The sequence below is a fragment of the Magallana gigas genome, chromosome 4 (genome assembly GCF_963853765.1).
Source record: "Magallana gigas chromosome 4, xbMagGiga1.1, whole genome shotgun sequence".
Taxonomy (NCBI): domain Eukaryota; kingdom Metazoa; phylum Mollusca; class Bivalvia; order Ostreida; family Ostreidae; genus Magallana; species Magallana gigas.
The window spans coordinates 8,231,569-8,348,090 of NC_088856.1; the positions used below are offsets into that span (position 1 = coordinate 8,231,569).

At 32.3% G+C, this 116,522-nt stretch overlaps 5 protein-coding genes and 5 long non-coding RNA genes across 15 annotated transcripts; 8 read left to right on the plus strand and 2 right to left on the minus strand.

Moving 5' to 3' along the window:
* The first annotated feature begins 338 nt into the window (after positions 1-338).
* LOC105341937 (uncharacterized) lies at positions 339-6,489 on the plus strand. Of its 2 annotated transcripts, XR_004597001.2 has the most exons (6): positions 339-533; positions 948-1,026; positions 3,120-3,166; positions 3,260-3,326; positions 3,902-4,066; positions 5,592-6,489. It is a non-coding gene; the product is annotated as an uncharacterized lncRNA (long non-coding RNA). The 2 variants fall into 2 exon arrangements; XR_004597000.2 differs by lacking the exon at positions 948-1,026 and having other exon boundaries at positions 342-533; positions 5,592-6,488.
* Positions 6,490-12,432: 5,943 nt separating this feature from the next.
* Positions 12,433-14,301, minus strand: LOC117682699 (uncharacterized). The gene is made up of 3 exons (XR_010713000.1): positions 14,140-14,301; positions 13,091-13,212; positions 12,433-12,865 (listed from the first exon to the last, which is right to left on the minus strand). It is a non-coding gene; the product is annotated as an uncharacterized lncRNA (long non-coding RNA).
* Positions 14,302-23,417: 9,116 nt separating this feature from the next.
* On the plus strand, positions 23,418-25,284 carry LOC136274411 (neuronal acetylcholine receptor subunit alpha-7-like). Its single transcript, XM_066081155.1, has one exon. The coding sequence runs from the start codon at positions 23,675-23,677 to the stop codon at positions 24,839-24,841; it is 1,167 nt and encodes a 388-aa protein (XP_065937227.1). The 5' UTR covers positions 23,418-23,674; the 3' UTR covers positions 24,842-25,284.
* A 1,306-nt stretch (positions 25,285-26,590) lies between these two features.
* LOC105326500 (neuronal acetylcholine receptor subunit alpha-4-like) lies at positions 26,591-27,991 on the plus strand. Its single transcript, XM_011426570.4, has one exon. The coding sequence runs from the start codon at positions 26,695-26,697 to the stop codon at positions 27,868-27,870; it is 1,176 nt and encodes a 391-aa protein (XP_011424872.2). The 5' UTR covers positions 26,591-26,694; the 3' UTR covers positions 27,871-27,991.
* Positions 27,992-29,944: 1,953 nt separating this feature from the next.
* Positions 29,945-62,225, plus strand: LOC105326499 (TPR and ankyrin repeat-containing protein 1). Of its 5 annotated transcripts, none has more exons than XM_066081156.1 (35): positions 29,945-30,251; positions 34,153-34,256; positions 35,351-35,607; positions 36,266-36,455; positions 36,675-37,028; positions 37,157-37,426; positions 38,440-38,687; positions 38,919-39,072; positions 39,235-39,372; positions 39,821-40,057; positions 40,528-40,785; positions 42,106-42,479; positions 42,571-42,727; positions 43,543-43,857; positions 43,971-44,237; positions 44,355-44,484; positions 45,116-45,342; positions 45,432-45,692; positions 46,767-46,922; positions 47,128-47,381; positions 47,487-47,768; positions 48,387-48,464; positions 48,587-49,388; positions 49,918-50,249; positions 50,479-50,939; positions 51,133-51,379; positions 51,503-51,672; positions 53,730-53,934; positions 54,276-54,393; positions 54,797-55,012; positions 57,203-57,371; positions 57,574-57,724; positions 58,368-58,532; positions 58,634-58,865; positions 59,183-62,225. In XM_066081156.1, exons 2-35 carry the CDS (start codon positions 34,211-34,213, stop codon positions 61,033-61,035), a joined length of 9,774 nt encoding a protein of 3,257 aa, XP_065937228.1. In that variant the 5' UTR covers positions 29,945-30,251; positions 34,153-34,210; the 3' UTR covers positions 61,036-62,225. The 5 variants fall into 5 exon arrangements, with proteins under 5 accessions (XP_065937228.1, XP_065937233.1, XP_065937230.1 ...); XM_066081161.1 differs by having other exon boundaries at positions 39,238-39,372; XM_066081158.1 differs by having other exon boundaries at positions 35,354-35,607.
* LOC136274410 (uncharacterized) lies at positions 52,168-53,606 on the minus strand. Its single transcript, XR_010712730.1, has 2 exons — positions 53,364-53,606; positions 52,168-52,865 (listed from the first exon to the last, which is right to left on the minus strand). It is a non-coding gene; the product is annotated as an uncharacterized lncRNA (long non-coding RNA).
* Positions 61,033-65,229, plus strand: LOC136274413 (uncharacterized). The gene is made up of 2 exons (XM_066081162.1): positions 61,033-62,225; positions 62,434-65,229. The coding sequence occupies exons 1-2, from the start codon at positions 61,059-61,061 to the stop codon at positions 62,533-62,535; spliced, it is 1,269 nt and encodes a 422-aa protein (XP_065937234.1). The 5' UTR covers positions 61,033-61,058; the 3' UTR covers positions 62,536-65,229.
* Positions 65,230-71,565: 6,336 nt separating this feature from the next.
* Positions 71,566-76,922, plus strand: LOC136274414 (uncharacterized). The gene is made up of 4 exons (XR_010712731.1): positions 71,566-73,619; positions 73,785-73,938; positions 76,308-76,382; positions 76,840-76,922. It is a non-coding gene; the product is annotated as an uncharacterized lncRNA (long non-coding RNA).
* A 9,437-nt stretch (positions 76,923-86,359) lies between these two features.
* On the plus strand, positions 86,360-93,567 carry LOC136274807 (uncharacterized). The gene is made up of 3 exons (XR_010713224.1): positions 86,360-86,441; positions 89,167-89,215; positions 93,323-93,567. It is a non-coding gene; the product is annotated as an uncharacterized lncRNA (long non-coding RNA).
* Positions 93,568-95,412: 1,845 nt separating this feature from the next.
* LOC136275007 (multiple epidermal growth factor-like domains protein 10) lies at positions 95,413-103,417 on the plus strand. Its single transcript, XM_066083244.1, has 8 exons — positions 95,413-95,602; positions 95,715-95,855; positions 97,311-97,439; positions 97,696-97,827; positions 97,932-98,063; positions 101,083-101,169; positions 102,448-102,559; positions 102,643-103,417. The coding sequence occupies exons 1-8, from the start codon at positions 95,440-95,442 to the stop codon at positions 102,725-102,727; spliced, it is 981 nt and encodes a 326-aa protein (XP_065939316.1). The 5' UTR covers positions 95,413-95,439; the 3' UTR covers positions 102,728-103,417.
* The last annotated feature ends 13,105 nt before the right edge of the window (positions 103,418-116,522 follow it).

Genomic DNA, 116,522 nt, shown 5'->3' on the forward strand with positions numbered 1-116,522 from the left:
GATATTGATTTTGTCACTGAGGAAAGGCAATTACGCAGTCTTTTGCCTTTAACATTTAGAATAACATCTTTAGTTAAATACATGTATGTATTAATTTTTGAAAAATGAATGACCAACCATTTTTTACTTCAACAATAAAATACATTTTTGTAGCAAAAATATGAAGAGTTAAAAGAATGACAGAAATCAAAATATTTATCTCGATCCTCTTATTACGGGCACATACTTATATAGATAAGAGTCATTTTAAACGAATGCACTGGATTTTTTTCCCACCTTTATCAGACGTGTATGTTTGACGTACTTGCAAACTAAATTACACAAAAACAAGAAACGAAGGAATTTACGACCACCTGGTATATTTACCTAATCCTTGTCTTTAAAACTGCATTGAAAACTGCGGAATACCCAAGGTTATTTGAAAGAAAGTAACTTTATCAAGTACAATTGAAACAATGGGGGTTCTCAATGACAAACGATGTTGTGGCTTGGCCAAACTCTAACATAGACAAAGAAGATAGGATAAATGTAAGGTAAGTGTATGGCTTTAAACCACACGCCTATAAGGGTAGATTACCTTACTTACTGGGTTTTTGCTACAAGAGTTCCATTTTAATGTAAATCTCAATGTTTATGTTGGTAAACATTGTATATTTATTTTAACTGCTTAACCCGATTGTCTGTCTTATCTAAGGGACGTAATTGGTTATTTTCAAAAACTGAAAATTAACTTTTTCCCCATTATTTTATCAACATCATTGAATTGCTTCTTATGTTTACTGCACTGTAGTGTTTTCCAAGTGTTTTTGCTTCTTTCTTAGTTTTAATGATAAATTCATATAAACCTCTCAATACTGTATTCTAATAAAAAAAAATTATCCCGTTATTGTCATATTTTAAAGAGATACAAATGTACATCATTGTACGTCTTATAAACAATCAAATAGCACGGACACGCAGGGCAGTACTTGTAATCAAGTGAACTTATAGACAGGCATAAAGAAAACTACGCGACTGGAACAAATGGTATGTTATTTTTAGATATAGATAAAATTATGTCTTATTCAAACTTTAAACCGTACTCTACACATTTTCAGTTAATATTTTTTCATTTTTTAAAGTCTCATTTTAGTCTGAAATCTTCATTTTTACATTAGACACCCTTTAGACGACAAAATAATTAAAATACAACAGATGAACACACTAATTAACGCATGTAATTCAAAACAAGAACACACCAGCAAGTCGTGTTTTATCAGCAGCCGTAAAAACTGGGATATATGCTTGGAGTTTTGATAGGCTTGATAAAATACATGTAAATATCATCATTTAAGAATAAAGTGTGAATTAAAAAACTCATATTTTCTATCTATCTTAGTTTATCTTATGTTTAAAACGGAAACATTCCTATTTCAAGTACATGATCTGCTTCTAAATTCTCATTGGCTGTCCTGAAACAAAACCGATCAATTAAAAATTGAAATTTTGTAGTTATTAACTATTATTGAGTAAAGGAATAAAAATTATTTATATCTTGTTTTTTAAGTTTAGCAATTTTATATCATAAAATTATTTTTAAAAAGTATACTGGGAAGAAGCTTTATCAATTCATGAATCTTTAACTAGGTATTTACTCTTGTTTCCTCAGCAAGAGTGTTAATTTTTGTAAAAAAAAAAAAGAAAAAAAAAAAAAGAAAAAAAGCTTGCCTTTCAAACAAAGCAATCACATTCTTAGGTACCGATGGTTTTGTTATTTATATGTTATAAGTAGCTCGCCCGTGGCCATTAATTATTGGTATTAAGTACGAGACCCTCTTCTACCCGTAACGAGTTTAGCTAATATGTTTGCTTTATTAACACCTTATTTTATATGAAAATGCAGATATTTCGATTACCACTTTTTCCACGATAATTTGTGCTGCTGTTTATTAATCCCATTTTCAGGGATCGTTTTCTGTGCGCAATTTTTCACGAAACATTTTCTTTTTATTCGAATAGATATAAATTTGAAAATGAACTTAAGCCAATCATTAAAATATGTTTACAAATTCAATACTGTCGAGTCACTTAATGTACTACAGCAAATGCAAGTAACAACCAATGTATAGTGGCACTTTGCTTCAAACTGATCCGACATCGATTGTTAAATAAGACATTATCACAAAACAAATATTACTATTTGATATCTAAACGTAATTCGCTTAGTATAAGTACTGTGGAATCATTGGAATTCGTGATGGCTCAATTTTAGTGGTGTTTGTGGGTAACCCTCCCTTACAAATTTTTATATTCATTGAAAACAAATTTTGCAAGATCTAGAGTTGGTTTTCTTACTTATTTAATATTCATATATTTGACATAATATTGGCGCTTCTGGTTATGCCCATAGTTGCAAATTTCAGCGATTAAACTCGCAATAAAACCAGTTTTAACGAATCTTGCTGCACAGTGAATGATATCACAAGCCATCGCATGTATTCTTTATTTCATATTTAATTAAGCCGGCTCAGATTTCAACCTTCTTTTCGTAATTTAGCTCAAAACCTCAGCTTTAGCTGAAGACGCATCTATTTTGAATATTGTTGCTGTAATTGTTGTGTATTGATAAGAGTTGCTTTAGTTGCGTTATTTACAATTTTGATCAATGACACTTCACGTTTTGTGATCTAAAAATGTTTTAAAAGAAATAAAAATGATAGGACATAAATTTGATAGTTTTCTTTTGATGGACGTTTCAAAGGAGAAACTGACCGGACAATTTTTCATCGATGCGCCTTGAAAAAGTAGTAATAAAAAGACAATAAAAAACAGCAAATAAATGAGTGTAAATATTACTATATCTTCTGTTTTTTTCATTGACTGAGTAATTGCAATTTAACAAAAGTATTGAACAAATCCCGAATCAAATATATTTTTAACGTGTAACCTAATAATTTTTAGTATAAATTTTAGCACATTTTTCCAGGCTTAGCGCTTTTTGTACTTTCAGTACTTTAAATTTTATTTATATCTTGTTAAATCAGCTGCTTGCAAATTTACTCTCTATTTCATAAAAGTTTTTTTGGAAAACATTTTTGGGGTAAATATTATATTTATGATATACATCTTGTTGCTTTGAGTTCAAACACAGAGACGACGTGGAAGTGCAAACAACAATCTTTGAAAGGTATTCTTATCTTTTTCTAAGTAGTATGATATGAATAAAAAAAATATAGTTTGGTGACATATCTTAATTTTTTCCTTTTTGTTATAATTTAAGGATATGGCCTTCTGAGGGTTTTTCGAAGAATAATCATTGCTTAAAAATATGCGTAAAAAAAGTAACCGTAAGTATATATCTAATAACTGAGAACCTCGACACGATTTAGGCTAAACCATTTCAATTTTCATTTTTCCATTCTTATGTCCTAAATGGTTACTATGGGAATTATTTATGCATTGTCAAAATTTGAATGTCATATATCAAGTTATAAGCAAGATAAGGAATTTAAAATTCTTTATTCTGTAAACGAAGCTCGAATCCTGATATTGTTAAAATCTGTCTTCTATTTATATCAGTTTCAATCAAATATTGCTTTCATTGTTGATAATATCATTTATTATAACACAGAATCAGTTAACGTTGTTTGCCAAGAATAACTTTGTCTAAAAATGGTTAATTCTTTCTTTAAATTATTTGTAAAGTAATATTTGACACGAGCTTTGCTTACAAAACAGTGAATTCTTACCTTTTTATTTCACCTGAAACTGACTTTTAAGATTCAAATTTTGGTCAATGATTTAAAATGAACAAGTTAACTATGTTAGATATAAAAAATAAGAAATCAAATTTGATCTCAAATCCTATCTCAGTCCCTTTAATGTGAAATATTTGCTTGTCAACTTTCATTTTTTTCCACAGCTGGAAATAGCCCAGCAACAGAATATCTAATGCCGATATTGTTACCTCTTGCTTGGTTGCTCCTTGTGGTTTTTGTGGTATGCTGTGTCAAAAAGAGGTGGTTCTATAAATGCTGCAAATGTAGAAAAGGGTTGACACAAAAACAAACGGCTAGCAATGAAAACAGTAAGTACAGAAATGACATCTCCTTTAATTTGTATTACAGGTAAATATCGGTATCTTGAACAGGGGATATCTCATATACCCCTAAATAAGTCTTTCTCGATATAACTAATTTTTTAAAAACCCTGATATTTCGAATTTGGTTATCTCGAATACCCAGCTTTTGTCGAAATATTTTGAAAGCCATTTTTCCAGTCAGCAGGATATAATTGGTGTCATAACTTCAAACATTTGCAACCGCGGCAGTTTTCACACCTTTCAAAACTAATGGTACCTTAAGCTGCACGATGGAAGTTAATATTAAATATTTTGTACATATAGTACCTAATCATATAAATTCAGATGAAAATGCAGCCACGAATACGATAATGTGTTTAATAGAAACACCGTGTACGGAGAATCGATCCAACATTGATAACTGTCATTTCATGAAAATCGATTAATTACGGAACCGAGTTTATTTTCATTTCTTATTAATTCTTCATTAACAATGAAGCATGATTAAGATACGAAAATCTAATGAAAAACGTAAAGTCTATGTATTGAACACACAGTGGGTGAAAGGACTTCTGTTTCATCGTATACGGGTTGTTTCCTGTATAAGTACTATAGGTACAGCGTAATGAATAAATGAAAGATACATTTTGTTAGTTCACAAACACAAATAATATAAAAATTATAATAATAATAGTATAAAAATATACTTTGTGTTTTTGAGTCTAGATTATTTATATTGGTGTTTTTTTTAATTTTCAAATCCGTATTCTTCGTTTCCTACGAGATTAATTTCAGTAATTAAAAGGCAAGTGCGTTTTCCTTTTCAGAGTTGTAAACCGTCGAAAATGAAAAGGATGTGAAGGCTTAATAATAACGAAACATTGATTTTATAATTTGATTGATTTTTCAAATATTAAACTGTATTTTCAAAAAGAACCACACAACTAAAATATTTATTCAAACAGTTGATTATTCTTTAATGAGTAGTAGAAGAGTTTAGTGTATATACCGGAACAACATGTAAAAACACGTCTTGATATAAGAACGTCACCGAATCAAAACTGGAAAGCAACTTCTGATATCTCGAACCCCTTAATATATCCCGAAGTTTTGTTGAAGTCCTCTTTAATAGTTCGAGATACCGATGTCTACCTGTATGTCGTTTATGTAAGCATATCTAGACATGCGATTCTTACATTATTTTCCGATATTGTTTTGAAGGTTTCATTGTTAGTCATCTAATTTTTTTTAGAAATCAAGCAAAAGTTGCTGATGCCGGCAATTAATTGTAATCATTATTTGCTGTTAAAACAATTGGATTATCCCTCTTAGTATTTCAATTGCTTAGGTGGATGGGGTCCAGGCATAGTCTTAATAGTAGACGAATTATATTTTTATTCTAAAGCAATAACTATCTGTTTGTACATTAATGAAATACTTGACTACTTTTCCTTCCTGTATGAATGTAAGTTTTTGTACGGACTTCTTTTTACTTAATAATTGCTGTCTTATTTTATTTGGAAATGTCTAGGTCAAGTATCCGAAAAAGATCTAAGAAATCTGGCAAAATATCCTATTTATACTCTTGGTGAAAACGGAGGCGTTCTTGTCGCGTCTCTGGACGAAACAGTTTTAAATGGAAGAAACTCTAGAGATGGTTTATCAAGGAATGAACAACCTGATTGTAGTAAATATAGAAAAGAACACATTTCTGTCGTACCAAACACTACATACACACTCATGATGAACGATCTATCATCAATCACAGAGACTTCATATATTAGCTCTGAGAGACTTTAATTTCAGAGTCTACAGTTACGTTTGATATGATCGAAAAGACTGCACAGTTATTTTCTACAGACATTGTTTGAAAATGATACAAAGGTAAAAGACTCTATCATTATATGCCAGCCAAATATAGTTGTCGAATACAGGAGCAGTTGATGATTCACTTACCTGTCTACTACTTGAATAAAAAAGGCGCATTGAGCTTGGAACATTTTTATGGAAATTACTAGAAGATGTACATCTTTAAAATCTACTTTGTACAAAGTTACGCTGTTATTTGCTTGATACATATATACATAAAATTTTTCCAACATGCAGTGGAGTTAAAAAATAAAAGGGGGCATTGAAACGTTAAACGCAACTCCAAAAGAAAGGATTTTACCTAATACTATACCATGAAACTAATTTTATAAAATGATTGAGAAAGCTTTTCATAGCATCGCTTCAAGGATGCATACATGTATAAGTAGCTTTTCCTTTTGTGTTGTATTAAGATAAACATTGGATTTTCAGGGTCCGATCAACAAAAGGTCCCTGAAACCACAGTATTAAAATAGAAAAAAAAATTCAACTGTATTGTAGTTATCTTTTATCAGTTCTGAGAGACCTTTTTGCAAATAAGTTTAATATTCCACCTTATGGCATTTTTGCTGCTATACAACCCCCCAATATTTAATTACTTAAAAATCTTTTCATTTATATGCATGTAAAATCATGGTATTGAATTAAAACTACGAAAAATCTAATGTATAGCTTATTGACATCATATTGATATATTATAAGTTGTTTTACAATAAGAATAATTTAGCTAAGATAATTGCTTTTTTATACCGAATATTTCTTATATGTTGTTAAATCTTTAACAAAAAATACCTTCATCTAAAAAAGATAAGGAATGTCATATTGACAATGAGCACACGGCGGGTGCAACCGGTCGGCAGGGGATGCTTACTCCTCCTAGGCACCTAATCCCATCTTCATCTCTTTAGAGGTCTGTGTTGCTTTGCTCTGCGAAATTTGTATTTCGCTAAATGGGTTTTTAAGACAGTTTGTTGTTGTCATTTTCATATACAAAGAAAGGGGCAACAAACTGATCACTATATATAATGTATCTGTCAATTGTATGTTGTCAACAGCCTCTAGGCAAGACGTTTTTTATGTTAATTTTAGTCGGTATTTAACAAATGACATTTGGCGATAACGAACAGTAATAGTGTTCAAATTCAGAAGTTCAAAGGAAAATTACAAAACAGAAGCAGAGGGAACACGGGCCTCTTTTAAAAAAATGGAGGTAGGATCAGGTGCCACGGAGGAGTGGGCATCATCTGCTGACCGGTCACACCTGCTCTTTGTCGTAATCGAGAAAAACGGAAAAGTCCGTACACAATTAGGTGATTAATTATTGTCTAACAATTAGTATGAAAAACGTCGGTCAACATGCGACCCAGTGGCAGAGTGTATTTGCTGACAAGGTCGTTTTGTCGGCCATAGGATTTACGCAACAATGACTTCAAACGAGATTGTTGATAGTCCTGTTTTATTAACTTGTTTGTCAGTAGCTTGCCTCGACTTAGAAACTGAACTTATGAAGAGCATGCCCTTGCTTATCAGTATCGAATCAAATGAGAAACAAAAACGCCATATGCAGGTGATAAAGGTTTATTGCTACGTAAGTGAGGACAGCTGACTATAGAAAAATCACGGTTATCATGAAGTTTTGTTGTTACCATCAATGCCAGTTTCCAGTAAAATATCCAAATATGAAACAGATGGCACAGACTAAGAGGCATCGTTTATTTAAAGTTCACTGGGATATATCGCGTCGATGTAGGTATAAAAGTAACATTTTTTAATTGATAACACGTCGTCGATATTCCCTAAATATTCCCATAGACCTACATACCTATAGATATTGTCAATCAGAAACTCAAGCATCTTTTGGAACAAGTGTCATAAAAAAAAATTATCCTTACTATTGTAAGGTATTTCATTAAATGAATAAATAGCATACATTTAAACACTAACTATTAGGTCAGGTGGTCTCAGCTTAAAACATGACTAGTAAAATACCCCATCCGTCATTGAAAGTTTAAATGAATAATATAATGATAAAGTCAATGCAAACATTAAACCGCCCAATAGGCCATCATTAAACTAAGTAAATGGCTAATTATATAATTTTTAAAGGATAAAAAATATTATAGGTATGCGATAAAAATATACAGTTATGTTTGTAAAACAGGTAAGATTTCGTACCTTTCTTGTCAGTTGTGATGCATGTATGAACAACAAAATGTTTTTCCACTATATTATTCACAATTTTCCCTATATATTCTTCTATTCTTTAAAAGCAAATTGTATTTTGCAATTAACATACTATTTTTAGGTATGCATTAGGCTACAAGAAGTGATCATTAAGGTATTCAATATAGATATATTACAGAAAAACCAATGTTTCACAATCATTAATAAGGAGATAATCATAATATATCAATAATTTACCAAATTTACTACAAGTTATCATATGAACCTTAATGAACTGTACCTAAAGTTGTATTATCTATATACGGGGTAGCAGCTGTTTGATGTAAACGACGATTATATTTGCTTTATAACCGGGCATCAAATAACGTTTTCCACATGTTTCTCCAAAGTGCAAATTAGTAATATTACGGCTACATCCATACTGTGTTGAAGTTATACACCGAAGAAGTTTTGTTTCTTTTAACACTCCAAAAAATCCAGTGCAAAGGATGTAGCAATGATACGTACAAATCAAACACAGCATACCAAACATTTATCGAAAATCGTTACACTAACAGTTTAGCTGGTAATTTTTACCTTAAATGAGGTTATATTTCAATTGTCATTTAAATTGTGAATGATCAATACCTCAAAAAAATAAAAAAACAGATATGTTTTATCTGCATAACCATTCTCACGATGCATTTGTATCTATCACCTAGTATATTTGCCGTGTTTTTGATGTGTAAAATCTGCCTTGCAACGTTCAGATCTCAGTTGTTTAAAGATGTTTTAGACCAGTATGAAGTTCGAGTGGCTCCTTTTGATGAGAAATCTGAAGCAATCAGACTGCAAGTTTTTGTAAATTTAATGTCAATTCGTGATGTTAATGAAAAGGACCAATCTTTTGAAACGGCTTTTTGGTTAAATTTACTGTGGAAAGACTGGCGCTTAAAATGGAATTCTTCAAATTATCGAGGAATCAGTGAAATACAGACCACTTCAAAAAATGTATGGATGCCAAGTTCTATTTGTATCTTTAACGAAATGTCCGAGAAAAAATGCTTCACAGAGGAGAAGCCCACCACTGTATTCAGTAATGGATATGTCATGTATTCGACGGCGAGAGAAAGTGTGACACAGTGCAAAATAGATATCGCAAAATATCCATACGACTCGCAGATGTGTTCCTTTCATGTAGGTAATTTGTTTTCTGATTATGATAACATTAACTTGGATGCAAACTTATCTTTACTATTTGTCAACCACTATGAACAAAATGAACAATGGGAGGTTACAAACACTGCTCTATACTTACACACAGTGAATTCAGAACGACCTGAGTATAACCAACTTAACTTTGATATCCATATTAAAAGGAAACCAGGATATGTGATCCTGTCTGTTTTACTTCCAGTTGTTCTGCTATCCGTTCTAAATATCTTCTGCTTTGTATTACCAGTTGATTCTGGAGAAAAAATGGGTACCTCAATGGCAATCTTCCTAACCTTTGCTGTATTTTTGACCATCATCAATGATACCATGCCTAAGTCCGAAAATATTCCTTATTTCACCGTTTACCTCGCATCCCAGCTTGTGTTTAGTGGAGTAACTGTCATTATGGAGGCCATAGTACTTAGAGTTTCTGTAACAACGGAATCAAGTCAAGTTAGATCGGTAGAAAAAACTGAAATCAAGGACAGAAATTTGTTGATGCAAATTGCAAAGAAAGTATGCACTCAACATACTGCTTCAAGTCTCGACAAATTGTTTATGACAATCATGATTATTGTCAATGTTTGTTCTCTCGTCACAATGTTAATAAAAACAAACTAAATTTCAATTTGACCATAATTTCAAGTTTCTACAATCAACATAAGTGATAATTTAGCTACTTGTTTTTAATGGTGATTAGTATGCGTAAACCTTGCTTTGCGTAAAGAATAAACTTACAGTCATTCTTTGTAAAAGAAAAGTAAATGTACAGTGTATCATCATTTAATTTTTTCTTCATTGTATTCTATATGCATTTTGAGAACACAAAGTACGCAAGAAAGCGTGTTAGGTTATATTTGCTTCAGTTTTATATATATTTATTACATTATTTATATAGGGCCTGTTTGGGAGGATAACAGTTGAAATTGACACCCCGAGAAAACCATTGTCAACCGACGCGAAGCACTATTTATTTTAATATACTGAATATCTTAATATTAGAGAAAATGTTACTGCTTATATATAGAAATGACATGAATTATACAGCGAACCGTACGTGCATTAACTACGCGCATGTAACTATTCGTTGTGTTACCCGTTGCCAAGTGTGTTGATAACGCTAAAGGTAATAGAACGGATTATCAACTGCGTCTAAACCAATCAGATTTTAGTATTTAACATGAAAGTATAATAAAAATTTTTGCAGTCTGTTTTTTTTTGCCGCATGTACGTTAAATTTCTTTTACATTCTTGTTTTTCTGATAAAAGAAAGAAGCTTTATTACATCAATTAGAAGTGCAGATATCTAATTTAGCAAAACTAAACAATGTCATTTTCTGAACTGTGTTGCATTATCTTGTAAAGATGAAAAGGATGTTTCAATCTGCGCGTCAATCATTATGTTTACACTGTGCTTCATCGGCTATTTAGAAAATCTAAATGATGGATTTATTAGAATAGTTTGTTGTGTTGACTCATCACTTTAAAGCATTGTTTTTATAAATTAGAGCATGAAATCGCTCAGAACCATTTAAAATCTGAATTTTATGTAATAAAGAATTCAAATCAATAAAACCCATTAGAACCTATTTCGTTAAAGCTGTAGGATGGTCCTACAATGTTGGTGTTTGCATTAACGACCAGCTTATTCAAAATATGAAAATTGTTATATTATGTTGAAAGAAGAACTAAATACACACGCAATTCGAACGTCCTTGAACTATTTTTCTTATTGTTGATGTCATGTTGTTCTAATTGTACAGATATTATCGTATTTTTTCCAATTGCGAAATAAAGTTCTTTCATATACCATGGGGAATGTATGATTTTCTATCTTTAAATATGTATTCATTTACATCTGAGTACAGTAGATTGTCAAAAGTTACCGCTTTCGTCTTTGTGACGTTAATAAACGGAAACACATGCGCCTATCCTAGAAATATGAATGAAATCAAAATCAGGAAAACAATCTCACAGTTCGTTAGTGATATAATGTTTTTAACGTGAGAAAATAGCAATGAGAGTAGCAAATTTCTTGTGGAGATTTATAAAAAGAAAACCTGACATCCCTTTAGTATTGTAATGTTCTCGGAACACTGTCCACAATTTTTTCTTTCAGTCATCTGTTAGAGTCATTAACATCCATAGTTTTCATGTGTTTGCGACAAAAGGGCATAAAAACCTCATGAACAATTACTTCAATTACTTTATATTAATGACCAAAGAGAAGATGAATGAAAATAAATGCATATTCGACAGCGTAATTTGCAAAATAAATGAGTAAAGAAATGAATTACAAATACAAATAAAAGACTAATTCTAACAAAGCAAGAAATAAAACCAAGCCAAGATCAACCATTTGATCCACAAACATTTCCTTAAAAAAGGATGAAAATAATATCGACGGTTTCGCACTCTGTATATAAAATTAAGAAATGAAGATAATAATTTTTCTATTGATCGAGGTTTCAAAGAAAAAATTGACCGGAAATCTTCATCAATGCGCGTACACAGGGGATTTCGCCACACATCATTCTCATATCAAAATGATATGATTCTTATATAATTGCGCTGATATGAGATGATAAAAAAGGGCATCATATGAGAATCATATCATCGGTATCATATGAGAATCATATAATTCTGATATGAGAATTATATGATAAGGGCATCATATCAAAATTATATGATCGCATATATAATGATTATATAATTCTCATATGACTATCATGTAATTTTAATATGATAGGAGAATTATATGAATATAATATTTGTGCAAACTATGGCTTTGCAATGCAAAATATGCCCCACATTTGACAAACCTCAGTAGTAAAATAAATACATAGAATGTATGCTATCCACTTATTTCACATGCAAATACATGTAAAATAAATGCCTCTAAATACTTTCAGTCTTTAAAATCATTTGATGATACTCCTGAACTTGCTGTTCCAACCTTCCATTAATGGATCTTGAGAAATGTCATTGGTTTTCCTTTCCAAGCTACTTGAGTTTATCTAAAATTATAGCTAAAGAAAAATAACCACAACAATTCTCACAATTAAAATAAATTTAATTCTTTCAAATGATAACATTTAGATATTTCTATTCTTCTTGTTCTTTGGTGCTTCATTAGTTTTCTGAAAAAGAAACATATTTTGACACTTAGAAATTAAGATATCAGTTTTTATGATTTGTAAATAAGCTCAACGTTATAGTACACATATAGTTCCTGTATGCTACGATACGTCAATGTTATTCACCAGATTTGATGACAATTTGTTGCAAATAAAACATGAATTTCCTATCCTCTTACACATTTATTTCCCATTTAATAATGATTGCTAAATCATTACATTTGCAAGCTTGAGAGAGAGGGAGAGAGAGGGAGAATGAGAGAGAGAGAGAGAGAGAGAGAGAGAGATTAAATGTCCAACATCAGTATCAATTTGACAAAGTACAGTAATACCCTTAATTCATTTATCCCTTCAAGTCTTTCCATACATTTCTCCCTTTCTGATGTGTTAACCAAAGCATAAGACAAGTTTGGATTTTATCCTGAAATTTTAATGCAACTTCACTATACCCATGCTTAAAACAAAGAACATAACAACTTTTAGAATCAAAATTTTAAAAAGCAAAATCATTCATGTGTTGTTAACAATTAAATGAACTTTCAAAAAGTTTAATATCATTCTTAGGAATCTGGAAATTATAAATATAAGTATCAACAATTCAATGAAATTTTAAATCAATTTTAATGATGTCATATATGTATCATACCAGATTCAGTACAGGACGCAATCTTTCTATGAACTTTAGGAGAATGCCAGGAGCTTTAAATTATAGTCATAGTCCTAGACTTGTTACTTAGTACTAATCTTGTGTACTATAATAGCCATTTGCTGAAAAATATAAAACACAAAATAAAATGATGAATATAAACATAGTTTAAATACATTCATATTTGTTTAAAAAATACTGACTTTCATACTACAATATTACTGAAGGTTTAGTAGAAATAAATGCCATGCTACTATTTTGAAGATGTGAGCAAATTGTGAATAATCTGTTTAAATTAAAATGTAATAAAATAACACTCATTTATGTGATTGACTGGTCATTTTCAACTAATACTAGTACTTGTCTTGAGTTAACTTGTTAAAGAAGAAAAAAACCCAATAAACATATTTACATTATACATAATTGTAAATTTTACTTATATTATCTGTTTCTAGAGTAAATTAATTTTTTAAATAAAATAAATAACATAAATAACGTTAATGAATAATTATACATAATTTTATGCTTGACATGCAACATGACATAATCAGTGAGTCATTCCCTGTTGATCTTCGACAGCTGAGAGGAAGGCCTACTTGGTGCTTCATATCAAGCTTTACTCTAGATTTCGGCTACTTTCACTTTGAAAGTTTTTAGTGTTCAGAATGCGCTTGTTCTTCATTAATTGACATATATTTTGAGTTGGTGATTGTTTTACAAAAGTGTTGTACTATATAAATCAAATTCAATTAGCTATAGCTGCACAAAGCTGTCTCTGCACTGTGGGAAATAGGGCTATAATTTAACACGCAGATATTTTGTAACCGTATTTCCTCACATTTTTATATAAACACTCCGACTCTCTCCAGAGAATGTAGCAGTTTTTATAAATAAAATGATGAATGATTCCGATCGTCGATCTACTAGAATTTTCTTGGAAAAACACAGCAACAGTTCTATAGCATGTGCAGATTAATTCGCAATCTACCGTCAGTTGATTAATTTAATTGCTCGTAAATGAAAAAGAAATAAGACTGGTAAATCCTTACCTTTCATCTGAAAATTGTCCTGCAGTTTCTGATCTCTTCTGCGTTCGTGACGTAAAAATATGACGTATACATGTGAACGACAAAATCGAAGCCAATTCAGGTTTCATTCCGAAATTGTTTACACCTGACTTAAGTTGATTATATAATTCGTAAAAAATATATTTTATTAAATTCTATATGCCTTTTATCAATAGGGATTTTATTCATTTAACAAAAATAAAGGAAGAAATTAAGACTTTATTTGAAAGCAATAGAAATCCACTCATTAAATATATAATTCGCTTATAATTTCAAACAAATTTTCATATCAAACCAATAATCATCATGCCGCAATTAATTGCCGCATGCCGCAAAGAACTTCATATCAGAATCATATGTGGCGAAATTGCCTATGTAGCAGTATTATAAAACACAAATAGTGAGTTAAAATCTGAACCGGCTGAATTGAAAACGAAAGGAAAATACATGCGATAGCTTGTGATATTATTCAATTTGCAGAAAGAATCGTTAAAACTGGTTTTCATGTGAGATCACTGGAATATGCAACTGGGCATAACCATGCAAGAAGAGGCGAACGTGGACGAAAATAGTTGATAGGTCGACAAAAAATTATACGTACAAGCGACTTTTGTAAACGTTGTGGTAACTAGACAGTCAGTGATGTACTTAAATGGATATCTGCCGCTTGGAATGCGCCGAAGGAGTTGATGCACTACTCGTACAGTAGCTTTGCTTTACAATGCTTATGCTGATGACTACGAAAGCCGAGAAGGATCATTCGAGATTCGAGATTCGAAATACGAGATTCGAAATACGAGATTCGAGATTCGAAATTCGAGATTCAATATCTAAATTAACCAATCAAATCAAGGATCTGAAAATATGTATCCTAGCGACATCAAACTGTTCTAAATAAAAATCATACGTACATGCTCTTATATACAAATAAATGCTATGTTCACTTCTCCCTACCTAACTAAATAATTATTTGTATTTACTTTTACACAGAATATCTAAGTAGACTAGTAATAATGCAGTGTGCTTCGCGGATCTAAGTGATTTTGTTTGCCCTGGTGCATTTCCACCTGATGCGTTTGAACCCTAAGGTATTTCACCACCAGTAATAGTTTAAAACCCGGGTTTATTCACCCCTTTTGTGTAAAAAATGCGGTTATGGTGGAGAACTTCATAAGCGTAGCTAATTTTTTCTGTAGGGGGTCCTAGGCCAATTTTAAAAAATTTTACTATGTAAATTTAATAAGCTCCAATTTTCCCGAGGAGGGGGTCCAGATCCCCTGACCCCCTCCTTTCTAGATCCCCGCATGAAGATTAGTACATGTATCTAAATAATCTAAACATAAATAATCTGTCCAGTTTCACTAATAAATATAAGCATTACTTATCGTTTTTATGTATGCATACAGTGATACACTAGTACTATGATTATGAACAAATCATTGAGATATTATCACGTCATACGGAATTATTAATAAATACAATTTTTTTCCTTTTCCTCAGTAAACAACTTATTATGAGTCTTACTTTTGGAATTGTTTTCAATATAGAAGGAAACCTACTCTCTACAATTAAAGGTAGGGATGATAGGGTGCCAATTTGTTCACATTGCCGATTTCTTGAGCAGAGAACAGTAAAACCTTTTATTTGATTGTGCATGAATATTTCAAAATTAATTGTTGTACATATATTTTGTTATAATTCATTCATTGATATATCAACAAGAAAGAATAAAAGCATATGTTTCACAGCCAAGTTAAGTTTCTCTGTAGTTTCCTACCCCCCTACCCCCCACCGCACCAAAATTGACAATAATTACATATAAGTCATACAAATGTTTACTTTTTTTGTAAGTAAATCTCTAAAGATGTAAATAAGCACTGCAAACAAAGATGTGTGTATTTAATATACTACTACATTACACTTAGCCAGATAAAATGTAATCAGGATGAAGCTACAAGGGGTGAGTGGTGCAAATTTACTAATTTGTCGCCATACACACAGAACACCAAATAAAGAAACTGTGAGTGGTGTGTGGAATGCATAAAAGATGGCGGCAAATTATCTCAAATAATCAGTGCAAAAACCCACAAATAGGCTGTTATTTGTTACATATCCTGCAAAAACATTGATAAAAAATGTTATCGTCCCATAACATAGCCGATTAAGTTAATGTGTACATATGGTCAACGTACATGTAATTCTAATATACAAGAAGGCGGACGTATCAGGCGGGGATCCAGAAAATTAGATTTCAAAAATGATCGGTTGAATTACATTAAATGCTTTGAAAATTGTTTTAAACTATCGCACGGGTCAAAATGCGTGATAGAAGCTATGTACAGTGTAATTGGAAACTTTCATTTTATATCAATATGTAGTATTACCTATTATAACAAATGAGAGTATAGCACAACTGCCACAAGCAATACATGTCCTTTACCGGCACCACCTCCCTCCCCTTAAAAAAATGAAACAATTGCCGTTTTATTTGCTAAAATGTGTGTGGTTCAAGATTTTTCTAAAGGACATACCCGATTAGAATTGAAAAAAGAGTCGTACGTTTAAAACTAATTTTGTCAAATTATTTAGATTCATTTGGTTATATTTTGGTCCATTTGGGTAAATATATGCACCAGCGCAGCTCTAATTTATATATAATCAGGCCATAAATTCAAAATATTTTCAAAAATTAATTGCTTTAAATCCAGTGGATGAAAGAAAAGGAAAGCAAGTCGAACTCGATGAGTGCTAATACCTGTGTTGAATGAATGGTACAGTAGGATATGCGCAAAAAAGTCCCGTCTGCTCTTTCCTACCCTATACTCATTGGAATATTAAATCCGATTATAAGAGTCAAATTAAAATTCAAGTACGGATATGTACCTGTTTATCAAAAGTAAAACTACTCATAATTTATCTACAGTGCATCGTTCTGGAGCTACACAGAAAGTTTAATATTAATTTGCCGAGCCAAACTAAAAAAACCTGGAAAACGAAGAGAAAACAAAGTGGGGACAGAATAACTGACAAATTAATTAGGACTATATAGCCCCCCCCCCCCCTCTTGAAATGTATATACTGAAAACAGATTATTGGCGTACAACATCCGCACACAATTTAAAGAAAATTTCATTTTTTTTTTATCATTTTCGCTAGCTAATGTAAGACATCACAAATACCCCAAACCCCTTCACGGAAAAGGAAATGCTAGGTGGAGAGAGAGAGAGAGAGAGAGAGAGAGAGAGAGAGAGAGAGAGAGAGAGAGAGAGAGAGAGAGAGAGAGTCGATGTAAATCACAGGTGCGCTAACACCGTTAAAATTAAAGCTTGCTAGTTGGTCTGCCCTACCCTAGCTACCTCCTCTCTTTTCTCGTTTTAGAGGCTTAATTATTGTCTATATATGCTTGTAACAAATCAAATCAATTTCAAATTCTATATTAAACTGAATTTGACACTACAAAACTCTGTCTGTCTGTCTGTCTGTCTGTCTGTCTGTCTCTCTCTCTCTCTCTCATATCGACAATGGCATTGCCATACCCTACAATACACTATTCTTATCTGGATTTTTGTCTTTGAGGTTGTAAATCATTATATCTTCTATGGTTTAAAACTTTATCATAAGCTATATTTTGACATGTCGATTATTTCATTGAGTTTCGTTTCATAGCTAAAACATTTAGATTAAACAGATCTTTCTTCGCGAGCCGATTTTTACACAGTTGGGGCGAATACACTTCGGGTTAAAATTGTTCGGGGGGAAATACATACAGGGCAAACAAAACCGCTTAGATTCGCAAAGCCAACAGTGTGATTTCTAATTTAATTGTTTATACTATGTGGGGTTAATTCATCAATGTTAATTTAACCATTTTATAACCACTATTTAAGAGCTATTAAGACATTTATTTGTAGGAAAGAGCATGTACGAATGATCTTTATTTAGAACAGTTTGATGTTGCTAGGATACAGGTTTCAGATCCATGATTTGATTGGTTAATTTAGATATTGAATCTCGAATTTCGAATCTCGTATTTCGAATCTCGAATCTCGAATGATCCTTCTCGGCTTTCGTAGATGACTGATCATGTGCGTGTGTAAATTTAAAACTCATCGTCGCCAAATTTGAACAGCAGTGTTACAGTGAAAGTGTATAGGCCTATATGTTCGTTAAAATTATTCCTGGAAAATTAACAGCCAGCCTCAAAGTAAATGTTGATTGATCTCAAGCAGACGAAATCGTTAGAAGACATTTAGCTTTCTATTTAGTGAATCAAATAATGTGTATTGTTTATATTTGAAGGTTAAAGTTTAAATTTTTTATATTTTTAAAGTTTTTGTTTGCTGATATTTAAACAGACACAATTTTACACTTTGTTGACAGTGTTTCTTTTGGAAATTCCCGTTCTATAAGTAGTGTTAAATCAGAACAGATGAGAAAAGTAGATCCGGCAAAATTTTTATTGATGCAGGTATCAAAGATATGTTTCGACCAATCAGAAGCGCCGATATCTCATCAAACGAATATATATTAAATGATACTGAAATCAGAAAACATCGAAGCGTAGTTTACGGACGTAAAATCTGAGAAAAACGTATTCCTTTGGCGAAACAATTGTCAGAAGGGCGCTTTTTCGATTTTTGCGTCACAAAATTTCGATACTTGATACATTAGCCACATGTTTATTCGGTACTGTTTTTCTATCGCTTAGTTTTATTCATATAAGATGAGTTTGATAGCTAAGTGGTTGATAAACAAACGACTTGCCAAATTACACACATCATTCAATTGAACTGACATAATGTACAAATCATATCTTATACAATTGTTTAAGTCTGCCTATTAACACCACATGAAACACGTCAGCTTTTGAAAATGAAACGACATACTTCGGTTTTGTGCATAGTTCATTATTTTTTTTAGTTTAATTTAGTCAGTATTATCGAACTACGCAGATTAAACAAGTAATACTTAAGATTTAGTAGATAAAAGAGAAAAAAAGAGACTGGTCACTGAAGTAGGTCTTGGGTCGAGTTTTCGGATTTCTTGAATGTTTTTATGATGACTTGTATTTGGTTTAGAATTACTTTTGTGTCGATTCTAATGTATGAGTTGTGTGATGCATCCAACAGATCTCAACTATTCAAGGACGTTTTAGACGTGCAAGAGGTTCGAGTGGCTCCTTTCAACAACCAATCTGAAGCAATTGACCTATCTGTAGCATTGAATTTAATATTAATCAATAATCTTAACGAAAAGGACCAGACATTTGAGGCAGCTTTTTGGATGTCTATCGTGTGGAATGATTCGCGATTAAAATGGAATTCTTCACACTATCAAGGAATCGCTGCCATACAAACAACATCGAAACATGTATGGATACCAAGTTCTATTTGTATTTATAACGATGTGTCTGATAAGAAGTGTTTAACAGAGGAGAAACCATTATCTGTCCTTAATACTGGTTATGTGGTGTACACAACATCCAGAGAAAGTGTGACGAAATGCAGAATAGATATCACAAAGTATCCGTATGACTCACAGGTGTGTTCAATAGAAGTAGGAAATCTATTTGACAATTACGATTTTATCCACTTCGACGCAGCGTACTCCCGATGTTATTTTGATTACTTTCAGCGAAACGAGCAATGGGACGTTACTGGCAGTAAAGTAAGTCTTCAAAAAATCAAGGAAGGACTTTCAACAGGGTTTCAAAATTTGAAATTTGATATTTATCTTAAGAGGAGACCAGGATATATGATCCTCTCGGTTCTACTCCCAGTCGTTCTGCTATCCGTTCTGAATATCTTCTGCTTTGTATTACCAATTGATTCTGGAGAAAAAATGGGTACCTCAATGGCAATCTTTCTAACCTTTGCTGTATTTTTGACCATCATCAATGATACCATGCCTAAGTCCGATAATGTTCCTTATTTCACCGTTTACCTTGCGACCCAGCTTGTGGTTAGTGGAGTGATAGTGATTCTGGAAGCCATAGTATTACGCATCTCTTTCACAGCGACAGATACAAAAGTAAGGCCGTTGGAGAATAGGGAAATAAAGCGACATAAATCGGTCCGACATATTGCGACTAAATTCTTATCCCAACTTACGGCTCCATTTCTTGACAAATTGTTTATGATAATGATCATCATTGTCAATATGTTTTCTTTACTCGTGTTTTTTGTTAAAACAAGTTAATGCACAATCTTAAAATTTTTGTTATTATCTGATACAATGTATAGATGAGTTTAATGAAGTTAAGGTTTTTGATTAAAAAGAGATAGAACAAACCTAATGAGTGTCTTCAATAGGAAATGTTTTCTCCAATTGATAGTATGAATATTTAACTGATTTTTATTTAATGTATTTGAAGTGTGAACAATAGGCTTAGATATCATTGTATCAAATGTGCTTGCTTTAATTAATTGTAATAATATTTATTATGTTCCTCGTAAGCAAGAAATAAACTGTTTAATAGTGACAGATTTTTGCTATCGAGCTATGTACACAATGTACATTTAAGAGACATCAATGTCATTGTTCAAGACAAAGGATGTTGGAATACTCGGGAACCTCGTGCCCTTTTGTCGCAATTTAAATTTAGAAACGTTATAGTGTGTTAAACTGTTTAAAAGACTTTTTCCTCTTTGTTTTAATCTTAAAATGAAAAAGAAAAGAAATTAAAAGACCAATTACCATTACTTTCAGCACATTGAATTCAAATTACATATATCTTGTTTTCGATCTCACTGTTAGTGATGCCATATTGATAGAACAAATTACGTAAGTTTTTATACATTATCTATTGTGTGACAAAATTTCGAAATGATTATAATTGCAAAAAAATCTATTGGGAAGTCTTTACTTTTGGTACCCTGAATAAAAAGGTATTAGTGGACTAGAACACAGGATAATGGTAAAAAATTACATTTTAATGCTTTCTATTATATTCCGTGATCAATAAATTCCTCTAAATGCAAAAAACTAATCATGCACTGCGTATGAATTTACATGTAATTTACATAAGTAGTTTCCAAACATTGATTTCTGTTATCGGTTTAAAAATATGATTTATACATGTTGTTTAAAATCGTGTTTTACAATTATTCCACAGTAAAGTTGATACTATTGTTTAAAGCAAAATTTCAAGAGTTATTTTTTTACGGGTTATATTGTCAATGCTCATATAAACAGTCTATCTGACAACCAGTGTAAACACTTTTTGGAACCAAATGTTCTTGCTATTACTCATTTACTCCCTACATGATCTGGAATTTATACCAATTTATTTAAGTAATACATTTCATCGATAAGGGAATGTAAATATAAGCATTAAAATAATATATTATTTTTCGACGTCCTCTGACAATAACTGCCGATATTTCGACAGACAAATTGTCATAATGCGTTCAATTTGTCTGCTCAACTGACGGAGTAATTGTCACGACGACGTCAAAAATAAATCATTCAATGCTATAATGTTAAATGTTATGATCCCTCCCTGATTATTGCGCAATTGCCTTACTTTTCAAAAATAGGACAACCACTATGTTATTTCGAAATAAAGGTAACCCATTAAAAATACTGAATAAACATACTAAAATGCGTTCAATAATTTCACTGATGAATAGTAAAAGTGGGAGTTTGATAAACAGTGTCATCTTTGTGACGTAAAGCCGCAAATTTTGTTTTACATAAACTTCCGATGCGTATAATTATTTGACCTTCTAATAAACCAAGTGAGCAAGCAATTATATAATGATAATAAATGTCATTTGCCTTTTTCTTTTTTCATTTCTTGTAATTTTTTATACTCCCCTACTAAGTAGAATTAGGCATTTGCCTATTGAGGATTTAGTAACAGTTAATAAAATAGGCGTGATTAAAGATTTATTTCCCAAACAGATTCACTGTTGTTTTTTGTATTAATAATAAAATATCATTTATGTTTAGTAGAAACGCCAGAAATTTGAATGGCGTTACTTTTTAAAAAAATCTTGATTTCTCGCAAAATTTGCGAGTGCAAACGTTTGAAATTAAATTTTTTGATTTTACATCTAATTTTTATATAAAGATCGCAATTTGGTAATAATTGAGCAAGAAGCATACAACCATACACAAGCACAACTTAAAACTATTAACGTTTTTAGTTGTTCCTTGCTGAACACTTTGATAACAGTTTTGTTTCGTAGTACTGATTCATAATGTTTAGAAACATTACATTACTTCGTCTAAAACAAATGTGTGGTAAACATACACTTCTTTTTCTTATTCTTGCCGTATAAACAATTGTTACATTTTGTATAGCATATACATGCATTTTCTGAAATTCGTATCTCGAATATATTAGTAAGAAGAATTTGTTCATGAATGTTTTAATTTGGATTGATTCCATAGATTGTCATTGTAGATAAAGCAACATTTTCTCAAAAGCAACTTTTCATTTCAATGTAAAGATAAATATAAGCTTTCGATTTAAATGATAATATTTTTGAAATATATTGTTTACAATTAACAACACAGGAATTATAATTATATATGTACCTTTATGCATGCTTCTTTTATACCATCTGTACTTTCTCTAAAATTAAATTACATTAAGAGCAATTTGTTCTACAGTTATCAACATAAACTTCTTGTACCATGAATTGGAAAATTGATTCACTATATATAACCTATAGCCTCAAATCAAAACAAACACGATTAAGCGAATGCTTAGTACTCAGCGGAGATGTTTAAGTTAGTCGACATTTAAACCATATCGTACACCTTTTTCAGAAACGTAACAACCAAGACCCGACTAAATATTGGCGAAACGTTTTGTAGTCGGACTAACTTAAGCTAAAATTCATGCCTTTTTAAGAAATGGGCGCGTTGATTGTATAACAGAAATTTGATGAAAACGATAACGATGATGATGACGATGATAATGATAAGGAGGAGGAGGAGGTAATGATGATGATGTTGACTATAATAGATAACATAGATTTGACTCGTTGAAACAAACAAAATCCTTATTAGATCTTTTCGAAAAAAATCCACATGCAGTTGCTAAATCAATGATGCACTGCTTCTTTACATAACTGCAAAATTGTTCAAAACAAATCTATACAAGTAAAACACCCGGATAAAGTGCCAAAAAATCAGTTGGATACCAAGAAAATGCTCCTTATAAAATCCAACAGCAAATTATATTAAGTAGAGTCGATTTATTTCAATCTTTCATACCCTAGTTAATAATTCAAACTGGATTAGGATTTCAGATAGGTTTAATCTTTTTTTATCTGTAACAGTTATCCTTGTTCTGAGGGCTCATTCATTATGCCCTGCTAATAAGTTTAATACTTAAATCTACGATGGTAAAATGAACTATTAATTAAACTTAGTGCTGTTTCGTAGTAGATTGAATTCAGTTATTTACGTTTTCAACATTTGAACATTAAACCCATATATTTTAAAACGAACAATTGCTGGCAAGTGTTAACACTTATCAGTTTACAGCAGTATTTCATCAAAAATGATTGCGCTATACTCTCCGAAAAATGTGGTTGTTTTTCTCATTTTTCTGTTTTGGAATATCTGTTATGCAACCGATCGAGCCCAGCTTTTCAAGGATGTCATCGATAAATACGATGTTCGAGTTGCCCCCTTTAACACAAAGGCAGATGCGGCTGCTTTCAGTCTTACAGTGAGTCTGATGTCGTTACGCCAGGTGAGTGAAAAGGACCAAACGGTTGCGTTATCGTTTTGGCTGTATATGGGCTGGATGGACCATCGTCTGACATGGAATCCGTCCTCCTATTCAGGAATTGACAGCATTGTCACTACATCGAAATACGTGTGGTCTCCTTCTTCTATTTGTTTATATAATGAGATAAATGAAGACAAGTGCCTTACTGCTGATAAGCTGGTAACGATTACGTCATTTGGATGGATGACGTATGTGACTTCACGTGAAAGTGTTACCCAGTGTGCCATTGACATTACCAAGTACCCGTTTGATTCTCATATGTGTAGTCTCTATTTTGGCAATCTAGTTGAAACTATAGATTTTTTAACAATAATGGAGGATCAATCAGGATTTTTTCTGCAGTATTACACAGAGAGCGAAGAATGGGAGATGGTGGAAACATCCTTAAAGAAACAATTGTTTGTAGGCAATAACTTGACATATACTCAGTTACATTTTAACATGAAAATAAAACGGAGACCGATGTACGTGATTCTGTCAGTCCTCCTGCCTGTAATTATACTGTCAGTACTTAACATATTTTGTTTCGTCATTCCAATAGAATCTGGTGAAAAAATGGGCACGTCTATGGCTATATTCTTGACGTTTGCTGTGTTTTTGACGATAATTAACGACTCGCTCCCTAAATCGGACAACACACCCTACTTTAGTATTTTCCTGGTCACTCAATTAATAATTAGTGGAGTCACAGTCGTTCTGCAGAGCATCGTACTTCACATTCATTTTCGCGAAGCAAAGGGAGAAGAAGATGAGAATAAGGTTCATCCACTTGATGCCTCAGAAAAAGACACAACTTCAGGATCAAGACTAAACTGCGTGAAATTAAAATGCTTAAAGATAAATAGCAAAATGTTGGAGAAATTGTTCATGATTTGTGTGGTAGTTATTGATTTCGTTTCACTTATATACTTTTTAGCAATTGTGAAGTCCTGATTATAACCTATAATAATCTTGTATTACATATAAAAGTGCAACACAATCGAAAACTGCTTTTCCATTAAGCCATATGGTCGTGGCTACATGTATATTATTGAGTGATTTCTACAAAACAAAGAAGATATTATTTTGTTTTACAATGATATTTATCTAGACGCAACGGTTGATTACTTTGCATATCCAAAGTAATTTATAAAAGAAAACAGCTAAACACGAACTGATTTTTCGTCTGATGATCCAGCATCATGGAAGAATTTAATGAAAGGAATGCCGAATTCGATATGAACTGCAAACACCAAACCCGATGGTTTAGCTGAAGCTTACCCGATCCTCATTAGGATTACGGCTAAGGTTAAAGGTTGTTGTTGTGTGTATATATGAATTTATCTTTAGGGATAAATTCCACTATTTTGAACTCCTACAATGTTAATGTAACAACGTTTTTCGGAGCCAGACTTGAATATTAAATTTAAGTTATTATTCTGGTTTTGATTACAAAAATTTATATATTTGTATAATTATTCCTTCGAGATTTTTGTATGTTCAATAAAAAATAAGAAGGTACAAGAATATTGCTTATTTCGTTATCTTCAATAATCCATATACAATTGTTCAGCTTTTAAATTTTACTTCAGAATATTCAAGATATAACCATTTATTATTAACAATGCACTGTTGATACCCCCCCCCCAATATTCTTAACAACATCAGATATTAATTTTTAAAATTAATAAAGAATTATATAAGTTTCAAATGGGATTCAAAATGGAATTTGAGCAAAATGTGCGGTGTTATTATAGTTAAATCTATACGTTTACGTCAGCCTCTAAAAGACACAATAAAATGAACAACGCTTAATAGAAAACTTCACCTGATCATTATTTGTTTGAACAACTGATTTGAATGAAGGATTTCGCAATGTACATTCCTATTATCAGACTAACCTCATTTGAGGGATTTTCCCAAAACGGTTGCACTTTATTTTTAAGCTCCTTACATTCTTAAATTGTTTCCTACTTCAAAAGACATTTATCTTCATTCTCGTTATCAGTTCATTTCATTCTTAATTTATAACGGTTTTTTTTATTTGTCCTCCGATTTGAAAAAAAAAACCCATCACAACTACATTAGCGAACTCAAATACGCCAATAATATGTTTTGACATTTCTTGGTTCAGACCAGAATGAATCAAAATTAATTTTGCCACATATCTTGAATGCTAAATATCATTTTCTTAAAGATGCAATCTAAGACTTTATTCCCAAGCTGAACTTCTTATTTATGTTATACATATATTGAGTTCAAACAAAGGACAGCATCAAATTCAAACAAAGGACTGCATCAAATTCGATAACATACGTTAATTGGTGTTTAAGGCGATACATGTATACAGCATTAGTTGATGTATATTCTTCATAATCTTGATCTAGCGTCAAAATACTGCCCTGATATTCACAATATGAGTTAGAATTTATAATTATTATCTTGTATCTTTGTAATCAAATCCTCTGCATTACACAAAAAAAGTGTAATGACAAAGGAAAACATTTATCCTCTATCTCTGATTGAACGATATGTCCTTCACAAATATTTAGAGTTTTGTAAAGGACATATATAAATTCTTTATATTTACCCTGTGTATCAACATAAACTCTTCTAGCCGTAATAGTCCAACAGATCTATTTAAATGACATCTTGGTCATTGTTATCCTTTAAAAAGACCTTTTAAAAGAAATTTAGAAATTTGATCAAGCTTAACCTGTGGTCTCTCATTGGAAAAAAAATCTTCATAAGGGGAAAGTCGCGATTAATCAGAATTCAATTTGAATATTTAAGAACGATTTGTTCTTATGCAGTGTTGGACGATGGATCCCGTTGTCCTCTTGTCGGCGTTTATAATTATCTTCCTACAAGCTGACGTGTGTCTTGCAGAAAACAGAACTCAGTTATTCAGGGATATTTTTAACGGTTATGAACCACGAGTGGCGCCATTTGATACATTGCCTGATGTTTTGCATTTATCTGGAACCATAAGCTTAATTTCGATTCGCAGCGTGAATGAAAAAGACCAGACCTTTTCAGCGTCCATTTGGATCTCGATGGTATGGGAGGACAGACGCCTCAAATGGGACCCAGATTCGTACAAAGAAATAACGACCATTCAAACCACATCTAAATACGTGTGGATACCGAGCTCAGTTTGTATATTCAACGAAGTTACGAATGATAAATGTTTGACCGAAGAAAAACCAGTAACTATCTATAACTCGGGAACTGTTGTATATACGACCTCCAGAGAGAGCACTTCCCAATGCAAGATAGACATCAGCAAGTACCCGTTTGACACTCAGACCTGTTCCCTACAGTTTGGTAATCTCTTTTCATCGTCTGAGTTTATTTACTTTGTTGCGCCTCATTCTTTTTACAGCTTGGCTTACTTCGACAGGAGCGAGGAATGGGAAGTAGTAGACACATCCGTCGTGGAGTATAAGGTACCAGGGATACAACAGTTACATTACCATCTGGTTATCAAACGAAAGCCGTCATTTATTGTGTTAACCGTGTTAGTTCCGGTTATAATTCTTTCTATTCTAAATATATTCTCGTACGTGCTGCCCATTGACTCCGGCGAGAAGATGGGGACATCGATGGCGATATTCCTCACATTTGCTGTGTTTCTGACCATGATTAACGACACCATGCCCAAGGCGGACTCTGTCCCTCCCTTCATGGTCTACCTGTCCACTCAGCTAGTGGTCAGCGGACTGACCGTCATACTGGAGGCGATCGTACTACGCGTTCACTTCTCTAGCGAATCCACGGCGGAAAAACCCGAAAAATGCAAAGTAGAACCCATTGATTTGGACCCAGAACAAAAGAAAATAAGAACATGGACCAAGATTAAAGAATTTTTAAGGATGGTTAAATCAAGACTCACCGCCAAACGTTTGGACATGATTTTTATGGTACTGGTAATTGTTACTGATTTTGTTTCCTTTATTGTCTTTATGGCAGAAACCTCGTAATTGTTTTTGAAAGAATTCGCAAACTATTTGATTCATGAAAAAAAAATCTTCGTTATTTTGAAAGAAAAAAAGATTGAATAATGTCATGCAACATGTAATTGAATAAATGCTTTTGTTTTAATTCGTCGTTTGTCTTTTTTTAAATCTTCCTAAATGGTATATGATCAATTGAACTACATGTAAGTTTGTTCAGAAGTAGATAAATTATGCAATTCCTCAACCATTCAGGATTTAAAACTCTGAACTTCCATATTATGCCTTAAAATTCAGAATAATGAAACGGGGAAAATTTAACCATCTGACAAAAAGAAAAGAAAAAAACATTACAACTATTAACTTGTGTTTGTTTCAAACTTTCTTTATTTTCTTAATGCATGCTCTGGCTTTTTGAAACTTTCAGTTTAAAATTATCTTCATATGCATTTCTTTGTCAGTTGTCAGTTTAAAACTGATTTTCCTGTTTCTAAAGGCTGCTTTGAAATGTATTAACCGTAAAAAAAACCAACCATGCAGTTGTTTAATAATTATAAAGAAATCAAGAAAAACAATTGCGGAATACTTTTTCACTGAACGGGTGTTTAAAGTCTATTTAGTTGCTTATTGACCCCAAACTTGCCACTCTTAGATTCAAAGTTTTATGGCAATTGGTTAAAAAGCATATTTTAAAAACTGAATTTAGAACAAGACTTGGCTGTTAATAAAGGAATAAATCATTAGCAAATATTTCTCGGAGGTAGAATGCGATTCTAGTTATTAAGATAATCGCGGGAATGATTCCACAAATAAATGGGAATACACAATCTCCCATACCTATACACCTACTATTCAATTTTACGGGGGGGGGGGGGGGGGAAACCTATGTAAAAAATAGATATATATTTTTGTCGAAAACATTTATCAAATTATAAATCATGTGAGAGAGAGAGAGAGAGAGAGAGAGAGAGAGATTAAAGTGACTGGCACCATTTACGGAACATTGACTATATAGTTTAAATGTTTAGTTGATTCGTTGTTTTAATTTGCGACTTGTGGTTAAAGGCTGAGAATCAATTCGTATTCAATAAAGTAATTAATTACGTCAATCATTCTCAACAATTTTTTGATTCCTGTAAATTGAGTGAACTATTTCACAAGAACAAATATTTTTTCAAGTAAAAAACACAACAGAGGTACCCTTTTTGCTACTTTAAATATGAATCGCACTTGTACAAATGTACTGAGATTATTTCTCTCGGGGGTGCAAGGATTAATTTGAAATCAATTTAAAAATCGAACAAAAAGCATGCACCAATGCCTGAGATATCAATAATATAGTTTCACGGTGTTTACTGCTATGCATTATTTTCATTGGTATTTAAATATTTCGAAATCTAAATCAGCGACTAATGGAAAGCAGTTAAATGTATGTACAAATGCAATATAGGGGTTTTTAAAATCAAATAGCCTATATTGTAAATTTTTAATCGCTCTAAATCGACACCATTTATTAAGTCATTGTTAGCCTTTGTTAAGATTATTATCGTACTTTCAGAAATCGTGAATTGTACTGCTATTTGCATAGTTGAACAAACATGTTTTGATACATAGTGGTGTATTGGGGTGACGTGTATTGAAGCCTGCAGATGGCTGATATTGAGACCGAAGTAAAATCAAACACAAATTCCATTTAATTCAGTCAAGTATAATTTTTAAAGAATAAATCCTTCGCTATTTTCGTGCTCTTTTATTATTATTTTAGCAGAAGAAACATGAGGGATTGAAAAGAAAGGTCAAATCTGTGAAAATAAGTTCATAGTTGGACTATGACAACATTTGAATGCAAATTTAGAATATGATTGACTATACAGAAAATCCTTTTATTTAGTTTGAAAAAAATTGTAGAACAAAAGAAAAAACGCCCCCCCCCAAAAAAAATAATCTTCAAATTCCTTATCGGGGGGGGGGGGGGGGGGGGGGGCTGAACCCTCGATGATGCTATGTGCCTAATTCCGACGCCTATGCTATGTCATTATAACGTACTTTAAGGCAGCTATGGCGTTCCATAGTTAATTGTGTGATATCAGTTATGTGTACACTTGATAACATTGCGATATTATACACAAGTTCTACATCTGCCTTATCTCATGATATCATTTATTTTCTTAAAACACAGTGATATATCAACATAGAGGATATGTATTGACTATTGATTTTGATAAGAATTTGATAATCATGTTTTCATAAAATGAAAATAGCTTCATTGGTATACGTGTGTATTTTTTTTTGTTCCGAGAACTCAAAACGAAAGCTGATCTGACATTTATAAAGGTAATCAAATTACGCATATACGTAATGCATTTTGAAGGATATCAAAATGTAACATAATTAGGATCATAAATAAGGTATGTTTGAATATTATAATTACATCTCTGTTGAATTGTTTAAAATCTCACTTGATTTATTCCTCTGTGTGTTAAATCTTCCTTGTACATGTATATATTGCGCCATCAAAGCATAAATAACATAGCAACACTGCCAATGGAAAGAGCTTGGTACCTCGTTTAAAGTAACTAATAAACGATAGCCCTATTTTAGACACCATAACAATTTAAATTTTCATATTTCTCATTGAAAAAATCAAAGGTGTTTTTTGTACTTTTCTGTAAGGCGATATATGCGGCTCCATTACACACTCTAATGTATAGGCCTATAGACAATGGGTATAGACAATGTGTATAGACAATGTGTATAGACGATGTAGCAATAATAGTACAGAACATTTCATACTATCAGACCAATAACAATGCGAGTTATTCATTAATGCAGTTGACCTTGATGAACTGACCTCAATCATAAGAAGATGCTCCATGAACTGACCTCTATGGAAGGTAATCGTGTTCAAAAATCCAGACATGTAAACTTGTAAACCCGAATACCTAATCGTGTTGGCGTGCGAGTCTGAGTATGAATATGTGTAATTCTGATCGTGTAACCTATAAAACTCAGGGATAAACACATGTAAGATTTGACTCAGTTCCTTTGCATGATGCACAATTTGCAACTTTATTGCTTTCATCAGTTAATTAAACCTTCAACTTTGCACACTTTCAATCCGTAGTTTCTGCATTTGTATCTTCAGTCTCGGCAATAGCACATCTGACATAATACAAATTGACAAATGTGAAGTCTACAAGTTTGTCGAATTTTGACATTATCTTATATGGCAACTGCCTTGCTGTTGGGAAACGGCATGCCGTAATCGCCGGAATGGATGAAAAATAAACATAACATATTCAGCTTAACTGTTGCATTAAGCTTTTAATGAACGGCACTTTTTCCATCGAAAATACCGGTATTATCTTTAGAAAAAATTCAGGGAAAGGGTCATGCATATAAAAATCATCGCCGATGTGACGAATGCGCTAAATTCTGTAATAAATCTCATGGCATTATACGATAAGGGTTAAAAAGAAATGCCTAATATCTTATTTCTCAAAAATAATTTGACATGTAATTTAAAATGGAATACTGTGAAATCATTAAAATTCGTTGGGGCCAATTTTCGTGGATTGCTACAATTTTACAGGTTCGTTGGGACGTAATTTCGTGTATTCTCGGATACTTACAAAAGGAAATATGACTTTACAGTCCTAATTTCTTTATCCGTGGAGGTTAATTCGTGGGTGAGGGGTAGCCACGAATTCCACGAAAATTGAGCCACCACGAAATCTAATGATTCCACAGTATATTAATAAGTTAATGCGTACTCTTTTCTAGAAATGAGACGGATCAAGAAATTTCCTAAGGGGTTATATATATATATTTTGAGCGGCATGAGGTTCGGAGACGACCGCCGTGAGGTCCCCATCTCCATTGCTTCTGAATTCTAAGAATTTTTCGAGAGAATTTTTTTAACCGGGATTTTCGATTATTGAAATTGTGAAATTGGCGGGCGTCACTTGTGGCTGCCAAACAGATACCCGTATTGTACCGATAACTCCTCGTACAGTTTACGAGATATAGGAAATTGTTCTTTTGCATATCAATTATGAATATATCAGAGGTATGCAAATTGCAATGATTTTTATTTCTGATAATAAATAAAAAAAAAATCAGCTGTTGAACTTAGTCACTTTTTTGGCAAAAACATTGCATATGGAGTACCCCATTTCTTTGGATATGTAGTATTTATCAATTCAGGATTGACAAATGGATTATGAATACTGTTCACACAAAAGAAAACCCGGTTTGCTGTTACATTGATAGCTTTTCTCTTGTTATTTTTTTCTGAATTAGTTAGAATAAACGACCTGCAAAGATTTTGTAATTTTTTGCGGAAAAATGTATGTAACTATACATGTATGTATTTATACTTTTTTAAAATATCAAAATGATTTTGTTGTGCAAGTGAAAGATAAATAATAAAATAATCTATACTCTGTCCCGAGTTTTTGCTTCCATCACTTTTCGCTTGATATTTCGATAATCATAAATACCTTTGAACTTAAACTACGTTCATCCACTAATATAAAAAATGTCCAGATTATCTATTTTGAAACGCCCCCTCTACTGCTTTAGGTTTCAAAACACATCCCAAAATAGAAAGTCTACGTGGATTTTGCACTGCATCTGCCATTAATAAGCCCGGATGATAACGTTGGAAAATTGCGTGAGGTGTCCCGAATACTTCCGAATGGAGAAAAGATGTAAACATGAAAACAAATCAACAAAAAGTGGTGGAAGCAAAATCCCGGGACAGAGTATAGAACTGTTATAAAAAAACATTTCTGAAAGTAAGGAACGGGGTGGGTCAGATGAATTTGATTGTAAATGAACTGGTACAGTTTAAATCATAAACTGTTTTAAATATATACTGTATAATACAGTATATATTTTAAAATAGTTTATGATTTAAACTCATAGATGATAATTTTACAAAATTAAGTTGTAGTTGCTTTATGGTAAACAGTACATGTTCACAGGTGGCTGTAAAGCTGTATTATAATTGCTCTCCGGAAATTTTTTATCAACCAATTTCACAAAGTGAGTCTGTATTGAACCGACATTCAGGACGTCATGCTCATACCCCGTAATAATTGCTTGAAATTCTAAAAAATGCCAATTTTCGCAAGCTTGATAGGCTTTTTTCCCTATACATTGCCGACAATGCAAAATGAAACATTTAAAATAATTTATACACATTTTAATTTCACGACAGTTAACCTTATCTTTGGAATTTTTATTTAATTATTTTTAAAAGGAGTGTCGTTTCTCATGTCTTATATCAATCAAAATCTCAAAACCAATGTCTTTTAATTCTTTGTTTTTCTTTCGATAACTTTTCAAAAAATAATACTTTTTAAGAAATGTTGTTATCCAGATATAATATGATTTTAGACCTACCTAATATATTTTCTATATATTATCTTCCTTCCTTATTCCGGCGATTACGGCATGCCTTTACCTGCAGCTAGCCTTTTTCTATCGGTGACGTCACTGTTTCCATATAGTGTCATGTCCAAATTTGACAAACTTGTAGACTTTACATTTGTTGATTTGCAACATGTCAGCCGTGATATTTCAGAAAACAGAAGTACAAATGCAGAGACTACAGATGGAAAGTTTGTATTATAGTGGCAGGTTACATGTAAATAACAAACATAATTTTACAGCTGCAATTGGCATCTGTGGGAAAAATTAGATCGAAGGCTTGCGGGGTCAACTCTAAAGTGTTTATCCCTGAGTTTTATAGGTTACACGATCAGAATTACACATATTCATACTCGGACTCACACACCAACACGATTACATATTCGGATTTACAAGTTTACATGTCTGGATTTTTGAACACGATTACACTCCATACGAGACAAGTGTCGTGAATCCAATTACATGTAATATATAACCGCATGTCAGATACCCTGATGAAACTTTCTATTTTAGGGTATTGATTTTCATACTTTCAATTCATGTACAGTTGTATAATTTGCTGTTTTTCATGGATCCTTTAAAATCTGTTTTTGACCTTAAAATATGTTTAACACGAAACATGAAAGCTAGGCGGAAAAAAACATATTGACACTTTCACATTTTGGAATATTGCAATAATCTCTCTCTCTCTCTCTCTCTCTCTCTCTCTCTCTCTCTCTCTCTCTCTCTCTCTCTCTCTCTCTCTCTCTCTCTCTCTCTCTCTTAAATTTGTAATACAAATTCTTGGAAAAAACCCCATGTTACTTATTAATTCAATAAATCTTTAATTTAAATGATATGACATTTTTTAACACCGACCTCATACTTACTCAGGATTTACAGGTTTAAAAATGAAGTAGTACAGAGCTTCATACTGCAGAAAGACACCAAGATGGACCAATTTATATTTCCAGATGCTGGACTCAACATGGGACCTGGTATGATAGTTCTATATATATAGTAAATAAACTAAACATCATGGGTGCAGTGGCTATCTCAAAAGGGCATTGATTCATTCAAGAACATTAGGATTAAAGGAACTTTAAAGACGACTTTATTGATGACGTAGTATATAAGGCAGGATAAGAGAAACGGGGAAATGTTTATACGTATATCTACAGACAGTCTTTTTTAAGCAATATGAGCTGTACTTTTTAGAATTTTATTTTGCTGCAAAACCTGCTATAGTATGCTAAGTCTGCATGTAACTTTTATGATAAAAAAGATTTGAAACAAAAATCATTAATTTTTGTCAGAAGAAAGATTTGTCTTCTAAGGATTATATATAGAGCAGTTCAAATTTTGTACAGGACGACAATAATTCAAATTTGCTTCAATTAAGGCTACTTAACGGCTTTTCCTACAAAAATAAGGCCAACAGAAAATTAAAAAAACATGATATTTTTGTCATATTAGTAGAAAATAGCAGTTTTGTTAAAAAAATCTTTTAGCAGGAAAAATTGCAGCTAATATTGCTTTGCGATCTTAGTAAAGTTGGTTGTCAAAAACTAAATTTCAAAATTATCTGTTACATGTATGACCTTCGCGTTTAGTCGAGAAACAAGATTCAACGTAATTGCACAACCTTACTCTATAAAGTTCCTGGCAATATATTTTAGTCGCAGAAGCGAATCGAACTTAATAACATGTTAATATGGCTTTTCCATGTATGTTTCATATTCATGACTGGGAGCGTATATAATTATGGCTGAACAGCGACGATACACATATATTTCATACAAATGGACATCAGTATGAATAAAAATATAAGCATTGAATGCTTATTTTTGGATGTCGTCGGCCCTATACACCAAGTGGTTCAGACAAATTATTATATCACAATAACGCACTGTATAGTGATATACCAAAGAAATTTAAATAAATATAATAATAGTTACAGTTTTAATTGTAAAACCGATTATCTACATGGCCACCAATAAACTTAAGTCTTTTTATCACTCCTCAGATCTTTATAAAAGTTTTGAAAGATTTAGATATATCTGCATTACTTCACAAAGACATTTTGTTTCAGCAGCTGCATTTGCAAGATTGCAGCTGGGCTTTATTGCTGGGAATGCAAATAATGCGTTGCAGCAAGGAAACCTCAGCATGGCACTGCAACACTATTCCGCGGCTTTGAATACCTGCAATATGCATTACCCATTTCTACAGGAGGATGTGCCATTCATCCTTAACAGCCGTTCGATAGTGCACAGTAGAATGGGTAACTACTGTCCAGCTTTATTGGATGCCCAACAAATTATAGACCATAATCCATTCTGGCATGAGGTAATCATTTTCAGGGTTTAAGAATACCTAACTGCATGTATATCAGTTATCAATTTCGACTTAAAAAGATACGACACCTCATTTTATGCATATCCCTTGAAATATGTTTTAAACATCTAGATCCGCCGAGTTTGTTTATTTCTCTTATTTGTGGGGTGCCTTATGTGAAATAACGTTCTGAGGTCGTACCAAGTGTAGAAATTTCATAATATAAAGAGTAAAACGCTTGTTTTGTCACGTGCATGACGCTGTGTATGAACTATTCTCACCACAAATTTATTTCTATAAAATTGCCTTCAATTCCGTTGACAATTGCTGTCATTCAAAGTCACGGATGTAAATAAAATCTCAAAGTTTAAATCGATTTGATATAAATCCTAAATTCTGAACAATCATATTTGAAACGGAATCGAGAGCTTAATTAATTTTATTGCAGTAAAAAGAATTAAACTTTCAGTACATATACAACTTCTTTTATTGAATTGTGTTTTAAAAAAATAACCAAATGGGACAAATGAGCAGTTACTGTAGTGGTGTATCTTTAAATAAAAAACCTGGAGAATAAAAGAAATTGTTAAAAAATTATTTATGTACAGGTAGATTGATAGGAATTTTAGCACATCATCATGATTGATTGTGTTTCTGTAATGAATTTAAGGGGTATATCCAAGCTGGAGTTGCGTTAAAAGGACTACGCCGGTTCAAAGATGCTCTTGAAAACTTCTTACACAGCTACTTTGTTATCGCAAATCAACCTCAACACGCTCAACGTGGTGATCAGTTTACACCGACAGTGGATCTTCTAGTTGAAATCATTACTACAATCATTCAGCTTCCTAGACACAGAGGTATAATAAATACATGTAAATTGATTAATGTTTTGGTGACCAATGAGAGAGAGAGAGAGGAGAGACTCCCTGTAGAAGGGGCACCTTTCTGTTCTATTTATTTTTTCTTTTTATTCTTAAGCGTTTTACATAACATTTTCACGATTATCAACACTATAAGCTCGTAAAATGTACAATTTTTGTAAACCAAACATGCCATGACAGACGGTTGTATTACAGAGGATTGTGAAACACTGTTAGCTGAACATCAAGAATTACACGCAGGCTCTGAACAAGATCAACGAATTCTTCTGCAACAACTCGCGTTTACAAAATGTTGGGAAGGAGTAAGCTTGCTTGTGACCGGAAACCACTGTGGTCCAAGGAGCCCCTTAGACTTTTCAATACCAAACTGTCCAGCTAATGACATGTGGGTCGGCTGTCTTCTGATGGATCTGTCTGTTAATGACCTGAGCCGATACGGAATGCAGCTAGCTGTGGCGCTTCTTAAAAATGGAGCTGACTTCGATGAAATTGAAAGAACGTGGAGAACACCTGTCATTCATGTGGTTATCACGAAAACTTTGGAAACAGGTGATCCAAATCACATCGCCCAAAATGAGTACATTTTAATATTGAAAGAAGCATGACAAAACGATAATTAAGATAACTTAATATAGGTTTATACCGGTTAAGTCATGTTTTTTCTTCTTTTTAAACAGGATACGATGAGCTACTCACATTGACATTCAACAAATACCTAGACAGTCAAGATAAAAAAGATGCTGTTGACAAGGACAATCAGTCTGTTTTTCACATCATCGTACAATTCTCGTCGAGTGATGATGAAAGAAAAAATGCCCTAATATGTAGGTGCATTCAAAATAGCTGCTCTCCTTTTATCCTCGACCAAAATGAAAAGCTTGCGATTGATTACTGTAAACCAGGGGATGTCTGTTACCAGACTCTTTCAAAGATTATTACTGATACAGGTTTGTAGACATAAATACCTATTATTGCAAGAAAATCCTTAATAAAAAAAAACTACCCCACCCCCAAAACCACAAAAAACACCATACCAAAAAAAACAAAAACAAAAAACAAACAATAAAAACGAACACAAAAAGCAATCTTAAAAAACCATAATAATCTTAAAGCTATACACGCTATAATTTACGTCAATTTTGAATGACAGTGAAAACGCATGTGTTTGTCTATCTATAAAAGTTATCCTTAATCTGTAAATTACAATGGTGAATTCCATCTCGTTACAAAGATATAGATTTTTGATTGTTTATTTTCCTGCCAGGAAAATATACCTTTTCATGAATATTGATGAAGGAAGAGCGAAACCGACCTCATTGCGCATGTCCGCGGAGAACTAGGTGGTCGTTATTGTTTGCCTAATTGAATATCCAACTTGATTTTTAATATGCTTAACAGTTGTTAATTTGAAATACATACATGCATAATGAGTAAAAGACGTTTGTCATTCACGATACCCTTACATCTGCATTAACACTTATAGGATCTATAAATAGCACATAGGGGAAAAACACATGTCTACGTCATTTTTTGAAGGAAGTATTCATATCTACTCACAGGCTTGTATTTTTTTCTTTTGTTTGTACTCGTATATCGGACAAATTTATGCTTTACTGAAATATCCTTTCCCTTTGTGAAACTATCACAATTATGAAGATGTTGACCCTTCACCAGTTTTGGTATGATAGACTAAATTTAGCTGTCGATATCACGTGATAGATTAATATTCACGAGGAGGCATTACTTTCCTGGCAGGAAAATAAATATTTTTTATTGTTTAATATTTGATATATTTGTTACGTGATCGAACTGAGCATTATAATTAACAGAATAAAGGTAACTTTTATTAGTAATCAAACACACTCATTTTCCCCGTTATTCAAAATTGACGCAAATTATAGCGTGTATAGCTTTAATATATATGATGTTTCACTTTACTATTTTGACAATATTCATGCAGAAAGTATTCGAATGCGGGTATCATATTTGAAAGCAAGAGGAAATGCTGCTAAAGGAGAAATGAAAAATGACCAAGCTCTCAAATTCTATAAGGATGGTTTGAAGTTGTCAAAGAGAAGTGACATTTTAAAAAGAGAGACTGCAGTTCTCTATACAAATATATCGACAGTGTACAGCGATCTGAATAATCTTCAAAAGGCCCTAGAAAATGCAACTTGTGCAACTGAAATGGATTCTACTTGGTCAAAGGTAATACAAATATGCAATAAAATGTATTAATGACTAAATTTAAATGTTCAATGTATATTGTAGATAACCTATGTTTTATCTGTAACAAATTATGACTGCGTTATTTACTGTAGATGAATTAATTATTAAGGTTTTAGAACGAACGGTATATTGTGTAAAACCGAAGACACTATAACACATAACTTATTCAAGTATCTCTTTAGTAACTGATTCACGTTTGTTCTGATTTAGGGTCACTGGCGAAGATCGAAATCGTTGAGAAGACTCGACCGGTTTTCAGAGGCTTTCGAAGCAAGTTGGATTGGTTTCAATATACCGGAGTTGTCTGATCAGGAAAAAAAGTCAATTTTGATAGAAGGGATCAAATCGTTTAAACACCTTTCAGGTAGAAACAACCAAAACTGAGATTCTCATTATCAGTTTTAAAGACAATTATAGTTACAAAGCATGTAGATAAGACCTCGTCCTGCTTTCTTAAACATTAATAACAACACATGTTTTTGTATGCAGTCACTCTCATATTTTATTCAGTTTTCTTTACAATCAGAAGCTGAGAAAAAAGAGAAATACGATGTTCTGAGGAGAATACCAAACGATATATGGTCTCATTTGCTAGAGAACCTCAGCAAGCAGGGAGAATGGAGGTTAATAAAGGAACTCGTTCTTGGACTAGATAACAATACGGGTAATGCTAGTCACTCAGAAAACATTGTATTGAATATAAATTACTGGATACAGTTTTTTTTGGCTATCTATATCAATTTCTCTTCACGAAGTATTAAACCCGTATACATGTAATTTATAATCATAATGATGCATATGTGAGGAAAAAGCCAAAATATGAGGTTGCATTTTATTTCAATTCAATTTGTTTTATAAGCATGTTGTAGATATTAGTATAATATTTGTAACACTAAGATAAAATAGAGTACTTAACCAAAATTGAATGCCGCAAGTACTGTTATCAGTATTTTGCTGTTTAAAATGCCCTGTCTTGGAAAATTATCAACGCCTTTATTAACATCTTGTAAAAATCAAATTTGTTCTTTGCCACCAATTCTTTATGGCCCATCAATCTTTACAATGCATGTATTGCAAAATTATAGTGTTAATTTTTCATTTTATCTTGACAGAAACCGAAGAACAGGGCGCTGCAAAGGATGCCGACTTTAGTACCGTCACTTTCTCTACGCTTTTTACGTTTCTTATAAAGGAAAAAGACCCTAAAGCTACAGGAGCCTGGTTGGTCCCTTTAATCATGCACATTACCTCGCTCTCGGATAAAAAAGACGAAGAAGCCGTGCTAAGGTTCAAGGAATGTGAAACTGATACAGCCCTCCATGCCGCAGCAAGATTATCAGTCATTACAGGTTTTTTATTATGTCCAGCGGACAAATGTTTTGTGTTATTAACTTAAGGTGGCTCACTACACCTTGAACTAGTTTATCAAATCAGAAAAGTACTTAATTATGATGGATATTATGATGGAAAATAAGTATATAAGTCAATTATGCAGAAAATTGCAATTTTGGAGAAGAAATTGTATTTTCAAAAATTTTATTCAGTAAATGTGAATAAAAGCCTCAAGCGGATTTGAACTCATAATTTGCAATTCACAAGCCCCTACTTTAACTACTGAACTATGTAAATATTCTACCAAATTGATTTATAAAAACAACTTAAATCGATATTTTACTCTATATGTAGTAAGGTACCTTAATTTGTGGTAGATGTGAAATATAGATTACATAAAGATATGAACACAGAGTAACATGTAATATCATAGTTCACCCAAATCATTGCTAGGAATATACAATGCCATTATATTTGTGAATTGCAGAAAATTTGCAGATGCTCCAGCGCATGACAGAACTTCAAACGTGCATTAATTTGAAAGATGGAGTAGGAAATTCACCTTTGCATTCCATCGTCAAGATGCCACGACCTCCAGAGACAGGGGCGTTTGTGCAGGTGGTAGAAACCTTGCTCCGTATTGGTGGTTTATCAGATATTAAAGACACTGCTGGAAAACTGGCTGTGGAATTTATTGACCCTGACACAGAGCCTAAAATATTTAAACTTTTAAAATCAAGCACAGGTAAGAAAATACGAGTAAATCTTAATTTGAAATAAGTTCTAAATGAGTAACAAATACATGTATAATTAGAAACAACCGTTGTTAAAAAAGCCAAAACCATCAGAATGTTTCAGATATGTAACGTACCAGGGAGAAGCTGTAAATAAGGAAATCATTTCAAATAATGTAACATTGAAACGTTATATAAATTAGTGTAGGTTACAAACATCAATATAGCTTTTAACTATCTTGAATTCTGTTTTGTTATTCCACAAATAATAGGAACATGGTAAAATGTAACCATTCATCATATTTTTACTATTAAAGTAGTCCGAGTAACGCACTACGTCATAATACAGATTTTACAATATTGGTTCGACTTTTACAAAGCGTGTTAGATACCCGGTATTGATTTTGCTCTACATCGCTGTTGTAAACAATGGCAGTAATAAGCAATTAGAACGGTAATATATGTATTCTATGAGAGATAGAAATGATTAATGTTGAGAAACTCGATTCTGTTAAAGTAAAATGAAAAACGAAGTTTCTGATTAACCAGGATCTCAGGTATGCTTATATCTTCTTTGTTTTGATGCCCCCACCCCCCGAAATTTTCTTTTTCTTTTACTAAAACCGGTTTAAATTTAGAGACAGCAGCTATTTCGAATTTAATCAATTGTCAATTAATTAATGTTTAAATGATATCTAACATTGTTGACAGATCTAGGCAGACAACTGTAGCAAAATGGGATTTTTTTGGATTTTTTCGTCAGGGTCTACTTAGTTTAGCGCTTATAGCGTGAAAAGTAATCCGTCAACATATAATTTATTTTACCAAATCTTTTTTTCTAAGATGTCAATCTGTAGAATAAACACCATGAATTTAAGTTTGAGTCCATAAAATAGTAAAAAAATTACCAAACGCGATACTAGCACTGCATTTTTTGTATTCTATTTTGATACATCAGGTCCATAAAGCGTACTTACTTACAAAAATTTGCGCACAATTATTGATGAGATATGGCTTAAATAAATATTTATACTCTATTTTGTATGTTCAGTTCTAATTTTCCCAAAATTGGTAATTATTTTTAGGAAAAACGGACGTCTGGCTAATTTCATAATTGTCAATAATTTTCGCCAGGGGGTATACCCGTCTGAGAGGTGATAACAAACAAACTAGCATGTAAACATGCATATTTTCTTTTGTATATCTATTGCTAGAATGTATATCTACCATTTAAAGCTAAGCTTTTAATGATTGAGCCCATTTAGTGCCGAGTATAGGACTACCTTAAATGAGATATCATGGGATCCCTCTATGCGTTGTAAACATTGTAGGATCTGTGTCAAATACAGAACCACCGACAGAACTAAAGCACGACACCACTACAAAAGAAAGTCCACCAAATAATGGTTTTTCTGAAAACAACGTTGTACTCAAAACTGACAACCCTCCATTAGAATCGACAGAGGCGCCAAGAGATATTTTTAAATTCAACAAACGTGAGGGTGATAAGGTCTTCAAAAAGAAAGAATTCAAAGAAGCACTCAAATTTTATAAGAATGCAAAGGAGCATATGGCGGAAGCCAAAAAAAGTGATCTCATTGATATGTTTTGCAACCTAGCAGACTGCTTTCAGTTTTTGGAGCAATACCACAACATTTTGGAAGAGAGAAATCAATTTGCGTCTTACATAGAAACATCCGTTGAGGTATGATTTAACTTTGGCATAATATACGTTATACTCGTTATATCTATGAATCTGAATATCAGAATATCTTCTCATCATCATATTTTTTCAGGCTCAATTCAAAATAGGAAAGGCTTACTTTGCCTTAGAAAAATACGAGCAAGGATATCATCAGATGTACAGGACATATAACCTTTGGCCGAAGTCACCTCTGAAGGATGATATTCTGTGTACCCTGGCCAAATGTTATTCAAAATGCATTGAGAAAGGTAACAATTTTATCCGTTTTCAAGCGATTGTCAAACTCCGACGTTAATCATCGACCTAACGTATAGGCAGAAAAATATTAACATATGCGAAGAATATCAACTTTGAGACGCTCTGAATTCTTCACTGGTTTTGATCACGGGGCCAACCAGGTTCATTTCCTAAAGAACTATAAATTTCACATTGTTATTAAAATTTTTAAAAGGTATAAACAAAGCAATATTCTAAAACACATGATTTTTACCACGTTCTTGACAATGATCTCAAAAGCATTTCTCAGTAATTTAATTATTATGAATAAACATCTTATGATTGGGCTATACTATGTCTATTAAAGCACTTTGAAGTAAGTGTCATTTTCTATTTCTATTGCAATAGCTCAGCATATCCCACACCCAAACATTCACCAAAAGCTCCCTTCTACTGCATAGACATTATTTTAAGTTTGATTGAGAAGAAAAAATATACGGTTATTTTGAAGGAGTTTATAATTCCTTTTTTAAAATTTAACCGTTTTATGCTTATAATGAGTTATAAATCAGTCTTGAAATTAAAGACTGGAAATGTATGTCGTGACTTTGTCGCTAGATGGCTACGTCCTGTATTAGCAATTTTAAAAATGTCTACAGACGTCCGAATATGATAAGCTTGAACAACTAACATCAGTTCTAATAAAAAGATTACCCCACTCTTTGAGTCTCAATTTAATTTTCATGATCATTTTTAACGTCTTTGGTAAACGTTTTTATCTTCAAAAGCAGAAATTGGAAAATATTGACCATTTTATAAATTCAATATCATTTTTATTTTGTACAAGGTATACGAATTCCTGTTTTAAGGGGCGTTATCAGAATGAGGAAAGGAGAATGGATGAGACTTGTCTACAAACTTATTCAGGACAGCGATGGGTACTCAGCAGGGAATATCTACTTTGGTCTTAAAGGTTGGGGAGAAAAGTTTCATGATTCATTTGATTTGAAAGCAGTGTGTAATATTAACTTGATCCATCAACATAGCTGGGTCATTGGCTTTATCATGGATCTGCTGACGAACGGAAGTGATTTTCGAAAACTTTGCATTGAGAAAGGAGAATCCTACCTCCATGCAGGTGTTAGAATTGCATTTGCAACAAGTAAGGATGAAGTGTGACTTTATTCAATGGAAATGTAATATACATGTACATCTTCAATTATCGGAAGATTAATTTGCAATTCTAGACATAAATTGTTTATTGTTTGCTTATAGAATGTGAGGACCTCCTTTGTTATCTCCTTGATAAAGCGGCGAAAAGTCGTGAGTTGGACATTCAAGATTCTCAGAGTAATACAATACTCCATCTTGCTGTGGATAATAGAGTGCTGGGTACTAGGAATCAGGAATTTCAAATGTTAGTTGTTGATACACTGCTTCAGAAGGGAGTTAATCCCCTCATATTGAATAAAAAGAGAAAGCTGGCATCAAGATGCGTATCAAACTCTTTTCAACGTCTATCCGAACACATAAAAACCTTTGGTAATGTACCACATTAACGTTTGATGATTTTAACAGTTTTCTATTGAAATATAGAAGAAAAAAATCCTAATTTTCTCTTATGAATTATTTTTTTATATTTAATATTTTATTGTTAAGAAAAAGCAATGACATTAAAGATTAAGACACAGGAAGAAGAAAAACGACTAATAGAAAAAGATCGAATAAAACAAAAAGAAGAAGAGAAACGAAGACATCAGGAGGGAAAAGTGCGAAATAAAAAGATAAGGTATATGTTAGTTTTTAACATCAAACGATTATGCAGTTAACTTATTTTAAATCTGAGCGGGCTTCTTCGAGAACTTGAGTTTGAAATTTGATGTCTCGTGTTCTTCACAACGTTTCTGCATCCTATCCTATTTTTTATGCTTGATTTTTAATAGTGTGTTGAAGCTTGTATTTGTATTAAGTAATGCGATTAATTAAAAAAGAAGTCGAAAATATATAAGCATAAAAACTATATTTAAAAATGCGATTGGTCCTGTAGTGTGGAAAAGTGTTTTCAAATACCAATTGTCATTAACCTATTTTTGATCTCAATAGTTTTTCATGTGTATAAATTATTGACAGAAACAAGGAAGAATACAAGGAAAATATGTAAAGCCCATTATTTGAAACACATGTACATGTTCCTACTTTCATATTTTGAATATAATGCATTCACTTTTTTGTGGGTGTATTATCAAATGTTATCACCTATATTTCAGGTGAATAAAAATGATTGTAATGTTTTGTTTTCATAACAAATGCCAAGCTTGTTTTTAATAGAAACTTGTTCATATTAAGTGTATTATGATTAGTTTGTGTGCTGTATATATTAGCTAATTTAAATATGCTTGTCGTCTTATTGTTTTTTACAGAGACGAAAAGGCCTATGCTTCAAATAATGAAAAAGAATGCCGTTCTCTGTGTGCGGATACATTGGAAAGCGCTAAAGCAAAAATAAGATCACAAAATTATCGTCTAGCGTTCTACGATTTAACACATATTTTCAACAACAAGAAACATAAATTGGACTTACACCAACAGATCGAAAACGAGGCCCTCTATCTTGTTATCAGCGCTCTTGGACAAAATGAAAATCCAGGTTGTTTTTACTTTTAATTAAATGTTTAATGACATATCTAAAAATAATCTTTGTTTCCGAAAGTAATTTCCCGTTTCTTTAACTCTCAGATATTCCTGAAAAACTCACGAAGATACCGATAAAAACATACAAGAAAATAGTATCTGGTCTTGCAGAAAAGGAATATTGGAAACAAATGCACATTGCTGTTGTTGAATATCGAAGACATCATGAATGTTCCTCTTTATCGGACTTTGCCGACGGACTTTCGGTTAATCAGGTTATCAAATGCAAACAGTTCCAACAAAGCGAAGACCTACTGATTGAAATCATTGAAAACATGCTGAGTAGTGGAGCTGTATTATCTGAGGGTAAAAGAACGTTTATTATTACTCAATTATATTTCAATCAAATTATCGTTATCCGCCTTCCCATCGCATGCATCCAATGAAATCGCACACGGGATCCGTCCAACATATGTTATACATGTATTCTCCATGATTATAAAAGAAACGTTAACTATTCATATTTAAAAAAGGAAAAGGGGTTTTTGATTTTGTAGTATAAAAGTCTTTCATTTTTAAAGAAACTTTAGAGGCCGACATATGTCTGAATTCTAAGATAACATTAGGGGTCACTAATTTTAACGCGCTTATGTGCATTTAACATAACTATTCTCCTTTAAAATGACAATAAGCATATATATTTTTATCTATTTAAATCATAACAATATATAAAAAACAGTTTTCATGTTTAATAAATTCATATTTATGACCAATAAAATTATATCATTAAACACCTTAAAGTGTTATGTTTTTGCCATTTAAGATTTATTGTGCAAATAATTATTTCAAAGTATTACAGCTTCTTACTGCCGCATCAAAGAAATCGTGTGTATTCAAAAATGAAATCGGAAGAAAGATTCAGATATACAAAATTTCAAACTAAAGGTCAATACAAATATAAACACAAATGAAAAGGAACAAACCATTATAGGTAAATAAAATTCAAGTTTTAAAATTACTAAAGCGGCTTAAAGTCATACAATATTTATGCCTTTAGTTTATTCGGTTTTCAAGCTTAAATTGAATATATAATCAGTTTCATATGCCATTCTCTCCAATGTATTTCAAAATTCGTTTTAGTAACTATTAAGTATTACAACCACTGGATATCATCGCCAAGTGTTTGTTTAATAAACAAATGGCATCGTACCCTTATCCTTATAACCGATAATAGATCGAGTTATTTCATATACTTTTAACTAGGTCAATATTGCATTATTTGTAATTGATAATTTTGGACTTTTGTATAGTTATGGCGGATTCAAAAAGTATTTATTTTAATAGCTTCTTTATCCCAAAACATTCAATTAGAAAATATCATAGAACCTAAGTCTCAGGTATGATATGTTCGTTTACGCAAGCTTCAAATATTAACTTCAGAAGGAAAAGACGCAATTGAAAATGCTGTACAGAATAACCATTTTAAGTTCTTAAACCGACTGTTTGGTTTTGGTGCTAATCCAAAGTACCTTTCTGTGGAAACTGGTGATACACCTATACATGCAGCGTTATATATAGCATTAGAAAGGGACCAAGGTAACACACGTTACTTATTTTCGAATTTATTCTTTCTTCTAAATTTTGATAATAATAAATATAAGATATTTGTGATAACCTTAGTGTGTTTTTACAAAATTTTTAATACTTATGAACAAATTGGAAAAAGAATGAAACGTGTGTCCATAGCTATAGCTCAGTTCATTGACAAGGTGTTTTAGTTAGATTTATTTTGATTTTTGAGGGAATACTGGAATTCTTGAGAAGTTCATAGAGATGTTCAAGGAAGACCCTGAACGTTTCCCATTGTTAGACCCTGCCTCTCTTAATGATTTTGGCGATAGCTTGTTTCATGTCATTGCAAAGATAAAATTCAGCAAAACGTCATTGGAAGTTACAAGAATATTATGCGAAAAAGGCGTTAAATCAAACATTAAAGACAGCGAAGGAAGACTTCCCGTAGAATATTTACTGAATGAAAATGACAGACGTTTGCAGGTAAGTGAAAACAAACGTGCAAGAAGTCATAAGTTCTTTTACTTTATGTCCTCGATAATAATATTTGGTTGACACTACATGCATTATTAAATTTTTTGGCTGCAGTACTTTCGGCTAGCTTCAAGAGCAGCTAACCTACATACAGATGATACAGGTGGAGGAATTGATAGTGAAAACAAGCACAATAAAAAGAAGACAAGAACTGCCGACAGCTCTATACCTGATGCACCTTTGAAAAAACAGAAACTTAAAGAAAATATAAGTCTCATGATCAGTGAATTAAAGGACATTGGAATGTACTCCGAAGAATTAATGACCAAGAGTCGGAAACGAAGAGACGTGAAGAAAAAAGAGGCATGCGACTTGGAATTAAAACATGCCCAAAAGGTATTCTATTGTAATACATATATATGTGCCTCGTTTACATGTACACAAAAATACACGTATATATTTTATAGATTTTGACCTCTAGCCATATTCAGGCATGTAATATTTATTCGCAGCATCTGTTACATGTACCACAAATATAAGATAAATAAAGACTAGGTCGGTAGTTCCGGTGCTGGAATGCACAGATTTTACGTTTTCTCTACACGTGGACATATTGACGACAAAAGAAGATTTAATAAACAATAAAGTATCTCTAAAATTGTAAGGATAAGCTTTCTTTGGTCAATAATAAACGATTTGTTAGCATTACTGTTATCACTTGGAATTCTGATGCGAATATATTTATTTTGCTTTATAAGTCTTAAAATGCATTTATAAGATCTGATTATCTAAAATCTTTCAAACTTATCAAACTGTCTCTCATAGGGACATGTGAAATCGACATCTTTTAATTGTTATAATGTCTTGAAGGATATCACTCCGATTATAGACTGTTATTAAAGACATACACGTTTAGTATATTTAAACAAATTAGGACGATGCTATCTTTAAAAAGTCATAAAGTAAGAAATAAAACAGAGTTTCAATCATATGTATTTGTATTCGTAATCACAGACAAATGCACAGACATCACATTCTGCACCAGCCATTCCAATAAAAGATGTTGGATCTTTCCAGGAAACATTAAGTCCGGTAAGTTTTAAGTGACATCTGTAGCATATATTCAGTTGTAAATGCTGAGACTTATATTATTTTGCAATACGAGAATGATTCATAAAATTATAAGAATTACATTTATAAACTGTCTTAAATAGATTGAACCAGGAATGTTTGAAGACAATGAATGGGAAATTGAATGTACATCTCTAGTATGGGAAAAGCTAATAAGTTCAGCCTTGCCACTGCAACGTCGAAAAGAAATCATTGCATCCTTTCAAAGGTTTGCTAGCGGAATATTTTCGACTAGTATTTGTTTAGAGATTGAACCAGGTAGTTTATTTGAAACAATAGAAATATATGAAACTGGACCAATACTATGGGAAATAGCAGTCAGTTTTTCTCCGAGATTAACTGACTCTGAAACCGATTCAATAAATGTGTACACAGAAACTGTGCGAGTTTGGGACATCGTAGAAACTAACACTGAAAAAGAGGCATCGCTAGCCAGAATTAAAGAGTCATACTTAAGAGGCGGAGAGTGTATTTATGAAAAATATCTCACATGCTCGGTGAATGTTGACCAGAAACTGTTTGATAATTTTGATGAAAAAAAAAGAATTCCAAGGAGGTATTTTGGTTGCTCACGCTCGGACACAGAAATTGAAAAACAGAAGATGATTTTTCCTGGGAGCTACTCAGCGACAGAATTTCATATCTTGAAGTTTTATTCATTTACAACTCAAATGGCCATGACTTCATTACAATCAAATAGTTGCACTAAAGATTTTCCATTTAAAGTTACGGAAGTGGAACATTCGGTTATATGTCTGCCTTCTTCTGATCCCATCTTGCTTCTAGGAAGAAGTGGAACGGGTAAAACAACATGTTGTCTCTACAGATTATGGAGCAGATATGACCAAAACGCGAGAGATACCGCACATAGGTTTGATGCTGGAGGTATATTTTTTAAAGATATCAATTCATGAATGTAACGTATATTTGATAATGTGGCTACGAATTTTACATTTAAGCAATAGGTGTCAATATTTGACCTAAACATTTTAATTTATTGAGCACGTGAATTTAGTTAATTTGATACATGTCGTTGTCCTAAACTATTTTTTGATAGTTTAAAGTTAATTAAGAAATTACAAATAAATGTGTAATTTTTTGAATTTAATATTTCCTTGACAATTTCCTGACGATTTTTATCCTTATAATGGATGGTTTTATTAAAATTATATAAAATTTTACCTTCTAAGTTAATGTTTTCATATACATTTAAAATGTATAATGTAAGTTTGTTTGTCTTACTTATTTCCAACGAATGAGAAAATCATACTATTGTCAATTAGTCGTATATTAAATCTTAACTGCATACCAAATCATTACCGCCAAAAAACCCCCAAAAAACCAAACAAACAAAAACAAACTTTTATACATTTATATTTTGATTAAAATTATGCTATAACATATTTATTCACAGATGAAGATGACGAAAGTGGATCGATGGATAATGAATCGAATAATGAATTGACACAGGATGATGTTGAGAAAAAAACTTTTCGACAGCTTTTTATTACAAAAAATTTAGTTTTATGCAATGAGGTTCAAAAAACATTTTCTGAGATGAGAAATTCGTTGGATGATAATAATTTGCCAGCAGTATCGGCAGCTGAGGAAACAATTCCTCCGAGACTGCAAGACCTTCAGAATAGTCATTTTCCTCTGTTCCTGACATCAAGAAAACTGCTGCTTATGCTTGATGGATCGCTTCCTGACCCGTTCTTCAGACGAGATGCATCTGGAAATATTGTGGTACGAAATATACAGTATGTGGATAAGAGGCTGCGTGATCTTGACATAGATTTTAAGTATATGTGTTCATAGTCAATACGTAAGACAAAATACAAATATTCAGCAAAGTAATAATATTTCGTTACATCTTTTCTGTACAAAAGGTTTAACATTCGTTATATTTTATAAGTATGCATTTTCGATCCAATGGACACAAGAAGATCGTATTGTTTGTATTGTTTTTATCTAGGACGATATACCGGGATGGTCATCCGATGATGATAGCCTATCATTTCTACCTAAGCTTGAGGATGACTCAGAAAGTGAGTCAGACGAAGAATTATACGATGAACAATCTGTCGACAATGATAACCCTGGTGTCAGTAACAGAAAAAAATGTGCTAAAATTGAAGTTACATACGATGTATTTTGTAATTCGGTGTGGCCAAAAATACGGAAAGGATTTGAACAATACCACCCATCCTTAGTCTGGATGGAAATTATTTCTTTCATCAAAGGATCATATGAAGCATTGGTTCATGAAAACGGATATTTAGATAGGAGAGAATATATCTTACAAGGGAAGAAAAAAGCTCCAAACTTTTCTGGAGAGCGGGAAACGATATATGATATTTTTTTGAAATATCGGCATTTTCTAAAACAGCGTTTCTGGTTTGACGAGGCAGATGTCGTCAGGAACATATTTTGCAGGTTCTTAATATCTTTTAAATTGTTTACAATTGTAGTTCATAATATCCTTGGAGTTTCAACAAATATCGCTGAACGTTTTCAATTTGTTTTTATATTAGTTTTGCTTTTAATATAAACACTAACGTTTTGCAACTTTCTGTATAATTACCATCCATTATTACACATTGAGTCATTTATTTTTTTATCATAACAGACTACAGGGATCAGGTAATCGTATAAACAATTTGAACATCAACGAAATATATGTCGATGAAACTCAAGATTTCACTCAGGCCGAGTTATACCTGTTGTTACATATCTGTCAGAATCCTAATGATATGTTTTTAACTGGTGACACTGCACAAGGTATCATGAGAGGAATATCATTTCGTTTCAAGGATCTGCGTTCCCTGTTCTATCATGCGAGTCAAACAACGAAATCTATCAAAGTTCCAGAAAGGGTGATTATTTTTATCTGTAATTGTAATCATGTTTATATGTACAAAATTACCCTTTTTGATGTTTGATAGTCATTTTTTTCAATTTTTGATTTGATGTAACAATCATGATGGGCTTTTTTTCAGATTCATCAACTTAGTCACAATTATAGATCTCATATTGGTGTTCTGAATTTAGCATCAAGTATTCTAGATATCCTAGTTGAATACTTTCCAGAATCATTCGACATTCTTCAAAAAGATCTTGGATTGTTTAATGGGCCATCTCCAATTCTTCTTGAAATATGTGATAAAAGGTATGCCTTGCTTTAATTAAGTTTAACATATACATGTAGATATATTAAGTGAAGGTTGATTTTTTTGACAATCCTATTTTACCTGTATTGTCCTATAAAGAACAAAGTGTAATGTATACCGGACATATCAAATCGAATTATAGAATTTATAAATATGAATTTAAAGCTTTTTATTTAATACATTTTATGCTTATAGTAAGATTCTTTCTATAAAAAATAATGTTTAATCTCTGCCGTATGTTCTCTAGAGTTTTGAAAGAGTTTTTACATGGTTATTCTGTCCTGTCCTTATAACATTTATTAAGTATTTGTCATGCATTCTGTTCTATCTAGCATAAATCCTACCATACACTGCGGTGTGCATATAATATTTTGTATGAAAAATAATAAACTTTTCTAGTATTGTATTTGAGATTTAATCATAATGACACAGGATGAATAATGTGTATGTGTAACGGGATGAGCGGAGGCTACTCCAAACAACAACAAGACATCTTAAATTTAACAAAATTTAATAACAAAAAAAATAAGAGAAAGAAAGAAAAGATAGAAATATAAACACTAAACCACACAAACACTCACACAACTTTCACTCAACAAGAAAAAATATGATGTTTATACAAATGACCAAAAATAAATTAGAAGAGTGTCCGAATCTCCGGGGCTGTAGTCCTGGACCAACTACGGACAACCACAACTAGAGTAGTTTCGTCACCACAATCATCATCATCACCATCGTCATCATAATCATCGACACTATCATCAACACCATCGCCTACAACACCATAATCATAATAGACATCATCGTCATCACCATAATCATCTACTTCATAATCATCACCGACGTCACCATGAACGACATCATCTACACCATCATCATCGACATGACCATCATCATCGTCGTCGTCATCATCACTATAACATCATCGTCGTCATCAACATGAACATCGCATCGTCATCGACTTCACCATGAACGACATCATCTACACCATCATCATCGACATGACCATCATCATCGTCGTCGTCATCATCACTATAACATCATCGTCGTCATCAACATGAACATCGCATCGTCATCGACTTCACCATGAACGACATCATCTACACCATCATCATCGACATGACCACCATCATCATCGTAGTCATCGACATCACCATAACATCATCATCTTCTCAACATCAACAATATGACACTACAATAAGTGTACAAGTGACACCATAACACCATAATAAAAACAATATTGTATAATACATCATATAAGTATCTCACTGATAGTATCAAACTATGATAATGTATAAATAGTATTATATTAAAGGCAACATCTCAAAATATTGTAAGTATATGGTAACTAAGTTATTTGTTTACAGTAAACAATATGGCGTCTGAGACTTCCGGTGACGCACTTCCGCCCAAGTAGTTAAGTGGAAAAAGTGACAATAAATTGTAAAATAAAATAACGCATAGAAAATAGCCCTTTAAATCACCGTTTCTTTATACAGCAATAGCAAAAACTGTACTGTAGAAAAAGACGAATTCCATTTAAACACTCTCGCTAAAGTCACACATCAGTGAACACACAGGTAACTCTACAGTGAACAATGGTCAAGGTGACTTTATAGGACGACTGCGTAATACTAATAAAAAGGCAAAAATTTACAAATAAACTACACCAAACTAAATAAATACTTACCACGGTCAGCTATCCGTGTCCGCGTCAAATGCTGAACTTGTGAAACTAAAACATGCCACACAGGCTTCTAACACGATACCCCCTTCACACACTAAGCACGTCTTTATTGCTGGACAGCTCGGCCGGGTATAACTTAGCGCCTATTGTTAGGGTCGGCCAAGCACGTTGCAAAGAATTATGGGAAAAATAAAATCGGGTGTGTTCGATATGAACAGTGATTGTCACAGTATGTATTTTTCAAAAACCAAAAAAATCTAAATCAAACAAAATCAACGATAGAAAACAGGTATATATAATATTAATTAAGAAATGTTATGACTCTAATGTAATGTCTTGTAAATAAAATATTATGATTATATTATGAAGCAACTTGGCGGTACTACTAAAAGGAAAGGGTAAATCAACATCGAGAATAGAATTTGGAGCACACCAGGCTGTTCTTGTCGCAAATGACAGAGCTCGAGATAATCTACCTGATGAACTACAACATGGCATAGTTCTTACCATCTACGAGGCTAAAGGATTGGAGTTTGACGATGTTTTGCTATATAACTTCTTTCAAGCTTCACAAGTATGTCTGTTATTATTGTCCTAGTCGTATTATCCTTTACAAGGCAAATGATAACGTGTAACATTTATTACAATCTTTAAGTTTTGAACGAATGATTCCAGTTTATTTGGTCGCCTAATAGATATTACATGTTGAAATTAATTTTATTCGTTATGTAGCAATGATTTCAAATGTAAATACGAGTATATTCTTTAGCATTTTTGTGCAATGGAAAAAATGAAGAAATACAAACTCACAACAGCATCAAATTTACACTTTAAAAATCATATAATTAAGAAAGCTGTGGAATATATATCATACATTTAGGTTACTATAATTTGTAACATTTCAATCGTGTGCAGGCTGGAAAGGAATGGAGGGTTGTGACACAATTCTTGGAGAAATTATGTACCGCAGATAGGAATGAAATGCCAGTTGGACCCTTAGCTGATTGTGAAAGTCTCACTGAAATTGATTACAGTATGTTCAATGTGAAAAAAACAGGATTTATTAGGCTTGTGAGAGGAATACTTTCCTTTCAAGTGTTTGATGAAAGAGCCTTCCCTCTTTCAGCCTTTGAATTTTTTGTTATGCTAATGCTAATACCTTTATATATGCTATTTTCATATCAAATATAGTAAGAAATTTTCCTAAGAACAGCTACTCGATAACTACTGTTATGAAAATAATCTGTTGGGTTGTAAAATCTGGAGCCAAATTAATTTTACAATTGTAAATTGTATAACATCTATAGAAAGGACTAAGACAGTAACTGAATTCAATGATCAACACTCGATTTTAACAGAAAAATGATATGATACAAAAAAAATATATATGTTCACATTGGATACTTGTTTTTTAACTTGCTATTTTCTTTTTGCAGGCGTTTTTGAAGAGAGTAACAGGCCTCGACCACTTGCATTTGACCAAAATAAACACAAAGTTTTGAACACGGAACTAAAACAACTATATACTGCGATTACCAGAGCAAGAGTTCATGTCTGGATATTTGATGAGAATGAAGATAACAGAGCACCGATGTTTGAATATTTTAAAGCGAGAAAACTTGTCCAAAGTGTCAAAGAAGGGGAAACAGGATGTAGGTGTCATATTACTGCCATACTTTAATTGTTTTGCAATATCTTGTGTGAGGTATTGGAAGCAAGTTATAATAGTTCTGGACGGTGATAATGAATCGTTCAGTCTCCGTTGTGTTATCTGTTGCATTCATTTTATCCATGATTATTGTCCTGCACACGTGATTGCGTGTTATAATTTATTTTAAAAAATCTGAGTCAAATTACCAATGTATATTTGAACAAGACTGGCAATTTTAAAGACGAAAATTCAAGTAGTATGTTGTAAAATTAAAAAAAATACCCCTGGTATATACTTCACAGTTTATCGTTGAAATTAGAATCATTTTCTTTGGTTATACATGTATCAAAACTACACCAACCACGAAATTCAACGCATTGGTGACAAATATATAAAACATAACCAATTTCGTTGTAAATGTCATGAACTTACAACATAACGTTCGTAAGGTCACATCATAAAAACGTTTGATAGAACAATTTAATAACAAATTATAAATACTAGACTTTGACCCGTGCTTGCACGGGTTGACATTGCATACATGTATGATATCGGGCATTTACAAAAAAGATTCATCGAAACTCCGTATATTGTTGACATTTGCATAACCAAACTTCAAGTCTACAGTAATGCTATTAATTTCACTACACTCTGCTGAGTTGGAATTAACTAACTGTCTCACGGGAAAGGCCTTCAACACAGTTAAAATGCCTCCCATATACCTATAATGTAGCAGAAAATTGCAGAATCGCTCCAAAACGATTTTGGAGAAAATTAATAAAGTTGCATTGAAAATAACAGTCAAATTGTTTACAACAAACTATTTTAAAGGTGTTATTACCTTTCTTCGAAAAGTTTAATTTTATAATTGCAGAATTCAACATATTGCAATAAAGTTTTTTACACACCATTTTGACATTTGAAGCTCTCGGGATTTTTTTATAGTAAATGCACTGTGTTAGAGTTATCTCCCGTATTTTCTTTGATGAACAGAAAACAAGTATTCCTTTTAACGGAATGATCGGCAATTATGAAATATAGATAGCTAGAAGCAATCAACATGATCAGTTTGATGTAAAATAATTAAAAAATACTGTATTTTTACAAAATATAGAATATTTTGAATCTGTACACCATAATTTCATTATTATAAACCGTCAACAAATTTGATTTTGAAATAAATTTGGGGAAAGCCGTTCGTAAGTTCCTTGTCTAATTCTATATTTTTAACATAATTATTAAATGTTAATGTATCTTCTTCATCTTCAGAAAACTAGGTAGGGCTCTTCAAAGAGCATTAACACGTACACAAAGAAAGAGTTGTATTAAAATAATTTAATGCGACTGAAAAACATTGAATGCCATAATAACTTGCTATTGAGGTCGCATTATAACGTAACCTTGTTTATAAATCAAGCCGTCTTCCTAGCTACTATTATGCAACATCAATATCATGGAGCATCTTCTTATGATCGAGGACAGTTCATCGAGGTCAGCTGCATTACTGAATGAATCCTTACGCGTGAGACAAAATGTGCATTCTTGAATTAACAGGTCGAACTGTATTTAATGTATGTTTGCATCTATTTAGGTAAATTAATTGAAATAAAAATGAGTAAAATGTTATATAAATACTAAACCAAAGCTTCAAGTTTTTATAAAAACTACTTATGCAAGCAGAATGTGTGCGCACGTGGAAGCATTTGCCGGATGCCTTATATGGACACAAAAATTTCAAATGAAAATTAACACGCATTTGTTTTATCGTTTCCAAGTTTATCCATACAAATGTGAGATTGTTGAAGTTTAAACTAAAGAGCCTCCCGTAATTTTCGTTGATTATTAATTAACGAAGCTTGATTGAGAAAAAATAAAAACAAATTGGTAATCTTCAAATACAAATGATGTTTAAAGACAGTACTCTTCCGGTTTATCGGTATTAAAGCTAAAAAAATTGAGTACTATTTTAATAAAGTAGTATAGATTATACATTGATGAATGTTTTTCATCAAATCATGATTGTCTGTTTAAAAAAAATTAAAGCGATTGTTTCTCTTATTACCGTTGGTTTTACTATCAGAGTTTCAAAACAAACGTTTAAATGATTAAAGTCTGAATATTGCCTTTAAAATACAGTGAAGTATACATGCACAAAGCACATTATAATAAACTAATTTACATTTTTTAACAGTTAATTTAGGATTTGCCGAGGTTTCCTCACCAGAAGAGTGGATAGAAACTGGAGAAAAATTTATGAAAAAGTCATTGTTTAACACAGCTGCTACATGTTTCCGAGAAGCTGGTGAATTTGAAATGGAAAAAATTGCAAAATGTCATCAAAAAGCCCTAGATGCCTCTAAGTATGTGCAAAAATCAATTTTAGTGATTTTAAATTAATTGAGATTTTTTAAAGAGTTTTTATAAGTCGTATATTTAATTTGAAAAAAAAAAACAATGATGAATAAAAAATGTTCAAATGTGCATGACATAAAAATATTTTTTTTTCATAAGAATGGGTATAAAGTAATTGTAAACATATTAAACGATGTTATTAAATTATAGAATGATTGAATATCCTGCTCAAATGCAAGAGTTGTTTCTGTCTGCGGCGCACGATTTTCTGGAATGTGAACACCCATTAGAAGCAGGAAAGTGCTTAGAAAACGCAAAGGAATTATCTCTTGCCGCTGATCTCTACAGAAAGACGAACATGGTAACTTTCTCATTTTTAACCAATCTATTACGACAGACAAACGGTTGCCTTCTTTAAATAATACAATAATAAACACATAATTAAACGAACAGCATTTTTATGAAAATGAAATTGATTTTTGAAAGCATAATATAGAAAATAAAAGTTTTAATATATTACTAACAGTTTGTATATAAACCCCCGTTATAAATTTATAAATCAATGGTGTTATGAGTTTTGCTAATAAAGGTATTTTTGATTTAATATCTTTAATTCATTTTAGAGATATAGTAATTAACCCTTTTTAAGAAAAAGTTAAACTGACTCTGACTGAATGCACATAACTAAACTGTTTTAAAGAAATGGTAACACATGTACTTAGTTCGCTATTTAGTGCATCATGTCATTTGAAAATAATACCCAAATTTTCACTTTTGTCGTTTTATGAATGTATGTTATTAAACACTTTCTGGTAATTTCAATCGCATGTTTTTAGTGCAATATGCAATTTAAGGAAATAATTCTTTAACCACCAGAAATATCTGACATATGTGCCTATTAGATTGAAGATAGAAATTATTTTTTTGTATTTAACATTCTCTAAAGAAAAAGGAAAACTCATCTACACGAATTTATGTTTAAAATACATTTATCTGTTTACCAGGTAGAAAAAGCTGCAGAGATTTATATAAAAATGCGTCTACCGCTCAAAGGTAGTAAATGCTATGAAGAAGCAGGGCAGTTTAAACAGGCATTATCTTTGTTAATCAAACATAACCTCTTCGAAGCAGCCATTGACTGTCTTCATAGATATCAAATATTAGTGCAGGTAAATTTTATAAACAAAATTTTCATGTAATCAATTGTAGGAAATCCAGTTTTATAAAAAAAAAAAAATAAAGTGATAATAATTTCTTTCCGTTCTCTAAGGAATATAAACACAAAAAAGAGCCCATTCCGTCCCGCCTCGTTGCAAATGCCCCAGGACCAAACCATTCTGAACAAAAACTAAGTCTTCAAGCAGCAGAGTCCTTCCTTAAACAAGGCAAAATTGAGAAGATGATGTTGGCCCTCAATCGTTTACCAGATGTCAAACACAAAGTGGAGTTTTTGACGGTGAATGATCGTATACAAGAAGCAATTAACGTCCTACAGTCAGAGGGTAAGAAGTAGGGCGATTGATGATGGAATTGTATCTTTTTGAATTTTTCATTGCCTTTCAGAAAAATTGGAACGATATATTGACCCAACCTTGCCTTTAATTTACTAACATTAAACTTACAAGATAAATTTACAAATAGAAAACTGCAAATATTTTATCTGTTTTGAAGAAATTTTTGTGATTTTTTAACTTGTCTCTAATTTTGTTTCTAGTCATGAGTCTATCATACATATTAGTAAAATACAATTTTTATTTGCTTGCTTAATTCAAGACCCATAAAATCTTGCATAATGGTTTCTTTTGATACATATTTGCAGGAACCCCTAGGCAGCTTGTTGACGTATACCTGAACGATGGAATGACAGACAAAGCCTTGAGTTATGCTGCAAATCTAGGAGATAGTGATTTAAGAAACAAATGCCACATTTTTGATATCATTATAAGGTTAGACGGCAACAATATGGATGTTACTTCAAAAAGAGAAATTAGCAAAAAACTAGAACAAGTATTTTATGCAATGCAAGATTCAAAAGAAAAAGCTTTAGCTGGAAAAGCAATATTAATTGCTGGAAAATTAATCAAGGAAGTACAATATATTGGACAAGCGTACGGAGCATTTGACCATTGCGAGCCTTTTCCAAATATTGCTGGCCAGCTGGACTGTATGGACTGGATGACTATGAATGCAGATCTTAGAAACCCGAAAAATTTATCAAAATGTATCCTTGGAATGGACACGTTATTCAAAGCCTTAAACATTTTGATGCGACCTATTAATGAAAGCGAAAGGACACAACAATTAGATATTTTGGAATACTATGGTTTTTATAGATCCACCAAAGAAGGAATATTTCGGTTATACCCGCGGCAAAAACCAATCGCTGCATCATTTATTCCAAAGCATATTTTAAATGGACATGTCTGTGACGTTAAATTGCTCGATGCTTGCAAGTCGAGTTTCAAATTCCTTGCAGAAAATGGTCTAAAATGGAAGTCTAAATTGGAAAATGAATTGAAAAACACGCCCGATGAATGTCTTAAATCCTCATTAGACGCTCTAAGAAAACGGGTGCAAATATTCGTTAGACGCATAGAGCTTGAAATGCACATTCGAGTTGGTTCTATGGAATTTGAAAGACGAGGATCAATTTTTGACAAAGAACTTGGATTGCTTAAAGAAATTTCATTTTCTAATTGTGAGCATCTTCTTCGAGACATTTTTCAAGATGATGGTACAATCAGTTTTTCAACATTGGACTGGGAACCAATGCTACAGTTTTGTAATTATCTTAAAAATCCAGGAAAACGATTTTTTCATCAGAATTTGACATATTATTTGCAATTTTTGATACAACACCATTGTCCAAGTTGGAAAAAGGACGACGTCCCAAACTTTCTGTGCTTTCTTTTTGTTTATGATGTATTTGGCGAACGCTTGCAAATTACACCTGCATTTGTTTTAAAAGATAAAGACGAAAATACCCAAACTGAAGAAACTAAATCAACTATCCAGAAGGATGTGACAAAATCCCAGTTTGACCTGATATTTGATGATGAGAAAGAGGAAATGTTACCGGTGTCTTCAATTTGTGCTAGAATATCTGAGTGTCAAGAACTGTTGAAAGGTCTTAAACCACATGCAGCTTTAATTGAATTTGGGATTTTCTGTGAAACACTGAGTAAGTGCGATGTAATGTTACTTCCATGTGTCTCGCCACTTTTATATTGGATGGAATTTTATCTAACGCTTTTTCTTTTTTCATCAACGGCGCTGTTGACTACTCCAAATGAAAGCAATCCAAACAAAATATTTTTACCATTGTCGTACTATAGAAACACTATTGCGATGGGCTGTGCATTTACTAATCGCACAGACATAATCCGAAATATAATAAAAAGCAGTAAAGACTCAAAGCAGCATAAACAGACTCTTCTAAAATCTCTACAATCAATGGGACAATTACTTTTTGGAACCTCGTCTAAACTAAATCTCTTTGACTTTATATTTTCAAGCGAAGAAAACAAATTGGTTAGAGCTCAGAAAAATGCCTTTTCTGAAAGATTATTAGTTTTGTGCCTTGCAGTATTTTGTAATCTGAGAAAGAAAGTGGACAAAGCGGCAGAAATTGAAAAAGAATTAGCAGAAAAAATTTGGTCTTTAGTTTCGTAAAAAAGAAAAATGTTCCCGAAGAAATGAAAAAGAGATTGAACAAGACAAAGAAACATCATTTGGAGCCTAGTGATTTTCAGTTCATGTATTATGACTTTGTCAATTGCAAACGAAATGGTGAGAGTTTATTTTGTTTTGGAGTAAATTGCCAAGGCGCGGACGTGACATTACCTGAAGAGATATTTAATCTGGAAAATTGTCGAAAGGAACATTTTCTAAATCGAGAAACAAGTCAGGTTGTACAAACTTTATTGACTCAGAACAGTAAAGACCGAGAAAGTGAAAGGCTAATTGATAGACATAAGAAGATGTCGAAGACTTGTATTGATCTATCCGATCTTCATGTGAAAAATAACATTGAAAACACTTTGCAGGAAGACAATCCGTGTACTGATGAAAGGGAAACTTTAGTTAAACAGCAAGAACCTCAATCAAAAGAAGAAAAGGCAATAAATATTATTGTACGTGCTTTGAGGAAATATGTTTTCCGAAAAAAGAGTTTAGGAATGATTTCTAAATTAAAACAACTGATAAAAACTAAAAAAGATGAGGAAATAGAAAAAGGTTTCAGTTCTCAATCGCATGACCAAAATATGTGTAGAGTATGTGGAATATATTATGTTAGGGCCTCTGAGTTTTTAAATGATAATACAGTCATTTATGAAAGAGAGGAAAACCGATTGAAAGATGCCAATCTGAGTCATAGTTGTGAACGCTTAAACGACCTTGAATCAACTGTTAAAACCTTAAATGATTCGAAAGTCGATTCTGGCAGTTCTGATAGCATTGATCCATTTCGACTTTTAATGAAACGCAGACAGGATATTGAACAAGTTCAAGAAACATATGAAGCCCACATTGCAAATGAGGCACACAATTCAAAGTTATCTCAGTATGAAAGCTTTCGATGCAAAGTCAACGCAGAAATCTACGATGCAGTTAATGATGTTGAACGATTCATCGATATTTACGGACTACGCAACGACGACACTGCTAAATTGTATCCTGACCTGTATCCGAATATAGAGATCCTTTGCAACAACCTAAGGGAACTTGTCGAGTTTGAGAAACAAATCATTACGGAAAAAGATTGGGGAAATTCCGAAATAGATGACAAAGTGCGAGACTTGCTTGCTATGCTTTCCTTATTGAAAGAACCGGTTAAGCAAAAGGCCAAGGAAAACAAAGAGGTTAAATTCATTTATATTTTCACGATATGAATTTATTTATCAGGAAAATTTCTGATTTAATAAACAGTTTTTTTTAATTAATAATATAAATCAAAAACAATTCTTTGTTGTCTTAGTCTCAAATTTTTTTAGTAATGTGAAGAATATACAAGACCTAGCATGATCAAAACAAAACATTTCCAATAAATGTCTAAATTTTTTTTTGCAGAAAAAGAAACTCTCTACTGATGTCAATTTTCAGAAAAAATCCTCTAAGAAGAGCAGACCAAGCTTCAAAAACCAACCAAAGTTTACGTTTTCTTCTTCATGATGTACAAATGTTTATCAATTTACGATAAGCAATCATTATTTTTATAACTTAATTTTTCCTTTTTGCGAAATTCTTTGGCAAAAGTTTTCTCTATAGGCTTTAAAAGGTGTTTCAAGCTGTTTAATTTAAATAATTTCGTGTTTTTTAGTTTATTTTTTGTATTCATGAATGTGACAAACATTTTATGATCTTTCAATAGATGTATGTATAATTTAACTGTTTTGATGATCACTGTATGGAAAGTGCTAATCGAAAATGAGGTTGATTTAGATCACTAGCAATATTGATTTGGGTACTCTTGGGTATGTTTAAAAATGCAAAACTTAAAATGGGACAAAAACTGTTAAATATTTCATAAAAGTTAGTTTTGAAGAATTTTGGAAAACCTTGTTACACAATTGTCTGCACAAACATACATGTAACAAACTCGCATGAACAGTGCTATTATAAGAAAAGGAGCTACTGTTTGCTTGAGTTAATGCAACAATTGCTATACTTTATATTCCCATCCGTTTAAAAAAAGCCATAAATGATTTTTTTTTCATATCTATAATATGATGATTTGAACATTTATGATTATCGATAATCAATAGCGAGACATAACTAGTTGAAAAAATGGTGTAAGTAATCGTAGAGTTTGATTCCATGACTTTTCAGTGTTGATGTTCCTGCGATGCTTGAATTGCGCTCTTGTTATGATTAAGTTGCGTTAAGTGTAAGTGTTATGATTAATTGGGTATACATGTATATGTGTCAGGTCAGTGTTATAGTATACCTACCAAGATCTAATGTACGGAATATTTCCAAATGTACCTATATATGCACCTTCAGCAACACATTGTATCACTGTTAATACTATCAAAATTATTTTAATTAAGGACAGCACTGGTGTTAACCATTTGGTACGCATATCATAATATGGCGACGACCTCTGCAGGTTCGTAAGTTTACACAACTCTTTTTATTTATTCAGATCGTATTTCAGCGGGTAAAACATAAGTGTTTGAAGAGCTTCTGAGTCTTCACATGTAGCAACCTTTACAATAAACCAAAACTGCATATTAATTGATATTATCTTCATTAATGAAAATCCCAATGATATGCGTACCTACGGCATCTTCGCCATCTAATGATATGCGTTCCAAATAGTAAACATATCGGCTTAACACCAGTGGGACAGGGTACGTTTTTATCAAACAATAAAGTGCTCTCTTTTGGTGATTCATATGTGATAAGACGGTGGCGATATTGCATACTGCATTGATCGCTACGTTCATAACAAACATAAATAATTAAAAAGCCTTTTATTGTTTATTTTATTAACATGTTTGATAGAAAAAATGAAGAAAATCAATTAAATTGTGGTTAACGTAAACCAGAATCTTAGATAAAAGAAACAGCCAGATCGTCTTTTGTAGGAACTTGAGTCTGATCTTATATCATGATTATTTCGTGTATTCTGTGACTTTTCTTAGGTTCTTAAAGCAATATGAGCTGTATTTTTTAGAATTTTATTTTGCTGTAAAAACCTGCTAGTATGATCAGTCTGCCTGTACCTTAAACTTATATAATAAATTAGATTTGAAAAAATCATTAATTTTTGTCAGGAGAAAGATTTCACTTAAAAGGAATATATAGCAGATGAATTTTTGTACAGGACGACAATATTTCAATTTTGCTCCAATTAAGGCTTCTTAATGGCTTTCCCCACAAAACCAGAGCTAACAGAAATTTTAAATCCAGATGATTTCCGGAATTTTTTGATGAATTTTCGTGGATTATTTATTAGCGAAGCTGAATTGAGAAAAATAAAAACAAATTGGTAATCTTCAAGTACCATTGATGTTTAAAATAGATAAAACAAAAGACAGCACTCTTCCAATTTATCAGTATTAAAGGCCAAATATTTGAGTCTATTATTTTTATATAATAGTATAGATAGTATAGATATTTTTACATAATAGTCAATGCTAAGTATCAAATGCACAATACGCAATACATGAGATCTACCAGAAAAAGTACAGTCGACATTAAAAAGAAAGATTAGCTTTCAAAAGATTATTACCTAAACTAAATTTAGCTTTCAAAAACGAGGCTAGGTATATATTTCGTGTATTTCTCAAGGCATCCAGAAGAACTAGCAATCAAATGAAATTGTAAATGCTTGGTATGTAATCGTGGAATATATAAACATTAAAATGCTTTCTGTAGTAGCAACATTGCAGAAAATATACATAACTCGCGTTGAACCTGCAATGATAGCTATCTTCATAACCCGCAATAATCATTAAAGAAGGCATTTTATTGATTATATTAACATTTTTTTTAAATAATTGATAAATTGATTGTAAAAAGTAATTAAAATTCACTTTATTACTGTACATGAATACGTTAGCTGAAAGAAACAGCTGTGAGACTTTGAGTCTGACATCATTATGATTATTTCGTGCAGTCCGTGATTATTCTCAGGTCGCTGTAGGTTTCCACCAATCGATAAAAAGGGCGTGTCGATTTCAGTCTGGCTGTTTCTATAAAGCTGTTAATTAATTTTAAGTTTCCGTAAGAAATAGAGGAAATGATACTTTGAAGATGTAAATATGAAGCGATAAAATCTTTTATGACAACTTCCAAAGTTCACGTCAATGGATAAATTGTCAAACATTAACAACCAGACTAATATAAACGCATGTCATACGAACTAAAAATGAAAACAAAAGAAAAAAAAATAAACTTTAAAAATAACAATAGTATTGCCCAATTATATTGATTCAATTTAAATCAAAGTTGATTTTAAGTGTTTAATATTACGTTATGTTTCCATGTGCAGACAGTAAATTCTAGATACCCAACAAATGTACAGCCGGTTATCTTAATCAACCGCATTTTCGATTAGCACTTTCCTTACAACCATACAATGATGATGAAACCCTGATTATTTTCCTAGTATAGTTTTAAGTTCAATGGAAAATGATAGTTCTTCCTAATTTGAAATTGGAAAATATTGATCGTTGTTTTAATTATGTTAACAATTCTGTGCTTCTCAATTTCATTTACAAGGAATAACAAACATCACAGAGGTTAATTAATGAGTATCATAATACAAGTAGTCATATACATACACAATTAAAAAGCCCTATCGGAAATAATAATCATTAAGCGTTTTAATCAATGCTCTATTTTGGCTATCATATTCAATTGCATTACATAAATCAATTCGAGTTAAAGAATAGTCTTTATTAACTTGAAGTTCTCTTAATTAAACACTGAAATATTGTATTTTCTCACATCACTGGGATTATTAACTTCGATGGAACTTAATACATTTTGAGGCAATCCAAGATATCTGACCAAATGTCGAAAATCCTGTGCGAGGTGTTCACAGACAAAACCTTTGTCTTTGTCTGTAATCGACCATTCTGGATTGTGTATTTGAAATTGCTGAAAACTAATTTTCTTGAAGTCTGTTAAAGATTCAATGATATCTTGTCGCTGAAGGTTTGATAAAATGTCACGAAGTTTACTGTAATGGTCAATGTTTGGATATTTTGTGTACCGCTTAAACATGGCAAGAAAGTAACTTTCACTGTCACGTGATCTCTCTGTCATTGTGGATTCAGGGTACTCTATTCCTAGTTCATCACAAAAAATAAAAAGAAGCGTTCCTTGTGGAAGTTTCCTTGAGACCATATCAAACAATAATATATTCTCTGAAACAAAAAGATATTGATAAATTTTTAGGCCTGTTTTTGTTTGCTGTTTTATATAACGTCATTTATATAGAAAATCAATCTAAAGTGTTTGTTTGTGTTTAACTGTCTTTATCTTATGATTCTCTCTCTCTCTCTCTCTCTCTCTCTCTCTCTCTCTCTCTCTCTCTCTCTCTCTCTCTATAAATATATAATATATAGTATTCACTGAAAGACAGGAATTTTTTGAAAGTCAACAATTTACCCTTTTCATTCTCTTTTTTTATCGGGTCCATACGTAAATGTGTATGCACAGGCTCATCTGAAATAATTAAACCATCAAATTAATGGAACCAATAAATGTATGCAAAGTATGATTTCGAATATATGATTGCTTGACATGGTGTTCGAAACTGTGTCCATATTAATTGCATTAAAGTAAAGGAGTTTCTTGATCTTAAAAATGTTCTTATTGTAAGGATACCACTTTATCGCGAATGCAGCCTCAGTAAAATATGATTGACAGGAATTGTTTCCTGATCTTGTGGACCGACATAAAAGGCAATATCACTAAACTTAAGGTATCCGATCCATATTAAGACCAAATCATTCTAACATTGAATATCAATTATGTATTAAATATTCTATATTAATTCAAAGCATTTTAGAATATAAACAGATTAACCGTGAAACATTTTCAAAAAAAATAATATACTAAGCCTAAAATAAAAAAGTAAATACTAAGAGTATCAATAAATGCTCTTTTGAAAATATGCATTTAATCATTAAAAATAGGAAAACTCTTTTAAAAAATTTTAAACCGTAAAAATCTTTTTAGAATTGAATTTAATAGGTTAAAATACATACTGATGCTTAAACATTAAACGTATGTCCAAGTATAATGAGTATTAAGCCCATACATATCTGTCATGCATCCCGGTTCATTGAACATGGGCTATTATGGATCGGATACCTTAAAACAAGTATTGACATTACTTACGGCTCTTTTAGGGATTTAAGGAATAAAAAAGTAATATAAATTTTCATTCAAATGTGACAAAAATATCTTGCAATGATTTTAAAATATTGTTTCCTACCTGTTGCTAAAGGGAGAAACTCTTCGTCGCTTTGTTGTCCCTATAACGACAGTTTTTCGTTTAGATTTGCAGAAGTAGAAAAAAGGATTCTTGAAAAATGGTCAAAAATTCGCAATTTTGCCCTAAGTGACTCAGGTGACTAAAAATAAACAATTAAAGGGCCACGTGTATATTTTCTTACCTCGCAAGAATCTGGGTGTAAATCACGATAGTTGACCACCATTTTCAAATCATCCTGTTTTCTCTTAAACATGGTCAATTGCTTTTCATGACATGGTTTTAATTCGGGACATTGCTTCAATAGATATAATTGAAGTTCTGATTTATATTGTTTTATGTGAGTCGTTTCACCAAACCTCTCTTGAGGGTCTAAAGATATTGCTTCGTCTAAATATTCTAAAGTTATTTCTATATTTTGTATATTCTGTTTTTCTATAATCTCATGAGAGCGAGCATCGGCAACCGATAATAATTGCTTCCTGCGGTCATCCATACCCTCCCTCATTGGGGATAACTCTGCAATTAACTTGTTAGCTTCCTCCAGATCACCACTGTCTTTTTTTAAATAAGATATTGGATATGCTTTATTAGACAATCTTAAATAGTAATAAATTCTACGTTGCAAAAACATTTTTTTCCAGAACTTTTGAACATCAGAACTTTGTGTTGATAGGGATTGAAGCCCTAAATCGATGAATTCCAGAATTTCTTCCTTGATAGCGGATGTTGTTTTTTTTCAAACTCACATCCTTTTATGTATGCTGCGAAATAATACATATTAGTAACGACTGAAGACGAGGATATACCCAAAGATTCAATTAAGGCAGCCGATAGGTATTTCTTAGAATCCTCTATTTCACCTTTGACGGCACTCGCAATAGCAAGTCTAGATTGATAAGCAATATTGAATAAGTTCGTATTTGTTATAGAGAGATTGATCCTTTTCAACTTTTCAAACCAAGGATGATTTAGCGAGGATCTTGAAAAAGACGACATAATAATTGCATCAATTCCAGCACATAAAGCATAGGATAGTTTATTAGCATCCCTCATATTTCCTTTGTATTCTCCTGACATGTGAAATATTGTCCAAAGACTGTTAATGTTTTGGGGTGTTAGCGTTTTATTATATGCTTTTGTTTAAATAAATAGAATAGTCTATCACATGAATCATTAACTTCATTTGTTCTAGGTCGTCCAACAGGCTGTTTGCAAAGTTTAAGTAACAACTGCAAAGCAACACTGGTATATCCTGATTTAAATAAGACACGTAAAAACTCCTGAAGTGAAAGATAAGTATTAACGTACATTAGAATCTCTATCCAAACGTTCTCCCTTGAATTACATTCTCGCCATCGACGAAACAAATCCTTTTTCACAACAATCAAGCATTGAAGCTCAAGGGCAATTTTGATCGGATCAACATTATCTCTTAAAGTTCCGAGCACATCACAGAGAATATCACCGTCCATTTCTATTCCGGTGGTTAATCTAGTCGTTTAAATACTGAAACTTTATCTTTTAAATATATTTTCGAGACATGGAAAAACCTTTTAAGCCAATTTCGGTTTATATAACATATATGTTTAACTCAGTCATATATGTTTAACTCAGTCTGTGTGCATATTCTGGTATTGATTTGACATTTCGATTGCAATGTGGTACAACAACATATTCATGTTTAGCGGAGCGAGACGTTTCATTGTTATTTATTATTGAAAAATCCACAGCTAGCTATAGGTTAACGTTCAAACGAGATTAATCGATATTTGGAGCTCGATGAATTAAAGTATTTCATATTTACTATTTAATAATTAAAGACGGTACGAATTTTGAGAATATTTGATATGTGTTGTTAATATGCAGTTTATTGGTTTGGGTAAGCTTAGAAAATTGTATTGTTTTATATGGAACGCCATAGGGTACCCCCACATAATTATTATATGTTCCTATATAATTAACCAAAATAATAATTTCACCAAACTTGGACTATTAAATAAATACATAATCTTAACTTTGTGAAAAATAAAAAATACCAACATAATTATTTTTTTTTTCATCAAATCATTATAATTGTGTTCTGGTTCAATATAATAAAAATGTAACCCAACAATAATTGTGACCGAAATCCACATATAATTGTTGTGCGAATACAAGTCAATATTATTATAATCGTAGCCAGCGAAACATTATAATGATTGTTGGTAGGAACAATTACTCTGCTTCAACCTTTACAATTATAATTTCGCAGACATCGAATCTGCAAGATAATTATTTGGACGCTTGAAAAACAAATGCTTTATTAACAACGAAGATCTTGCGAATAAAATTTTGCAGACCGATCTGCTAGATTATGATTTGGACGCTTGAAATACAAACGCTTTTTACAACGAAGATGTTACAATTGTGTATGTGCAAATTAACTTTCGCTTTACTTCATCATATAGGAGATTAGACTGTCAGGAATGATTGTCATTCTGCAAGGTACGTTTCTTTTAAAGTGTTATTTGATTGTCTCTAATCTATAAGGCACAAAGGTCGTTTGTGGACTACCCCACATTTTGTCTGAGCAGATATATTTCTTATTTTACAACAGTACAACAACTAAAAACCAACTCACTACCAGAAAACTGCCTGTTTTGGAAGGAGGCAAAAATTGTGGGGTAGAGTAACTGTAATGAAGTTCTTTTTGGATTTTGTGGGGGTTGGTAGCGAAAACGACAAACAGTAAAATAAACAAAACAAAATGAATTTATTTATCAACAAAACAAATTAAAATAATAGAATATGAAGAGACTCACACTCACAAACACACACCCTCACTCTCTCACTAAGAAAGAAAATATAACTTTAAAAAGTTAATCAATCAACACTGACAATGAAACAACAGTGAATTAATTTTCAACACATTCAATTGTCAGTATATATATATGAAACAAATAAATGCTTTAAACGCTGGCTAAATATAGCTATAACAGTATGTAAAAAACTAAACCAACAAATCATAATTACCAACACTGTTATATGTAATTTCACAGAAAAAGTAAATTGGAATGTTATCTGTAATTAAACAATCAACTTTTATAACTGGGTAATCTGATAAATTATTTAATCATTAAAAGAATTGAAAGTTTGGCTTCAATTTACTGCAACAGCAGCTACCCTAAAATAGTCACCACTGGGCCTCCATAGCACACAAAACACATAAACAGAACGTCCTGTCTCCAGTCCCGGACTCGAAGGTCTCTCACTGGAAAGCTATCCACACAGGGCCTCCTAACCACAAACGTCCATCAAACACGAGCTCCCGTGCGTCCCACTTGCGTCACGCTCTGCTCCGTTATTGACTCTCGGTCCTAGTCCTGCCCCACATACGCCACACTAAGCAAGCCCCCAACTGACGTTGCACCACCGACCCACCGGCCCCAACGATACAACTATCCCTGCACTGAAACAATAATTACCTATTCTGAAACCTATAAACATACTCATTCATACAAGGAATATAACAAAGACCACATCCCGTGAATATAACATGAAACTGACAAAATATATACAAAAACTTACCGGCTGGAGAAAATCAAATCCCCAATCAGATTAACAGTAATTTATGGCTACCAGACTTACTTCTGGAATTCGTCAAAATTAACAAACTGGAGGACGAATTCAACAACGTGGCCGCACACTTCACAAGCAGCCACGGCTCTAACTCACCAAACCGGTTATACTAAAAATAGCCCTAATACCGAACACTCTCGATTAACAAATATGGAACACAACTTGGTCCAAAATTACAACTATATACAAACAAAATACAAAAATGAAATCAACTGAATTCAACTTCATCACAGTAACAAAGTACCTTTATAACACAAATGTTAGGTATTACACCCTTCCCAACACCCCCCCCCCCCCTTCAACACACACACACTCAGATAAGGATTTTGTAGATCGGATAAGTGTTTAATTTTTACCTTTAATTTACATATATACAATTAATCCGAGATTCGTCTGACTCTAACCGACCAACATACTGTGGAATCATTAGATTTTGTGGTCGCTCAATTTTCGTGGAATTCATGGGCACCGCTCACCCACGAATTAACATCCTCCACGTATAAATAAATAAGGACTATAATGTCAGATCACTTTTGTAAGAATTCGAGAATACACGAAATTACGTCCCAACGAACCTGTAGAATTGAAGCAATATACCAATTTTACATTATTGTCATAAGCCCCCCCCCCCCCCCCGAATTGAGGATGTTTTTGTGTGTTTTACAATAACCACAACATTATAGAGTATAACTTGACAATACATTTGCATGGAAATAATTTCATATGTGTGTGTGACTGTCAGTCAATATATTTGGTCTCAATACAGTAGCTCAGTGGTTGAATCGCTGGCACGGTAGTCCCAGTTGAGATTTGACTTGTCATATTGAGTCTCAATACAGTAGCTCAGTGGTTAAAACGCTGGCACGGTAGTCCCTATTGAGACTTGACTTGTCACCACCTGTTACATGTGTTTTATTTTCAATACTACGTTACCATCGTTACCTAGGAGAAAAACAACTTATGGATCGTCGCTTAACCTCATATCCTCTGCTAATAATTGAAATGTTCTGTTGTTGTAGGTGTAAAAGGTGAATTACCGGAAAAATTATTGTGACGTTATAATTCTCATCAAAGAGTGGATTAAAATTTCGCGATCAAGCCTTATCCACATTTTATTATTACAACTACATGGCAAATGCTGGTCCACGGCAAGAAATTGTTGCGACAGTGAGGCTCTCGCAAACCTCATAAAAATTTCTTACATGCTTATAAAAGTTGGTTTACAGTATATAATTCTCTGAGATAAACATATTGAAGTCCTTAGCTTTTATTCTCCTCAAAGCTGACACAATTTATTACATTTTGTCAAGTTTTCAGTTGTGTGTCTTTTACTGCAACCATTCTATAAGCAGGCTTTTTGTTCTTTGAATTTTACTACAACCAGTCAGCAGAAATTCAGAAAAAATGTACAGTTTTATTTTAAAGTTTTACAAGTGGAGATGTCACGGCGTCCTGACGGCGACCGAGGCGTTCTTACGGAGCTCCCAGGGCGTGTAACTGCGTATCCATGGTGTTCTACTCGGCGATTAACTGCGCTCTCGCTGAGTCTCCACCGAGCGCTCATAGCGTGCTAGGAGTTTTTACCGCGCCTCCACGGCGTGCTCTGCGCGCTGACTGCGTGCACAAGACGTTCTTTTCTTCTAGGTAGGTTGATATTAATTTGTATAATTGTATGGGAAACAAGCAAGAATTAACTGCCTGTAAATAAATGATAAAAAGAATTCTTTTGTTTTTATAAAAAGGTATATTGTAAATGAAACATAATTACTTCTAAACAATTGTGAAAACTCTTAGTAGTCAGGTCTACAAAAAGATCCGTTTATATTAGTTGTTAGAAAACAGAGAAAAGATGTGAAACCATCAGAATTAAATGGCATGAACTCCATCTACGTCCATTGATAGGTCTTGGAATATTAGCAAATGCTACTTTTTACATAGTCATGTACATCTAGCTTGATAATTATTACATCGCTTGCTATTGCACAACAGCCATTGTTCGAGTTTTCGTGGTCTTGATGACAACGCACTAAAAACACCGTGGGAGCGCGGTATAAACTTCACGAGTGCTCGATGAACGCAGCAACAGATCTTTGGGGTCGCTGTGTGAACGCAGCCAAATGATAAACAACTTGTTCAAACGCTGTGGATGCACAGTGAGAACACAGTGAGAGTGCGATAGAGACGCAGTGAGATCCCAAAGGACTCCGTGCAAGGGCAATTGATTTATCACTGCGTCTACACTGCGATTAGCTACGTTCCTTGAGCGCGCCGACGGAGCTCTCGTTGCGCTGTTGGAGATCTTACGGCGCTGTCACGGCGACCTCACTAAGTTTCTACGGCGCGTTTATCAAAATGCAGAGCCACGGCGCGTACTTTGTGCATGTTCAAAGTGCGCGCCGTCGCATGGCGTTCTAAAATGTTCAAGGCGATTCCTCCGCGACGGACGAAGATACTGTTGCGTTGTTACGGCGCTGTAGGAGACTCTACTGCGTTTAACTTGGCGTTTTACTATTTACATTATTAGTTTCATTATTTAAGGACGCAGCGGGATCGCCGTGAGGATGCAGCTCCGGTGTGACAGGGGTTTAAGTGCCGTCGTCATCCAGTGAATAAAACCTTTCTGAAAGCACTTCCCAACTGTACCTTCCACCACTGAACTGGCATGACTGCTGACTTAAGATGAGTATGTCATATTATATATATACATATCCTCATATATATATATATATATATATATATATATATATATATATATATATATATATATATATATATATATATATATATATATATATATATATATATATATATATATATGAATGAAGGTTGTTACATTTATTTATTACAGCTTACATCCACACCAACCAGAACCTGTTTCCACATCCAGTGCTTTGATTGCCCCACTGAACTGATCACAGTTGAGAATGAGAAAATGTAGACATGGACGTGTCCTGTCTGTAATGAACCTGCTTCATTTTATCTGATCAACTCTTCATTGATGGGTTACTGGTTTTTAACAAGACATTATTTGTTCAAGAATGATATTTTAGACAGAAAAGATTGAAATGTAGTTGTTTTTTACTTTTGTCTTTTTATAATGAAGAGTGTGTGAAGAAATCATGTAGCATAAAGTTTTACCTGGAATATGAACATCATCAATTCACTAAAGCATAATAGCTAACCTGATCTGAATGCTCAAGGGAGCTTTTCTGATCATTTTTTGTCCACCGTATATCAGTTTGTCTGTGTGTCAGTGTGTCTATAAACTTTTCATATTTCAAACTAAACTTTGCACAAAGCATTCTTAAGTGAAGGAGTATTCAAGTTTATTGAAACGAAGGACCATCCTATCTTTCAAGGGGAGATATTTTTGAATGATTGAAAATTTCCTGACATTTTTATGCCCGCGCCATGAAATGGCCGGAGTATATAGTTTTACACAGTTCCATCATTCCGTCTTTCTGTCATCATTTACTTTCCGATCATTATCTCAACAACCGATGCATAATTCAACTCAGATTTGATATATGGTTATGTCTAATGAATTTGGTTCCAGTCCGATAATTTTTGTCAGAGTGAAACGTTGTGCCTCTTGAACTTTGAAAAAATGAGAAATTCTCAGTTTTCTCCCTCTAACTTTTGAAGGGACACATTAATAAAAATGATATTTCATATGTATGTCATATACAAATCTACAAATCAAATTTGAATTTAGTTCCAGTCTGATGATTTTGACACTTATGCCTCTGGAATTTAGAAAAATGGGAAATTCTTAGTTCCTTAAAACAATATGAGCTGCAATTTTAATGTCGCATTTTATTTTTGAAGAAAATGTTATTTTGTACTAAAATGACAAAAAATATTATGGTTTCAAAATTTCTGTCAGCTCTGTTTTTGTGGGAAAAGCCATTAGGAAGCCTTAATCGGAGCAAAATTGAATTATTGTCGTCCTGTACAAAAATTCATCTGCTATATATTCCTTAGGTGAAATCTTTCTCTTGACAAAAATTAATGATTTTTTTCAAATCTTATTTATCTAAAAGTTTACGTTACAGGCAGACTGATCATACTAGCAGGTTTTTGCAACAAAATAAAATTCTTAAAAATACAGCTTATATTGTTTTAACTTTTGAAGTGAAATATACGTTAAGTTGATATTTCATATAAGGGTAATTCATTAGAAAATACAGGTCAAGTTTGAACTTATTTCCAGTCGGATGATTTTTGACAGAGTTATGCCGCCTCTTGAACTTACAAAAGGAGTAAATTTCAGGGAATTATTACTTAATCTGCAATCAAACAAATGTTATACTAAATGACTATCATATATGATATGGGCCTAAAATGGCCCCCTAAAATGAACATCCATCATTTTTCTGTAAATCTTTGTTTTCTTTGTACATGTCTTTGTACATTTCTTATGTGATGTTTTTACATATCATGTTAATTTTGATTCAACTGCCCATAATTTAAAAATATGACATCGTAAAGACAACTTTTTCCCGCCATTTTGTATTTTTAGCATTAAACACCTTGTTTTCAAGCACTTTTTCATTCAGAAAACAAAGAGCGCATGCTTGAACAAGCAAACTATTTTAATTAGAGATATTCCTTGTTCAAGCATGCGCTCTATATTACCCATTCATAAAAAGATAAGTAAAATTTCGATTTTTGACTGATTGAGATTGAATTATAGAAATAGCGTCACTTCAAATAAATCAAATATATAGGTGAAAAATATAGTTTACATAAACTCTTCTAAAAAATAACATAACATTTTATTGTACCCGAAACACTTTAAAAAATGGCGAATCATTGAGACCAAATTTAACTCATATCATATATAGTTCTTTGACATTTGAAATTTTGGTTGCATGTGGAGGCATTTGTGGCGTTATGACACATCTAGTTAAAAAACTATTCTTCACTGAGACCATTTATCCAGAAAAAATAAAACTTTTGCGAAAGCATTTTCGGGTAATGGGGATTCATATCTGTCCCAATTATGCACCCCTAGGGTAGGATGGGGCTCTAATAAAAACAGAAATTATTTTTGAAAAATATCTTCTCAAATTCTGACACAAGAAATGGGGTTCAATGCTTAAACATAAGAATATGTGGAGAAAAAAATGAATAATTAAGATCTTTTATACACAAGTTCTACTCTACTAATAAAGATCGGTCATTCCTTTTGTTGCTCAGCTAAGTGATGTTGCTCCTGGGTCTCATGTAAACATTACAGTTTTGTTTTGAATTATATATTTATTCCATAAAATATCCTAACTTTAGAATTTAGTACATGTGTATTTGTAATGTGCAATGTGTAAATCTACAGCTTCATGAACTTTATTTTTGTTTTTTCTGTTGATAGATTAAAGAGTACACCAGACAAAACATCTGGGACAAGAAAGAAAGAAGAATTAAACACAGTGCTGACTAACAGGAGGTTAGTAAAATGTATTGTTATACTTTCATGTTATATACTGAAATCTGATTGGTTAAGACGCAGTTAATAATATTTACTATTACCCTCAGCGTTAGCAACGCACTTGGCAACGGGTAACATTAAAAAATGTTACATGCGCGAAAATTATGCGCGTACGGTTCGCTGTAGAATTCACGTTATTCCTATATGAAAGCAGTAAAATTTTCTTAAAATTTTTAAAAAAGACATTCAGTATAACAAAATAAATAGTGCCTGTTTGGGAGGATAACAGTTGAAATTGACACCCCTCGAAAACCATTGTCAACCTCCGCTTCGCGTCGGTTGACAATGGTTTTCTCGGGGTGTCAATTTCAACTGTTACCCTCCCAAACAGGCACTATTTATATATTGGTCATTTTATATAAATTCTATACTTAATTAATAAGGAATTAAATAATACTTTTATGTTTCATTTTAGAACCAAGAAAGAGAGAAATGAAATGAAATGTATCATTATATTAATCATCCTGATTCAAAAGGCAATAAACACTTGATAACAAGTTTTTGAAGTTCTTTTTATATGCATCAAGAGGGCTCGATGGTCGTGGCCATTGTTATACGGTACTGGTCTTTAGAAGGAGAGCTCTATATGAAAAGATAAGAATATACCCAAATGTAAAAGTAAAAGTTTATGGGTATTTTCTTTAACTAATAATAGTTTATAGGTAAACAAATCATATCTCAAAATTTTAGATAGATCTGATGGTTAATTATTTTTACCATCGAGCCGCCTTTTTAATTAGATATTTACTAATTTAAAGTTGATATCAAGGAAAAGTGTGCACAGTGAAGTTAAAGTGTCAAATTAAATTTAAAATTATATATTTTGCTCAATTAAGGTACCTCACTACACCTAGGCTTAATCTATCTAACTGGGTTTTATATAGGAAATATTAGGTTATTGAAATGGTGAGCAGGCGGTCAAACGAACTGGTTGTACATGTACGAGGGTTGTTAGAAAAGTTCGCGGACAAAGTGATTTACAGCGAAATTACTGTGTACTTTGTAGGAAGACGTATGTTTTATTCAATGACAACTAATTGAAAATGAGTATGCCAAAAATCATATGATTTTGAAGTTGTTTTCAAAAGATATAGCGATTTTTTATTTCGCCTGAATTGGATTTACGGAGCACCATTTTATATTTCCACGACATCAGGTGACGTTAAACAACTGAAAGTCAATTTAATCTGTCACTCTTTTTCAAAAACACCTCTTAGTTTACACACTTTTCATGCCATTAACCCATTTATAAAACGCATGTTTACGCCATTACATGTATTTGTCAAATTTTATATAATGTCTTTTTTGTCATATTGTAGATCAATTAGGTCCAAAAATCTCTGTCCACGCAGTTTCGACTTCAGATAAGAAAATAAAGCGAAATCCATACATGTATTTTCAAGATCTGGGCTGTATTGGCGGTGGGGTTGTCAAATAGCTCGCTCAAGATATCAGTATTTCCATTTTCAAACCTTCAATTCCAATTGTGGTTTCAATTGTAAACCTCTGTCCTATAAAAATAGCAGCATCTGAAAACTTTTTGGTCTCCATCGGATATTTTTCTGCGCGCACACAACATTTAATGATGATAAAACAGCCAGAAATTCTTCAGTTTAATTGAAACTTTCACAAAATGACCTTCACAAAATATTTTGATCTCATATGAAATATCGTTTATTTTTAGGCGCTTAAATTGTACATTTCTGTGTTAAGTAAATGCGTACAATATATAAAACATTAAAAAAACTGACATGCTCCGTGAGGCATATCTTATGAAAATAATTAATCTATATATTTTTTAAGGTGCAGTTGATATCAACAAATCTTTACATATTTCTTTGAAAATACGTCACGATTAAATATAAAAAGTTTTGCTGTTATCCATCGAATAGTCCGCTCGCAATCGAACTTGTCCGCGAATTTTTCTAACAACCCTCCTACATGTATCATCATTGCTAAGTATCGGGCTTGTGAACCGCAGATCATTAGTGCAAATCCACTTGGGCCTTTTGTTCACATTTACTGAATTAAAGTTTAGAAAATACAGTTATTTATCCAAAATTGCACATCCCCCTATATGACTTTATACTAATAATCTAATCTAATCTATCTATCTATCTATCTATCTATCTATCATAATCAAGTAATTTTTTGAAAAAAATATTTCAAAGTGTACCGAGGCACCTTAAATGAAAAATACATGTACCGGTATCCTTGTTAAAAATTGCTTTGAAAGAAAATGAACACATATTACGTATAAATGAACACATATACATATGTTGAAGACATGTTTTACTCATACAAGATATACATTGAGTTTATTTTCACACTAACTAGCAGGCAACCTTGAGTACTATATATGTTTATGGTGATTAAAGAGGTCTACTGAATTGCACAATAACAAGCCTTGGAAGAAGAGTTGTTTTAGGGCATAGCTTTACTGATGGGATGATGAGATGTGAGAAAGATTTTGCCATGCGTTCACACTTCTCTCTGTATTTCCCTTGCACATCCATGTTAAATTCGTGTAAACGTACCTTTGAATTTTGTTTGAAGTAACAGATATATCCACACACATTGCAATATACTAATCAAAACATATTCCGCTTTTTGGTCCATTCAGCAGTCGCTAAATACTCTGTTGAGTGATGACAATTGCTTAGTGCAGAACTTCTGATGAACTTATAAAAGAGTGAGTTATGTTCTAAATATGTTAGATAACACATACTTGTATGAAGTACAATTTTAATGATGAGAAAGAGGGTGACTCCAAATAAGTGGATTTTGTTTATATTGTAGTAAGTGTAAACAGATAGCCATGCTATGACCTTGAATTGCTAGTATTACATAATGGTCACTATGATATTTATGTGTACCTAGATGCTGCGCACTGAATGGTGTTAATGATAATTGACAGAATGAACTCTGTGACTCTTGTAGCAATGCGTAGTATTCCTAAATGATGTTATGAAACCAGGTGCATAATACGGGCATAATAATATCCAAATTGAGAGCTTAACAACATGTGACATATTTGGCGATTCTGTGTCTGCAACGATAGCTCTAGTACTCTATATTGAGTCATGTATTGTGTATTCTATATATTAACCTTTGTAACCTTTTATGCCGTATATGAATGAACGTATTGTGAGTAAGTGATGCCTCATACTAGGTGGGGGACTCCGAGACCCAGGGCTCGGAGACTCACATCCTGCATCCAGACTCTTTGATTGACAGTTTTGACGGTTTTGTTACTTTATTTAGAAATAAAATATTAATCTTAATTTTGAACACTAAATGTTCACTCATGATCGTCGTATATGGGCCGAACTAGTCAAAACTGTCCATCATAAGTAAAACCTTATATATACCCATATGAATGAGATTGTGCAGACTCCTGATTTGGGCTGCTATTAGCTGATGTAATTGTAACTATACGATCACGCTTAATAAAACCGAAGAGAAAGAAATACTGGACTTGTCATCTATAAGTTTGAGCTGACCCTCAATAGGATCCTGTAAGACGGAAGGCTTACATAAGAAAGGGGGAAAGAGCATATAATAAAATGTATAATGAAAACATATGCAGGACTGGGAATTAAACCCTGGACCCCCACAACTGTAGTCAGCTCTATACTATTGTGACCAATATCCGCTGTTCATATCTTTCTCCAGTCCCCACATATTTTGATGCATTATACCTTATGTATGGAAAGGGTACACTCACATACACATATAATCATAAAGAATACTTCTTTTTGGACTGCTTTAAATAAAACTGATAGATTAAACACTAACATACAACCTACAGTAAACAGTTAGTTTACAATGCATTCTGTCAATCAATCGTGTTGTTTTTTTTAATCCTTCTCCAAGCCAATGACAGAAGGCTGGTGCTTATTCCAGCTTTCGTGGTGTAAAGCAGGGAAGAGTCATTAGAATACCAGTCCATCACAGGTTCAACTCCCAGCTTTCAATTTCAGTTAGGAGGAATGAGATAAATAAATATATATCGATAAAATGTCTTGTCATAGCCGAAAACACACAGCATTAAGTGGCCGATGTGGGGTTTAGAACCAGTGACATTTTAGTTACTATAGTATAATGCTTATGACCATTAAGCCACGCATATAGACATGTTTATCTTAGTCTTTCACTATCTGTTTACATTTACCGTATTACTTTCACTTTGTATAAATGACGTCTTTGTTTGATGGTCTTCTTTGTAAAAGCGTTTGTATTTCAAGCGTCCAAATTATAATCTAGCAGATCCGTCTGCAAAATTATAATTGCAAGATCTTCGTTGTTAAAGCGTTTGTTTTTCAAGCGTCCAAATAATTATCTTGCAGATTCGCTGTCTGCGAAATTATAATTGTAAAGATTGAAGCAGAGCTATTGTTCCAAAAATAATTATAATGATTATAATAATGTTGAATTGTATTCGCACAAAAATTATAATGTGGATTTCGATCTCAATTATTGTTGGGTGACATTTTTATACCCGCACTTTCTAAAGAAAGTTCGGGTATATTGTTGTTACCCTGTTCCGTCCGTCCGTCCGTCTGTCCGTCTGTCCGTCCGTCCGTCCGTCTGTCACGTTTTACTTTCTCAAACTGCTCTTACATCTTATAAACCAGCAAACTGAACTCTTGGAGTTTGATTTGGGGTGTCATGTTGTTTTGTAAAAAGGTTTCAAAAATTCTCTGGAGGTCCTGGGAGTCAAATATTTGGTAAAAAATGACGTTTTTTCACAAAAAAACCTTCTTCCTCGAACTCCTTCTACATTTTTAACAGTAGACAAATAACCTCTTGGAATCTGTTTTAGGGTATCCAATAGATGCGCAATAAGGTTTCGGAATTTTCAATTTTGTCCTAGGGGTCATTTAATGGCTGAAAAATGACGTTTTTTTTGCAAAAAAACTGGTTTCAAAAACGTCATTTTATTTTGGAAGTAGACAAATGATCTTCTAGAATATGATTGGGGGTGTCATATGGAAGTGTGATCAGGTTCCAGAATTTTTTTTTCTTACAAGGATCAGTGGGCAACAAAAAATGACGTTTTTTTGCAAAAAAAGTATGGTTCCCAGAACTCCTCTTACAACTTTTGGAGTAGCTACGTCAACCCTTGGGATATAATTGGGACTGTTCTATAGATGTGTAGTAAGGTTTTAAAAATTTAAATTTCATCCAGGGATTCAAATAGTAGCAAAAAATTGACGTTTATCACTCCAAAAAAAACCCCATAGATCCAAGAACTCCTCTTATGATTTAATGGATAGACACATAATATCTTGGGATATGATAGGGACTGTTCTATAGATGTGTAGTAAGGTTTTAAAAATTCAAATTTTGTCTAGGGAGTCAAATAGTAGCAGAAAATTGACGTTTATCACTCCAAAAAAAACACATAGATCCTAGAACTCCTCTTATGATTAAATGGATAGACACATCATATCTTGGGATATATGATAGGAACTGTTCTATAGTGCATTACGGTCTTGAAAAATTAAATTTAACCCTGAGGCCCATTACCTACATACCATTTGATGCCCTATACCTTAAAGGATCAAGAATATATATGGTTAAGGGGTGGGGATCTCAACCGTTTTTTTAGATATTTGTGCACTTCCTGTTCGAGGAGGGTCACAACCACCCCCGGGGCCCATGACCTTCATACCGTTTGATGCCCTATACCTTAAAAGATCAAGAATATATATGGTTAAGGGGTGGGTATCTCAACCGTTTTTGAGATATTTGTGCACTTCCTGTTCGAGGAGGGTCACAACCACCCCCGGGGCCCATGACCTTCATACCGTTTGATGCCCTATACCTTAAAGGATCAAGAATATATATGGTTAAGGGGTGGGTATCTCAACCGTTTTTGAGATATTTGTGCACTTCCTGTTCGAGGAGGGTCACAACCACCCCCGGGGCCCATGACCTGCATACCGTTTGATGCTCCTCGACACAAGGAACAAGAATATATTTGGTTTAAGGGTGGGGATCTCAACTGTTTTGAAGATATTAAGGGACTTGCTGTTCGAGGGGGATCAGGACCACCCCCGGGGCCCATGACCTGCATAACATTTGATGCCCCTTGATATAAGGAACAAGAATATAATATATATGGTTTAGGGGTCATGATTATAACAGTTTCTGAGATATATGGTAATTTCCAATTCCTGGGGGGTTGGGATGACCCCAGTGGTCAGATCTAATAAACCTTATATATTGCCAGTAACAGTCAATATATGATTATGAAAACTCTATATTATTATCTTTGTCCGTTTTCAATAGAATCTACGATTCTTCCCATAAGGTTCAATGTAAGACCCCACACCCTTTTGTAGTATGGCTTACTTATCTTAAATTACATCAAAAAATTGTCAAATATATGACTTGGAACCCGCACCCCCAAACAAACTCAAATTTAAACTGTCGCCCCCCCCCTTTGAAATTTGAAATTGCTTAATTTCATTTTTGAGATTTATAAACAAAATGTTTTTTGCATGTGTATACACCTATTTGGGGCAGTTGTTAAGTCTCCTAAACAAAGCAGTTTCATCGGCTAGGAATTACCCGCATGGATCAAACACTGCAAATGAATAAGATAAAATACATTATTATTTCTAGTTCTAGAATGTCAGGGTGTCTCCAACAGGGCATAACCTATATACAATTTGATATGCAATGACACAAAGAGCAAGAATAAAATTATATGGTTTAGGGATGAGGATCTCAAAAGTTATCAAAATATACAGTGTATCATCATTTCCTATTTCATAAGGGGGGGGGGGGGGGTTAAAGACAACACCTGGGGGTCATGTACTTTACAGCATTTGATGCATCATAATGACATAAGAAGATATTTTGTATTTTCCTGTTTCATGGGGTCAGAACAATCCCATAGGGTCATGGCCTACATTGTATTTGATGCATTATAATACATTAAGAAAGAAAAACCCCTTCTTTCCTATTATAACTCATATAAAAATGATAAGTCTCTACACTTACTTATACATGTAATACAAATATTAAAAGATGATGATACAGTATGCTAGCTAAGGGAGATCACTTATTTAGAGAGTGAAAGTAATACTTATGTACATACCGGTGTCTCATAATATTGTGCTACTATAAAACTCACTATACATGTATTATGCTAACCTACATTGGTCAACATCATAATGATAATCCAATTAGAGCACAATATGAATCCCTTTAGCTGATCACCACAAAAGAAATGTTTATGCATGTTAACTAATCCTTTTCTTCATTTGAAAAGCACATACAGGTATGTACATCAAATCGAAGAGCTGGGTAAAACTAGTACCAGCAATTGAGACCTGTAGACCTGTGTTGTGTACATAACTTCAGACAACGATCAGTTATTTGTAACATGCATTTTTTTATGACCTGTTCTTCAAAACCTTTTCTGCACATGAAAAACACATACATGTATGTATACCACCTGAAACCCATATAATCGAAGAGCTGGGTAAAACAAGTATCCGCAATTGAGACCTGTAGATCTGTGTTAAATTATTGTGTACATAACTTCAGACAAAGATCAGTTATTTGTAACATGCATGTATTTTTATGACCTATTCTTCGAAACCCCTTGCACTATTTTATGAGGAAAATAACAGCTTTAAGGTGGTGCACGACACCTGCATATTCCGATGCATACTAGTACTTCCTATTGAAATAAACAATAAAGTATAAATATAATATTTTCCCCCAAAATAATGTTACCTTACGGGTTAGAGCAATTATGGGTTCGAGTAATTACAAGTCTGTAAGGGCATTGGAGTCCGAGGTGTATTTTTGGTAATTTTACTAGTGTTATTTAGGGGCAAACACTTAGTGCGGGTATTACTGTCTAATGAAATCATCTAGTTATTATTTTGAATCGGAACAAAATAACAAAAATAAACTAACGACAAAAAATGCATGCATTTAATTTATTCTCCGATACATCATGATATTTATTTTAAATGGTTTACCATTTGATTGATTGAGTGTTGAACGTATTTTGAATTTTTTGCTATAATATAATGTAATAAAATACTAATCTACGTAATAAACTTTTTAATGTTTGAGTTGTATTCTGCTTAACTTATGACTACATGCGTATTATATTAAACAACGTGTTTTCAGCCCTTTTTTTACCCTAATTCTCATGGGTTTAGAAGAATACTCAAAGCATACTCATAATGCTATGAAGCATTGAGTAAAAACATTTTATAGTGGTTATAATTTGATACACAGAAAACGTATTAGCAGGATTTCTTTTAAAATTGAAAGTAGTACAGTTGTTAACACACGTATTCATACCCAACTGCAACGCCTGTGTGCCATGAAAAGACTTGTATTTAATTGCTTTTTTTTAAATGAAACGCCAAATTTGACTTTTTTCAGTTTTATTTTCTAAAAAATCAATGTAGATGTTACATAAACAACATTTAATGCTTAAAAATATAATAGTTACAATGACAATAATAAAAGTCATAATAATAGTATTGGTTATAATAAACACTGATGAAACTAAATATGGTGGTATCGGACATGTGTTATATAACTTTATAAAATATTGAACAAAATTATTAGCCTATTTTAAGTTGCATACCATCTAAAGTTATATTGCTTTATAAAACATGAACAAGTTTATCTTAAAGCAACATTTTAAAAAAAATTTCATCTCGTATATGGAAATCACATTATATAAATGAAATCTAAAAATTCTACAGATATAGATAATACATGTACATACAGATAGCCTGACGATAGAGATCTGCACTTTGTCGTTACAGTTCATTTACATAATCTATAGACGGATAGATGAGAGACTGATCAGTAGCCAGATCAGTAGTCAGATATTTTACATAATATCTATATACATAGATATGTGAACAGACAGTATATTTAATATTATTGCAAAATATCAGGGAAATGGGTTAAATAACTGCCTCTAGATTTGTATTTCAAACATAATACAGAAGAGTACATGTAGTTTAAGAGATATGCTTTGAGGTGCGCCCTATCACAGGGCTTCCGAAACTTGATCACACCAAGTATATAAGCATATTAGTTTACTAATACAAACTTATAGTGAGTTTTGTATTGATGTTATAATAATTATTTGTCATCAGTCTAAGCATGTTTGAAATGTATTCAACGTTAGTGTTGACGAATGCTTGGCATTGAAAATGATCAGCCTCAACATCAGAATATATACAATGTATCACAAAGGAAAACAATTGGCAGTTAGCATTAGATATCTTCATATTTCTGTCAAAGTGTTCTGTAAACACATTTTATAAATATATTTATTTGTAAAAATAATGCTTCAATGATATACATTGTAGAAATGTCCTGCATTGTAAATATCCACACGCTTCTAGAGAAATTATATTTTGATAGCGTCCATTAAAAGACTATATTATTGGACAACCTTAAGAACAGCTTACGTCAGTAAAATGTTTATGTTAACTGCCAATTGCATCATCTGCTTTACACGTAGATCATTGTTGATGTTTACACTTGTGTACATGTTTAGCATTACTAGGCATGCGCATTCAGGCCATTTGACGTGCATGTGCATTAATTAATTCTAGTATTATTTTAGTGTTGTCGGCACTAACCAACACCCACCCCTCCTCCTTATATGGGATTTTTATCTATTAATCTTTTTTGTTTTTTTTTTGTTTTCTTATGCCATTTTACTTGTCAATGGCTCTTAGATGAACGCCCCATTTTTCACATTTTTATTTGAATTTAATGCTAATTTATTGACTCGTCAAATATCTTTCAACCATTCGTTTAAAGGAAAGTCATAAGAAGATATAATGCTTATGTTCATTTTGGAAATATCAAACCTCAGTTGTCACAGTTTTATAACGGTTTCCTTGTTGTTTTACAAAAATAAACAAAACCGGAAGTATAAGAGAGGAAAATTGCCAGCAGATTTTAGAATTCATTATATCATGGAGATTGTGAATGTGTATGTTGCAATATGTAAGTGACATGTTTTGTTTTTTTCTATTTTTTCTCATAATTTTATTACTAGGATACTTCATGTAATTGAAGTTTCAATGTTTTTTATCAACTTATTTTTTTTAAATTCATATATTTTAACAAATAAATTACATCGATTTTTATCAATGCATGCACTTATTAGAATGCTAATTTTACCTTATTTGTACTAAATCGCATGTTTCATTAGAGTAGTTTAAAGGCATCAGTACTAAGCTTCAATATCGAAAACATGGCATTTTATAATCAAACATAACCACAAAATATCTTCATCGAAATTCTATTTTAATAGAGGAAAATTACACTGTGAACAATTTTAAATCCCACACAACTAATATTGAGTTGTATTGAACTAGTATGAAGTGTTACTAAAGTAGAGTGCAACATTCGTACTTACACATTCGTAAACGTAAGTGGATGATAAATGTTTTTGAAAATAATTTTAAAACGTATTATAAAGGTCAAAGAGGCAATCTTACAAGTATTTATTTGGAAGTAAAAAAAATGATAAGTGTGGCGTTACGAAAAAAGGAAAAGGGACATAAAATCGAATGTGATAAGCTTAACGAGGCCGGATCTAATTTGTTCTGCCCTAGATTTTTGAATGAAAATTTCTACATGAATTTCTACTGATATAATTATTGTTTTAAGATAAAAAAAATAAGACATTTACCACACCGTTTGTTTAGGGGGTCATCTCAAAGTTTGTTAATTTTTAACATAGGACCCTATGGAATTTTGCTTCAAATGTATAAATTTTGCACATTTTTTACATTTCTTTTAAACTTCTGCCCTAGGAATTTCTTTTTCTGTTCTACATATTAAAGTTATTGCTAAAAGGCATAAAAAAGTCAAATAAAAAAAAACCTTTTACCTCCTGGTTTGTTCCAGGGGTCTTATCAAAGTTGATTTTTGTATGCCCAATTTCCCAGATTTGTCAGATAATGGCTATTTTTTATTTGCCAAAGGCGGATATGGTGATCTTTATAGTGTTATTAAAACATTCAGACATATTTAAGTAACAAATAAATATATAACATCACATATTAAGGGTCTTGAATATAAAATACACTGTTACTGTCTTAAAATCTATGAATTAAGCTATAATTAGACGGGTTAAGAAAACGTGACTGAGGGCTAGGCTTGCTGAACCCTCTTCACGTTTTCGACCCGAGCCCAAATATAGCTTATACTTCGAGATATTTATGTTTATTCCACAATATAACATCACTTTTACGCATCAATCGAGCTATTTTCAACAAATTTCTCCGAATATCTGCAGTTGAAACTATCACGCCATGGCGTCAACCAAGCAAAAAGATGACGTCACAATAAAAATGAAGCGCTGCGCGAAAGCGTGCGTACTCGTTCTGTACTCGGCCTCGTTAGGTCATTAAAAAAAGTATAACTATGCCGTGAGTTCTAAAGCACAATTGAGTATATTGAATTGAATAAGAAATTGTGTGAATGTACTTTGAAAGGGATTTAAGCATAAATTTACATGTATAGTTTTTTGATATTTTTCATCTGCTAGACTCGTGTGGTGATATTTTTCTCACTTTGCATCTGGTGCAGATTAATGTGAATCTAGATCAGGTTTTTTATCACTATGAAAATTAAAAAAAAATAATATCTCACAATTTTACACACGACAGAATAGGTGTAGAATAAATAAACAATTTCTTTGAAGAAAAAATAACATTTTTTCAACATTGTTTAAAAACTTGCATACCGCTGTGCTTCGTAAACAAATAAAGCATATTTATCTGACGTATTCATTTTTAATAAAATACACTGTAGATGTTTTCCTCGTGTTAATTATTGTTAACGGAAATCGCTTGTATCTTTTATATATAGCAGGAGGAAATTCTCCGAAATTGGGGATTGCCGCCTTTTTAAATGATATAAGGAAATGAGAAAAAAAATTAAAAAATGTAAAAAAAAAAAGAATGTCACACTAAGTTTTATACTCATATCCAGATCTCAATGAACCTTTCTCTAGAATTTGCTATTGAATGAACTACATGTATATTTACATGTATATTTCAATTTTGTATTCAGCAACATACATTATTTAAACACTAAAAAAAAGTTTATTTTTTACTAGCGATTTATCATTTGAAATTACTTATTTGCAATTTTCTGGCATGTTAACGTAGTTATGTTGCATGTTGCCATAACTATCTTGCATGTCAACATATTTATCTTGCATGTCGACATATTTGATAAAAAATATAAATTGCAATCTAGAGGCAGAGATATGCCACCTTAGTCTCCATTTATGTTACAGGGAGTTTTTTTCTACCGGGGGTTGGTAGATTATTGTTAAGAATATGAAAATACATTTTTATTGTTATCAAACAATAAATCAGAATTGTGTACTATAATCATATTGTAGTCATCTGAATTTATATTTTAAAAAAAAACACGTGCAAAGGATGAATCCCTGTCTGACTGTCATTTAAATGTGACTAATAGATACATTGAATTTATCTTATTGGCAGACATTTCACAGAACCAGTTTACATGTAGTTGTTTTGAAGGCAGAACTTCATCCTGTAAAAAAAATCCCAAAACCTTGATAACTAAAAATGATAAGAACTTGAATTGTTCCTTACCTGTTAACTGTGTTAAAAGAATAATTCAGATTATACAAGATATATGTACATGTTTGTATGTATGCGATTGTATCCATTGCTTTCTAAAGGTTTCCTTGTGATACTGATCTACGAATGTAATTCCCGTAACTTAATAAGGTAAGAAGGGATATGTTGTTTAAAATTCATTTTAATCAGTAAAATCATAATTCGTTTTAAATAGATATGGTGTGAAATTGTTTAATGTTAAACATGTTTTACTAGTACATACATGTATAAAACACATAGCTTTGTACATATATTTGATAAAGTATATATATATATATAAATACAATCTTAAGATCCGCTACTTGTCATTTTGGAAGTACTACTTGTTAAATGACATAAACCAGATAGCTCTTTTGATTCACATGGAACATTTTTGAAAATATTTAATACAGGAACATCCAGGCACGTAGCATTGTTTTTTAAAGGGGCGGCAGACTCGTCTAAAAAAATCTTGACAAGCATAAAAAAATAAATTTCCAAAATTATGAAAATCTTAATTCGTTAGGGTGTATAGGTTGCATACCTATAACTTTAACGATAAATTTCACTCATCATTTTCTTATTTTCACTGATTTTTCACAGGATCTCATAACGTGGGGATCAACACCTTATTGATTCACTGTTTTATCTGTAAATTAAAGAAACATCTTTGCTGTGACAAGTGTGTGTGTAGGGGGGGGGGGGGGCATGATAAGGTGTTAGAAGACAACTTGGTTGGAACAAGATCTGCAACCGAAAATAAAAATCCTGAATTGTGGAAACAAAATATATGTAAGAAAATGAAATACAGGGAACTTATGTACTTCCTGCAAGGAGGAGAAAGTTAAACAAAAAAATGTGCAGATAAAGATTCAAATGCTTTCAAAAAGATAAACATGATCAACAGAAAATATTTAGACAGATTTGGAGTTTTGGCAAGGGTGAGCAAAAAGATTGTATTAGGCAACAAAGGCTAATCGCACAACAGTAAGACCAAGAAGGAAATGCACCTATCAATATTTTGTTAAAAGTAATGATGAAAGGAAACGAATATGCAATGCATTGTTCATAGACACCCTCAATATAGGAGGGAAAGGGTGTCATATACGTTAAGAACATTGCGTCCTTCCATACAGTTCAGTCTGATTATTGTAGGAAAACGACATGTTCAACTATCTAAGTATTCCTTTTAAAGGAATGATCGGCAATAATGATATATAGATAGCTAGAAGCAATCAACATGATCAGTTTGATGTAAAATAATTATAAAAGTACTGTATTTTTACAAAATATAGAATATTTTGAATCTGTACACCATAATTTCATCATTATAAACCGTCAACAAATTTAATTTTGAAATAAATTTGGGGAAAGCCGTTTGTAAACTTCTTGTCTAGTTTTATATTTTTAACGTAATTTTTAAATGTTAATATATCTTCTTCTTCAGAATACTAGGTAGGGCTTTTCAAAGAGCATTAACACGTATACAAAGAAAGAGTTGTATTAAAATAATTCAATGCGACTGAAAAACATGGAATGCCATCATAACTTGCTATTGAGGTCGCATTATAACGTAACCCTGTTAATAAATCAAGCCGTCTTCCTAGCTACTATTATGCAACATCAATAGATCGAAGTCAGTTCATGGAACATCTTCTTATGATCGAGGTCAGTTCGTCGAGGTCAACTGCATTACTGAATGAATCTTTCGATCAAAATTCTTACGCGTGAGACAAAATGTGCATTCCTGAATTAACAGGTCGAACTGTATTTTAAGTATGTTTGCACCTCTTAAGGTAAATGAATTGAAATAAAACTGAGTAAAATGTTATATAAATACTAAACCAAAACTTCAAGTTTTTATAAGAACTACTTATGCAAGCGGAATGTGTGTGCACGTGGAAGCATTTGCCGGATGCCTCATATGGACACAACAGTGATCGGCCGAAGCCGATCACAAAAATGTATGAATTATACCAGGAAAATGCTTGAACGAAGATAATGAACCGGTGAAATATTGGCTATACGATAGCTGCAGGTCTGTAGCTGTCAGTCTGAAAAATCCGAATTTTTTTTTAGACCGAGAGCTACAAACATGCAGCCTGCTATACGACCATGTCTTCTGCACTTAATACGACATTGGATATTATTTATCTAAGAAAGATGTTGGCACAATAATTATTTGCGATGCCTATGAAAATTATGGGGCGCCGTTTTAATATTTTTGAGGAATTTCTGATATCAGAAAATGATTTGTTTTATATCAAGAATTCGAATTTCTGATATCAAAATATGATTTTTTATATCAGAAATTCGAAATCTTAATATTAGAAAATACACGATCCTTTTTTTTTTATATCAAAAAGTTTTTTTCTGATATAAGAAATTCGTATTTTCATATCAGAAAATTATTTTTTCATATCAATTATAATATTTTCTGATATCAGAAATTTCACTAACATGGCGAATAAATTTCCCATATTTAATGAAATACTCCTTTGACCCAAAATGGAGATGCTGAAGAATTTGAATATTTATGTAATGCAAAAATATTTAAGTTTTTTTGATAATTCTGGTCTAATGTTTTTCAAGCGCTAACTGTACGCCAGTATAATTCCTTTATATGTTGCGACGCTATCATTTTTAATTCTATTAGACATTAACAGCGAATCCCAAAGAAAGCACTGCTAATCATAGTATATGTGAAAGAACGTGCCAAAATGAAATCAGGTTAAAAAATTAGCATACCTTATTATTCTTAGCAAGGATCTACATGTTTGAAACACAATTTCTTACTAATTACAAAAGTTTAATCACAGGGATCATTCACTAAGTTGATAGTAAATGTACGTCCTATATAAAAGAAATCGATTTTCTGATATCAGAAAATACAAATGATTTTCTGATATCAAGAATTCAAATTTATGATATAAGAAAATGATTTTCTGATATCTTAAAATAATTTTTTTGATAATAAGCTTTTTTTCAAAAAAAATATTTTATGATATCAATAATTCGAATTATTGATATCAAATATTTATTTTTTGATATCAGAAAATCCATCAAAAATATTAAAACGGTGTCTCATAGAAACTATGAAACAAAATATAATATCATCTACAGAGGTGTTTTGGCTATATGTCATCAAAATGCAGTGGATTGAAACCGTAATGTAGTATGAACCGATAAATTACATGTATAAACTCTTAAATTATTTACAGAGAAAACTGAAAGGTTGAAAGTGATACAAAAGACCGTAATTTTCTCATAACCAAACTTTAAAAAGTTGTAAATGTCAGTTACATATTTCTCTGACCAACTAATGAAAAGTCGTCTTTATATATATATATATATATATATATATAATTTGAATGATTCGAGATTGAATATAGTGAATAAGGATGCTTACTGGTGGTGGAATCAAAGTCTTATAAAACATTACATCGGTAAGTTTATGTATATAAACACAACCTGTACGCTCTATTTTCATAGCGTCGTCAGGATGAACTATTTGATAAAGTTAACGTAATTTGCAGTTTTATAAACTACACAAAGCAAATTGAAAGTTTGAAGGGGGCTAAACTTATAAAACAATTGACACACTAGAAAAAAGGTACTTTAGGTCTTTTGGTTACGGTTTGGTATAATTTCGCAAAAAAAGTGGGGGGGGGGGACTAAGCCAGTCACCCCCCCCCCCAATAGCCCGGGTTCCGATGCCTATGCTACGCAGTTATCTGTTTTCCTTTATATTTGTAATTTTCGTCTTTGACATAATCAATTTTATATCAATTTTTGTATTAGATATATTTATGTTGAAAGTACTAGCAAATCTTCGAAAAAAAGGTCACTGAAGCGTTGAAGTGAGGGGCTGTGTCAAAAATAGTTCGGACCGAAAGTATTTATTAAAGCATCAGCCATTTGATATAGCAAAGGCTTATCACACGGGTAATATACACCACACGTATGTGATATATATATATATATATATATATATATATATATATATATATATATATATATATATATATATATATATATATATATATTTATATATATATATATATATATATATATATATATATATATATATATATATATATATATATATATACAGCATGTGAAGTTTATATGAATGGTATTGTCGTTATGGTTTTTAGTTTATAAGAGCTATAGTACCTATGCTAAAAGTTTAACAAAGCATGCATATGTTGATTAGTTATATTATTTTGTTTTACCAAGAACTCTGTGTTTAGAGACAGCTTTAAGATTTATGAATGACCCAGAGAGATGTCACTTTGGTTTGAGTCGCGCAAAAGATGTCTTACACGACGGCAAGTTTTCTTTGTTATTTTTGTTACTGCTTTGTATATATTCCTTAGCCTATATATTCAATAGCCATTCTGTTATTGTCAGCGCTCTCGGACGTGTACCATAGGTACCGTACGTTGCGCATTTTGCTATCATTACACTTGCTTAGAATAATGAATAGGTCATTGTTTTTACAAGATGTAGTCTCATACATGCCATTTTATGTCGTGTACCTACAAATTAACTAACGCGTATCATTGCATAATAAATTTTTTTGCACACACCGTTGCAGTTATGAGACAATAATTCTGGGCTATAGACATAATACCCCATATGAATAATGATGTATAGTAATTAAAAATATAATTTACGGCACAAAACGCTATGACACATTATGTATGAGTAATCGAAATCCTTATGGAAAATTGAATCAACGCATTTTTTAAGAAGAAAAAAAAATAAAGTCTAAACTAAGCCAATGCTAATTCTTTTTGGGAGTTGATTTTAATCAACTCTCCTATGCAGTTACTCAAACAAACCGAAAGGGAAACAGTGTTTGGACCTCAGCTCAAATCATTGCTGCTGACAAGACTTAGTTCTTGAAAATAATTGATAAAATCGATGTAATGTATGCTAAAGCATTGTTTTTCAAGAACACTTTTTTATATATAGCTTGAAAATAGTCAGATTTTAAATGGTACGAACAATTTAATTTTTTTTTGTAGTGGTATGTATTCCTACGCCAGAGTTCAATATAGTCTCGTTCAACTCGACGCTCGGCTGTCTCCGTAGATCCTTGTCGCAGATTTACGGTGTCAGCCGAGCGTTTGGTTGAAAGAGACTGGAGTTCAATATTGCTTGGATCCATATTATTTTCGAGAAATATTTCTATTACTGATACATAGTTAAATTGAATTAATTTTATCTTTAAATATTATTTAACATGATTCATATGGGGGTTTCTCGACATTCTTGTCGAAAAAGTCCAAAAATTCATATTATTAAAATGTACGTAATTCAACTTCATGAATTAGAAACTACATGTACTTGTCATGCATATTAACATATCATTGATTTAAAAAAAAATAAACAACGACAAAATCAACTCCCGTCAGTTCTTCAGTACTTTGATTTGTAGACTAGATATACATGCCGTAAGTTCTATGGTCGATAAGCAACTTTGCTAGCCATTACCTTCTTCCGCTAGGTCGAATGCTGACCGACGTTTTTCATACTTAGTTTTAGGCCATTATTAGTACCCTGATTGTCTATGTTTTCCCGTTTTCCAAATAACGACAAAGAGCACATAGCGGGTATAATCGGTCAGCAGAGGCTGATTACTCCTGCATCCCACCTGACTCTCATTTTTGTGGAGGTCCGTGTTTGCTTTGCACCTGTATTTTTCCTTGGAACTTTTGATTTGATTTTGAAAATTGTTTGTTATCCCCACATTTCATTGGATGGTCTGCCCTTGATTCCAAATGCTAACGTTGTAGAAATGACTCTTTGGTAATCAATGACAGAGAAACAATCTCATGGAGCTCCTGTGTAGAAATATACACGTACCATAAAAGTATCCAAATTGTTCGTAATACTTCAAATATGTCTATTTTAAAGGTATTTATAAATAAGTTGCCTTGAAAAAAACAAAGCTTTTGAATACATTTCATCGAATTTATTGATTATTTTCAAGTACTTCAGTCTTGTTGGTGGTGATGATTTGTGAGCAGGTAAAAAAAGTGTTTCCCTTTCGTTTTGTAATTATAGTAACTGCAAAGGAGAGTAAAAAAAAAAATCACTCCGAAAAATTCAATGCTTATAAAATTATTTTTTTTGGAATTCCCAGACTTGTCTTTGAATGTGATATATAATTAAAAATTACTGTTAAGGTGTGTTAAACTTAATTAAAGAGCCACTGTAAGAGCCACACTTTACATGAAAAGAAGTGTATGAAATGTGAGTATAATAGATAGCTCGTTGGATTTCATATTAATGACAAAAATGTGGATATTGCAGACTCCACCTGTACAAACAAATGTGAAGTGAAAATGAATGATCTAGAGACACGGAAAACATACATGTTACAGCAAGCTGTGTTTTATATCGGTAGAACATACAAGAAATCTTTGATGTGTGCACACTATAAATGGCGATACTCCTCTACGAAAACGTTCATCGATGTGCATATCAACTGTTCGTCGTGGGACAAAAGTACGACACTGAAATACAGTTACATTAGGAATGTAGATTATAGACTTGAATTCTAAAATAAATAAATTACGAATACGTATTGGATGAACTGGTAATTTCAATTTGTTTGCAGATTATTACAGAGTTTTCAATATTTGGGATAGTAACCCGTACCACTGCAGTGTTATCGGCGCACAGTGTGACCTGTTAGACTACCACTGTGTTTGTCATTGTTACCCTGGATATGTCATGGTGAATGGAACATGTTTAAAGGGTAAAATAACAATCTCTAATGAATTTAAAAATATCCAATTACTAAAAACAAATAAACGTTTTATGCCTAGGACTCACTCTGTTTGATAAATATATACACTGTTTTATTTGTTCACCACACAATTATTAGAATGAAATCCATGCATTTAAAGCATGTGTTAAACATGGTCTACAACAGCATTTCAACGAGGATGGTAAAACACTTACACATACAAATTTTTGTTTTTGAGCAGCTCTCTTCAGTAACTAAACTATCTATATATGTTAAATTGAATTTCCAAAAGGAGAATTGTTGTTCTAACAGGGTATTTTTTATCATGGCAGAAGAAAATCTGACCAAAAAATGAAAATATTATCACATGTCGTTAAGCAAAAATTTGATAAAGTTAACACATTTTTTAGCATTTATTGGTGAAATTCTCAAGTAGTCATACACAAGTATTTAAAATAGATTTTTTTCTTGTAATTTCAAAATTTAAAAAAAAACCCAAAACTATGCGGTTTTCTTATAGTTCAACTTTGAATGATTAATAATTGTTTTCAAAATGTTAAATCAAATTTGTGTCTGTCTTTTATAATTTTTCAATTTCAAAATTATACTTTTCCTTAAGCCGAACAGAACTAAAATGCTGATATAGAGAAAATAGTATATAAGGAAAAAGAAATTGATTTTATGGGCATTTTTATAACGAAATCTAAACAAAATTTAATGGACCTTATATTGGGAAAAAACTTAACCTGCACGAAATTTGAGACACCTGGTTTTCATTACAGTGGGAAGTCTGCAATGACATTTTACTCAGCCATGAATATACCTGGCAATGCCTCTTATAGAATAATCATTAATTAAGCAAACCATACTGTAAACGGGTCTGATCTGATTAATAATAATTTATTACATACATGTCGCTTTCAGATCACAAGGATTATGTTTTTGATAAATAAAGTAACCGGTCATATCATTGATGACATGAGTAATGGTAGTTCTTGATTATTTTAATTGTAAAACATTATGCCATAAAGAAGAAAATATTCATGATTTTTTAATTCAATTTATTAACGTTTTGTTACATAATCATGTATTGTCATTTTTCTGATTGTATCCAAACTTAATTTGGTTAAATAATAAAGAAACAAGAGTGGTAGAGCGCATCATACCGTTTTGTTATGTGATGTTTCACTTTATATCGATGTAGAGCTCAGGTGGTTAAATTTCGAGCTGATATATTAATGAAGGTTAGTTGTTTCAAAGGAATATGCGTGAAATATTGCTATATGCAGAAATGGTCTATTTGAAACATTATTAATTATGGATAAAAATTGTATAAGACAAAAGGCTAGCGACTCGCTCTAACTGTTTTATCCATGTGGGCTTTGTTTTACTGTATTTATAATATATGCACATTGTTATTGATAAAATAGATTTGTTGCTTAATTGATGTTTTTTTTTTATCAGAGAATTTGACTGTCGGTTCTGTGTGTGCCGACGATAGGCAATGCACTGGAACTAAATTTGCAACATGCATATTTGGTGTGTGTACATGTAGAAGCGGTTACATATTGATTGACTACGGTTGTTTTAAAGGTAATTAATTGGAATTGTAATTCTGTTTTTATAACATCAATATGATCGTCGTTTTGAAACATTTTTCATAGTACTATGTTTTATACTTTTTTCACCAAAAACAAGCCTTTAAAATTGTTAATCCGATAATATACTATATTGCTCTTAGCATCATTATTATCAGAATATTAATATAACAGCGAACGTTTCTTCTTAAGCATATCGATAAGCACTCATTCATTTTCTGTTATTTCTATACTACAATTTAATTCATCAGAAAACGTAACCGTCGGCAATGAGTGTATCTATGATTGGCAATGTACAGGAACTGAATTCGCTGGTTTGTGTAGATCTGGTGTGTGTACATGTCAAGCAGGATTTATCTTGATCAACAACAGCTGTGATTCAGGTAATTTAACATTCTGTACTATCACGTTTAAATCTTTCGTTGGAACACTGGCAATTATTCAAACGTTTACGTGATTTTGTTTATTCCACTGTTTTCTTTACCAGAAAACGTAACCGTCGGCAATGCGTGTATCTACGATTGGCAATGTACAGGAACTGAATTCGCTAGTTTGTGTAGATCTGGTGTGTGCACATGTAAAAAAGGATACTTGTTCATTGACAACAACTGCTACCACGGTAAATAAATTGTGTAGCATAGAATATTGTTCATTTATTGATGCACTGCCAAATGTCAACTATATCTATATGAAATACTAATCTTGCATAATGGATATAAGATTTATTGTTAAAGTAAGAAACTAAATGTCAATTATTTTTAACCATTTTAAACATGATTCAGTGTTATATATATATATATATATATATATATATATATATATATATATATATATATATATATATATATATATATATATATATATAAAGCACTGAATAGAATCAACAACACTAGGCATCTTTAAGGTGTCGGATCTAATATATAGATACTAAGCCAGTAAACTGAATATATAAAGCACTAAAAATGGCTAACGACACGAACAATAGAAATTGTCAAATTTTCGGGACAACCCGTCCCTTCTTCAGGACCAAAAAATAAATTACATGAGTAAAAAACAAAGAAAACAAAATCTAAAGCTACTACTAAAGTTAGTAGTAGTTTTAGATTTTGTTTTCTTACATATATGAAGGAAAACACATAACTGCGTAGCACAGGCGTCGACGTCGGAACCAGGGGGCTATTGTGAGTGTGTGTGTGTGGGGGTGGGGGTTAGCCCGCCCCCCTCTTTTTTTTCAAAGCATCCTTATTCACTATTTTCAATTTCGAATCATAAGGCTAGCCTCGTGTTTGTTTTATTAAACATCAACAACTGTTTCTCGTTCGAGTCAATTCGAACTAACGAGCATTCGCAACTTTGTGTATGTCAACAAACTTGATTATTCAAGTCTTCTAATCGGAATTTTCAATCAAGTGAATAAGCTCTAAGAAAAATTATTTAGAGCTCAAAAATTATTTTAAGGTTTATTCCAGTGAAACTTTACATTAAAACAGTTAGATTTATCTCAGGAATGACGTACTAAATTGTATTGCGCAAGGTCACAATAGACGTCGCCCATGTTAAAACAAAAGACTTTAAATCAATGCTTGACAACTTAACGTGTTCAGAAACATTGTCCTAGCTAGCACGTTACATGCTACCTTACACGTTACGTTATAGAATTTTGTATTCACAAAGTAACCTGAGTAAGAAATCACGTGGTGAATAATAATATTCAACATGCATCAGCTTTTGGTTACAACAAGGAAAGCGAAAGTAAGAAAAAACAGGGTTTTTTCTAATTTAAACCATGAGCACATATTTTTCTATTAATCTTCCTTTGACTTAACTTTGATAATGCAAATATACAACTACTGTTAAACGGAGAAAAACCTGTTAACAATCTAAAGTAACACTATAGACTGTTAACAGGTTAAGGAATCGATGTCGGGACATTAAACATAAACTGTAAATATGAATCATCTGTTAGCAGTCACAATTTTGATGGCTTTTAGAAAACAAATGAGCGACACTTTTAGTGTACTTACTGTAAAACTGCAAAATACAAATAATCCATTTTCAGCATGCTCGATCATTTCACACACCGCTCCCAATCCCGGGTAGTTTAAAATATCATTTACGATTAAAACAAAAGCATTAAATTGGTACAGAGAGTTAGTTTTGTTTTAGGTATTTACTTATAATTAATGAATTTAATTTGATGTATGTTATACGATATAACATAACTTGGGACATTTCACGCTTTTTTATAAACCATTGCCTGATGACTGATAATGAAACTAGTTGAGTTTATTTCGGTGTTTTGATTTTTTTCATATATCTATATTTATTACATTTTTTGTGTATAATTTATCAGATATACGTATTCTCCAGCATACTATTGCAAAAATGATTTTAAAAGGATTAAAAATTAGCAAAACTACTAACAAACAAATTAAAACACAACACATATTACAATTAAAAAGACACTTTAACCGAAGTTATATGACCAAATACCAACATGATTACATGATCAAAAGGATTTTAAAAAAACATATCTCTTTAGTTTAAAGAAAGATTGATACCATTCATATTACTTATGCATACTACTTTTTTATTATTATTCTTTAAATAATATTGTTGGTCTCGTTCCACCATACGCTCTCTCTGAACAAAGCTGCATTAAGTTGACAAAACTATGGTGGAACTACATTGTAGACCTTGATAATAACTGGGCAGAACACACAGCTACTTTTTCCTTTCATATCATATGACCGACCGCCTTCTGGCTGCCGGTAATTACCTGATTGAGTATTGATGCTGAAATTAGTGAACTTATGCTTTGATAATAATTATCGGTAAATTCTATAAACATCGGACGTAAAATATTTTAATAATACCCATGAAAAGCTAACAGATTCTTGACAATATTTTTTACAATGTGACCGTTTGGAGGGCGAAGCCAATTACATAATCGGATGTTTATCAGATTCCTTAAAAAGTCCGCAGTTGAGTCTGCCTATCTGTCTCATGGTTACGCTGAAAGTCCTGTGCTTAGTCTACTTTGTGACGTCTCGTTTGTAGCGCATGTATAACTCGACAATTTTCTGTAAAAATAACAATGCTTCAGACATTGCAGAAAAAAAGATCAAAACGACTACTTGCAGAACACTTCCTTAAATTGTTTAACCAATATTTTAAAGATTTCTTTTGAATCTGATATGCTGGGATTTTAATCAGATATGAACAATTTTTTAAACGAAATTTCACTGCAAGGTTCGAAATGGCTAACAAATCTCTTTTGACGAGATTTCGGTGCAAAATTCAAAATGGCTAAGAGAACGGACTTCCATCTCGAGCCACATTTTGGGTGGGTACGTCAGGGTATAGTTGTAACCTCTAAAATAGTCATTAGTCTCACGTTTACATGTTATATATAGGGGGTCTTTTTTCTCAAGGGTCCGAGAACCTCTATAAAATACTGCGATTTTGTTTCTAGGCTTTCGTAGAAATATATTGACATCACATTCAAATCGTCTGATAAAGTAATGCTTAAAAATAAATAATTACAATCATGTAAATACTGTTTGTTATCTAACATATCTTTAATGTGTGGAGACCCGAAAAAGAATTATTTGTTATATGTTATATGTTCTGCATAGGAAACCTTTCGTTGAACCAGATATGTGTCACCAATCACCGAGGTTCTGCATCAGATAACAATGGATATCACAGTCGACAGCAACAAGGTAAATTAGCAAAAATCTAGCAATATTTAAAGCAAATGACTATGATAATTCTATAAACTATTATAGCTTTCTGATGATGTAAAAAAATGTAGAAATACATAAAATCCTGTGGCTTAGTACAGAAATCTTGTATATTTCTCTTACATGTATTAAAACACTTCAGTTCAATCAATTTCCTGCATTTGGCTTTTGAATGGAGGTTGTAATATAGCAGATAAAACATACTAATATTGTTTTTTAGTGATATTGCCAAAACTGAGTTTTAATTTGACAATATTAACTGTCCTTAGCTTATATTAAGAAATGCCTTATTTTGATAATGAAAAATCTAGTTTGATATATTTTAGCTATGGTATAGTTTTTAGTTCGCCTTTGCTGAAAGGTCTAATATAATGCATTTTTGGGAGTTGATTTTAATCAACTCTCCTATGCAGTTACTTAGACAAACCGAAAGTGAAACAGTGTTTGGACCTCAGCACAAATCATTGCTGCTGACAAGACTTAGTTCTTGAAAATAATTGATAAATTCGATGTAATGTATGCTAAAGCATTGTTTTCCAAGGAAACTTATTTATCAATAGCTTAAAAATAGTCAGATTTTAAATGGTACGAACAATTTAAATATTTTTTGTAGTGGTATGTATTCCTACGCAAGAGTTCAAGATAGTCTCGTACAACTCGACGCTCGGCTGTCTCCGTAGATCCTTGTCGGAGATTTACGGTGTCAGCCGAGCGTTTGGTTGAACGAGACTGGAGTTCAATATTGCTTGGATTGATTGCAATTTTCGAGAAATATTTCTATTACTGATACATAGTTTGATTGAATTGATTTTATCTTTAAATATTATTTAACATTATTCATATTGGGGTTTCTCGACATTCTTGTAGAAAAAGTACAAAAATTCATTGATAAAAATGTGCGTAATTCAAATCAAATTAGAACCTATATGTACTTGTCATGTAAAATAACATATAATTGACTTTAAGATAAATAAACATCGACAAAATCAACTTCATTTAGTTCTTCAGTACTTTGATGTTATACATGTACTTCCATCTGTCTGTCAGTCCGATTTTATGTTTTATTTTCGTGACTGTGACCTTTTTCTGTACTTCCATGATATTGACAAAACTTTGTTTAAATAATCTTTGGTATAGAGCTGTCAATTTTTTTTTGGTTAAAAATTAAGCCTTATAAATATAGTTAGGGCAAAGCAATATCATTTCATTTTATTATGCGTGTTTAAATTTTATTTCCGTTCCATAATACGTAAACAGATCAAAAGGTTGCAACCATATTGGGAACGTTGTTTGGAGGAGTCTTTCTTGGTGCAATCATAACGACATTTATAACTAAACGGGCCAGGATTAAATGTTCTCCTTACAGAAGGTCAGTATCCTTTTTGTATTTTTGATGTATTTGTTCTTCAATAATAAACAAAACTTATATGCACAACTTTTTTTGGTCTTTAGAGAACAATCCATCGAAATGTTTGCTAGCAATGCTATGTACTGTTCTCCATCGGCTGTTGCACGTGCCAGTAGCCAAAATAACTAGAGTGAAGAGGAGAAGATAAAAGCTTCACCATTTTAAAGGAACTTTACGCAGTTGAACATTTTGGATTGAATTAGCTATTTATTATCTCAATACGAAGCCAATAAGATAAATGTTGAGTAACTTAAAAAACAACAACGAAAATTAATAGTTTTAAAAGACTGTTTGTTTAAAATAAGCTATGCATATTTCATGCCTTTTATTTTTTGTATCTTCTGTTTTGTTTAATCGCTGTTTCCTACAAAAGAGTGAAACAAAAATTTATTATAATGTTACTCTTTAGAAGGAAGGGTACTTTTTCTGACACCAATAAAACGCTCTGCTGCCTGCAAATGATCAGAAATAAATGCAACTTTTGAATGATGGTCATGAGCAGTAAAATAGGGGTACTGATAGCTATTAAATGTATATTCAAGGAAGGGGACTTTTCTGGTTTTTGGCTTGTCAAAAGGAAATTTGATTAAACCTTCCTTATGTCAACGTAAAAAGGAAATTAAAATATCATACTTTTCTTTCTATTTCTCTATCATACAATTGTCATAGAAATAGCAATCAAAGTTGAGAATCTAGCATGAACGATTTTTTCGTTGGCGTTTTTACCAGTCAGAATTTATGTAGATTCGTGAGTTTATTTATAATTTTTAAAACAATAAGATAAATGTTGTTTTTTTTCAACTAATGTGGACACTAATAATAAGATACCTTGATTTAAGAATTTTAAAAAGTAGTTTGCCTATCAAATAACATTTTTATTAGTTTTTGTAAGCGCTCATTCGTTGAATAAATTTAGGTGATTATGTGAAAGAATCACTATAATAGGATTTTCTTTTTTATCTAATGGTCAATATATAAGCTTTTTTGTGAATTTATATCTGAATATAGAGTCTTCATAATATGTTATAAGTAGGAAAATGGAAGCATAAAAAAATAATAAAAATATCTTCAATAATAAAAAGAGTTTGAGGAATTGCGGGCTAAACAATATTAATTTGATAAAGATAGCTCTTAATGATTTCATATAACAATTTTGCAAGAACTCTTTTCTTGATTACCAGTTTACATGAAAATGAATCATATTGATAAAACATAGGCATGGTCATTTAAATTTGTTTCAATAAATTGTTAACAATTTACCTATAAAGGAAAGTATTCCCGACAATATAAAAGTAGCTTGTTATTTTAATACATTTTCCAGGTTAATGCAAACAATGTCGAATATAGCTAGTGTTTTCTATTGAAACCTATCCAAAAGCTGCCATTGTCTGTTATTTTTCTTGATCTAAAAGAAATGTTTGAAAGTTTTTAGTTAAGTATATAATAAATTCTTCTTGCGTGTTGGTGAATTAACAGTCACAATGGGTACATCCCCTAGTAGAATTCTGCAAGCCAACGCAGTTTCAATTACATCTCAAACCATACGATTATTCCTGCAGTTTTCAAAATCAGATCAAACTGGCATGGGAACCACCATAGTTATACCTATTGATCACGTATCTTTAATATTATAACAAGTTCTGACAACATTTCTCTCTGTAAGACCACCTGTTGAAGCCCCACTTCTTTGCCATTTTGATAATAAACGCCTTAAATCATACAAATTTTCCACAGTCCTTACCAAGCCTTTACAGCATCTTAAGATCCCTCACGCAGCCCAGTCTTTTCGCATAGGCGCTGCCACGACAGCTTTCATTCAAGGTATCCCAGAACACCAGAATTCAGTCTAAGGGGCGTTGGAAGTCAATGTGTTACAAGAAATACACAAGGCTATAGTCTTGAATTCTCTATTAGTGCATCATCTTAACATCAATGCTAACATATAACAAGAATTTCAGGTCAAGCGCCACACATATGGATAGCCGGATTATCAATTATTTCCAAAGCTAAACTACACAGCCAAACGCGGGCTGGAGGCAATTCAATGCGCCTTCACGACTTGATTGGGGCTGAGGTACGCTGGATAAGCAGACCTGGTAAGAGGTGGGGGACGTTTTTATATGCATTTCTACCCAGCTATTTTACACTACTCCTCCTGACATGTTAGTGATACATTGCGGAGGCAACAGTATTGGCGCATATTACCTTTATTGGACCTTCGACTAAAAATGTTTGAAACTATATCTGAACTAGCTATAATTTTGCCTAACACTTTGTTGGTTTGGTCCGAAATTTTGCCACGGTCATGTTGGCGTTATATGTCTTAACAATGCAATTGCAACTCATGTTTTGAACTTGGGAGTGGCTTATATTAAGCACCTCGAATTAAATAAATATAACAACCAAATGTTTAGCTTAGACGGAGTACATTTATCGGAATTAGGCAATAATGTTTTCCTTGACACATTGCAGGGTGCACTTTATCTGTTCTCCCAAACCCATTCATTAGTATATCCTGATCATATGTATTAGCTTATTCTTGTCACAAACACAACCTTATCCCAACCCCCTACCCTTTTCCCTTTCCCTATTCCCCAATAACCTGGTCATGACTTAAGTTTAAACTTGCCCCAACTGCCCTGAACGCATTCCCCTCTCTCGATGGGTTTGGGGTTGCAAATTGTCTGGCGGACAAACACCTTTATTAAAGCTGTTTGTATGGTGAAATTTGCACCATGGCAAGGTTTCTCAAGTCTTTGATGTAGGCAACTGTTCCCAGGGCCTGCTCAAAGCTTGGGAATAGGTGGTCAACTGTTCCCAGGGATCGAGCTAACCTAGCAGCAACCCGCTTAAAGCAAAGCCATATTGATACTGACTTTCATATTTGATCTTTGATTTATTGATTGATTTATTGATTGATTTATTGATTGATTGAACTTTGATTATTGGTTTATTGATTGATTGAATAACTTGATTGTTGAACTATTGATGTTGATTGATTCATTGATTTATTGTGTAGCCATATACCTGTTCATCAAGTGGGTGACAGGTCGGTTATTAAACTTATTGCTAATTAATAAATAAGCCATGACCAAATCGCCAGCTTGTGTTTAGCTATTATATTTTATAAATTATTATACTGGACAAAATACTTTTAAATTTATAAGAATAATAACATTACAGAAAAACCCATTCATTTTTAGTCCATAGACGTGTCATTCACACGATTGGACTAGTTTCGTATGATACACTGTCTAAACAAGAAGACTTTTTAAAATATAAAATGCATGCTTGGATATTGAACTCTGAACCATTGTAGGTGTAGCATCGGCCTGAGGGCATGGTTTTATCAACACTATCTTAGGATGCTTGCGTAGTAATCTCAGAAATTGTAGTATTTTGCACATAACAAACGAGGAAAAACTGGATCAAATCGGGACCATGCCCCTTAAGTATATTGTTAAATTTTGGATTACATGAGAGTTTTTTTTATTATTTTTCAGAGTTTTTAATACAATTTGAAAATGTCGAAATAGAATGATACAACAAAATGTTGTTAAGGTGCGCGATGTAGTCCATGGGCCTTTTGTTTTTAATATACTGCTAAGAGTTTGAGATAAATAGCTAATCATTATATCATAATTAGAAAATATTTGATGTTATTTGCCTATCGTGAGAACTTGTTTCTCAACAAAAAGAGTCTGCCTTTACCATGCCATAATATATCCGATGTCTAAGTTCTATAAAAGCATCCAGTCTTTAATTTTGTTGTTTTGAATTAACAAATAAATGAATAAAGCTAAATATCTGTAGCAATAAATTTGTTTCTATAATATATTACGAAATTGTACATACATTTATGTCACCAAAGTTTAAATCATTGAATGTAAATATCAATAGTTTATTTCCCCTTTTTCAAATATATAAATCTAACACCCGGAAGTTAATGAAAAGGATTAAAGAGCTTGGCACGTTTTACAATTGCACTATGGCGGCCATTTATGAGTACATTATCCTAAGTAAGTTTCTCTCTCTCTCTCTCTCTCTCTCTCTCTCTCTCTCTCTCTCTCCTTCATCTATTTGTGTGTCTATTTATGCTTTTATCCTAAAAGCTTACTACAACGTTTCAGATAAAGTATCAAATTATACTATATAACATAATTGTTGTATAAATTATCTATATAATATATAAAAATGGAAATATAAACAGTTGTTTATCAAAAATAAACATGTTTCGAGGGATCTTATTTCGTACATATATTCCTGATTGCTTATCATCAAAGTGCCAATTATTGTGTTTAATTTACATGATCTTCGTGTTTTATAGGTATTTCAAATAAATAGCAAATAATATTTTTGAAAGAGCAAAAGTGATTTCAAATTCTTCAAGACTTAAGGCCACTCGGTGATAATAATTCATGAAAGATTGACCATCAAATCTCTTAGCATACAATGTCAACACAATATATGTGAGGTCATATTGTGTACATTCTGTTGTATAAGACAAAGTTGTAAAAGAGTTGGTAAAATACAATTATAACTTAACAATGATAAGTCTCATTTATTCAATTTACATTCACAAACACATTGACCTTCTTACCCATCCTCTTGTTAACCGCCTCCTTTTTCAACGCTAGGCACTGAATGCATAGGAAGTGTCGAAATATTTTAATTCAATTTTACTATGGTTATTTATCTTTCACTAATTTGTAATAAGCCTTAAGATAATGTTTAAAACATATTCGGAATGGTTAATTAGACAGGTTTTAATTCTACCATGACATATGAAGGCAAAACTGAAAAAGAATGCAGTTTACCATGTATTCTGTAAATTAGCTTTAAAGGCTTATAATCGCATTCTCCTCAACACAAGGAAGAAATATATCAAACATATAATTTAAACGTAACTTGCTAATTATAAACAATTATGAACTTCAAGTGACTCTCATGTTCGACAAATTAAAATCTGAACATATTTAGATTATTAATTATATATTTTCTTAATTGGTCGCATTCATCAACATTTTATCGACTAGCAAAAAAGAAACATTACTTTAAATATTTTGACTACTTAAGTTTTAATTAGAATGAAATCTAAAGTTAAAATTTAATTGATTTATGTTGCCTTAAACTCTTTCTTTAACAATGTATACGTGTACAAATTTCATTTATCATTTCAATTATAACGCCTTTTTTTAATTTACACTTTTTAGAAATATGTATGAAAGCCTTTTCATTAGTCATTATGAAGATTGTATACGCCAGCGGCAATATTAACAGATCTTTTAAATTTTGATAATATCTAAACATGTGGATCTCATCATAAGAACAAATCTTTAGTGCTTCTCACAAATGGATTTGTTACATATTTCAGATTAAATTTATCTAACAAGAAACCTCTTCTCTTACAAATATCTCATCTTTTAGTCTATATGATGTTGAAGATGAATCAAATTTTAATGTCTAATATGCAGAATGCATTAAGAAACAACATGCCACAAACATCGATTGCAATCTGTGTTGCAGACAATTGTAGACGCCATAATCCTCGCATATTTAAGCTGTGATGAAATCATAATTACTCATTGTTCTCCTTTCATCTGCGACGATCAAAATATTTAGAAGTTTTTAACTTCTACTCTTACGCTAATTGCTAGACATCCCCCATATAAGGCCGAAAACACTATTCATGTCCACTGCATCTAGGTATTTCATTCCCCGAACACTTTCTATATTTGACACAATGCATTGTAGAAACGCATGTTTAAGAAAATATGTCAACCCCTCCACTGGTAAGGAATATTCAATGAAAAAATAAATTAGAACATACTGAAATTTTAATTATTGTTAGACGTTTTCTTCGGTCGTACATGTGTGCAAACAATATCCTGTAGTAGTGTCGGGCGATGATCACGGAGTGTTTATTTGTAAAACGGATATTTTACAATATTGTTACTTTCTTAGTTTTATCTGTTTTAAATAGTGCTGAGGTCTACAGTCCAATGCAGACGCAATGCACTCTGTATCAGCGACATACGTGATTGATGTGCAAGCAAATACAGGCAGCATTAACTAACGCATATAGCACTACTTCGTTAATTCGCTAATATCATATTATGATGCATTTTTAATGCTCAAACTTTTATAAAGAAACATAATCATCCAATAATGTATACAATCAACAATTTATTCAATGATGGTTTGCTTTCTATAGGTAAAATTTTTATTTTTTAATACATGTACGTTAGCTTGCCCTTAAAGCAAAGATAAGCAATTTTGAAAAAAAACCAACAAAACATCGCGATTAATGCGATAAATATATTTGAAACATGTGGTAGTTTCGGCATAACATATGATGCTGATAGTTGATATCACATGTTGATCATTTCTTTAAAAGGAATAAATACTTTGTTTCTGTTCTGTTTACCATCACCTTTATAATCTCTGCGCCTTTGAACTTTAACTTGGTCATGATATAGAATCTCGACCCTGATTCAGATAAACGTGTGTTACCATGGTTCCTCAGTCTACCGATAATTCTGCAAAGTATCAGCCTAGCTTATGCGCAAGCTAAATTTTACCCATCTCATCTGGTTTTATCTCGCTAATATATATATATATATATATATATATATATATATATATATATATATATATATATATATATATATATATATATATATATATATGCGTTGACCCCAGTGCCCACTCAATAATTGATTGATAATAAATAATAATATGCCGACGAATACTTTATGAATTTCTTTCAGATTTAAGTGTGACTTACATAACTTACAACTTTCGATAGTTCGGTCAAATAACTATGCGTATTGCAGAGGTTGGATTGGTCTAAATGCGTGGAATATGGTTCTATAAGTTGTATTATCAATGTTTCTCTTCAACAAAGAATCTAAATAAACAAAATACCCAAAACGTATACCCTCTCTCGGGATACCGTTTTTGGTTCAGTTTGACAATTTTTAATGAAAATTGCATGCTTGTCAAAGAAGTAAATTTTAATTCGATTTTGTAAAGACAAAGTCCAACATGTGATCCAAGAATTGACATTGAGGGATAAATAGCATTACTCATGAACAGTTTCAAACACCCATAACCTGTGTACTGGTTAATTTTATTTTTGTGATTATGATTCTCCGACCCTCAGCCTCAAAGTATTTTTTTTCATCATAAAGTGTTATTTGTCATTCAAACCTCATAAATGAAATGATAAAAACAAATTTATTGATGGTATCCATGCAGTTTACAAAGTTATTTCAATTATGCCACCGCACGGAAAAGAAAAGAAATAGTGGTTTAAATCTCTTTTTTTTCTTTTGCGATGAAGTTGAAAATATGTTTTAAAGGAAGTCTTTTAAATTCTATTGAACCATATTAAAACGTAAAAATAATCATCAATTTTAAAATGAGTTAAAAGAGAAAAAGACTCAAGTTATTATAAACGTTAATTATGATATTACAATTTATCTATATTAAACCTTCCATGTTTGTATTATTAATTTGTTTTAGTTTTGAATTTGCCATTTCACTCAGATTACGTACGATTTGGTTGATTATAATCAACTCTCCCATGCAGTTACTCTAGCAAACCGAAAGTGAAACAGTGTTTGGACCTAAGCACAAATCATCACCGAAAAAAAAATCATCATATGAAAATAATAGATAAATTCGGTGTACAGTATGCTGTACCATTGTTTTTCAAAAGAAACGTATTTATAAACACCTTAAAAATAGTCAGATTTGATAAAATACGAACAATTTAATTGCTTTTGTAGTTGCATGTATTCCTACGCCAAAGTTAAATATAGTCTCGTTCAACCAGACGCTCGGCTGTCTCCGTAAATCTCCGACAAGCAGAGAGTCTCTCTTGGTTGTCGGATATTAACGGAGACAGCCGAGCGTCTGGTTGAACGAGACTAGAATTCAATATTGCTTGGATCCATACGTGTACAATTTTTAGAAGCATTTCAATTACTTATATACGGCGGCGTGGAAGGGTCAGATGAAAAAAAAATTATCTTATTCGTTCGGACGAATTAGGTATTTGTTCGGACGAATAAGTTATTTGTTCGGACGAATTAGGATTTGTTCGGACGAATTAGGATTTGTTCGAACGAACTAGGATTTGTTCGGACAAATAAGTTATTTGTTCGGACGAATAATGATTAGTTAGGACGAATAAGTTATTTGTTCGGACGAATTAGCTATTTGTTCGGACGAATTATGATTTGTTCGGACGAATTATGATTTGTTCGGACGAATTAGGATTTGTTCGGACGAATTAGCTATTTGTTCGGACGAATTATGATTTGTTTGTCGAATTAGCTATTTGTTCGGACGAAGAACTTATTTGTTCGAACGAATTGGCTATTTATTCGAGGGATTTGTTCGGACGAATTAGCTATTTGTCGATTTGTTCGGACGAATAAGTTTTTTATTCGGACGAATGAGCTAATTGTTCGGGCAAATTAGGATTTGTTCGGACGAATTAGGATTTGTTCGGACTAATAACTTACTTGTTCGGACGAATTAGCTATTTGTTCGGACAAATTAGGATTTGTTCGGACGAATTAGAGTTTGTTTAGACGAAATAGCTATTTGTTCTGACGAATTAGGATTTGTTCGGACGAATTAGGATTTGTTCGGACGAATCACTTATTTGTTCGGACGAATTAGCTATTTGTTCTGACAAATTAGGATTTGTTCGGACGAATTAGAGTTTGTTCGGATGAATTTGCTATTTGTTTGAACAGAGAGAGAGAGAGAGAGAGAGAGAGAAAGAGAGAAAGAGAGATTTCATTATCATGGATACATAAATGTTAAAAGTCTAATCAGTTTACAAGATCATGCGCGGATCCAGAAAAATATACCGGGGTGGCGAGGGGGGGGGGGGGGGGGATCTGAGAGATAATTTTGTTTGCGGGGTGGGGGTCCAAGGCCCCCGACCACCCCGGCTCTAGATCCGCGTGTAGATGTATGCCAACTCGAGGCAGCGTAGGTTTTTTCTTTGGTAACTTTAAGGTTTTTTTTCGCGCAATGCCAGAAGAAAGGTTTCCAATAGTCATAATTATATGATTCTGCAGGTGTATTTCGATTATCGATGTTTATATTGAAAATGTAGTCATTCTCCTGTTTACTTGGGACACTGGACATACGAAATTATTTTTCGCCTCAACTTTATACATATACATGTATACGATCAAAGTTAACTGATATGCTTCGTGGAATTGTAATAATCGCACAATTACTTAAGTGACTTATAAAACAAACTAATTTTTACTTATACTTTATAATATGAAGTCAGCAAAATAACCCGACATCCTAACTATAATATAAAAAAAATAATAAAAATAGAATTTAATGATAAAAATACTTATCGTCCGTCAAATAGACCTCTGATGACGTATTTACATGTTAGAATTATCATATGGCTTTGTAAAGTTTTCCTTTGTTTGGAATCTTAGGAGCGCAAATAAAAACGTTATCAATAATCATGCAATTGATCATAACTGATTGAATCAAGTTCTGGGGAAAATTAAAATAATTGGACAATTTAAGGTGAAATAAAAGCTTACAAAACAATTGACAATTTTAAACCATATTTTCAAAAGGTTGTATCTCATTTTTCTTAACTATTATTGAAAAATATTGTTTATGAATCATACTATCGGAAACATCTGACGCCTATTTTCATCGGTCGAATGCGGCATCCAGATTATTTATAGATAGAAACTGCATATGATGACGACTAATATCGACGATTTTTGATGCTATGTCTGATTTTAAAAAAATATATTGAAAGTTGACTAAAGAGACAACCATTAGGGTTAACATTAGTTTTAGACTATCGGAAACCCATGGCATCATGATAATTTAACTCCAATCCTTTAGATAGATAGAGTTCGAAAATTGAGCTTGACAGCAAAATATGTCAGATATTGCATACATGTCAGATAATATAACACCTATGGTTATATTATTAGCAATTTATCATTTGAAGGAAAGGGGTGGCTTGACCCCTCCCCCCTTTCATCTACATCATTACCAGAGCAGATAGTCTAAATTACTCCTCATATAAACTAATAGCTTATTCGTCCGAACAAATAGCTTATTCGTCCGAGCAAATCCTAATTCGTCCGAACAAATAGCTAATTCGTCCGAACGAATCCTAATTCGTCCGAACAAATAAATTATTCGTCCGAACAAATAAATTATTCGTCCGAACAAATAACTTATTCGTCCGAACAAATCCTACTTCGTCCGAACAAATAGCTAATTCGTCCGAACAAATCCTAATTCGTCCAAACAAATAACTTATTCGTCCGAACAAATAACTTATTTGTCCGAACGAATCTTAATTCGTCCGAACAAATAACTTATTCGTCCGAACAAATACGTTCGTCCAACAAATAGCTAATTCAACTGAACAAATGGCTAATTCGTCCGAACAAATCCTAATGCGTCCGAACAAATAATTTATTCTTCCGATCAAATCCTAATTCGTCCGAACAAATAACTTATATGTCCGAACAAATCCTAATTCGTCCGAACAAATAACTTATTCGTCCGAACAAATCGTAATTCGTCCGAACAAATAACTTATTCGTCCGAACAAATAAGAATTATTTATTTTTTCATCTGGCCCTTCTACGCCGCCGTACTTATACATAGTTTGATGGAATCACTTCTATTTTTCTTCGGAAAAGTTCAAAAATTCATATTATAAAAATGTGCGAAATTTAAATACAGATTATAAACTACTTGCCGGCAAAATAACATATCGTTAATTTTTAAAATTGATAATGATCAATAAAATCAACTCACGACAGTACTTTGATTATTCCTTGTCGAATAAATGTATTTACTAAATGTAAAAGACTTTATTTAAATGTCGTAAGGATATTTTAAATTGTAGCTATATAGTATTTTAAGTTGTTTGATTTATCGCATATTTACTAAATTCTTTCATTGATTTTAAATTCAAGTTGGGCATTTTTATGATATGGATTTTTATTGTATAGGTGTCATTGGAATCACAGTATACAAATCTGCCGCCTATAACATATATAAGTAAGTACGAAGAGGAAAGTATCATTCTACACTACTGAATTCAAAATTTACTGATATATTCCCGAAAAATGACTAACGCTATCTGACATCTGTTAATTGACTGTATCTCACTTTACCTTTCACTGACTTCCACAGTACTCCACTGTATCCTATTGTACAATTCTATTGCCCAGCACTATACTCACTGACTGTTTGACTTTATTATTTTCGTGTCTTTTTGTATTCGTAGAAAAATATACAATTGTATTTGTGTTGGAATTCGCGGTTGCGATGAGGGCGGGCGTTTTATTGTGCTAATGCTTTTTTGACTCGGGTTCTCATATTCTTGGACTAAAAATTAAATCCATGAGAGAGAGAGGGAGAGAGAGAGAGAGAGAGAGAAGAAGAAGAAGAAGATGGTATTATTCTCGTTTGCCATGACATTTTTTTTTATTTCAGTAAATAAATAATATTGAGAAAAAATTTAACAGTGTTTCAGTGTTTAAGTCAAAACATATGGAGACTGTAATTGAATACATTCATGTATTGTTTTGTAAGCTTGGGCCTTTCTGATTTTGGACCATTAATATTTAGGACAACAACTTAATCAATAAAAGAGAGAGAAATAGGAGCGGTGGGGACAACATACTTAGCCATGCAAGGGAAGATATTTAATAAAAGAAAAAAAGGAATAATTTGTTTTTAATTTCAGCGAATTGTAAAAAAGAAAGGGGGATAACGAATTTATAGATATTTCATATCCGAATTGATTTAAAAAAAAAAACACATGAAAAATACATGCATAAAAATCATTCTGTATATTCTTATTTTTGTTAAAAATTTATATATATATATATATATATATATATATATATATATATATATATATATATATATATATATATATATATATATATATATATATATATATATAATTAAGGTGGTTTAAGGTTAAAAGTGAGCCTATGCTTTTGATATCATTGAAGATCATACAATCCATATGTTTAGAGCTTGACCTGTATCCAATTGTTTTGTGTTAACGTTGCAGCTGATAAGGGCTGTGGGATTATAAACTAATTAAAGTCGTATATACTTTTTATAACACATTAATGATGAAGGATTTTTATTGGTGTCTGGCATGTTGATTATTTTAAGAGAGATATGAGAGATACAAGAGCAATGTTGTCTGTGTGAAGCAAATGCTTAGAATTCGACAAACGAAAACCCAAAATGTATATGCCCATTACAGATGGAATCAATTCTAAGTAAGATAGGTCCACTCTTGTGTCAAAGTCCAATTCATTTGGCCATGGTATAGAAGCCCATTCCCCATGGGAATAAACGCCACCTCATGTTAGCTTAGCGCTATCGGTGAGAAATTCTAAGTCATTATCCGAGGACCACAACTGCCTGGTCAGGGAATTGTCAAGTACAATTAAAAGAATGTGAAAAAATCAGTAATGTCTTTGCTTCTTGCTTCATCCCTGAGTTAATATGAATCATGTGGTGCAGTTTATAAGCACCTGCCATAGCACCATAGGATATTCGAAAAATGCACGGACTGCTGGTAATGCTCTCGACCAAAATGCTAGTAACCCAAATAAGAATTGTAACTGTTGTTAAGTGACTTTTGCAAAATTGTTGAATTGATTGAGCTGCTCTGTAAGCTATGTGACTTCATCATCGGGGATAAACAGTGTTCGGGTACTGAATTAATCACTAATCCTAAATATGTGATGTAAGTGGTAGGACCTTCTGTTTGTTTTGTTAGTAGCGCCAAGATTTTTACAGATGGAAGTTAATATGGGCATAAAATTGGCGCATTCATCATAAATACGAGGGCCTACGGACAGACAGTAGTCATGATAATGACAAAGATTGTTAGATTTAACACAATAACCTTCTGGAAGGCATTTGTCAAAACAATAAAATTCACGGAATTTAATACCAAATAGGCAAAATTCAGTAGGTAGGATAAGAAGGAGTTGAAAAGCTGCTTTTAAATCCATCTATTAAGCAAGATAGGTCATGAGACTGGATAAATGAAATTTTGTCATCAAAGGAAGCATATACTTGATTGTACAAAAGTAGGGACCTATGAAATCGTTACTACTGTAACTTCCAGGAGCAGAACGGATTGCAATAAGTCTCCAACCACCATTTCTTATAAGGAACGATACCAATAGGAGATGTGTGCAAATTTGAAGAAGTCTTACTACTTAAAATGGGCTGTCCATTGTACATAAATGAATTTTGTGGTCTAAAATACTTTGGATTTGATCAGGATACTCTTGAGAAGATTTTAAATGTTTTGATTTGATAGTAATCCTGTGAAGTTTAGCCTAAAGCTATTGGAAAAGCCCTGAAGTAAAATGTGTTTCTCGTTGTGATTTGGATAATGCCTAATGTAGTTGTGGTGCTAGTTAAAAACACTGAAGTAGTTCAGGGTTCCCATTTATTTGGGTTTTCTGGGACTTAAAATTCTTTGTACCGACTGGGGTCTGACAGAGTTGAAACGTCTGGTTGATGGAACATGATTTCTGAATCTAGGGGAACTGGGTCAATGAAACGGTGTGTTTAATGTAGCAGATGTGCGACATGGGTCACAAATAAAACAAGGTCACTGCAAAGCGGAGCATCCCCTCGCGAAATAAAAATAGTGTGCGGGGAAATGCATTATTCTAAAATAAACATGTAATTGAAGAGACCAAATATTTAACTTGTTAAAAACCATATTGAATTAAAATATTTCATTTATTCCTATCCCCATGCACGCTTTGTGTTTATCCATGGGGGATGGGTACATTATCGTGGTTGTTCAATTCCTCCCATTACTAGCGAAAACACACCACAAACT

What these genes read in the sequence shown, in the direction of transcription:
- LOC136274411 (XM_066081155.1), top strand. Translation starts at nt 23,675, where the DNA reads ATGATTGCGCTATACTCTCCGAAAAATGTGGTTGTTTTTCTCATTTTT.
- LOC105326500 (XM_011426570.4), top strand. Translation starts at nt 26,695, where the DNA reads ATGCAGTGTTGGACGATGGATCCCGTTGTCCTCTTGTCGGCGTTTATA.
- LOC105326499 (XM_066081156.1), top strand. Translation starts at nt 34,211, where the DNA reads ATGGACCAATTTATATTTCCAGATGCTGGACTCAACATGGGACCTG. An exon ending in ACATAGAAACATCCGTTGAG is followed by an intron (nt 42,480 to 42,570) that starts GTATGATTTAAC and finishes ATATTTTTTCAG; the next exon opens with GCTCAATTCAAAATAGGAAA. An exon ending in AATTAAAACATGCCCAAAAG is followed by an intron (nt 47,769 to 48,386) that starts GTATTCTATTGT and finishes TCGTAATCACAG; the next exon opens with ACAAATGCACAGACATCACA.
- LOC136274413 (XM_066081162.1), top strand. Translation starts at nt 61,059, where the DNA reads ATGAAAAAGAGATTGAACAAGACAAAGAAACATCATTTGGAGCCTAGT. An exon ending in AGGCCAAGGAAAACAAAGAG is followed by an intron (nt 62,226 to 62,433) that starts GTTAAATTCATT and finishes TTTTTTTTGCAG; the next exon opens with AAAAAGAAACTCTCTACTGA.
- LOC136275007 (XM_066083244.1), top strand. Translation starts at nt 95,440, where the DNA reads ATGAATGATCTAGAGACACGGAAAACATACATGTTACAGCAAGCTGTG. An exon ending in TGACTACGGTTGTTTTAAAG is followed by an intron (nt 97,440 to 97,695) that starts GTAATTAATTGG and finishes TTAATTCATCAG; the next exon opens with AAAACGTAACCGTCGGCAAT. An exon ending in TCACAGTCGACAGCAACAAG is followed by an intron (nt 101,170 to 102,447) that starts GTAAATTAGCAA and finishes ATACGTAAACAG; the next exon opens with ATCAAAAGGTTGCAACCATA.